This window comes from Marmota monax, unplaced genomic scaffold, assembly GCF_021218885.2.
Source record: "Marmota monax isolate L192 unplaced genomic scaffold, Marmota_monax_Labrador192_F-V1.1 WCK01_AAM20220418_F8-fsc00001, whole genome shotgun sequence".
In the NCBI taxonomy this organism is placed as follows: domain Eukaryota; kingdom Metazoa; phylum Chordata; class Mammalia; order Rodentia; family Sciuridae; genus Marmota; species Marmota monax.
The window spans coordinates 4,026,351-4,137,040 of record NW_026693777.1 but is presented as its reverse complement, the minus strand read 5'-3'; the positions used below and the strand labels follow the sequence as shown (position 1 = coordinate 4,137,040).

The 110,690-nt window shown below is 36.4% G+C and overlaps 1 protein-coding gene, 1 non-coding gene and 1 pseudogene across 2 annotated transcripts; 1 reads left to right on the top strand and 2 right to left on the bottom strand.

The window, feature by feature from the left end:
• The first annotated feature begins 1,999 nt into the window (after positions 1–1,999).
• Positions 2,000–54,426, top strand: Sec23a (SEC23 homolog A, COPII coat complex component). Its single transcript, XM_046461396.2, has 20 exons — positions 2,000–2,173; positions 7,343–7,584; positions 8,705–8,762; positions 9,126–9,212; positions 11,128–11,364; positions 13,260–13,339; positions 14,587–14,731; positions 16,389–16,547; positions 18,342–18,457; positions 23,107–23,230; positions 25,307–25,387; positions 26,374–26,463; positions 28,138–28,244; positions 31,593–31,746; positions 36,711–36,788; positions 39,991–40,152; positions 42,454–42,540; positions 43,937–44,092; positions 45,889–45,954; positions 53,049–54,426. The coding sequence occupies exons 2-20, from the start codon at positions 7,364–7,366 to the stop codon at positions 53,136–53,138; spliced, it is 2,298 nt and encodes a 765-aa protein (XP_046317352.1). The 5' UTR covers positions 2,000–2,173; positions 7,343–7,363; the 3' UTR covers positions 53,139–54,426.
• Positions 54,427–56,599: 2,173 nt separating this feature from the next.
• On the bottom strand, positions 56,600–56,673 carry Trnaa-cgc (transfer RNA alanine (anticodon CGC)). The gene has a single exon. It is a non-coding gene; the product is annotated as a tRNA-Ala (tRNA).
• A 17,957-nt stretch (positions 56,674–74,630) lies between these two features.
• Positions 74,631–78,170, bottom strand: LOC124104616 (asparagine--tRNA ligase, cytoplasmic-like; annotated as a pseudogene).
• Positions 78,171–110,690: the final 32,520 nt, after the last annotated feature.

Below are 110,690 nucleotides of genomic sequence, written 5' to 3'. Positions count from 1 at the left end.
AAACAAATGCCAAATGTTTTCTCTGATATAAGATGGCTGATTCATAGTGGGGTAGGGAGGGGGAGCATAGGAGGAATAGACAAATTCTAGATAGGGCAGAGGGGTGGGAGAGGAAAGGAGTGGGCAGGGGGTTAGCAATTATAGTAGAATGTGATGGACATCATTATCCAAAGTACATGTATGAAGAAATGAATTGGTGTGAACATACTTTATATACAACCAGAGATATGAAAAACTGTGCTGTATATGTGTAATAAGAATTGTAATGCATTCTGTTGTTATTTATTTTTTTAAAAAATCAATTAAAAAAAGTAACAGAAAAAAAATAAAAGAGACCTCGGAGAGTTAGCTTGCCCCTTCCATCATGTGAAGACATAGCTAGAAGGCCCTCACCACACACCTCATTATCTTGTATTTTGATCTTGGATTTCTCAACCTCCAGACTATGAGAAGTAAATTTTTGTAGTTTATGAAGTGTCCTGTTAATGATTTTTGATATAATAGGCTGAGTAGACCCAGATGCATATCTATTTACCCTTTCATTCTTGGATCTTATTTTTTTGGGTGAACACCCTTATTTCAACCTTATGACATTGCCCATTGTTATTTACATGTTGTATTCAGTCAAGAATCATTCTTAAATTGGTACTCTGAATCCACTTTATTTGCAGGCTTAAACTGAATTTTGGCTTTTGATTTCATTCCTTTTTAGGCTTGTATTAAAATTTGTTAAGCAAATGTATCCTTTCCCATTTTCTAAAACACTCTTAACATATACATTATATTTGGTTCTATCCCCTCACTCTATTACTGGGATTAAATTCATGTCTTCACACTTGCTAGGCAAGCATTCTACTACTGAGTTATATTCCCAACTCTGTTTTTTTTTTTTTTTTTTAAAGATCTGTTTTTTTTTAAAGAGAGAGAGAGAGAGAGAGAGAGAGAGAATTTTTTAATATTTATTTTTCAGTTTTCGGCGGACACAACATCTTTGTTTGTATGTGGTGCTGAGGATCGAACCCGGGCCGCACGCATGGCAGGTGAGTGCACTACCGCTTGAGCCACATCCCCAGCCCATCCAGCTCTGTTTGATGTTATTTCTCATGAATATAAGAATTAAAGAACTTTGATTTCTATTTTTCTAGTCCATAAAATGCTGAGAGGTCTGAGCTTTGTAGAATTTTATTGTAATCATATCTGGAACTAATTTCATGAGCAGGCCCTCATGGAAAGATGAGGTGTGCCTGAGACCACCAAATTGAATGTTTTCCCAACCTTTTCTGTCTCATTTTTTTCAGCATTTTTTTTTTTGAAAAAAAAAAGTAGCAAACTTATCAAGAATAATCAGCCAAAGATTGTATTGTGTGTGTGTGTGTTTGAGGCTATGGGGTAGGTGGAGATAGGTGGCAGAACTAGGAGGAAAAGAGAGATACATAGTGTGTAAATTCTGCCAGATCAGGGATTTAGGCTTATTTTGCTTACATCATATTATCAGCATCTCAACTGGTGCGCTGCACATAGATGTTCAGTAAATATTTGTTGCATCAAGTAAAGAAGGAACTTTTCACTTTTTTTTTTTCCAGATGTGTGGTTTCTGGTTTTCAGAATCAATCAGGTCCTAGAGGAGAGGATGCTCTAAAGGACGTCTTCATTTCTGTCGCCGAGGTGTCTGGAGTGCCTAGTACAGTTATCCACCCTTCCTGCGACCTGCAGGGAGTGGGCATGCCGCGGCTCCCCGAGAGGGAAAGGGCGCTCTACTTGCCCGCCCTACTCCCTTGCTCCCTTGCCAGGGTTGTTCTGGTCGACCCGCCCCTAAGGCTCCGTTCCCGTCCCCTCTCCCATTCATCCCTTCTCGTCGGGTTCCCAGCCGCACATCATTTTAACCTTTAGCTCCCAGGTCCGTGTCGCCGGGACCCTTCTGCTCGGTACTGGCTCACTGACGCCTTTTAGCCCCGCCCCTCCGCCCCGCCCCTTCCCTGACTACTCCGCCGCCCCCTTGACGTGGCAGAGGCGGCACCAGCCATGTTGGCGGGGCCGAGGTCCTCCAGGAGGTCGGGGGCGGGGCGGCGCCGGCCCTGATTTTAGTGCCACGGTTGGTCCTGCCGGGTGGAGGGGACTGACTTTGCCAGGACAAGGCTGCGACAAGGGCGGATCTCGTAGGAGGGGTAGTGTGGTAAGGACCGACTTCAAGGCCCCCTCCCCTCAGGTCCCCGGGGATCCGCGGGAGCTTAGCGGGAAGCCGGAGCCAGGGGATGGCGGCAGGCCTGCGGGCGGGGGTCTCGGGATGGTCCCGGCTCTGTTTCCTGGGTGCCCCGCGTCCGGCGAGGCGCGCCGGAGGCTGCGGCCGAGTGCGAGAGGGGAAGCGCTGATCCCTGAACTTGTCATCCTCACCCACCGCCGTCTGCTTCATTCTCCTGGGGCCTGGCGACCCGGCCCGCTCACCCAGCTTCCCTGGATTAGGTGGGAAGCGGGGAGTCGCGTGAAGAGTGGCAGTTCGAGTATCTGGCCCAGCACCCACCCCCACTTCCTGGGCGACCCGCCTTCCCTACCCCAGCGCCACGCTTGCGGGCTCTGGGGCCCTTAGGTTCATTGCTTGCTGATCTGATGTGCCCTAGACTTTGAACCGAGGTGACTTTATCACCTGTAAATCGGCCTTGTTGTTAAATAGGTTTAGGAGAAAAGTGCCAGGTAAAGCTAATGCCTTGGGCCTTGATTACTAATAGAGTTCAGTTTTCAGACCGGACCGGACCGTCCTATACCGTTGGGCTTCCAAGCTGCCAGTTTTGTCTTTCTGTTCGGGTGGGAAAGGAAAAGTCACTGTTAAGAAGTCTTGGTAAATCTACAAATAATCACTGCTGCGAGATGTTCAGTTCATGTTCTTTCATGAACTTCCTTAACACCTACCCACCCGGTCCCCCAAAGCCATGGGTAATTAGCTAATTTGGTTAAAGAAGTTTTACATTTAAATATAGATGTAAACCCAAATGTTTAAGCCTTCTGTTTTTCTCCAGGAGTATAATTAACATCATTTCAGAAGTTCATCCATTTTTTAATCAATTCATTATAATATAGTGTGTGAATGATTTTATTTGGTTTTATGTTTTTATGTAAACATGTTAATATTTATGGGTTAGAGTGCTTGACAAATAATGCCATTTTGTGGAAAGCTAGTTTGTAAAAGGACTTTTGTACTCAAATTAGTGATTTAAAAAAATTTTTTTTTTAGTTGTAAATGGGTCTTTTATTTTATTTATGTGTTTATATGTGGTGCTGAGGATGGAACCCAAGGCCTCACACAGGCCAGGCAAGTGCTCTACCACTGAGCCACAACTCCAGTCCCTCAAATTAGTGATTTTTAAGATTGAGCAGTTCCTCCTTTTGAGGGAGGTGTGGTGGATGACTATATAATTTGACCAATTAAGAAAAAACAGGTGGGACTTCAAACTTTGCTGTGAAGTGAGAATCTAAGAAATATAATGGATGTAATTTAGCAAACAAAGAATCTTAGATGCGAGATTAAGAAAAAAAAATGTGAGAAAGAAGAGGGTTTGTGCTCAGATATCACTCAGATGTTATTTAATATGTTTTAATAAAAAAAGTAATGCTGTGAAGTTATAATCCAGCCTCTTACCTGTTACAGAAACTTAAACCTGCTTATAGCCTGTATGTGAATGTCTTCCTGCTGAAACTCTTAGACCTTTCTCAGTGATGTTACATAGTAGTCCTAAGACAGTGGTGCTGAGAACCCCTTTGTACTCTTAAACTTTATTGAGAATCCAAAGAAAAACAACTGACTTAATAAAAGGCAGCTAGGTTTTCATACATACTTCTGCAGTCTGTTGAGATGTTTTGGTTGAGTTGTATGAAGGAAATCTAGCTTCATATAGGTAGTTAGAAGAAGAGATACCTTAATAATGTTTTCAGATAATTATGTGTATTCTTCTTTGAGACTACATGAAAACTCAATAGTTTAGTTAAGAAATTAAAGGTTAATTCCAGTACAGAATCTAAAACCTTAGAAGTGATTTTTTTTTTTTTTTAATTCTTAAAACCCATTGGTTTAACTTTCACTTTGAATGAGTCATCTACCATGTACAATATTGTAATATCATGAATTGACCATTTAGGAGGACTGACCATTGGAAGTAATATATATCTTCCAAATGTTGAAATGTTTTATTATACAATGCCAAAGAAAGTTACTTTAATATGATTGCTGGTCTTATCAGATTTTTTTTTCATGTCTTAGGAAGCTCTCAAACTTCTGATATGGATATACATTTAAAAAATTTTAATATTTGTTTGCAAGCTCAAGTTTTATCATTGGCAACAAATATTGTTGGGCTGAGATTGTAGCTCAGTGGTAGAGTGCTTGCCTTGCACTCATGAGGTCCTGGGTTCAATCCTCAGCACCACATAAAAATAAATAAATAAAAATAAAGATATTGTATCCACCTACAACTAAAAAAAAATTAAAAAAAACAAAAAAACAAAAAAAAACAAATATTGTCATGTTGTTTTCCATGAAATAAAGCCTCAAGCTAATTTTGTCTTTTTTTTTTTAGTACTAGGGACTGAACAGAGGACTTTGTGAATGCAAGTGCTCTACCAATGAGCTACATCCCCAGCCCTTTTTAAAATTTTTATTTTGATCCAGGATATTGTTATGTTGTCCATGTTGGTCTTGAACATGTGATCTTCCTGCCTCAACCTTCCTAATTGGAGGGATTGCAAATAAGCATATGCCACTGTCCCCAGATCATTTTTACATTTTTAAGAAAATGTCTGGCTGGGCGCAGTGGCACACACCTGTAATCCCAGTGGGTCAGGAGGCTGAGACAGGAGGATCAGAGTTCAAAGCCACCTCAGCAATGGTGAGTCGCTAAGCAACTCAGTGAGACCCTGTCTCTAAATAAAATACAAAATAGGGCTGGAAATGTGGCTCAGTGGATGAGTGCCCCTGAGTTCAATCCCCAGTATCAAAAAAAAAAAAAAAAGAAAGAAAAAGAAAATGTCTGAAGTACTAGTTATGTACTATCCTTGAGAGAACTGAGAGAGTAGTCACTCAAAGCAGTTTTGGGGGGTTGGGGATTTAGCTCAGTGGAAGAGTGCTTACCTAGAATATGTTAAGCCCTGGTTTCAATTCAGAGTACTGGAAAAACAAAAACCATTTTTTCATGTTTTGTGTTTCAGAGAAATGACCATGATTGGTGTCTGAGGTGTTTTAGTTATTTTAATGCTTTTTGGAGATTTGTTTTAAATTATAGGCATAATTAAGTAATAAACAGATAACATCATTTGCTTCCATGTTTTATAAAAATAATGCAAGGATTGTATAGTCCTAGAATGCAAATTAACAAATGTATGTGAATACATTTGTAACATGGAAGATGTTATTAAAACTGGATTTCTCCTGGAGGGGGTTGTTTTTCTCTTATGTGCTTATTGTTAGAAGCATCTTCTAATTCCCATCTCAGTATCCCAGATCTTTGTTTTATCATTGTCTTTCAATAGCCACATTTCCGTGAAAACTCAAAACCATCCTCTCAAAACTGTTTCCTGTATTTACCTTCAAGATAGTTTAATCTTATTTTAGGATTACTCTTTACTCTTTATACATGTTTGAAAATCCATCTCTCTTTTGATTAGCATAATATTCTCTAGTTGTCTCCCAACTTTTGGGCATGATAGGAGGAAGTACAGTTTTTCTTTAATTTTTATTATTATTTGTGTGTATGTATGTGGGACTGGGGATTGTACCACTGAGATATATCCCCAGCCGTTTTTTTTTTTTTTTTTTATTGGTACCAGGGATTGAACCCAGGGGCACTTTACCCACTGAACCACATCCCCAGTCCTTTTAAAAATATTTTATTTAGAGACAGGATCTTACTGAGTTGCTTAGGGCCTTGCTAAGGCTGGCCTTGAACTTGTGATCCTCCTACCTCAGCCTCCCAAGCTATTGGAATTCAAGTGTGTGCTGCAGCACCTGGCCCCATCCCCTGGCCCCATCCCCAGCCTTTTTACTTTAAGACAGAGTCTGATAAGTTTCCCAGTTTGTCCTTGAATTTACAGTCCTCTCACCCTCAGCCTTTCAAGTCACTAGGATTACAGGCATGTGCCACTGTGCTTGGCTTATTTTATTTCTTTTTAAGAGAAAAAGAAAGTTCTTAGCTGCTTGAAACACTTAGGTTGTTAAGCTTCACTTTCTGTAATTTGTATTATCAAAGTTTATTTGAAAAATTTTCTAAAATTAATCTTGTTATATCTAATAGATTTATATTTAAATTATATGTCTCCTTCCCTCTCATTTTAGAATAAATTTCTTGTCCCACCATCTTTCTTGGCAACTTTAACATCCATATTGGTTCTTCTGATACCCTAGGATCATAATTCTTCAGTTGTTTTAACTTGTCTTCATCTCTGCCACTCAGCATTTCAGACTCTTTATCCTTCTGCACTCTTTTTAAGTTTATCAACTTCTTTGCATGAATAACTGTTGTGCAGCTTGATAACATGAAATAGAATAGAACTAATGTGTAGGTAAGAAAACTGGCATAGTAGGTAGGCAATTAGAGAATAATGAAATGGAGATATCTTCTGATGCTGGATCCTCCCTAGTGGCATCCTCTTCCTCCCAGAAATAAACTTAAATTATTATATTGAAAAAATATATCTTAAATTAGAGTGTAAAATGCTTCCATAAGTTAGAATGTTAAAAATTTTCTCAAGTTTCAGCAAGAGGTTATATGATCTGTCAGTTGTAGGAAACACCATTTAACAAGTGTTTTGCTTATTGTGCCATGATATCCTGGATTTGCACAATAAAAATTACCTGTCTAATTCAGAAGTATCGAGTTTTAGAAAATCTTTTTTTTTAATGTGCTATTAACACATTTGCTTTTATAAAGTTTAGTAGGAAGCTGTCATTTTATGGATAAAAAACGATGGGAGTTTTAGAATTTTATAATTTTGATGTCTTTTTGTTGTGATAATATATAACTTCCAAAACTGATACAGAAACCATAGGATTTAGATTTAGCACCCCTCCAACTTGTTCCTTTTCTATATGCTTTTAAATAAGTAGTAAAGACAGTGTGTTTTTTTTTGGCCATAGTTTTTAAAAGGATGAATAAAAAGAGAACAAAATATCTCTTACTGGGCATTAGGGTCTGTAGAGCCTTATTTTGTTATAAGTAGTTGTTGTTGCTTGTTAATTCTTTACTGAGATATATACTTTTATTTGGTCATGATTTGTAATGTGTTAATATTGCTGAATGTGGGAAAAACACACTTATTTTGAATCTTCATAAAAGGATAAAAATTTTTAATTTTGTTACAGCAATAACAATCAAGCTTTACAATGACAACCTATTTGGAATTCATCCAACAAAATGAAGAACGAGATGGAGTTCGATTTAGTTGGAATGTTTGGCCATCAAGTCGACTGGAAGCTACAAGAATGGTTGTTCCAGTTGCAGCCCTCTTTACACCACTGAAGGAAAGGCCTGATTTACCACCCATTCAATATGAACCTGTTTTGTGTAGTAGGACTACTTGCCGTGCAGTTTTGAATCCTTTATGGTAATTAAAATATATTAACAGAACTAATGTAGTAGTACAATTCAAACACATAGTTTCTTTATGTTCACTTTTGTAAAAATGTCTTTGTTTTGTTCATAGTAATTTTTTCAGACTCCAGTAGTTCAAGAAATCCAAAGAACTGTTAAGTTTTACGATCATTCTAGTTGTAGTGAGTAATCATATAAAGATATCAGATATAAAAGTATCACCATAAAAACTGTTAAAGCCTATCAGTGTTTTCTGGATACTGATGCTGGCTGTATATCAAGGCATCTTTTGTCATTGAAAAAGTCATAATTGAATAGTATGGTATTTTAAAAAAATGTTACGATACATAGCTTTTTTAGGGGTGGAAGGTGGGTACCTAGGATTAAACTCAGGGGAACTTGGTCACTGAGCCACATCCCTAGCCCATTTTTGTATTTTGTTTAGAGACAGGGGTCTCACTGAGTTGCTTACCACCTCACTTTTTGCTGAGGCTGGCTCTGAACTTTCGATCTTCCTGCCTTAGCCTCCCAAGCTGCTGGGGTTACAGGCATGTGCCACCATGCCCTGCTTATTATGTTTTTTAATTAATTTATTTTTTTAAGAATCTTCCCATCTCATATGAGTCCAAATCACATTTTTGTGTGTGTGTGTGTACTGGGGATTGACTCCAGGGTGTTTTTACCTCTGAGTTATATCCCCAGACCTTTTTTATTTTTAATTTTGGGACAGGGTCTCACTGAGTTGCTTAGTGCCTTGCTTTTGCTGAGGCTGGCTTTGAACTTGCAATCCTGCTACCTCAGCCTTCCAAGCTGCTGGGATTACAGGCATGCGCCACCATGCCCACATAGCTTTATTTTTAAAAATTTTTTTAGTTGTAGAAGAACACAATACTTTTATTTTGTTTATTTATTTTTATGTGGTGCTGAGGATCGAACCCCGTGCCTCACACATTCTAGGAAAGTGCTCTACCACTGAGCTACAACCTCAGCCCCCAAAATACATAGCTTTTAAAGATCATTTTGACTATTGATTTGAATGCATTCATGTTATAGAGATAAATTAATTTTATTGAAATTAGGATCTTTATAAAATTAAACTGAAATATGAACTGATATATCTTTTCTTAAAACAGTCAAGTGGATTATCGAGCAAAACTCTGGGCTTGCAACTTTTGTTATCAAAGGAATCAGGTAAGAAAATCCCCGTTATAGATGTTAATGCTATAATACTAGTCACATAGAAAAATGAATATTTAAGAAAGATAAAATATGGGCTGGAGTTGTGGCTCAGTGGTAGAACACTTGCCTAGCATGTGTGAGGCACTGGGTTCAATCCTCAGCACCGCATATAAATAAATGAATAAAATAAAGGTCCATCAGCATCTAAAAAAATCTTTTTTTAAAAAAAAGAAGATAAAATAGTTATCTTTCATGTAATGAAATGTCTTTTTTACTAATTAAATGATTAAAAAGTAATTATTTTTTGAGTTTAAAATTTTATTGATTTTTCTTGCAAATAATTTGTTAAAAATTTTTATGTATTTCTTTCTATAGTTTCCACCTACTTATGCTGGGATATCTGAACTGAATCAGCCTGCTGAACTTTTACCTCAGTTTTCTAGCATTGAATATGTAGTTCTGGTAAGAACATAAGAATTACATATAAGAGGTTGTGAGGGGAATGGGAAAATAAACAAGGAGAGATATAAATTACAGTGGATGGGGTAGAGAGAGAAGATGGGAGGGGAGGGAGGGGGGATGGTAGAGGATAGGAAAGGTAGCAGAATACAACAGTTACTAATAGGGCATTATGTAAAAATGTGGATGTGTAACCGATGTGATTCTGCAATCTGTATTTGGGGTAAAATTGGGAGTTCATAACCAACTTGAATCTAATGTATGAAATATGATATGTCAAGAGCTTTATAATGTTTTGAACAACCAATAAAAAAAAAAAAAGAACAGATATTTAAGAAAATTTTAAATATCCAGTGTTTTATATTAGGATAATTGTTAATTTGAGATAACTTAAAAGGGATCATCACACATTAAGTTGATGGGGCATTTCAAGGTAAGAGCTGTCAGAGTCAATTTGAGCAAGGTAATTTCTTTATTGTAGTTATTTGTTGGGTGGTCAGATACTGGGTAGGGTGGGGTGATTTGCTATGCTGAGTAAAACAATAAAAAATAAAGTATCAATCTTGTTTTGTAATTGGAACATCAGTTTACAAATAGTTGGCCAATATAACTCTGAAGTCTGCTAATTTATCCCCATGTCTAATTAATAAAAATATTTTTGCTTTGGAAAATCATTTTTCTTTCCTTTCTGGACAATTTTACATAGTTATTTATAAGTTTAAGTGTGGAAATGATAATATGAATATTGTAAAGAAAATGGAATTATGGTTCATTTGAGCCAGTCAGTAATTTGTTTAGCTTGGCTCATTTCTGGGTCTCTGAAAATCCACTTCAAGTCTGGATAGTTGTTTTATAAAAATCACTTCACTTTGTTTTTAAACTCTATATTTGTTATTTTATTATTTTAAAAGTAATAAATACTTATTATAAGCGAAATAAGCCAGACTTAGAAAGTCAAGGTTGAGTTGGGTGTGATGGACATAGTGTAATTTGGTAGATTTCATTCCCAGTACTTCTCCATTTCCTCCCCTCCTTCTCCTCAATCCCTTTTCTCTACTCTATTGGTCTCCCTTCTGTTTTCATGAGATTCCTTTCTTAGCTCTTTTTTTCCCCCTTTAACTTCCACCTATGAGAGAAAACATTCAATCTTGACTTTCTTTTTTATTGTCATTTTTGGTACTAGGAATTGAACCCAGGGATGGGTTCGACTGAGCTATATCACAGCCCTTTTTATTTGTTGTTTTGAGACAGGGTCTCACTAAGTTGTTTAGGGCCTCCATAAATTGCTAAATATGTCCTTGAACGTTTGATCAGAAGGATCTTAGTCTCCCAAGTTGCTGAGATTATGGGTATGTGCCACCATGCCCAGCTGAATCCCACTTTTGTGATTAATTATAATGTACTGATTAAAATAATAATAGTAATAATGATGGAAGGAAGATCAGTAAAGTAGAGCAAGTGGATTGGGGAAGAGAGGAGGGGAGGGTAAGGAAAAGTACTAGGAAATGAAGTTGATCAAATTATGTGCATGTATGAATATGACATAATGAATCCATTATTATGTATAGTTATAATGCATCAATTAAAAAGTAGTATAGAAAGCAAAAAACAAGAGAAATGAACCCTCCTGTAATGAAATAAAATGGAAATTAAAAGTGCCCTCCAAGTAACTATGTAGAATGTTTTTAAACTTAATTTTTCCCTTGATGCTGTGTCTTGGATGGCCCTTCATGACACATATATAACCTGTTTCATTTCTGTAATGGCTATAATAGAACTCTGTTGTATGCATGTATTAGGATTCCATTGTATGCATTATTTAATTAGTCCCTGATCGAATGTCTTAAAATTTGTGCTGAAGTGTTAATGCCTTTAAAAAACCTTATTTTTCTTACTACTGCAAAAATTTTTTTAAAAGCGTGGTCCACAGATGCCTTTGATATTCCTCTATGTGGTTGATACTTGCATGGAAGATGAAGATTTACAAGCCTTGAAAGAATCCATGCAGATGTCATTAAGTCTCTTACCACCTACAGCTTTGGTTGGACTTATTACTTTTGGGAGGATGGTGCAGGTTCATGAACTTGGATGTGAAGGCATTTCAAAAAGTTATGTCTTTAGGGGAACAAAAGATCTATCTGCCAAACAACTGCAGGTAGGTAAGAATGGTAGTTTTCAACTTGTGAATGTTATTTCATGTAAGTAATATATATGCCTTTTGGATATGTTTCTAAAAAAATAAAGAAAAATTATGAATGATTAATATAAATGTGTTACAACAAAAGTTTTAAATTTAGTGTTGTCATCACTTTTCTTTCATGTTCCTTAAATTGCTGTTAGGCAGATTAAAGATCTTTTACTTTTAACTGCATTCTTTTTTTTTTGTTTGTTTTAATCCCATGTGTGTTAGGGATCAAACTGAGACACTTGCACATGCTAAGCAAATATTGTGCCTTTGAAACACATCCCCAGCCCCTAAATGTATCTTTAAAATTTAAAGTGAAACCAAAGATATTTTACTAGAGATTTGAAGGGCTTATAGAAGAGATATGCTGAAGGCTAGGAGAGAGCAATCACACAATATTAGCTTTTTTTCCCCTCCCTCTTCCTCCTCCTCCACCTTTTTTTTTTTAAGCAATACTAGCTTTCGCTTCTAGACATTTCACTTAGAGATTTTGATAGCCCATAAAAAAGTAAGTGAATGTTTATTTGTATTGGGAGATGACTGGGTTGTTCATGTATGTATTTTGAAAAAAATTTCTAAGTGATTCTAGTACAATTCCATTTGAAAACATTTCCTCTAGAAGATAATAGATAAACCTGGCATAAAGCCAACACACATGAAGTCAAACTTTGGAGGCATCCAGGTTAACCCAAATGAAAAAGAAAGGAAGAAAAGATTTTTGAGGATGACTCTTAATCTGAAGCTTGGCAGATTGGTATAGTGGTACTAAAGTTAATTTAAAACATTCTAGAGGAGCTTGCAGGTTTGGATGGGGAGGATAATGAGTAATAAATAAATAGGATTTGAGGAAGTAAAGAAAAGTCTGTTTTTGGGAGGAGGGGTGGAATACCCTGTGGCACTCTGTTGCTGTACCACATCCCAGCCCTTTTTTTTTTTTCTTTTTAATTTTGAGGCTGGGTTTCATTAAGTTGCTAAGACTGGTCTTGAACTTGTTATCCTCCTGCCTCAAGCTTTCTGCATTTCAGGGATTCCTGGCATGTGCCACCAGTAGGCTAAGTTTATTGTTTTAAGAGGTTTGTTGTTGAAAATAAGGAAGGAGACAATCTGGGAATTTGAGCAAGAACCAAGTTTAAGATGATTACTTTAGGAGGAGAGACACTGTATACACAGAAGGGAAAGACATTGAAGAGAGTGAATGCAAGCAAGAATTAGATGAGCAGAGTGAGGTTTCAGAAGACATGGCAGGAATTCTTTAGGAAGCAGAATGTCTTGGAAGGGGGGGATCATCTGTTTCCATGAGACAGGAGATAAAGTGGTCAAGTTTTAACCTCTCTGTGCTTTTCATCTGTAGAATGGAGATACAGGGTGAGTTCCTTTATCCAGAATTCTTGGTGTCAATGAAGTAGTAAAAATGTATAACAGGCAATCAGAAATTCTGAAAACCTGATGACTGAATTAATTCCTTTCTCTTTTTGGAGTTAAATTTCCAAGAATGCAGGGACTATTCATTTTTTCACCATTTTATTCCTGGTACATAGTAGGCATTTAATATATAGTTACTGAAAGGGATGAATATGTTATTTATTTTGACTATTAAATTAGAAATAATGTATTTGAGTTAATATCCTTTCTCTTTGCTCCCATAAAATCTTGTCCTTTGCTTCCTCATGATGATTATTTCACTGGACTGTTACTGTTTTTCTGAAACTTTCTTGAATTGGACTCTTGCCACAAGCAAGAAAGAGAACTTGCTTGTGCCCTTTATTTTTTTGAACCTACTTTCTAGCATAGCACCTTGCACATTATAAATAGTTGACAAGTTTTTGTAGAATTAAGTGCATGTTACTCAAATAATCTTTTTACAGGAGATGCTGGGACTCTCTAAAGTACCAGTCACCCAAGCAACACGTGGTCCTCAGGTACAGCAGCCACCTCCTTCCAATAGGTAATAATCAAATATGACAATCAGAATTTTGCAACTTACACAGCTATTTTAAGCATCTTATACCCTTGAGCCTTTTTTTTTTTTTTTCATTGTGGTACTAATGGTTGAATCTAAGGCCTCATGCTTTCATGCTAGACAAGCACTCTACCTACCACTGAGCTATACTTCCGGCCCAGCTCATATCCTTAACTTGAACATAGGCATTCAACGATACTATATTGTTAAATATTTTTAGGAATTTAATGGGTTTAATTAGACTACTTATATTTTTATTTTATTTTATTTTGATATAGAGTTTTATTAAGTTGCTTACGGTGTTTCTAAGTTGCTAAGGCTGGCCTCAAATTCGTGATCCTCCTTCATCCCGAGTTACTGGGATCACAGGTGTGCACCACCATGCCTGACATGATTATACTTTTTAAAGAATTGAGGCAGAATCATATCACTGAAATTTTTTTTATCACTACAATGTAAAGAGTTTAGTTTTGATATAGTGTTGATTTTCTATTTTTAAGTTCATATAAATATAATTTTTGTGGTTTGAGGGCAATCCAACAAAAATAGGACCTCAAAAACTTTTTATTTTGTTTTTTTCAACTTTAGAGGTAGCTTTTTCTCTTGAACTTTATAATTTTTATAATTGGATGTGATATTACTTTTTTTTTTTAGGGGGGGATACCAGGGATTGAACTCAGGGGTGCTTGACCATTGAGCCACATCCCTAGCCATATTTTGTATTTTATTTAGAGACAGGGTCTCATTGAGTTGCTTAGCTGGCTTTGAACTAGGGATCCTTCTGTCTCAGCCTCCCAAGCAGCTGGGATTACAGGTGTGAGCCACTGCTCTCAGCCCTGGAAGTGATAAAGTGATATTACTAAAATTGAGTTGATGTTGCTTCTCATAATTATTTCAATAACTTAAAACTTACTAGATGAAAAATGAAAAATGAAATCTTGATGAAGTAGAGTGTTTTGTTTATAGCAGTTATATTATACTGGACCTTTAACATAAGTAGCATCTGGGATCTTGTTTGAAATGTAAATTTTTGGCTCACCTCTGTTTCCTACTGAAATGAACTTTAGAACTGGGGCCCAGCAATCTGTTGTAAAAAAAAAATTTCTGATGCCTGGGAAAATTTTAAAACTGTTGGTTTACTGTATCTTCAAAGTAATGGTTTCTCTATTTTTAGGAAAGTTTCTTAAACTCTCAATAACACAAATGACTTAAAATTTTTTTTTTTTTGGCAGATTTTTACAGCCAGTTCAGAAAATAGACATGAATCTCACAGATCTCCTGGGAGAACTTCAGCGAGACCCTTGGCCTGTGCCACAGGGAAAGAGACCTTTGCGTTCCTCGGGAGTGGCACTTTCCATAGCTGTAGGACTACTTGAGGTAGTGATGATGAATTTTTTTTTTTTTTTTTTTTTTGGAATGTAAATGTGTGTGTGTCTGTGAGAGTATGGAATTACAAGGGTATAGGGAAAAAAGCAAAAACAAACCAAAGTGCTTTTCCTTATTCTGTCACTCAATAATCAACAAATAATACTTCTGTTACCTTAGGAGCGTGTGTGTGTTTTAACCTACATATCAATCAAGCAGTCCTGCAGTGGACACCAGCTAGATGTTCTTTAATTCAATTTAATTCTTTTTTTTTAATATTTATTTTTTAGTTGTAGTTGCACACAATACCTTTATTTTATTTATTTATATCTATGTGGTGCTGAGGATTGAACCCAGGGCCTCGCATGTGCAAGGCGAGTGCTCTACCACTGAGCCACAACCCTAGCCCATAATTCAATTTAATTCTGACACTGTCTACCTAAAGGTAGCATCACATCTTATGGATTAAGGGCTTGATTTCACAAGACTGCTCCCCCATTTCAGATACCAATTGCAAGTACTAAGTTGTCACTTGTAATTCTGACTGACCAGCTGTAAATTGGGGGTTTTCACAACTCCATTTTCAGGTTTGATTAATTTGCTAGAGGGGCTCCCAGAACTTGGGGAAAACACTTTACTTAGGTTACCTATTTTATTACATTTTGAGACAGGGTTTTGCTAAGTTGCTTAGGGCTTGGCTAAGTTGAATTTGTGATCCTCCTATGTCAACTTTCTGAGCCACTGGGATTATAGGCATGTGTCACCATGCCCGGCTTATCTCTTTACTTCTTTATTTCATTTTCATTCTCTTGGTTATCTTCTAGTTCTTCTTTAATGTTCCTTATTAAGTTTTTATTTGAATCTGGCTGTTCTAGGTCTGTTGGCTTCCTTCTTTTTTCTTCGCGTTTGTACCCATTTCTCCAAATTACGTTTGCTCTTTGTGAATACTGCAGTGAAAGGATGTAATGATCAGTGGAATTTACTGCCTTTTTTTTTTTTTTTAATTTATAGGAATTTTGAAGTTTGAATGTTATTTGTGCTTTAGTTTTATAAAAATGTTTATGTGTATTTCATTTGTTCTTGTTCTTCCTTTTTTCATTTTTACATGACTGTTTTTATTTTAGATTACCAAAATGAAAATTACTTTTGTTTATTAAACTAGTTTGAGAAAGTTATGGAAGTAACAAACATGATTTCATTCAAATAATATCTAAGAATGCATAAAAATGAAAACTAAAAAGTAGTTTTAGCTACATCCTCAGCCCTTTATTTTTGTTTTCTGTGGGGCTGGGGCTGTAATTCTATGGTAGAGCACTGGCCTACCATGTACAAGGCCCTGGGTTTGATCTCCTGCACTGGGCTGGACAGAAAAGAGATGTCTTCTGTGTTTCTTTCTGCTTCTCTGGGACTAGTTAAGCAGGTGAAATGTCTTTGTTAATAGGCATTAGGGTTATAGGTTATTTTAAAATTAGTAATGCACTACTATTTAGAAGAGAATTTCAAAAGAAATTCAAACATCTGGTTTTTAATTTCATTTTAAACATTAAATTATTTTATTTCTTAGAAAATACATTCTTCCCACTTTTCTTTAAACAACATCAGAATTTGTATATCTATATCTTTCTCATTTTCATTTAAACTCTTTTGATGAGTTTCTTTTTTCCAATAGTGTACTTTCCCCAACACTGGTGCTCGTATCATGATGTTCATTGGTGGTCCTGCTACTCAGGGACCTGGAATGGTGGTTGGAGACGAATTGAAGACACCTATAAGATCATGGCATGACATTGAAAAAGACAATGCCAAATATGTTAAAAAGGGAACCAAGGTAATTTTTGTTTTTAAGTCTTATTACCTTACTAGACGGTACTAAGTTGTTTTGATGTATTGTTTTGATGATTTCTGTAGAAATCTAGTTTCATGAAGTCTGATATTATAACTGCTATTCAGAACTGAGGAAATAGTCATTTTTTTTTTGCCTTGAAAGTTGTAACAGTTTTTCTGGTTTCAAATATTTAAAATTTAATTGTAGCCAGGCATGGTGGTGTACACCTGTAATCCTAGTAAATCTGGAGGTTGAGACAGGAAGATCACAAGTTTTTGGCTAGCTTGGGCAAATTAGTGAGACCCTGTCTCAAAATAAAAAAATGATTTTAAAAATTTTGCGACAGGGTCTTGCTCAGTTGTTTGGGCCTTGAAAAGTTTCTGAGGCTGACCTCAAACTTGGACTCCTCCTGCCTCAGACTTCTAAGTCTGGGATTATAGGCATGTGCCACCACAACTGACTGAAATGTTTGTAGTTTGAATGTTTCATATTTTCTTGTGAGTTATTTTCTGTTCATCTGACTTCATTTTGTTTTTTGATTTTGTGCAAATCCCCAGGTCTTTTACTTTATTTTTTTGAGACAGGGTCTGGACTCTTATATTGCCTGTTAATGTCCCTTTTTTTTTCTTTTTAATTCTCTAGAGTTCAGTTTTAGCTTAGTTGTGTTGTATTATCTCATATTTTTTGGATAGTCACTGTTAATTTTTTGGGGGGTGTACAGGGATGGAACACAGGGGCACTCAACCACTGAGTCATATCCCCAGTCCTATTTTGTATTTTTATTTAGAGACAGAGTCTCACTGAGTTGCTTAGTGCCTCACTTTTGCTGAAGCTGGCTTTGAATTCCTTATCCTCCTGCCTTGGCTTCTTGAGCTGCTGGGATTACAGGCGTGTGCCACCACGCCCACCAAATTTTTTTTTTTTAAATTTCTAGTTGTAGATGGACACAATACCTTTATTTATTTATTTATTTTTTATATGGTGCTAGGATTGAACCCAGTGCCTCACATGTGCTAGGCAAATGCTCTACCACTGAGCCACAACCCCAGCCCTTGGCCAAATTTATAAAAGTAACTAATGACATTATTTTTGTCATTGTTAATAGATTTTTTTTTTCCTGACAACTAATTTCCTTTTTTTTAATGTTTCTGTACTGGGGATTGAACCCAGGGGCACTTTACCACTGAGCTACATCCCCAGGCCTTTTTACTTTATTTTTTGAAACAGGGTCTTGTGAAGTTGTCCAGGCTGCTGTCAAACCTATGATCTTCCTGCCTTGGCCTCTTGAGTAGCCGGGATTACAACTGTATGACAACTGTACCCAGCCTAATTTCCCTTTTGAGCTTCTAAGTTTTCTTGGTTAGAGCTACAAAATATGTTTTCTTTATCTTTTTGCTTTTGGAATTGTCTGTTTTCGTTACTTGCGTGTGAACTTAACCAGGAAAAAGAATTAAAGAATCTGTCTTATTCTACTCTTACTTTTTCTTTTTTTTTTTGTGGTGTCAGAGATTGAACCTAGTTCCTTATGTATGCAAGGCAAACACATCTACCAACTGAGCTATGTCCCCAGCCCTTGTTCTAGTCTTTTGACAGATGAATAGCAAGATGTTTGGTATACCTTTCTTTAAATTTTGCTTCATTTAGGGATTTATTTAGAACTAGTGGCTTTTAAATAAAATAATGTGAAAATGTCAGACTTCTAGAAGTTATTGTATCATTTTTGTGAGATATTCTAGAAAAGTAAGAATAAATCTTTTAATGAATTTATGAATTCTTTTAATCTTAAATCTTTTATAGCATTTTGAAGCATTGGCTAATCGAGCTGCTACAACTGGTCATGTTATTGACATCTACGCGTGTGCATTAGATCAGACAGGTCTCCTGGAGATGAAATGCTGTCCCAACCTTACTGGGTATGTATTTAAATTTGTATAATTTTTGCAATTCTAAATTCATGATGACAGTTTACAAATACAAACCAAATAATGACTGTTTAGGAAAATAAAAGAATCATTGTCTTATCACTTCAAGGCAATATCTTATTAACAGTTTCAATGTTTCTTGTGTAAACACACTTTACATTTTTGTCTAAAATATAATGTTGTTATATACAATAGTTCTGTCTATTAAAAGGGCCTATGAGCAATCATGGTCCAGTAGCAGTGAGGACACCCAGTACCCAGATCTTGGTGTCTACTAAAAGTAATCAAGGGTTCTAGTAGAATTGGCTGATTCTAGGGTTTGGACAGGGAAAACACAAGGTGAGCCTGAAGCTATGAATCTATGTTGGTTCCTCACTGTCACAGAGTGCCACAATAATGTGGATTGTTAACAACAGAGGAAATTGGGTACAAGATATGCAGAACTCTCTTTGCAACTTCTCTGTAAATATAAAACCTTCTAACATAATTTTTTTTTAGTTTTATTGATTTTATTTTTTTAAATACATGACAGCGGAATGCATTACAATTCTTACTACACATATAGAGTACAATTTTTCATCTTTGTATATAGAGTGTGTTCACGCCAATTCATGCCTTTATACATGTACTTTGGTTATTTTTTTTTTTTTGCATTACAATTCTTATTACACAAGTATACCACAATTTTTCACATCTCTGTTTATATATAAAGTATGTTGACACACAATTTGAGTCTTCATACATGTACTTTGGATAATGCAGCCATGAATTGCCTATTCTGTATAATTTATATAAATGGAATAATATAATATGTGGTCTTCACTTAGCATAATGTTTCAAGTTTCATATTTATGATATAACAGTATTTTTTTGGCAGTACTGGGGATTGAACCAAGGACCTCACACATGCTTGGAAAGTACTCTACTACAGAGCTACATCTTTAATCCTTTTTCTAAATTTTATTTTGGTTTTGAAACAAGGTCTTGCTAAATTGCCTAGACTGTCTTCAAATTTGAGATGCTGCTTCTTCAGCCTCCCTATTAGCATGTACCACCACACCCAGCTTTATTTCTTTGTTATTGTATAATAAAAAGGGAAGAAGGAGGTTCAACTTCATTTAACAATATTCCATTGTATGGATATACCATATTTTATCAATCTATCATGAACATTTCATTGCCATTTTTTGATTATTATGGATCATTGCTAATTTAAACATTGTGTGCAAGTTTTTGGGTAAATACTGTGCTTAAAAGTTTCTCTTAGATACATATGTAGGAGTGAAGTTGATTTTGTTAGCTTTTTGAGTTCTTGACACATTCTGGATCTTAACCCCTTGTCAGAGGAATAGCTGGCAAAGAATTTCTTCTATTCTGCAGGCTTTGTCTTCACACTCTTAATTGTTTACTTTGCTGTGCAGAAGCTTTTTAATTTGGTGCCATTCTACCTATTGATTCTTGGTTTTATTTCTTGAGCTTTAGAGTCTTGTTAAGGAAGTTTTGGTGCCTGCACCTGTATGATGGAGTGCTGACCCTAAGTTTTCTTCTAGCAGTTGCAGGATTTCTAGTTAATTCCTAAGCCTTTGATCCACTTTAATTTGATATTGTTCAGGGTGAGAGAGAGGGATCTAGTTTCATTCTTCTACATATACATATCCAGTTTTCCCAGCACCATTTCTTAAAAAGACTGTCTTTTCACCAACATGTATTTTTGGCACCTTTGTCAAGTACTAGATGGCTGTAAGTATGTGGGTTTGCCTCTGTGTCTATTCCACTGGTCTTCATGTTTGTGTGAATGCCAATACCTTCCTATAGCTCTGTAGTATGATTTGAGATCTGGTATTGTGATGCCTTTTGTATCACTCTTCTTGCTCAGGATTGCTTAGGATATTCTGGGTCTTTAATTTATCCAAATGAATTTAAGGACTATTGTTTTTCTTTTCCTAGTTCTGTGAAGAATGTCATTGGTATTTTGATGGGGCTGCATTGAATCTGTATATTGCTTTTGGTAGTATGGCCATTTTGAAAGTACTAATTCTGCCTATCCAAGAACATGAGAGATCTTTTCATCTTCTAAAGTGTTCTTCAATTTTTTTTCTTCAGTGTTCTATAATTTTAATTGCAGAGATCTTTTACTTCCTTGGTTAGATTAATTCCCAAGTTTTTTTTTTTCTTTTTTTTTGAGTTATTGTGAATGGGATGATTTTCCTGATTTCTTTTTCAATAGAATCTCTGTTGGAGTATAGGAAAGCTATTGATTTATGAATATTGATCTTGCTTCTTTGCTGAATTCATTTATCAGCTCTAGAAGTCTTCTGGTAGAGTTTTTTGGGTCTTGTTAGATATAGGATTTTGTCATCAGCAAACAGATAATATAACTTCTTTTCCTATTTGTGTCCCTTCAAGTTCTTTGAGAGTACTGTTATCTTAAATATTGTTTTACCTGTGAACATAGAATGTCTTTCTGTTTATTAAGGTCTTTTAAAATTTCTTTGAAGTGTTCTATAGGTTTCAGTGAACCAGTTTTTTATTTTTGTTAAATTTATATTCCTAAATATTTTATTTTTAATGCTATTATAAATGGAATCATTTCCTTAATTCTGTTCTCATGTTGTTTATTGTTGGTGTTAGGAACACAATCAGTTTTTTCTTGTTAAATAAATTTTTTAGTTGTAGATAGACACAGTACCTTTATTTATGGTGGTTCTGAGGATTGAATCCAGTGCCTCACACCTGCTAGGCAAGCACTCTACCACTGAGCCATAATCCCAGCCCATAATCAGTTTTTTTAAAAAAAAATTTTTTAGTTGTCAGTGAACCTTTATTTTAATTTATTTATATGTGGTGCTGAGAATTGAACCAGTCCCCCACAATCAAGTTTTTATATTGATTTTGTATATGACAGCCTTGCTGAACACTTGTATTAGTTTTAATTTTTTTTGTGTGGATTTCTTAGGAATTCCTATATATAAGACCATGTCACTTCTTCCTTTCTATCTAGCTGCCTATCTAATCACTCTGGATAGAATGTACAATACAATGTTGAATAAAAAAAGTGATAGTGGACATCTTGTGTTGTTTTTAATCGTAGAGGGAAATCATTTAATTTTTCATACTATGATGAAAATAGATTTTCATACTAGATGAAAATCATAGTATGAAAGGATTAAATTTCCCCTGCCCCTCCCCCTCCTCCTCTACTACTACCATCATCAAATCCAAGGCCTGTGCATAGTAGGCAAGCACTTTACTACTGAGCTATTACCTCATCCCCTGATTTTTGTTTGTTAAGTCTACCTTACATTCCTGGGTTGAACCTCATATGGTCATGGTCACATAACCCTATTTATAGTCAGATTCAATTTTTGGTATTTTCTTGAGGATTCTTGCATCTATTTTCATAGGGCATATTAAGGTATAGATTTCTTATGATGTCTTTTGGGTTAGCTTCATAGGATAAATTGGGACATGTTTCCTCTTCTTCCATTAGAAGTTATTACTTTTGAGATAATTTCATTAAGTTTTAAGAAACTCAGGTATGTCAATTTATTTCTCAGGTTTATTTAGTTATTAGTTCATCTAATAAATATTAATGAGCACCAACTTTGTAGCAAACAGTTTTATTTGTTTTCATTGCAGTGCTAGGGACTGAACCTGGGCCTTTGTATATGCTAAGCAAGTGCTCCACTGACCTCTACCCTGGCAAACTGTTCAAGGGACTAGAATACAGCAATGAACGAAACATAAAATATCTGTTGTCATGGAACTTATCTTCTGTGTGGGGCTCTTAAGTATAATTTTCCAACTTATACTCTGTACTCTGTGTGCTGCCAAAGTGAGAAATTTAAACAATGCCTAAGGGTATAAAGTGAAAATGTTCCATAAATACTTCCCTCTATTTTTAAGAATAAGAATGCCCTGGGCATGGTGGTACATGTCTGTAGTCCTAGCAGTTTGGGAGACTGAGGCAGGAGGATCACAAGTTCAAGACCAGCCTGAGCAATTTAGCTAGACCCTGTCTTAAACAAAGAAAGGGCTGGGCATATAACTCAGTGGTTGAGCGCTGCTGGGTTCTATTCCCAGTACTGCCAAACAAATAAACAAACAAACAAAAGAATGAAAATGTATGCTATAAAATGTCAGATATCTTTACCAATATGCAGAACTGAGAGGCAGGGGTAGGAGAAACACATTTGTTACTGTATAGCATTTGTGTGTGTGTGTGTGTGTGTGTGTGTGTGTGTGTGTTGCTGGGGATTGAACCCAGGGCTTTGGGCATGCGAGACATGCACCAAGCACTCTACCAACTGAGCTACATCCCCAGCCCCACTTAATAGCATGTTGTGCCTTTTGAATTTTTAATGTGTGAATGTGTTTCTATTTAAGGCAAAATTTTAAAAAAATTGCTGAGGACAGATTGCAAGTGTGGGGGGCATGCAGATACACTCAGAATTAAGATTATTTGTAGAGTGAGGATATTTTCATTTATATTTCAGTCTTAAACACTAACGGTAATAATACAGCACATTTTGGGAGATATCTTTAAAATTTATTGGTAGTCTTGAGAGTTAATTCATTTTCTGGTAACACATGAACCCATTTTAATGTGTCTCATACATTGTTTCATTTTTCCCATGCAGTGGATACATGGTAATGGGTGATTCTTTCAACACATCTTTATTCAAACAAACTTTTCAAAGAGTCTTTACCAAAGATATGCATGGACAATTTAAAATGGGCTTTGGTGGTACATTAGAAATAAAGGTAAGAACCAAAACTTCCCACATATGATATGTTTATCAAGAGAGAAATTGTAGGCTTGATCATAATTTTAAAATATCATTAATAAAATTCAATGTATGCTTTGAAAATAGTGAAATAGTGGTTATTTTATATTGAAATCTTTTTGTTTTCATTTGTTTTTGTGGTGCTGGGGTTAGAACCCAGGGCCTTATACATGCTAATCAAATGCTCTGCCCTTAACTACATCCCCAGCTCTTCTATTGAAATCTCGAATTAGAGATTTTGTTCACTTGAAGAGATTGAGCGTTTTTAAACAATTATTATAAGTAGAATTATGTGAGTAAATTTCTTTTACCTTTCTATTGTTTCTTTATATTGGTTTTAATTTTTAAAGTATGCTTTATCTTTTTAGTGCTAAATTTATTTATTTTAGTGCCAGTATTTTTTTTTTTTTTTTTTTTTTTTTTTAAAATATAGCTGGGTGTGGTGGCACACACCTTTTTTTTTATTTATTTATTTTTTTAAAAATATTTATTTTTTTTTTTAGTTCTCGGCAGACACAACATCTTTGTTGGTATGTGGTGCTGGGGATCGAACCCGGGCCGCACGCATGCCAGGCGAGCGCACTACTGCTTGAGCCACATCCCCAGCCCCTAGTGCCAGTATTTTTAATGGAGAAATTATCTAACTTAAGATAAACTATTTTGTGTCATTTAAGATTTGACATAGAATAATTTTGTGGTTAGTTGTTATAAAATTCTATTATTCATTTCAAATTTGCATTTAAAAAACCTAAAGGGTTTGTTAGTTACATGTATATTATAAGCATGATTTTGAATATTAATTAAATATTAATCTTGTTATTGAATTTAGTTCTTGCTGTATATCCAGCATAATGCTTAGGAATTATAGAGATGTCGAGAGATGGTTTGGGGATTTAGCTCAGTGGCAGAGCCCTTGTCTAGTATGCACAAGGCAAGTTTGTTCTTTGACTCTGAAAAAAAAAAGTGAGATGTCAAGAGATATCTAAGGTGTAGTCTTGTCATAGGATAGAAAGACAAGACTAACTCATGTGATAGAATTGAATAGCAGATATAGTGTTTAGGGAAGAAAAATGAATTCATGTAGGGCACAATGTATTCTAGGCGAGTGTCATAATTTTTGAAAGATGGGAGGAGAATGCATTTTACTCAGGAGCCCAATGAGGAGAGAGGCAGAGAGGTGAGAATCAATATGAAGTATTTGAGAAAAATGTCCAGTGAGAGTGTATGATTTGTATTGGAATATAGGAGAAATAGTTTTAATTATGTGGGTTGGTTGTAGTTTGGAGATGCTTTTGTCTGCAAAAGTCATTGTAGTATAGTGAATAACTGTCTTAGGTAAAAGACAGTTATTCTTAGGTAACTTGTCTGTTTAGGATAAGTCATGAAAAGAAGCTCAAGCAAGAAAATAAATAGGCTTTCTACTTTTTTTAGATAGAAGATAATGTGATAGGTTAAATTTTTGTGACAGTAAAGACCAGAGAGAGACCATCTGGACAAATTTTTTTTTTTTTTTTTTTTTAGTACTGGGAATTGAACTCAGGAGCAGTCAACCATTGAACTACATCCCAGCCCTGGGCTATTTTGTATTTTATTTAGAAACAGGGTCTCATTGAGTTGCTTAGTGCCTCACTAAGTTGCTGAGGCTGGCTTTGAACTTGTGATCCTCCTGTCTCAGCCTCCCGAGCTGCTGAGATTATAGGCATGTGCCCTTGTGCCTGGCTGGACAAGATTTTTATGTGGGAGGAAAACTATGGTTTTGGATTAATGCGTATTAATTTTGGGCATGGTGTAAGTTTCAATTCAGGGTGATATTTCCAAAGGGAGACCTCCTATAGGTTGATAGAAAAGAGAAGTAAAATTAAGTTTGAGCTGTATTTTAAATATGGGAGTTATCAGCATTAAAGTGCTCAGTGATGAATTATTTTCAATTTTAGTGTATTTTTGTTGGGTTTTTAGTTTTAAATATGGAAGAATATCTTAACATTCTTAAATACTTTGAAATGAACATATAAGCTTATCTTTGAGGAAACCAGACTGTATTCTTGTTTTGCAGACTTCAAGGGAAATAAAGATTTCAGGAGCAATTGGACCCTGTGTGTCTCTCAGTTCCAAAGGACCCTGTGTATCTGAAAATGTAAGTCACTTTTATTCTTTTTTTCTTTTATAAATTTTTTTTTAGTTGTCGATGGGCCTTTATTGTATTTTATTTATATGCTGTGCTGAGAATTGAAACCCGTACTTTACACATGCTAGGCTAGCGCTCTATTACTGAGCTACAACCAACACTTTGAATTTTTTTTTTAGTTGTAGATGGACGCATCACCTTTATTTTATTTGTTTATTTTTATGTGGTGCCGGGGAGTGAACCCAGTGCCTCATGCATGCTAGGCAAGTGCTCTACCACCGAGCCATAACCCCTGCTTGAGGCCAGTGACTTTTATTCTTAAAAAGAAATACAGTTGATTCTTGGGCAGCACCAAGAAAGATTTGGTGTGGCATTCCTTTTTAAATTATTATATGGCCTGTTTTATGTGGTTTATTTTCTTCTGATATGCTTCTATTTGTGTTCTATGCTCTTTTCACATACACTTTCCCATCCATTCTTAAGTTAAAAACTTTTTTTTTTTTTTGGTACTGGGAATTGAACTCAGGGGCAATTAACCATTGAGCCATATCCCCAGCTCTTTTTTGTATTTTATTTAGAGACAGGGTCTCCCTGAATTGCTTAGTGCCTCTCTTTTGCTGAGCCTGGCTTTGAATTTGTAATCCTCCTGCCTTAGCTTCCCAAGCTGTTGGGATTACAGTGGGATTACAGGTGTGTGTGCACCCACTCATGATATGGTCTTAAAAAACTCTTAAGCTTTTTTTTTTTTTTTTTTTTTTTTAATTTTGATATAGGATCTTGCTAAATTCAAGTTGCTGGCCTTGAATTTGTGAACCTCCTGTTTTAGCCTCCTGAGACACTAGGATTACAGGCCCAGCAACTCTTAAGCTTTTAACATGAAGTGAATTGGTTTGAAAATTGAAATATTTTTTCTTACTGGAGATTTTTTTGTCCTTAATTTATATTAATAAATTATGTTCTCTGGCTTTCAAGCATACTATATTTTGTTTTTACAGGAGATAGGAACGGGTGGCACTTGTCAATGGAAGATATGTGGACTCAGTCCCACTACAACCTTAGCTATATATTTTGAGGTTGTTAATCAGGTATGACTTTCTGTATTTGAATATTTAAAAGTATATTTAATTTAGGTCATGAATATTTCATATGAATTTTAGGATTTTTTTTCTAGTTCTGTGAAGGATATCATTGGTATTTTAAGGAATTGAAATGGATCTGTAGATAGCCTTGGGTAGCATGGACATATTAATGATATTAGTTCTTCTAGTCCATGAACACAGTTGTCTTTCCATTTGTTTTAGCTTGTTTAATTTCTCTCATCAACATTTTATAATTTTCATTGTAAAAATCTTTTCCCTCTTTGATAAAATGTATTCATAAGTATTTTATTTTCTTTGTAGCTGTTATTGTAAATGGAATTGCTTTCTACTTCTTTTTATTTTTTTTATGCTGCTGGGGATTGAAACCATGGCCTTGTGCATGGTAGGAAAGTACTCTACCATGAGCTACATCTCTAGCCCTTGATTTCTATAATCGGCCATTGGTGTATAGCATTGCTACTGAATTTTGTATGTTAATTTTGTATCCTGCAACTTTGATGAATTTGTTTATTATTTCCGTTTTTTGGTGGAATAGTTAGGATTTTCTGCACTTTGGGAAAGATCGTGTTGTTTGTTAACAGTGACACTTTGATTCCTCATTTCCAATTTGAATGCCCTTGATTTCCTTCTCTTGCCTAATTGCTCTAGGTAGTACTTCTAATATTGTGTTGAATAAAAATGTGAAAAATTTTCTAAACTAAATAACAGCAAACCAAGATCTCATTATAGATCTTAGAAAGCTTTTACCTTTCCCCTTTTATGTTGAAGTATGTTCCTTCCATACCTAACTTGTTTAGTGTTTTTAAAAAGGGATTAAAAAAATTTTTTTTAGTTGTACGTTGATACAATACCTTTATTTTATTTTATTTATTGTGGTGTTGGGGATTGAACCCAGTGCCTATGCATGTGAGGCAAGCACTCTACCAACTGAACTATGTCCCCAGCCCTATAAAGGGATTTTCAGTTTTGTCAAATTGTATTTTCTTCATCTATCAAGATGATTACATTTATTTATTTGTTTTTTGTATTCTTGAGAAGAATTTTACTTGATCATGGTGAATAATCTTTTTAATTTGCTTTTTTTCTTTTTGGTACTGGGGTTTGAACGTAAGGGCAGTCAACCACTGAGCCACATTCCCAGCCCTTTTTTAATACTTTATTTAGAGACAGAGTTTTGCTGAGTTGTTTAGGGCCTTGCTAAGTTGCTAAGGTTGGCTTTGAACTTGTGATCTTCCTGCCTTAGCCTCCTTAGCTGCTGGGATTGTAAGTGTATGCCACCATGCTTGGCTTTAATTTGTTCTTGAATTTGGTTTGCTGTTATTTTGTTTAGAATTTTTGCATCAATGTTCATTATGGACCTGTAGTTATCTATTTTTGTTGCAACCTTGTTTGGTTTTGTTATCAGGGCAATGCTGGTCTCAGTTGGAAGAGTTCTTTCCTCTTCAGTTTTTTGGAATATTTTGAGAAGAATTGGTTAATACCAGTAGTTCTTCTTTACATGTTTGTTAGAATTGAGCAGTGAAGCTGTCTGGTCCTGGCTTTTGCTTGATGGGAGACTTTTTAATTTTTGAATGAATTTTATTATTACTAGAGAATATGTAGTCTATGATAATAACATAGTAAATTTTGTTTAGTTTTTACTCATTTGTTTTTACACAGCATAATGCTCCAATTCCTCAAGGAGGACGTGGTGCAATCCAGTTTGTTACCCAGTATCAGCATTCAAGTGGGCAGAGGCGCATCAGAGTGACCACCATTGCTAGGAAGTAAGTTATATATATATATATATTTTTTTTGTTTGTTTGTTTTTTGTGGTGCTAGGATCAAGCCTAGGGTCTCGGGCATGCTAAGCAAGTGCTCTACCACTGAGCTGTATTCCTAGCCTATAAATTTTATTTGTTAGAGACTTAATTTACATATCCAAACTATTGGGCTGGGGATGTGGCTCAAGTGGTAGCGCGCTCGCCTGGCACACGCGGGGCGCTGGGTTCGATCCTCAGCACCACATAAAAATAAAAAAATAAAAAGATGTTGTGTCCACCAAGAACTAAAAAAATAAATATTAAAAAAATTCTCTCTCTCTCTCAAAAAAAAAAACTATTATAGGTCATAATTCCAAATTGGATTCCCATTTTGGGAGACACAAGTAGAAAGCGAACATTTACAATTAACAGCATTTTATTTTTTTCAAACCCACTTTGTTTATTGTAGGGGCAGTCAACCACTGAGCCACATTGATTGATAAGAACTGTAAGAGCAATTTTTAAAAAGTCCTGAGACCCATTCTTCAAAATATTTTTATTTACCTCATAACAATGAAAGAGGAGAGGGAAGAATCAAACATTTTTCTTTAATAGGCAGTAATATCTATATCTTTATATAAAATCTATATCTTTCTGTGTATCTATATACATATATAAATCAGTACATACATATATATATACATATATAAGTATGTATATACCTTATATGTAATGTACTGATTAGTAGCATTATTTTTCAGTGGATGATAAAATTCTTAACTATGTTTCTTTTCAAGTGTTATTAGTTATTTAATTCATTTTTCAGATCTTTGTTCAGCTTCTGTTTTGTGGTACTGTTAGAGGAGAGTGTGAATGCAAGAGACTTGAACATACTTGGTCTTTATATGATGGTGGAGGCTCACCATCATATGGGTCCATCTTTAAATAATCTATGCTAAAAGGCCAATTGTGTTTTTTTTTCTTCGAATTCTTTGGGAATGAATGCTTTTATTAAATATAAAAAATTGAATTACTAGGAAAATTAGATTTTAAAAAGCCACTCAAAACACAGTTCCTATTTTTTATTAGTAGATTCATTAGACATAAAATTATTTTGTTGAGTTGCTCAAAATTTTCTGAAATTTTTAGTTTGTATTCTTATCTCATGGGAAATGAGACCTGGTTCATATACCACACTTTGACTAGCACCCGTTAAGACCACACAAGGTAAAGTCTCTAGTAGTTAAGATTATAGGATAGTGTTTTGTGTAACATGGTTTTGTCTGATTGTATTGATGTAGGCAGAATCTTCAGAGGGGAATAGTTAGGCATAACATATGGGGAGGTGGCCAGTGCCAACTTAAGCTCAAGGGGGTTCTTCTTCCTGCTAAGGAGGGTGTAAGCTACCTAAGAAATTGGTCTAGAATATTTAATCAAGAACAAAAGAAAAAGTTGGAAAAGGTGGAGCCCTGTAGGTTCAGTCCACACAGGACCTGGAGTTAGACAATTAGAAAAAGGCTCCTGTGGTTTATTTAAGGTGGTACATCAAAGGCAGGGATAAGGTTTCAGGGGTGGAGTCTTTTCTTCATTTACTAGAAACATGACTTTAGAGGCCTGAGAAAATAATCATAGTTATCCTATTTTTTCCTAGAAAATAACTTGGATCTGGAAAGTTTGGCTTGAGACTAGTAAGAATCATTGTGAAGGGATATTGACAAAACAGGAGATTTTTACAGTGTCAGAAATCTTGGGTTTTCTGGGTGAAATTTTTCTTATAATTAACATGTTATAATTAGCATGTTTTCATTGTGTTTACTTGCTCTAATATATTTCTGTTGTTGAACCATTATATTTTTACAAGAAAAAAATGTCACTTTTATGGTTATCAGTTGGGAAAGTCTTCATTTAAACGATTTTGTTTTTAATTCTTTGATTATTTGAAAATAAATAATTAGTATTTAAGCTAAACTATTCATGTAGTCACTGTACATAAATTTCATTAAAAATAATTTTCAAAATTTTCAGTGCCCTTTTTTATTTATTCTCAGAAAACTAACAATAGAAGAAGAAGGGAGAAGAACTTTAAAGATTTTACTACCCAAATTCCCTTGGGATTGGTCTTATCTGTAAAATTGGTTCAACATTTATTTTCAGAAAGTTCATAAATATTGCCAGTCTTGCTCAAAGTGAGGTACTTTGGAACTAGGATCATCTGAAGTAATATAAAACTGCACCTTTGGGCTGGGGATGTGGCTCAAGCAGTAATGTGCTCGCCTGGCATGCATGGGGTGCTGGGTTCAATCCTCAGCACCACATAAAAATAAAATAAAGATGTTGTGTCCACCGAAAACTGAAAAATAAATATTGAAAAATTCTCTCTTTCTCTCTTTAAAAAAAAAAAAAACAAAAAACTGCACCTTTGAAATATCAAATAAACAAATATAAACAAAGATAGCCCAGCAATAGTTTTACTGAATTGGATTTATAGAACATGTGAATTTAATAAATTACTGCTATTTTATGCATAATATCAAATTAATCCCTCAGGTTGAAATTCTCATGTAACTTTTGATTTTAGTCAGTATACTAAAGTGGAGAGAAAAGAATATGAAGTAATTTTAATTATGTGATTTTTTTTTTAGCACTAATGATCAAAGGCTAATGAGAAAAAATTCTATTGTTTTCCAGTTTAGGCTTAGAGAAAATCTTTATTTTTATATTTCCATTTTTCTGCTTAATTCCCCCTTTGGTGGTACTAGGGAGTAAACCAGGGCCTGACACATGCTGTGAAAATGTTTTACCACTGAGCTATTTCCTAAGCCCCTTTTCTGCTTTTATAAAATTGAAGAAATAAAGTCCTAACATCTGATAAAGAGATTCGTGTATCTATGTGTATATGTATGTATATGTGTATATATATATACACACATACACATACATGTGTATACTATTATGTTTACTTGTGAAAATCTTACTGTTTTCAGGATTGTGGATATATGCATTTACGGTTTACTTTAGAGAATTTTTTTAGGTTTGGTTATATTTTTGTGAAAACAATGCTGCAGTGAAACAAGTATTAGTGATTTCTTTTTAAAAAATGTGGTAGGTCTGGGGATGTAGTTCAGTGATTGTGTGCTTGCCTAGCTTGTATGAAGTCCTGCATTCAATCCCTGGTATCACTGAAACAAAACAATTCAAACAACCAAAAAAAGCTTCTATCCCCCCTCCCCAAAGCTAATTTGTCTATGTAGTGTTGGAATTTGAAATATTGAAGTAGTTTTCTTCATTTTTCAAATTTAAATCTGTGTGGTGGCCAACTATGATGATGTGAATATAATTCAGTAACATTTCTGTACTTTCTTATTTCTTTAGCTGGGCAGATGCTCAAACTCAAATCCAAAACATCGCTGCATCTTTTGACCAGGAGGCAGCTGCCATTCTTATGGCCCGGCTAGCAATATATAGAGCAGAAACAGAGGAAGGACCAGATGTGCTCAGATGGCTGGACAGACAGCTCATTCGATTGGTAAATAAACATTGTGCTTCTCTAATAAACATATGTTTTCATTTGTAATATGTTTGCTGTATCTCCTTAAAAGTACTTAACAGTGACCCTGAAGTACTATATGAGGGATTCCTATTTAAATTACTGAGACAATACCATAGTAATGATAGTAAAATTCAGTAGTAACTTCCAGTAAAAGTGAATTCCTTTTTTTCCTTAACATGAAAGAATGGCAAGTATGTAACCTATATTTTTCTATTGATTTTAGTTGGTATGAAATTAGTTTGAAATTTAGTTAGGTATTACTGTAACTGCTCTTACTACTTTTTTTGTATATTCATTGTTAGTTTTATTTCTGTTTAATATTGAATGGAACTTCATATTGTAAATACATATTTTAAAAGTAAGTGAGGTATATATAAATTATACATATTAAATATAGAAATATAGACAAGTATCAATTACAAATTACATAGATTACAAATATATGCTAGAAAAATGATTGGTGTTGATTTACTTGATTTTGTAAACATACCAGGAACCCATTTCTCACATTGTGACCTAGAAGGCTTTATTTAATTAATTAATTAATTTAAACTTTTTATATATATATATATATATATATATAATATAAATATAAAATATATTTATGTATTATATACATTATATTTAATATATTTATTAATATATATAAATATATATATTTATTTTTTAAGTGTAAATGGACACAACACAATGCCTTTATTTTTATGTGTTGCTGAGGATCGAACCCGGATCCCACCCGTGCTAGGGGAGTGCTCTACTGCTGAGCCACAATCCCAGCCCCCTAGAAGACTTTATTAATGTTCTACTTTTACTCCTCTGGCCTGTCATTTCCTTGAAAGTACTTCTGCATTCACTCTTCAGCTTGAATACCCTATGGAGAGAGCTCTGTTAAGCTATTGAGTACAAGAGACAACTAATTTGCTTTTAAACTATCAAATAGGTTGTGCTTTATTTCATGTTTTAAAAATAGTCTTGAGTGAACTAGGCTTTGTTTAGTAAAGTTAGTCTCTCTCTCTTTTTTTTTTTGCAGTACTTGGGATAGAACCAGGACCTTTCACATGTTAGGCTAGTGCTCTACCACTGAGCTACATCCCAGCTCTTTTTTATTTTTTATTTTTGATACAGAGTTTGGCTGGGTTGCCCAGGCTGGCCTTGTTCTCCTGCTTCAGCCTCCTGAATAGCTAGAATTGTGGATGTATGCCACCACATCTAGCATTAGCTATTTTTTTTTCCACTTTCATCTTTATTTATAAAACATGTGAATTTAATAAATTATTTTATGCAAAATATCAGATTAATCCCTCAGACTGAAATTCTCACTCAACTTTTGGTTTTAGTCAATATATTAGTGTAGAGAGAAAAGAACACAAAGTAATTTTAATTATGTGATTTTTACAACTAAGGTTGAATTAAAGACCAAGGAGAAAAAAATTCTGTGAAGCATCTCTCTGTAGAAAACAGTGTTATGACAGTATTAGTGTATCTTTTTTTTTTTTTTTTAAAAAAAAAAAACCAGAGATTTAACTTCTCACAGAGTCAGCCATTGATGGGACACTATCAGTACAAATGCCAACACAGTTCCTCAGAGATGGATCTTTCATTCCAGATAGGAAGATAAATCATTAAATATATTTTGACCTTTATTTGTTTTGGGCAATAGAGAAGCTTATCTTTGCAGTAGCAAAATTTTCTGGAATTTTACTATCATTTAAAAACCTGCCATGACATTGGTGAAACCTGTGAACTTGTCATTCTGAATAGGGATATTGTTATTTTTTACCTTATTACACAAACTTCTTTAGCATTATGTGAAATGTCATCAATTCTTTGGCTAATACTGTTTTATAATGAAACCTGTGTTTTGGAGTGCTGAATATTGAACCCAAGGCCTTTTGAACACTAAGTACGTGTTATACCACTGAGCTACTCTCCCAACTCTCTAAAATGGAATTTTTTGATTTCCCAGATTGCAGTTTGTCCTAACATTTTATTTACTATTCTTTTACATGTTGGCATTGCTAGGTTCTTACCAATTCTTGTAAGACTGAGAAAAATGGGATAATTGCTAGAGTTGCCCTGTAGTCAGGGAAATGGAAAACTTCATAGTTTATAGTTTTGGTATATGAATCTGTGTAGCCTTTATAAACATCTTTATAACCACGTGTGTCAAGGAAGTTGTTGACTACATCAAAAACTTAAAAACTATATTTTACTTAGAAATCTCTCAGAATTTATTCTAAAATTACAATAGGATAAATGAAGATGCCAATAATGAGGGATTGATTGGTTAAGATAGTTATGGTGTATGTCAGTATTGAAATGCTAGTCAGGCATTAAAATTGAAGTAGTAATAAGAGTATTTAATGACATGAAAGAAATGCTGACAATTAAAGCAGAAATTTTTGGCATAAGTATCAGATACTTCCAACTCTGGGATTTTTTTTTTTTTTTTGGTACTGGGGATTGAACTCAGAGGTGTTCTATCACTAAGCTATTGTCCCAGCCCTTCTTTTTTTTTATTTTGAGACAGGGTCTTGCTAAATTGCTGAGGCTGGCCTGAAATTTGTAATCCTCCTGCCTCAGCCTCCTGAGTAGCTGGGATAACAGGCATGTTCCCACTCTGCCCAGCTCAATAATCCTTTGTTTCCCTCATTATTATAACATCAGGTTTGCCTAATACATTATTTTAACAGAATTTTAGACACATTTTGACAGGTGTATAGTTAATATAATGTGGCTGATAGTTCTGAATAATGCCTGACATACTGACTTTTTCACAAAATCTATTCAATATATTTGGTATTCTAGATCTTCTCAAGTATATATGATATTCTGTCATCACTATCCAGAAGTTTATGCAATGTTAGAAATGCACTATTACAGAACTGGCACCCACATGTAGCTAATCAACACTTGAAATTTGGCTAGTGCAATTGAGGAACTGACTTTCTAATTTTTATTTGATTTTAATTAATTTAAATTGCCACATGTAGCTAGTGGCTATCATTGGACAATGACGAGTTTATTAATTTGCCAGTGAAGCATTATGAGGGAAAATTAAGATAGCAATGCTCTTATTCTCAGATCTGGGTTTTTTTTTTTTTTTTCCAAGGATTAACTCTATTATAATGACTTCTTTCCTTCCTGCTTGCCTGCTTGGGATTGAACCCAGGGCCTCTCATATGATAGGCAAGTAGCTGGGTGTGGTGTTGCATGTCTGGAATCCCAGTGACTCTGGATGCTAAGGCAGGAAGAACACATGTTTGAGATCAGCCTCAGCAATTTAGCAAGACCCTCAGCAACTTAGAGAAACCCTCTCAAAATAAAAAAAGGACTGGTTTCCTCAGTGGTAAAGGGGCCTTGGGTTTAATTCCTAATGCCAAACAAAGCAGAACAAAAACATGATAGGCAAGTGCTCTGTAACTGAGCCTCCATCTATGACTTTTCTATCCTTGGATAACTCTGATTCTGAAATGGTTTTTCCTGGAAGCTAAAATTAGATTAAGCCATATATACCTTTTACTTTCTTTGTAGGGCACAAATAAATGATAGAGCTGAACATTCCAGGTAGCAAGAGTCCTGCACAACTTCTAGCAGTGAACCTTTTGTTACTTTTTGTTTATTACATTTTGCCTGTTGTTTTTGTCCTTAACTCATATGCAACTACTATGGTAAACATTTCCAGAAGATAGAACAGTTACATAAGTCTTAAAAACTTTTCAGTTATGGCATTTGCATGTGAATGGATGGAACTAGAGAACATCATAAGTGAAATAAGCCAGTTCCAAAAAACCAAAGGCCAAATGTTTTCTCTGATAAGAGAATGTTGATCCATGAATGGGGCGAAGGGTGGGGTGGGGTGGTAGGGAAGAATGAAGGAACTTTGGATTGTGCAGAGGGGAGGGGTGGGGCAATGGGGATTAGAAGGATGGTAGAATAAGACAGACATTATTACCCTATATACATGTATAATTGGTGTGATTCTGCACCAGGTACAGCCAGAGGAATGAGAAGTTATGCTCCATTTGTGAACAATGTGTCAAAATACATTCTATTCTCATGTATAAATAATTAGAACAAATTTAAAAAAAAGTAGAAGGGAGACCAGTAGAATAGAAGAAGGGGATCAGGAGGAGGGAGGGAGGGAGGGATGGGAAAGGGGAGGTACTGGGGAATGAAATTGATCAAATTATACTGTTTTATTGTGTGCACGTATGAATATATTATAACACCACCCCCCCCCCCCAAAAAAAAAAAAAACCTTTTCAGGGCAGAGACTTTTTACTCAAGAATAAGAAAAGTTATGATTTATTGAGTGCTTTAGTAAGTGCCAGTCATTGTGCTAGGCAGTTTTTCTTGTAGATAATCTTACTTAATTCCCTAGATGCCTTTTGTCATGTTATCATAGCCTACTTCTCTGTTGCCAATGTATGTCACTCTTTACATCTTCTAATTTCTGCCTTTCTTTATCAGATTTCCTGTTGGTCTTTCTGATTTTCTTTTCCTCACCTCTTCTTTCTTTATGGTATTTCTGATATATGAAATTTTGTACCAGCAATGTACTTTTATAGCTACTCTGGCATTTTGATAGGCATCTTTCCTTTAGTTGGCTAATATCTTTCTTGGTAAAGTGTTAGGGAATTTTTTTGGCCAGTGTCTAGGAGTTCTTTATTTATTAACAAAGATACTTAGTTAAACAAATCCAAATATTCTAGGGTGAGTTGTTACTATACTATTATTGTTTCTGAAATTCGAATGTTTTCTTTTTGTTGTAATCAATCTCTTGCTAAATGTATATGTAATATTCCAGTTTTATCCTATATCAAGTGTCTACCTCCTAAAATGTAGTAACTTCTTATAAATAGAATATATAGAGGCAACAAGTTTTGGCTCTGATAGCAGAAATTCATTACTAACACATTTTATTTTATTTTATTTAGTGTCAGAAATTTGGAGAGTATCACAAAGATGATCCAAGTTCCTTCAGATTTTCAGAAACTTTCTCTCTTTATCCACAGGTAAGTAGATAAAATTCTTCTCTTGCGTTGCCAGTAGCATTTTGTCTTACTTTTTTTTTTTTTTTTAATACCAGGGATTGAACCCATGGGTGCTTAATCTCTAAGCCATATCCCTAGCTTTTTTTTATTTTGAAACAGGGTCTCACTAAGTTGCTTAGGGCCTTCTGAAGTTGCTTAGGCTGGCTTTGAACTTGCAATTTTCCTACTTCAGCCTTCTGAGCTGCTAGGATTAAAGGCGTGTGTCACCATGCCCAGCTATTATTTATCTTTTATTACTCATCTCATAAGATCTATTTTTTTTGAAATATTTTTTTAGTTGTCAATGGACCTTTATTGATACATGGTGCTGAGAATGGAACCCAGTGCCTCACACATACTAGGCAAGTGATCTGCCACTGAGCTACAACCCCAGCCCCATAGGACCATTTTTATTGAGTTATTCTTTTGATTAGGTAACTTTTGGGATAGCTAAGTAATTAATACTATGCTGTGAGTATCGAATGAAAAGTCTATAGTGTTTTTATATTTTGCTCTTACAAATAGTCATTTATTTGTGGAATACAGATTTATAATGAAACCCTACTGTTACTTCAGTTGGGTGTAAGTGATTAGCTTTCCATCTGATATAACAGGTTCTAATTGCAGTGATACCACAAAGACTTTTTTTTTTTCTTTTTGTGTTGCTTGGGGTTGAACCCAGGGCCTGTGCATGCAAGGCAAACAGTCTACCAACTGAGCTATATCCCCACCCCCACCCCCCCCAAGAACTTTTTGTGAGGTAATTTTACCAATTACTTAGACTTACAGCATGTTATCATCACCTCAGAACCAGTTTTGTGGGCTATACCAGGTAAAGAAACTAACTTGATTTACCTTATGAACCTTTTCCACTGGGCATAGTGGAATCTGTCCCCTTATCTATAAACTCTATAGATATTATAGTTGTTTATATAATAAATAACAGAGAGAACATTTATTCAACTGGGTACTATAATGATGATGACCTGGATCCCACTTGAAGGAGTTTCAGTCTGAAGGGTAAAATTGGGGATGTACACCCAAACAACACAGAAGAAAAAGTGAGAAATGCTATGAAAGGCATATAGAATTTAAAGAAAACCTAAAGAAATTCTTTCAAATGAATGGTTTGATACATTTTTATAGAGGGTGACATTTCAGCTCAACTTAGAGGGATGATAGATATTGAGATACAGAAATTCAAGTTTTTGCCCTTAAAAACTTTGTGTAAAAGCTAGATCCTGGGGCTGGGGTTGTGGCTCAGTGGTAGAGTGCTTGCCTCACATATGTGAGGTACTGGATTCAATCCTCAGCACCACATAAAAATAACAGAGCAACAATCCATTGCTATGCCTAATTGTGTTAATAATGTTCTAGTCAAAATAAAACTAATTAAAAAGAAAAAAAAAGCTAGATCCTTTGTTGATTTGTGATCCAGAAACCCCATTTTTTTTTTTTTTTTTAAATAAAGGGAGACTTTTCTAAACTAATGAGGTTTTAGAGAATTAAGGAAAAAAACAGGATCTATTTGTCTTAAGGCATGCAAAGTCCTTTCTGAGGCCTTATCTTTGTGATTGAAAAAAAAAAGCAAAATGAATGTGGGTATTAGCATACTATATGTTAGACTGAGTTTTTCAGTTTCCTTTCTTCCTCTTTTGTCCTTACTCTAAGACTTCTCTTTGGAATTTTAGATGTTCAGAGTGATCCCACCAATCTCCTTTTTTCCCTTCTGCTGGAAGTAGGAAGCAGAAAACTCAGAAATATTTTTTCCTTAGGTTTTTCAAAACCTGAGGATCTTATATAAAGGTGCCAGAGGCACATGCATAGGCACACTCTGGGAATCCAGTGACTTAGTAGACTCAGGCAGAGGGATTTAGTGAGATCTTGTCTCAAAGTAAAAATTCAAAGGAATTAGGATGTAGCTCAATTAAGTACCCCTGGGTTCAAACCCCGGTACCAAGAATAAATAAATAAATAAATAAATAAATAAGATAGATAAAAGTGGCATACATTAAATTCAAGGGAAGTCTTTATCCCCAAAATATTTACCTAAGAATTTAGTAATTAGACATTCTTGTAAGTAAACAGGAATGATTCAAATGATAAGGGGTGAGAGAACCTCTCTATTGTATTATGGATCACTGAAAAAGATGATATATCATGAGCTTTGTAATGTTTTGAACAACCAATAAAAAAAAAAAAAAGAAAGAAAGGAAAAGGAAGGAGAATTTCACTGAGTGCTATGTGTTGGGAGAGAACTGTGAAGTAAGTTCCAAGCAGGAGGAACATGCAGGCACTTAGGACCTCAGGACTGAAAGAATTTAAGAGACATGATGAAAGACAAGTGGGAGTACTTTGGGGCTGATCCTGCTGATTTTAGGAAAGATCTAGTAGAGATAGCTGTTCTTTATTTAGGCCTGCCTCTCTCCTTTTTTAAAAAAATCTGTTTTATTTGAGGAGGAGGAAGTAAAAGAAGAAAGAAGCTGTAAAACAAAGTCTGGAGGATGTTTCCTAGGCATGGGGAAGACCTAAATATTAGATAACACTATGGGTATAGATAAAGTTTTTTTCTCTTTTTGAAACTAATGCAGACTCTTCCTAGCCCAAATTTTTAGATGCATGTCAAAAATAAAAAGTATTTTAATCTACTTTTGTTTTTTTTTGAGAGCCTTTTGATGTAGTAATGAAAAAATCCAGAGTTGTGGTCAGAGGGATGAGGGATAAAAACAGAGAATGCTGGGACTAGGGTTGTGGCTCAGTGGTAGAACACTTGCCTAGCATGTGTGAGGCACTGTATTCGATTCTTAGCACTGCATATAAATAAATAAAATAACATCCATTGACAGCTAAAAATATATATATGTTAAAAAAACAAAAAAATAACAACAGAGAAGCTGATAAAACACTACCTGGTATCAGCTTCAGAAGAATAGATTTGAACAAGAAGTTTTTTTCCTACTTTTATATTTTGGAGTTACCTCTCATTTAATTTTTTTTCTTTTCATAGAATTATATTTTCAAGCAGCTGATAAATAGCATGAATTTCTGAGGAATATTGTTTAGAATGTTCTCAACATAAATTGTTTATTGTATTGTTTATAGTTGTAATCAAATGCTTTTCTTGATTGTAAACTGCTGTCCTGATATTAAAATCAGTAACAATATCTCATATTTTATTTTACAGTTTATGTTTCATTTAAGACGATCTCCTTTCTTGCAAGTTTTTAACAATAGTCCCGATGAAAGTTCGTATTATCGTCATCATTTTATGCGTCAAGATCTGACCCAGTCTCTAATCATGATTCAGCCTATTCTGTATGCATATTCTTTTAGTGGACCACCAGAGGTAGGAGGAACACACACACAAATGTTCATTGGTCTTACTACTGTGATGTTTGGCATTAAAATAGAACAGTTAATTTAAAAATATATATATAATTATTATATACAAGAATTGAATCACTTATTCACTTAAAAATATTTATGAGAGCTTTTTTTATACTAGATATCTTGGTAAGTATAGTGAGAGATCATTAAAAATAATATAAAAATATTGTAGAAGAGACTTTTAGATTATTTTGTCTGACCATTTGGTTGATCAAATCCTGTAACACCTATGATTATTCTTTTTTTTGGTACCAGGAATTGAACCCATGGGTGTTTAACCACTGAGCCACATCTCCAACCTGTATTGTGTTTTATTTTGAGAAAGGGTCTTGCTAAGTTGCTTAGGGCCATGCTAAGTTGCTGAGGCTAGCTTTGAACTTGTGATCCTCCTTCCTCAGCCTCCCGAGCTGCTGGGATTTAGGTGTGTGTAACCATTCCTGGCCTATGATTATACTTCATATCTTTAACAATGTTCAGATGTGATTGTGATTCTGTAGTACTCAGCTGATTTCAAAATTTAGTGTCAGATAGTTACAGTATTCTGTCTAAACATAGTCTCATTTTCCTTTGGTCCTTTGAGAACATAAGATACAGTTGCTATATTTAAGACATACTTAGAAGAATGATGGCTTAACTTCCTTGTCAAACTGTTCCATTTACTTTAACCTGTTATCAGTGAACAGTTTTTCTGTTCTATATTCTGAATTGTCTGTTTTACCACTTATAAAAATTTGTAATGACTGTATTTGAAAGTAATACTTGAAGAAGGATCAGTATATAGAGAATATTTGTGATTTCTATTTGTTAGTGATCCTTCATGATACCTCATGTCTTATAAAATAGTAGGAAATGTTTTATTTTGTTAGTGTAATTTTTAAATAATTTGTCAAATAGTTTCTACTAGGAAAATACATTTTAAAAATACGTTGGTTTGGCTATGTATTTTAATTTTGTAACTCTTTGAATCAAAAAAATAAGTTTTATAAGTAACTTCTTATTTCAGAGTAATGTATATAAACTGTAGACACTGGGAAAAATGTAGAATAGTGTTTAGAAGAAAATTGAATCCCACCATCCCTAGTCCCTGCTCCTATCAAATTCCAACCATTTCATTTAATACATGAATCCCATTAACCTCATTTTCCTAAGGCTTTGCTTTTGAAATTATTTCTTTCTCTCCTGCATCACCACTTTTGTGTCCATCTGTATCATTCTCATTAACCTAGAAACTTTAACAGCAGTCAGGTTGAAAAAGAAAACTATCAAAACCCTCATCCTTTCCTTACATTTTCTTTAATTATCATCAATTTCTCTGCTCACAATTAAATTCAAAAAAGTTATTTATTGTCTACACTTTCTCACTTGACATTCATCACATGTCATACATTTCCCACTTTATAATATACGGGTTGAACATGTCATATATTCTGTTTTTGTCCCTAACATTATATTAAAATGGCTCTTATCAAGACCACCATTATTCCACAACTTGTTTCAACAAGCTATTCACAGTATTTGCTAATAAGGACTCTCTTCTCAAAAACCTTATGCTTTAGTCTTTTCTGACTCCTACTGTTCTCACCTGGTATTCCCCTACTCATGAAGGTCCCTTTAAGACTTGTAAATATTGGCATGCTTATAGGCTCAATCTTTTGTTTTCCTTATCTTCTCCCCTCTCTAGGTGATGCATTCTAATCCCATGGTTTTAATTACCATCTTTGGGCATATGATACCCAAATTTATATCATCAGTTTGGTCCACTCCTTTTTATTCATATATGGAAATTTGCTCTATCCCAAGCCTTTCTCATTTCATTTATTGCTGCCACTATTAAGCTTAAGAGTTATCCTTGATTTCTTCTTGACTCTATTTTTTGTTACCTCAGTTTGTAAAGATATCTTAGAAAATTAAATTAAAATACACTGCAAGAATTTTTTTTTAATACTAAGAGATTTTAAGTAATAAAAATTTCAGAATCAAAAACTATTCTGGAGCTGAGTATAGTGCTACATGCCTGTAATACCAGCAACTTGGGATGCTGAGGCAGGAGAATAGCAAGTTCGAGGCCAACTTGGGCAACTTAGTGAGACCCTTCCTCAAAATAAAAAATTTTAAGCAGGGCTGGAGGTGTAGATCAGTGGTAGAATGCTCCTGGATTAAACCACCAGTTCCACAATTAAAAAGAAAATCCTGGAAAGATCCATTTTGTATCTTTAAGTAGTTAATTTTTTTGTAACTCTGATTGTTTTCTCCATGTTAGCCGGTTCTTCTTGATAGCAGCAGCATTCTTGCAGATCGTATTCTTCTCATGGACACATTCTTCCAGATTTTGATTTATCATGGTGAGGTAAGATCCTGTAGCCATTTAAGGCTATGCATGTAAAGTCTTTTTTACTCAAGGAAGGTTTTTAACTCCTGTATTAATATAGCTAGTGTTCATCTCTGATAATAAACTTTGATTTCCCTGTTTATAAAATACAGGTTGAGCATGCCTAATCCAAAACTCCAAATCTGAAATACTCCAAAATCTGATACTTTGCACACTGACATGAGTCAAGTAGAAAATTCCACTATGAAACTTTGTGTCATGCTCAAAGTTATTAAAAATATTATGGAAAAACTACCTTCAGATTGTATCTGTAATAACTATATAATACATAATGAATTTTTGTTTAGATTGGGCTTCCACCCCCAAGATATTTCATTATGTGTATGCATTTAAATGTATTTAAAAATCTGAAAAAAAATCTGAAGTCCATAACACTTCTGGTTCCAAGGATCTCAAATAAGGAATGCTCAACCTGTGTGTATATAATGTGATTCTTCTTAATTTAGGTTTTTAGGTTTCAATCACAATTGACCCTCCTCTGTTTTTTTTGTTGTTCTCATTTGTCTATACATGTTTGTACAAATAGATTTTATACAAATCAAGTGCTGTGAATGTAAAAACATTGACATGTGCATAGATAGATGAGATTTTTGGGTTGTACCTTGAAGAGAGGATAAAAGCCAGCCTTTGTCAGGAGACAAATTTTTTTTTTTCATTATTTCATGTGATCATTATAAGTTATTTTAAAAAGTGTCTCACATGATCTTGAAAAGTTCATTTAAGGCATAAATGAATTAAAATTTATAACTTAATTGGAATGGTAAATGATTGAAAAGAGTAGAATATTTGAGAAACCATTAAGCTTTAACTCAGGTATTTAGCAGAACTCTATTCTTACTGAATTTATCCAGCCAATATTTAAGTACATCCACTGTATAAAAAAGTAGCATACTCTGGATGTTTAGAAGAGATCGATTTTTCACAGACCTGCGCTCAAGCTTATAGTCTAGTATTTTAGTAACTTATACAGATTTATCTTTAAATTTTCTTTAATTGTAAATTATTTTAGATTTGCATTGGAATAGTAAAGATGTTACTAAAAATATCCTTTTAAGTAATACTCTAGAACTTTAAAAGTTTTATTCATTATTATTATTTGATTATTTTTAATTGATTCCACTCACATCTCATAAACTTTTATTTTGTTTTTCTTTTAAAGGAGAAGAAATCTCCTAATTTTTTGTTTACCTAAGAATATTTTATCTACTGAAATTAGTATTTTTAACTTTAAAAAATTGAGATAAATGGAATACTTTTCTGTCACTTTCTGAATATTATTTCCTTTGAAAAAAATCATAAGATTTTTAGATGGGCAAGAAATTTAAAGTAATTCCTTCAATTGTTTTAAAACTAGACTATAGCACAGTGGCGGAAGTCAGGATACCAAGACATGCCAGAATACGAAAATTTCCGTCACCTTCTGCAAGCCCCAGTAGATGATGCACAGGAGATCCTTCACTCCAGATTTCCAATGCCAAGATATATTGACACTGAACATGGGGGCAGCCAGGTAAGTAGTGTAATTTTTTTGTGTGGTTGTTGATAGGTTTGCAATGAGGTATAGTTACTTGTTTTATGACTAGTTTGAATAGATTGCTTTACAAGACAGAAAGGGGAGAAGACAGGAATGCTTTTGCAGTAACTTTGAGAGCAAAGCATTAAGATGATTGACCAGTTGCCTAAAGCTACCAGTTTTCTCCATCTTCTGTTTCCAGTTCAGCTCTCATAACAAAGTTAGGATGGCATTGCAGTGGTTATGTCAGCTTTAGTTGAGCTGACATATGTGAACAATATATGAACAGCTGGGGAAATAATTTAGTGTACCTTTCTAAAAACTGTAATTTTACTGATAAAGTCTATGAATATGAAGTTTGTGTTAACTTACTTTTTCATTTTTCTCATTCTGTCATTCCAGTTTCTAGAAAATAAATTGTCAATTTAAAGGAAAGTTTTGTGGTATTAAAAGAAACTGTGGTTTTTTGAACTGTGAGGATTAAATAAAATATATATGCATATGCCTGTCTCATTTGATCCCTTCAGAAGGCTAGATTAGATGCCTTAGCATACCTACATTTATAAAACAGTTCTTATTTCTTCCTTGTGATTCCGTTTTGAGTTATAATAAATTTCTGGGCATGGTGGTGCATGGTGCTGATAATTCCAGCTTCAGGGAGGTTGAGGCAGGTGATTCCATAAGACAAGTTCAAGGCCAACTGTGGCAACTTAAATCCTATTTCAAAATAAAATAAAAAGGACTGAGAATGTATCCCAATGGTAAAGCACTCTGAATTCAATCCCCATTACTAAAGAAAAGAAGAGTTATGATAAATTAATTTTAAGTTATTATAAGTTTGTGTCATTACTCCTTAAAGGCAGGGATTATGCTTTGTTTATCGCTGTAACCCCAGCATGTAGCAAGTATTACAAAAAAGGTAGCAGATATCAGTAACAATTATTATCAGAGATGATAACAATTATTGTTAGTGTTTTACTGTATTTATAGTAGGAATTATCAGGTATTGAGAATTTGCAAAGCAATTTACACTCCTTATAAGATCTTTATAAGAATTCTGTTGTAATATCCATTTTTATAGGAGACTTTGGTTACTTGTGGTCAAGGAAATGGTAAATGGAGGATCTGGGGTTTGAATTCTGGAGTTCTGGGCCAGTTTAAGGGCCAATGCTCTTGACTGTAATATGTGAATACTTAAAGAATAGAAAGAGATTTTTGAAATTTAAAAGATATGACTGCCCATGTTCTAGTCTCATTGATATCTCACTATGCATATTACTACTTTCCTCTTCTGTTCTGATTTTTTTCATGATGTAAACCATAGTGGGAAGATGGGTAAAACGTTGGGTAAGTTGTCTCATAGAATCACCTGTGATTTAAAAAAGTTTGAAAATCATTTTTTAAAGAATACAAGATTTTCTTGTTTTTAATTTGTATTATTATTTGGGATTTTGAATTTCCGAAACTGTTACAGAGCAAGCATTTGGTGATTTTATACTAACCTTGTCATAAATGTTGTACACACAATTTTTATATGCTGAGTTTTTGACACAACAATTTGTTATAGAGATTATAAATGTATGATTTAGAGAAGTGGATATATTTATTATTTATATATAACATAGTAGCCTACACATTTTAAAATTTAGTTAATCTTTTTAAATGTTACATTTTAATAAAGTTAATTTTACCAACATATTAAATAAAATTGGCTTTAGATGGCATAATGTATTTATTCAGCTTATATTTACTTAAGCTATTTCTGATGGATAATATTATTCTTTGTTTTTAAGGCTCGTTTCCTGCTTTCAAAAGTCAACCCTTCACAGACTCATAATAATATGTATGCCTGGGGGCAGGTAAGTATAAATGGCAGTCTTGGAAATTATTTCTTTATGTAGTCATAGTTTGTTATTTTAGTTTGATGAAAGCTTCATTTTTTTTCTCTGTGTATTTAGTGATGATTTCTGTTGAAAAAGTAATAAAAAAATAGAATTAGTATTTGATGACACAATAAAAAAAATAAATAAATGATCCTATCTAATAGGCAGAATCCTTTCATATTTCAGTTCAATATCACACCAACAAGCCAAAAAGCAATAAAGTACGAAAGCTAGGAAGTAATAATTGAAGCTTAATGTGAAGCCATGAACCACAAAAAGCCACCCTAAGCCAGGAGAGGCCAGGGATTATACTTGAGTAGGAGAGTCAGGAAGCCTAGGAACTATTCTTGACATATTTTAACTTTGTAGAAGTCTATCTCTTGACATAATATGTCAGTATTTATTCAGTGTCCAATAAGGGCAGGACTCTGTATTGGTACTTCAGGGTATGTGATTGCTATCTCTGTCTGCCTTAAAAGAGTTTTTGTAGTCAGGTATTAGAGATAAGACACATGCCTCAGTAAAGTACAGGCAGAATATGGTAAATGTGCCTTTAGAAAAATATAAAGTAATACAATGGGTAGAAGAGGAAGAGGAGAAGAAGTCATGTGGTGGCAGCAGGAAAGGGTGGGTGATCAGAAAACAGTTCAGGGAAAAGGGATGTTTAATTTAGAGAATAATTATAATTTCAATATGTGGAAACTATGAGGAAGGGAATTCTATTTAAAGATAGTATGGACTAAAATAATAGAGTATGTGTAGAGATGAATAGTAGAACACAAAATTGGAAATGTATTGTGTGACCAAATTGTAGAGGATCTTGAATGCCAGGTTGAAGACCTTGTTTGGTAAGCAGTAGAAAGTTGTTGAAGTTTTTGGACAAAGGGGCAAATTTGAGTCCTATTGTGGTTGAAACTTAAAAAATGGGAGCAGTCTGTCAGTTGAAACTGTATTTATTGAAATAATTCAAGTGATGGGGCATAAAGATGATATTTCAAAGATGGACTCAATGGAACTTGATTGGAAATTGTAGGAAAGTAGCTATACACAAAAATCTAAATTCTGATTGGATCTTGAGCTAGGGAGATAACAATTATAAGGATTATAATTGGGAGGATTTTTGATATTGGAATATAGACTATATCAGATAATTAGACAATATTATTAATTTTTTTGAGTATGATAATAGTGTTGTGGTATATAGGAGTTTGTTGATGATCTTGGGAGATACATGCTGACTTATTAAGGAGTCAAACGTTATGATGTCTTCAACTTGCAGAAATGAGTCAACAAAAAGAAGTAAAAAGAAAAGGAAAAATGTCTAAAATATATAGAAACAAAGCAAATGTGGCAAAATGCTAATCAGTGAAATTAGGTATATTATATACATCCTTCTCAACTTTTCTGTAGGTTTGAATTTTTAAAATATAAGAAATTAAGGGAAAACAAGGGGTTTTGAGCCTAGGTATCTAGGAAAACGTGTACTAGTAAGTGGGAGTTGGATGGAGAGAAAATGTTTGATTCTAGACACTGAGTTTGAGATGTCATCTAGATGACCAATATATTGGGTAAGTTGTTGGAAATTTTGATTTGTGGCGAGGCAAGGATATGAAGGCTGATTCTGGACAGGTGATACTTAAAGTCATTACAGTAAATGCTTATCTGAGAGTAGAAAATGAGACAAAGCACAATGAGACAAAACCTGGAGCAAGTACATGTGATAGGAGTATTTATAAATAATCAGAGGTAGAAGGAGATTGAAAAGAATCCTTTGTCATAAAGGGAAGAACTTTAAGGAAGAAGAAGAGGGTAATGGGCACTGAAATGCTACAGGCAATTGAAGGAAAATACAAGGGTTTGATAAGGAAGTCATTTGTAGCCTTCAGTAGACAGTTTTAATATAGTGTTTGGATAGAAAAGAAATCATAAGGAAAATAGATTACAAAACAGATTAGAGTGGGTGGTAAAAAGGTAGAAATTATAAGTATAAATGATCCTTTCATATATTTAGCCTGAGGGTAAATGGAAGGATTATTGTTATTAGTGTAAGAACACAGAATTTATTTGTAGACGAAGGTGACAATCTGGGGATGAAAAAAAAAAAAGACAGATTTAAGATATAATCACAAGCACTATAGGCTGGTTAAGCATTGGTAAGGAGGCAGGACATTTATTTTTGCCAAAGAAAAAGGTGAGAGGAAGGGTGAAGATAGATTTTTGAAGTGGAGAGAAAATTCACATAACTTCCTGTTTCTTTTCAGATTATTTGCTAAAGTGAGACAGACGGGGTTAAGGACTAGAAAAAAGGAAAGATTAAAAACAATTGTGAAGAATAGAAGACAACAGGATAAAAAAGGTCTTTCACAGCAGTGGCGAGGGCCCATTTTATTTACTAATAATTTCTAACAAGCTCCCATCATGTTCTTTAACCATACTTTGTAGTTTAGGCAGTGTATTAAAGATGAAAGATTTTGGGTGTTTGAGGATGAAGAAGAGAAAAGGAGGTAGAATTTTTAGAGCAATGTTAATTGAGTAACAATAGGGTCCCATCTGGGTAGAAGACAAATGATGCCATAATTGGGTTAGGGCCCTTTGAGTATAGAGTTGTCTCAAAAATTTTTCCTTGATTTCTTTACGTTCACTGTTTCTTTTGGTGATTGCTTGCACTCTTACAGTGGAAGCAATCATTTGTCTCATTTTCTACTCTCAGCTTTTACGTGAAGGCTTACTTGCCAATTTCCATCTTTTGTTTAGCTTCACACTGAGCTGTAGACTTTAATTTTTTGAACTGCTTACTTGAATTTCCTGTAGATATTTCACAAGCAGAATGTCCCAACTTTACCTTTCTTTTTAAACTATCTTGTTCTTCCTGATTTCCTGTTTTTAACAGAAGGCCTCACTATTCCCTGAATTCCCAAGGCTTCAAACTTTAGTCATTTATCCTTTCTGCCCCTAATCACTAGGATTATAAGTGTGTGCCACCTGGCCTGGCTTTGCCCTATTTCTTCTATCCATTTTCAATCTCCATATCATTATCCAAAGTCAGGTAGTGGTTACTTTTCACATGGACTGTTGGAATTCCCTACTAACTGGTTTTAGTGCTTCAGCTTTTTTCCTCCATTTTGTCAGTGGCCAGTTAGTCTCCTTAATGTAGTAGTTCTGAACATTAGCTCTAAAATTCTCAATAATTCCATATTAAATTACATAAGAACCCTTTGTATTGTCACTGAGAGCCTTTCTGGTATTACCCACATTATCTTTTTCCACTGTTAGCCACCACCACTGAGGTCTGTTAGCCAGACTTCTACTTTTTTTTTTTTTTTTTGGCAGTACTGGGGATTATACTCAGTGGTGTTTTACAAGCTACATCCCCAGCGCTTTTAATTTTTTATTTAGAGAACAGGGTCTTACTAACTTGCCAAGGCTGGCTTGAATTTGTAATCCTCCTGCCTTAGTTCTGAGTTGTATTATAGGTGTGCCAGCATTATGCCTGAATTTTGACTCTACTTTGAATATAATGAACATGTTCTTATCTCTTTGTGATTTTTGTCCTCATCACCATTTAGACACATCACATTCATTCCTCCAAGCTCAGTTCATAGTTCACTCCATGAAACCTTTTATATGATTGTATAACTGGATTTGTGTAATATCCTTGCCCCATCATCCCTTTTTCCCATTTGTTTCCTATTGCACTTATTTCAAAACATGGTAGAGTATAAATTACTCAAGGGCAACAATTCTGTTATTTTCATTTTTAACTTCCCCTGGTACCTTAAACATAGTACATATTGAATATGATAGATTTGTACAGAAGAGTAGAGATGGGAGTGTGGGAGATCTGAGGAGATGGTTAGCAGTTAATGAGATTTTGTAGTATAGATGAATAAGTTAAATTTAAGGTCTAAAGGTCTTGAAATTTGGGGGAGATTTGTATAACAGGCGAAGGACCATAATCTTGGAAGTATGGAAAGGGTCGGATCACATATGAAAAAAAAAATTTATGCCCAAATAATGCATATACGTATATAACCTCAGTATCACTTCACTCTGCTTCTTTGCTGGGGGAACAAAAAGCCAGATGTAATAATATGGTATAGAAATTTGGAGTACACAGTATGCCACGAATCAGCTTTTCCATTATACTTAACTCTGGCAACTGAGTTTTGGTTTTAGTTCTGAGTTTCATAAGGGGAATTCAGATATAGTCCAAAGAAGAAAATTCCAAGAGGACGGAAAAGTAGCACCAATAAATAAAGTCCAAGGAAATAACAGTTGATCAGTATGGAGAAAGAGAGGTTAAGGAAACTTTAAAACAGTATTTGTGAGGGTTCGCACATCTAATGTCCACAAGAGCCAGGTGAGTAACAAAGTGGCTGGATGTAAAAAAAAAAAAAAAAAAACCCTGATGCTCAGTGTTAAGAAGCAATACTTAGGAGTGGGGTGGTCTATGGCAAACTAAGGTTTGTGGAAAGAATACACATTTTTTCTTTAAAGGAGATAGTTGCTTTCCCCCATCCTTATTATCATTCACATAATTCAGTTAAAAAAAAAGTGGGAGTCTACACTTTGCAGACCAAATAAAATATACTCTATATAGCTGGATTTTTCATACAAAAGTATGGTTTAGTCCATGGAACTAAATAATTCATGAAAATGATGACTTCTCATTTCTATTTTTTTCTGAGTTAAATTACAACATGGAGATATACTTTTGGTAGACTTTTTTTTTTTTGTACTAGAGATTGAACCTAGGGGTTCTTAACCACTGAGCTACATCCCCAGCCCTTTTTATTTTTTCTCTTGAGCCAGGGTCTTGCTAAGTTGCTTAGGGCCTCGTGAAGTTGCTGAGGCTGGCTTTGAATTCATGATCCCTAAGTGAAATCCAGAGTTGCTGGGATTACATGCATGCGCTGTTTTGGTAAACTCTTAATAAAGGAAAGAACTTGTCCAATTAAACATGGAAAAGCATCATTCTGAAATCGTAATGAGAATGTAGATTTTGCCAGTTGCCCAAGTTTTCTTTGTCTGCAATTTCTTGTCTACAGAGTTTTAATAATAGCTCTTGCTTGCTGTACTCTATAAATATTAGCTATTAGTTTTCAGTGTTAATCATTGGGAAAAAGTCTTTCCCTAAAGATATTTAACATAGGAAAGAAAGCTTAATTTCAACTTTTAAGTTTAATTAATGCTATCTGAAAGTAGGGCATTTAGAAGCATAAACAAGAGCCTTCACGTCTTCCTTGACCTATAATTTTTATAAGAGAAATTGTTAGTATTTTAATAATCATAAGTTGAGCAGTAGTATGTTTTAGTCACAGTGCTTTAGGTTTTCATCTCCTTTACCCCGTTTGAATTATGAAAAACTTTTCAGAAGAGGAAATTGAAATATCATAGTTTTCTTTTTGTCAGAAATCGAGAACCTAGTGATAAGTATTATATGTGAATGTCCTGAAGAGGGCACCACTGCAATACTGCTTTCTGTGGCATTCGGGACCTCTATTGGTGTAATGCTTCATATGCTAAATGTTGTAAAGCTTGGATCTTTTTGTAATTTTAAAGAGGAAAAAAGACCCATTTGAAAAATGAGCTAACTACTGATTTTTGATATAATTTGAATTTAGCCTTAGTTTTTATAATTTCAAATAGGATCTCTGCAGTGTATAAATTAGGCAATCTGTATCTTTTATCTTGAATGGAAGAAATAGATCTAGAATTGGGTGAATTGAGGTGAAAAACATTTAAAAAAAAATCATAGGAAGAGAACAAGCAAGAGCCACCAGGTGATTATTAGTTTGGGTCACATTTTAGGGGCTTCTGATAACTCTGAATGTAGAAGAAGGAAAAATGTTTTTGTGGATACGAAGTAATAGCTTTTTCAAATGAAGTAATGGTGAAAATAGCTAAAACACTTTTGTATATTGTATGGCACAGATTTTTCTGTTTGCTTTATACTACTTCACTCATTGAATCTTTTCAAGAGCTGCTTGAGATAGACCCTGTTATCCTTATTTGATAAATGTGGAAACTAAGACAGGTCAAATCACCTCCTCAAAGTCACATGAATACTAAGTGGCAGAACCAGAATTTCAGCTCAGGCATCCTGGCTCCAAGTTCTGTGCCCATAAGCTCAGCACTTTAATCCCTCCCTTCATTGCCAAGTTTCTCAAGTTCTTATAAATTAACATGACTTATTCAGAAGAGGTAATAACATGTCTGCGGCTTTGCCAGGCTAGACCCACAGGAGCTATAAATTCATATCTAACATTTGCCACTATCTTGCTGATCTCCTCTGAAATTACTTTGTGTTAGACTCTTTCCATTTATTAATAAATGGAATTTGAGTATGAGAAGAATATTTCTAAAAATTCAGATATAAAATCCACAAATACTTTCTCTTACAGTAAAATTTCATTGTTAATGGATTAGGTTTTCAAGGTCATTTTGTCAGTACAGTTTTTGTTAAAATAGATATTAAGAATTTTGGGGGCTGGGGTTGTGGCTCAGTGGCAGAGCGCTTGCCTTGCACGTGTGAGGCACTGAGTTCGATCCTCAGCACCACATAAAAATAAACAAATACCAAAAATAAATAAATAAATAAACAAATAAATAAATAAGAGAATTTTGGTAATTCTGGTTAATTTCTTGAAACTTACAGAAATCAATTCAATGACTTGAAAACTTAGTAAGCATAGTTTATTTTAAAAATGATGCCGTGAATTTGCTTCCTTTTAACTAGTGTTTCTGTTAAAATGCCAGGGATAGGGGTTCTGGAGGTCAGGCTGTTTTAAAGCCCTAATCCTCTAATCACCTCTCTGTCCTCTTGATAACCAGTCTCCATCCTGAGACCTCTCATTTTCTAGCATAAACTCAGATGTGATGGGAATAGCCCATCACAAAGACAATTAGGAAATTTTGAGGACTTAGATAAGAATTTCCCTCTCAGAAACCAGGAGCATAGGCATTCTTCTGCTTAAAATGATTCCCTTGTCTATTTTAAACATTTTCTTATACAGTCCAAGGTATCACCCTGTGTTTTAATTATAGCGAATACTTCTCTTTTCCTCTAGGAGTCTGGAGCACCCATCCTCACAGATGATGTTAGTTTACAAGTGTTTATGGATCACTTGAAGAAACTTGCTGTGTCAAGTGCTGCTTGACATATGAAACATGTTAAAGACACTTAAGAAGATGAAATATTTCAGTTTCATTTTTTTCCCTTTTTCAGTTTGTCTGTGGAAACCAACAGATCTCTCTAAACTTTTTTTTTTGTATCAGTATGGTTTGAGAAAACATAAAAATGTTCACGTTTGTAGATAAAGCTGGAATATAATGAGAGCATTGAGAACAAATTTGTTTTGCTTGCCACAGTATTATAACTGGTTTTAGAATTTCAAAGTCTTTATAACTTAATTATGTTTAAGAGTAAAAATAGAGTCTGCCTTGTACAACAGATATAACTTATTTGTATATTGCAGACAAATCCAAAGTGGCACTGAATATCCTCACTGACCTTTTAAAAACTTATTTAATTTTAGCCAGAAAGGAACAAATCAATAGTTATGATAAATGTGAACATTTTTTCTTATTTGTTGAATTTTTTTTTTAGTGATTTTCAGCACTTACGCATACACTTTTTCCTGTAGTTTTTCTGGTAACGCAGACTTATTTAGAAATTATCTGACTTTATAATGGCAATTTTCATGAAGATAATTTAATGTTTTTGATTATTTGGAAAAATTATTTAGAGATGAAAAATTTTGGTGGGGGTAACATTCCCACAAATGACAATAAATGTGAAATTCCTACAAAGTACCTAACTTATGTGACTAACCACAATAATTTCTTTTTAAAAAGGATACAGAAAATAAAGCATTTGGTTAGAGTACATAAAGAAAGCCTTTGCAGTAAAATGACTATTGTAACTACTAAACCAAATTTGGTTTTCACTACTCATTTTGTTGTTTTCCCTTCTTTTTCTGTGGTAAATTTTACATTATATCCTTCAGTATTTTAACACTATTTTGGGAGTTTACATTTCTTATTTCTGCTTCCTTTGTGTGAACTTTATTAAGTTGTGGCTCTTATTGAAACAGTATTATATAATGTTTAATTATGTCACCTGATGATACTTAGTTCTGTTTTGATTTATTCATCAGTAACGTTCGCTTTTACCTTTTAAAGTTTACTTATAGCAGATGTTTACATTGCTAAAGCAGATATGTTTTGACAATGAAATTTACATATCAAGTACTGCAAATGAAAGATGGTGCGCTGATATATGCTTAGAAAGACAGTTCTGATGATTGTTACTTGCATGAACACAATCATATGATGGTAAAACAGAAAACTTATAATTGTTATATTCAGTTTGCTTAAGTAAGTTCCATTTTATTTGAATTGAACTGTGCTAGACCAAAATGCCAATAAAATATACTTTTCTCTGTGTTTCTGGTTATCTTGAAATCTAGTAAAGCCTAAGAATCCTGTTGTAACATTAGAACACTTAAAAGATATTTTGACTTACACTTAGTAATTGTGTGTATTTATGGGGTACAGTGTGATAATTTGATACATGAATATAATATGTAATAATCAAATTAAGGTAATTAGCATTTTCATCCCCTTAAAATTTATGATTTGTGTTGGGACACTTTGAACTCTCTTTTAGTTCTTAATAAAATATATAGTAAATGGTTGTAAACTACAGGCACTCAACTGTGCTGTGGAACACTGGAATGTGTTCTTCCTATTTAACTGCATTTTGATGACTATTATCCAATCTCCCTCCATCCCCTCTTCCTAACTTCCTAACTACTAGTGACTACTCTTTAGGTTTCCACATGTGAGTAAGAATGTGTGGTATTTGTCCATCTTGCCTGCTTTATTTTGCTTAAAATGTCCTCCAGTTTCATCCATGTTGCTATAAATGATAGGACTTCATTATTTTTTAAGGACTCAATAATATTTCTCTATACACACACAAAACAAAATGAGAGCATTTAAAATCTTCTGCTAGTAGAGTAAAATATTACTCATTTCAAAAATAACTTTGTTGATATATTTCACATATCATACAATTAACTCATTTGAATTATACAATTCAGTAATTTTAAATATTTTCATGGAATTCTATAACCATTAACACAATCAATTTTAGAGCATTTTCATCATGCCAAAAATAGTTATTCATTTATGTAAGACAAGTATGCTTCAGTGTTTTTTTAGACTGAGGAAAGATGTTGTAATAAAAACAGCTGCTTTTTTGCTTGTACCTTCAACTTCTGTTCGTTAAGAATGCTCTTGTATTTTGTCTTAGTGAAAAGATGGTATTTTAGCCCTAAGTGGTTCTTAATGTCTAAATCAAGTACAGGTTAAATGCTAAAGTGCCTCTGTATTTAAGGATAAATGATGAACAGATATATCATCATACCCATTTAGCTTGCTATTTAAAAGAAATCATTTTTGTGTATATTTAAGCTATTAGTAAATTACTAGATATTCAAATGGATGGTTGAAAAAATGTTTAATCCTTTGTTTTTGTTTGGTCTGTTTTAACAAAGTACAGTAGACTATATATAATAAACAACAGAAATGTATTTATTAGAGTTTGGGGAGTTTAGACGCTAGATGATACACCTTTTTGCTGTGTCCTGATGAGGCAAGGGGCTATCCAGCTCTCTCAGGCCTCTTTTTATAAGGCCACTAATCCATTGAGAAGGGTACAGCCCTTATGCACTAATCAACTTATAAAACCCTACCTCTTAACCACATTGGAGATTAAGTCTCAAATAGGAGTTTTGAGGGGGTTCCCAACATTCAGACCAAAGCACACATTTGTTTATATTTTTATTTAAAAAAATTTTTTTAAAAATTTATGTGTTCCTTTTAGTTATACATGACAGTAGAATGTACTTTGACATACATACATGGAGTATAACCATTTTTGTGGATGTACGTGTGTAGTTACACTGGTAACTTTATAGTTACACTGGTAACTTTATAGTTTCATATATGAACATAGGAAAGTTATGCCTGAATTTACTGTCTTTCTCATTTCCAATTTTCTTTCTCTTCTCCCCACTCCCCTCCATCCAAACCAATGAGCCTCCACTCCTCACTTCCCCCTGCCCATTTGTGAGTCAGTATCTGCATATCAGAGAGAACATTCGGCCTTTGGATTTCTTGGGATTGGGCTTATTTCATTTAACATGATAGTTTCCAGTTCCATCCATTTTCCAACAAATGCCATACTTTCATTCTTTATGGCTGAGTAATATTCCATTGCGTATATGTACCTTGTTTTCTTTATCCATTAATTTGGTGAAGGGTACCAGTTTGGTTCCATAGCTTAGCTATTATGAATTGGGTTGCTATGAACATTGATATGAACGTATCACTAGAGGACTCTGATTTTAAGTCCTTTGGGTATATGCTAAGGAGTGGGATAACTGGGCCAAATGGTGGTTTTATTCCAAGTTTTCTGAGAAATCTCCATACTGCTTTCTGAAGTGATTGCACAATTTGCAGTCCCACCAGCAATGTATGAGTGTGCCTTTTCCCCAACATCCTTGCCAACATTTATTGTTACTTATATTCTCTCTCTCTTTTTTTTTTTTTTTGGTGGTGCTGGGGATTGAACCCAGGGTCTTGTGCATGCGAGGCAAGCACTCTTACCAACTGAGCTATATCCCCAACCCTGTTACTTGTATTGTTGATATTTGCCATTCTGACTGGAGTCAGATGAAATCTCAGTGTAGTTTTAATTTGCATTTCTCTAATTGCCTGTGATGTTGAGATGTTGAACGTTTTTTCTTATATTTGTTGACCGATTGTATTTCTTCTATGAAATGTCTGTTCAGTTTCTTTGCCCATTTATTGATTGGGCTGTTTTTTTTTTTTTTTGATATTAAGTTTTCTGAGTTCTTTATATATCCTGGAAATTAATGCTCTATTTGAAGTGTAGGTGACAAAGATTTTCTCCCATTCTGTAGGCTCTCTGCTTACATTCTTGATTGTTTCCTTTGCTATGAAGAAGCTTTGTAGTTTGATATTATCCCATATATTGATTCTTGATTTTACTTGTTGTGCTTTAGGAGTCTTGTTGAGGAAGTCGGTTCCTGAGCTGATGTAATGGGCCGACTTTTTCTTCTATTATGTGCAGGGTCTCTGGTCTAATGCCTAGGTCCTTGATCTACTTTGAGTTAAGTTTTGTGCAGGGTGAGAGATAAGGGTCTAATTTCATTTTGTTATATGTGGATTTCCAGTTTTCCCAGCACCATTTGTTAAAGAGGCTATCTTTTCTCCAATGTATGTTTATGGTATGGTGCCTTTGTCTAGTATGAGATAACTGTATTTATGTGGGTTTACCTCTGTGTCTTCTATTTTGGTTTTCATGACTGTTTTGGTGCCAATATAGATTGGCTGTTAGTGGAAGAAAAGAAGAAGAATAAGGGAAACAGGTAAGAGAAAAAATATATATAAAGTAAAAATTAAAAATTAAAAACAGGCTGGAGTTGTGGCTCAGTGGTAGAGCGCTCACCTAGCATGTGTGAGGTGCTGGGTTTGATCCTCTGCACCACATAAAAATAAATGTATAAAAAATTAAAAACAAAAAGAATACAAAACTAAAATATACTTATCAATCCTCCTAGTCCTAAAAAAACTGATCCCTGAAAAATAACTGGCTTCAAAAATGCTAGAAATGAGAAAAAAAATATGAGTATGTATAAATGTCCATGTACCATTAAGATCATAAATCAATGAAATTTATATTTATAATTGAACAATGAACGTATTATATGTGAAAACTTGTAGTATGAGAAAAAGGATTATTGTATAGACATGTTATTTTAAATGCAGCTGGAGGAAAGGGTAGAAAAGACATTTTTATTCAACCTTAGAAAATAACAGGACTACAAATGAACCTAAAGAAATAAAGGGAGGGCTGGGGATGTGGCTCAAGCGGTAACACGCTTGCCTGACATGCGCGGGGCGCTGGCTTTGATCTTTAGCACCACATAAAAATAAAAAATGATGTTGTATCCACTGAAAAATATTAAAAAATTCTCTCTCTCTCTTTTTAAAAAAAAGAAATAAAAGGAAAAGAAATAATGATAAAATTAGAATTTTAAGGAGATGGAAAACAAAATCATTCAAGGGAAATATTTTGTAAAACCCCAAAGTCCAAAGTTTGAAAGTTTTTGTAAATGAATTTTTAAAGCTAAGAAGGAAATAGATATTGGTTCTTCTGTTAATGGTAAAATAAGTGCCTTAAAAAATAACAGAATGGGCTGGGGCCGTGGCTCAGCGGTAGCTCACTTGCCTGGCATGTTGTGAGGAGGCACTGGGTTCAATTCTCAGCACCACATGTAAATAAATAAAGGGTCCATCAACAACTAAAAAAATTTTTTTAAAAAAAGTAAATAGAAGCATTAAATGAATACTTTTTTTTTGTCTAAGCTAGTTAAGAATCATAATTATTTAGTTGTTTAATGTCTAACTCATCTAAAACTTCACCTTTAATGAACTTCAGGGAAGACTTGATAGTATTACAGTCATACATGTGAAATGAAAGTAGTTACAACAGAGTTGAGAAGTTAAGGAATTTTGAAGCTTAAAGGATCCATTGAGGTCATAAAGTCCTATCTTCTTAACCCAGTTCATGAATCCCCCAACTATGTCATTGATGGTTATCTAATCGCTGTAGATGGCTTTAACTGTTAAACAAGACAGCTGTAGGTTGCTGAATGCTAGAGTATCTTTCGCTTTTCAAGAAAACATACTGAATTGGGAAGGATTCATATGACATCAAAGCAAGCTCTGACCAGGGTTTTATGGAGAAATATTTAAATTTGTTTTACAGAAAACATACTGAGGGACCATAACTATTAGCCTACAAAGATGTCTGGTACTCTGATATTGTCATTAAAAGAAATCAGGGCAGCCTGTTGGGCAGGTGTTTGCTGGTTAGAAAAATGCCTCCAACTGGGACATCTTATACCCACTGTCCACAGAACTGTATTTTTCCTAACTAGGGAATTTAGGCAGGGAAAATTATACTGTAGGGCCTGGTGTTAATAATCTGTTTCCTGTGGGGAATGTGGCCTGCTCTGCTGGAGGAGATGCTATTTCTGATATATGAGAAGATACTGCTCAGCTGCCTTAACAGGCAGAAGCATCCATCCACACAAAGATCCTGTGTATACATTTAACCTATTCTGGGGATGGCACTGTTTGTTTTGGCAAAATAGAGAAATCCATAAAATCAATAATTTTCTAAGGGATTAGAAATTTTTCTAAGAATAACAAATCTGGAGATTACTGATGAATAAAGATTACTTATGAGTAAAGATGTCACTTTGAAGTGATAAGTCTGCTGATTAAAGAACCTCCAATAAGGAAGGATCACATTTTGCTCTATTTAGTGGCTTAGTGCCCTTTCTTCAAGGCAATTTAAAAATAACTTAATCTGCAGAGGTTTAAAAATTAATCTTCATGAAATCCTTGAGGTTAAGTATTCTGTAGGTTTGAAAACATTTGTGAAGAAGTAAAATTCAACAGAGATGAGGGAATCCAAGGGCAGTGATTTTCAAACCTGAACAAGAATAGGAACAGTGAGGGATAGTGATTAAATTATTTGGGTCACAAGGCCTGATATTTTTGCATTTCTAACAAACTCAGGTGATACCAGTGTTGGTGCTGTGGACCACGACTTAAATGATAATGTCAGCTAAGAACAATATTGCTATGTTTGGGGACTTTCATAGGAGGAAGTCCAGCAGTGAGTGGAAAATATGCATTTTGGAGTTGGGAGGCTCAGGTTTGGGAACCATAAGCATGGAATTGATAGATGAAGTTATGGGACTAGCGGAAATCACTCTTTAATTATTTACTAAGTACTAACGAGATAAATATGGATCACAGAGTTAGACACAGCCTTTCTCCATTGAGCATGGATTATGCCATCATATGTGGGCTCTTGCAATGTTTAATTCTAAAATTCTATTTTTAATGAGAACATTAAGCCTACTAATTTATCAGATATATCTTTTTCAGCAAGGAAGTATTTCTATAAAAAAGGCTATCAAGTTGCTGAAATATTAATGGTAATACAATATCCTGTAACGGAAGAGAATGTTTTTGTTGAATTCTGGGATTTGATAATGCCCAGAATTAGGTTCTGTATTTTAATAGATATTGAGAAAAAAAAGACGCTGAGTAATAAACTGTGAAATGGCCCCAAAACTATCTTTAGTTTCTTTAAGAACTACCTCCCATTTGGGGGGCTGTGAAAAAGTTTGCCAAGGCATATTATGAATTGTTTCTTTTTTTTTTTTTTTTTAAAGCTTTATTTCACAACATTACTCATACATTGCTTTCATCAATTTAGATTCGGATGCAGAGTGGAGTCCCACATCCAGTCAGTTTTTTTTTTTTTTTTTTTTTTTTTTAAGAGAGAGAGAATTCCCTTCCTTTAATATTTATCCTCCAGTTTTCTGCAGACACAACATCTTTGTTTGTATGTGGTGCTGAGGATCGAACCCGGGCCGCACGCATGCCAGGCGAGCGCGCTACTGCTTGAGCCATATCCCCAGCCCATGAATTGTTTCTAATTAGGTATGTTTATTAGTTGATTCGATGATCATTACAGAATAGATAGACATGGCTCCACCTGTAGTTAGAGAAATAAATTTGACAGTTTCTGAGCAAACTTTGGACCATACACTTCTGTTTTATGTTTGCTGTACGGTGGCTCTTCTCATTTTCTTATATATTCACAGTGGGCCTTTTCAATTATATTAATTTATTAAAGTGCTGTATACCCTCCTGACATGGCTCACAGTAAATGACTTTAATGATTAGTTTCCATTTGGAGTCTAAAGTCCAGCATGGTTTCAGAGAGCTAATATTTTATTATTGTGGGCTCTCTGGCAGGAACATTTCAGCACGCCTGCTGTGCTTACTCAGCCTATATGGCAACAGCTACATCTGCTTCTCCATCTGCACCTTTCAGATCTAAGTTTATATCATTAGCTGTCTGTAATGCTTAAGAATCTGCCTGTATCTGCTGAAGAGAACTAACTGGATTGAAAAATGTCCACCTTTCTGCAAGACAAAATAACAGTTATGTGCATTGACGTGAGGATTAAATAGACTATTGAAACTGATTGTCAAATAGAGATGTTTAAATATGTGCAGAACCTACTTTTATTTATTAAGGATATAATTACAATATATGGTGTAGCTATGCTATGTTATATACCACTCTTTTCCTGTAATAGATAAAGTCTGTTAATGAATAAAACCTAAAGTTATCTGTTCAGAGTAAAAAGCCCAACATTTCAAACATAGGATACTAAACAGTTCAGTCATGATGCTTATGTTCTCCCACTTGTTGCTCTGCTGAGCTGAACAGCCAACCTCACTCAGTCTCTTCCTAAAGCAAAGGAGTGGAGTCAAGTTTCCCAGGGGCAGTCTAATCCACAGACTGGCTGCTGTCCATGAAACAACTTGACATGGAAAATTTCTGAGCCAGGTACAGTAGCATGTGCCTATAATCCCAGCTACTCGGGAGGGTAAGGATCACCAAGTTTAAGGCCAGCCTGGGCAATTCAGTGAGACCCTGTCTCAAAACCAAAACAAACCAAAACAAAACAAACCCACCCTCCTAACCCCCCCCCCCCCCCCCGCTGCCAAAACTGGGTTGTACAAAAATCAAAACAAAACAAAAACAAGTTTCTGTAATAAGGATAATGGTAATTGACTAATTATATAATTGAGAGATAGGAACATTCAGAAAGCACGAGCCAATCTCTTTTTTTTTTTAATGGGGAGTACTGGGGATTGAACTCAGGGGCACTCAACCATTGAGCCACTTCAACAACCCTATTTTGTATTTAGAGACAGGGTCTTACTGAGTTGCTTAGTGCCTCACTTTTACTGAGGCTGGCTTTGAACTGTGATCCTCCTGCCTCAGCCTCCAGAGCCCCTGGGGTTACAGGCATGAACCACTGCGCCTGGCGGTCATTCTTTAATGAGAAGAAAAAAGACAAAATGAAGAAACAGGAGCTGAAGAGGTGAACTGATGGTGGAACATTAGGGTGCAGGTCCACGGCTTCTGCTGCTGGAATGGGTTGCCTTGAATGCCGAAACATGGCTATTTCTGGGATCATTTCACTCTTAATCCCAAACATAACTCCCCATTCTAAAAGTTCAATTTACATGCAAAACAAAGGTTACAGTTACCCTTTGACTTGTCTAGATTGTGAAGAATATAGATCCAGTATTCAGAGAACAAGTCAGAAATGAAATAGGCAGCACACTGGGACAGAGTTTCTTTTACCTGTTTACTCAAAGTAGGTAAGATTCACCAGGTCTAGGTGTCTTTCTAAAAATATCCAGCAGGATTTCTAATTTACAGCTTTCTAAAAACAACAGAAGACCTTATCGAGTACGGGGAGTTACACGATTCACTACACCTTTGTGACTAGTGCACTGAATGAGCAAGAACTGTGGCTATAATTATGAAAGTGATTCTGTGTGTGTGTGTGTGTGTGTGTGTGTGTGTGTGTGCGCGCGCGTGCGTGCTGGGCCTTGTGCTTGCCAGATTCGCACTCACTGAGCCTGTATGAAAGCTATTACATTTCTCTCTACAAATTCCCTTTTAAACTAGCATAATATGTGTAGCTTGTCAATTCTAACAATCCCTTGATGATTTAGGGGTCACTTAAAGGCCTCTCTGTCATAGACAGAACCCCACTTTAACAATGGCCTTGTCTTGCGCTAGGTGGGAAATACCTCATCCACATTTGCACATGGTGTTTATCTCATAGCTCACTTGGAATCTGCCATCTGTTATCTCCACATCTTAGTTTAAGCCATTTGTTGTATGTTTATCCACCAGAAGAGTACAAATGATACACAAAGAATTACATTGTCATTCTCTGGTTCTTATGGAGACTCAGTGTTTCTCGGGGTTCCTTTTTCCCATATGTTCTTCACCAAGGACTTAGGGATTTTCTCTTGGGACTCACCCACTCAGCTCTTGCCTGGGATATCTGGTTCTTCAGAACTTTTATTCCTAATCACAGAATTTGCTTATAAACTGCTCAAAATAACCTTTAAGAGTCGAATCTTCTAAAAAAATCGACATTATTGTGCATATTTGTGGAATACAGTGTGCTATTTTGATCATGTGTACAACATACAAGGGCTGAATCTTTATCAACTAATTTTAATGAAAGGCAATGCCTCCCTCTAAAATATTGGTCAGGCCATCTGCTCTTTTTAATGAAGAACGTGACATGATGGGGTGACATGATGTTGCAGCTTTCTGTGGAATGTGGTGTGTTCATTTCTTTTGCCCACTGAGCTGCTTTGCAGTGTGGGATTCTTGTGGGCTGTAGCTACAGGAAGGGTATTTAAGTCCCTTCTTGCTTGGAGTCTGAGCCAAGAACAGACCCTCCATTGCACAACTCTGTGTAACATCAGTTCAGTGTTTCTTTGGCAGTTCTAGCTAAAAAATAGCTCAGGGATATTATCATTTAATCATTTTATATGCAATACTGTGTAGGTTAGATAGTGCTGATAGACTAGAGATAAAAATGACTTGTAGAGCAGTGCCTTGTGCTAAAAATATCAGTTGCTGATGATTCTAGAAAGTTAGAAATAGAACTAACTTACCAGTCAGATATTTGCAAGGACAGAGGCATAAGGTATTTAATCATTTATCCTCCCCAAAAAAACTCTCTGGAAAGAAAAATCATAATTTTATTTCAAATAATCAATGCAAGATTTTTTTTCTTAGGTGACTCATGCATTAGAGTGCATTGCCCCCCCATCCTTTGATTTAATCAAATTAATGCTGCAATTTTATTCCTAGTCAAGTCTTCTTTACTATTAAATTTAGAAGGGTTATGAAATAAAACTTGACAAGACACAAATTATTCTATGTTTCTTTTCTTCTGTTGGGAGATACGTCATTACATTTTCCTATATTTTCAATGACTACTTCTTTGAAATAGCTCTTGAATATAGTGAATGCTTTAATTCACTCCTTTTAAAAAATATTATTAAGCCTTCGTTGAATACAAGATAGAATTACTAAAGAAAATGAAGAATAACCCACTGAACACAAAGATGAAACCACTTAAGAGTAACATATCAATGCATGCTGAGGGTAAATCAAACTTCAATCAAGTTGAACACAATTTGAAGGCACTGACACATTTTCACCACCGGGTGACAGTAGCTACTACATAACAGGAACCCGGACTCCTTAATCTCTTTCTTCTTCACTTGAAATTCTCCTCTTTTCTAATTCTATATGTTATTTTTTTTCTATCAACACCCATGCTTTGATAGTCTTTGATTTTTGAAAGCTAATACCTGTTTCTGTGTGAAATAATTGGATCCCGAAAGTAAGAAATAGTTTGCTGAAAGGGTACAAAATGGGAAAATACTCTTAATTCCACATCATGCATTTAAAGCTTTCAAAGTCTGAGTTTCCTGAAAAAAATAAAAATTCATGAATTTTAAAATTTGCTGTGTGAGTCAATTCTTTTAAAAGTAGCAATTGTGGGCTCCATTGTACAAGAAAGGCTGGGTGGGATTTGAGGGTTACATCATCTTATCTCCAGATGTAAACATATTTTTGACTCATAATTTCTTATAAAATATTTAATATTGTCTTTACGACCTAAGTATAGATTTAAGATGTGGCGATACTCTTTATTCAGCAAAAATGCAACTGCCAAACCCAGGGGAATTTATTTCCAAAAATTATATTTTGTGGAAGATTCTAAAGAGTTAAAAATTCTCACTCTTACTCACTTTCCATGCTTGAGTGAATTACTTATCATGGATCATCTGTGCAGATGAACTGTTTTGGTAAATTTTAGAAATACTGGTTGTCTCAGATTTTTCCAACCATCAAGTTCTGCGTATTTGCTTACTCAGTAGGGGTAATCCTGTAGTTGGATTCAGAGTTTTTTTTTTTAAAGTCTATTTTCGTTCAGCAAGGATGGAAAAGTAAATATAGTCCATATCTTTCTTTTTTTTATTTGTTTTAATTAGTTACACATGGCAGTACAATGACCTTGACATATCATACATTTGAATCAGATGGGATATAATTTCTCATTATTCTGAGTGTACAGGTTGCAGAATCACATTGGTCATGCAGTTAGTCCATATCTTTCAAGGAAGAAAAAATCCATCGATACTGATTTTAAACACAAGCACAAAGAGCAAAGGAGTGTAAAATGAAGCGAATGGGTTCAAGGCCCAGGTTGGTCACCCCCTGATGAGTTACTTCTGGGCATGTTTTCTAACCTCTTTGGGTTCTGTTTCCTCAGCTTCATGGCACCTATCTCAAGGAGGTGTGTGAGGACTGAATGACTGAGTGCCTGTAATATGCGTATGGCACTGTCTGGCACTTAAAAAATGCCCCCTTGCTGCTAGGCAAGGTAGCACATGGCTGTAAATCCCAGCAACTCTGGAGGCTGAGGCAAGAGGATCACCAGTTCAAAGCCAGCTTCAGCAATTTAGTGAGGCCCTAAGCAACTTAGTGAAACTCTGTCTCTGAAAAAAAAGGTCTGGGGATGCGGCTCAGTGTTTAAGTGCCCCTGAGTTTAATCCTTGATACAAAAAAAAAAAAAAAAAAGTTGACTGCCACCGCTGTTATGGGAGTCCTTGCTCTGATTCTTAATTGCCTTTTGGGTACTCCAGATTATTAGGTGCCTTTTACAGAGAAAGAAACAAAGGCTAGAACACCTTATGAAAGTTTGCACACTTGGAAGGTAGTTAGGCCCACAGATAACACTATGCAGATTGTATACAAATGCATTGTGAAGTGTAAACTCACAATGTCTTTAATAGTAACTGATAACATGAATTGAGTACTCAGTCTGTCCTGGGTGCTGTTCTATGTGCTCAGGATAACCTCTGAGAGAGGCACCATTATTACTCCCATTTCATCAATGACGAAGTTAAGATACAGAGTGCGTAAGTAACTCAAGATCACAGAGCTGTTGAGCAGTAGACTCTAGCTGTAAGCCCAGGTGTTTGCTCCAGAAACCATGGAGGTTTTTCTGGAGGGCCACCAAAACTCTTGCATGTGGTTCCCCCCTGACATTTGGCCCTCACAGGTTTCTGCTGTCTCCTTTGCTATAGCTACCTGTGGGTGCAATAGAGCTCCAGACAGGAAGAAGGATCCACACTCCTTTTGATTGGGAATTTCATATTTACCCAGAATCTCTATGACTTCTCTCCCCCTCGTCGCCTCTTGATGTAGGATTGAGACTTTAGGTCTCATACTCATGTCCCAAGTCTCTTACCATTACCTGCTTCTTCCGCCTCTTCTTCTCCTCAGGCTCCAAATCCCTTCCTTTTTAGTGGAGGCACAGTCCATTCACAGTGCCTGGTTCCCATCAGCATCATCACTATCACTGAAAGTTCACAGGCTCTGGACCGTATTAGGTGTACATTGCAGGAAGAATGTTAGTACTTGGAAGAAAAATCTAAAACAATTCACTAGCAGGAGTCTAGGAGCTCATTCCAATTGGTTAATTTTTGCTTCTCCCAATTAATACACTGGGTTATTTAGGCAAGGGGGATGATGTTTAGGGGAGATAAGTGGAAGAGAAAGGATCTGGAGATTGGTTGGGAAGGTGGAAGCGAGAGGCTGGTCTTCTTGGGGTCATCTCACTTTACTTAGAAAACTTTTCTTAGAAAACTCTCTTACTTTCTCTTTTCTTCTCTTACTTACTCTTAGGGATACCTTCCCAGTGATGACTACTCTGTTTTCCCAGGGCTTGCTTCTAAGATAGATTGGGGAGACCCTGATCCTCAGCAAAGGTTCTCTTCCAACACCCGACTTCTGTTAGTACAGAATGCCCCTATATAACCTCGTTAGGGTGGGAGGCCGAGCCTAGATAACCCAATGCACATGTACAGAACACCAGGTCAAGTGCAAATGGTGCCAGGAGCAAAAGACGATGGAATGTGTGAGGAAATCCCAGATCATGTGCAACAACCACCAGTGTGCCTATGAAGGTGGTGGCCAGGCTGTGAAAGCTTCACGAATGCCTCCTCAGAGAGCCAGTCCAGAACCCCCTCCTGTGTGCTGTCTCCCTTTTGCTGAAGCATAAGCCCCAATAAAGCCTTGTTGGGTTGGTAGTGCTTGCCTCATGGTGATTTATTTTCTTTCTTTCTTTAAAACAAAAAGAACCTCTAATTGTGCTTCAAATTTTAAACTCAAAATACTGACTTCAAGGAAATCCACTGGTAAGTGCTTTTTGAGGCCAAGCATCTGTTTCTCCTTAACTTTCTACAACTATGTATATATACATTAATAACAATTTCAATTTACAATCACTACAGTCCCATCTATACATGACATTATACCCAGACCACCTAAGCTGAAGTTCAAATGTTCTTAGTTATACCCCATATTTACTAGCTGCCAAAAATTTTTTTTGGATGATCTCAGACTCAAATTCCTTGCCTATTTTTTGAAGATGAAACCCAAAGAATTCTTAAATGATTCTATTTGGGGGAGATTAACTCATAGGCGTTAGCAGAAGCAGGGCTGTGTGGATCCCGTCTGGAAGCACTGGAAGAGAACTTCCCAGTTTCCACAGAAGAGAAAGGAAATCTGTGTCTACTTCAAGGCTTCTGGCAAAGCAGTTTACAGTTCGTCACTCAGAAGACACATGAGAGAGAGTTCCTTGGGGTTCAGGTTCATGGTGGCTGCCACAATGTGACTGCGAAAGAACCTTTTTTCAGCTATAGAAACTGAGGTTGAGATGCACCATTTATAAAAATTTCATCACAGAGGTCCTTAAGCTCAATATTTTAAGATGATGGGTTTCATATGACTTTCTTCTAAGTCCACAGCCAACACCTTCGATTGTCAACGTGCGCTCACAGTTGAATTTAACTTCAGAAAAAGGTATGAGGTGGATTTGACAGGGCATTACATCATCTCTGCTTTCTCATTTATGGTGACCACCCAGATCCTGCTCGCATCCATCTTTACTAATTTTGGGGTTCCATCTATTACTTTTAAACTGTGGTCTACACAGTTTAAGATGTGCTTCTCATCTCTGCAGATGACAGAGGAAGGCCATCACCTAAAACCTGGGGCTGCTAAGAGGTTTTGCACCAACAGAAGCTGCTATGCCTTCCAGACATGCAGCTGACCATGGAAAGCCTCTTGGTGATTTTTGTTTCCAGTTGAGCAAAAGACCCCTGTGCTGATTGGTAATGCTTTCCTACCTGCTTTTGCATAGTCAATATTAGAAATCTCTTTTTCACTATATCTTCCTTTCCCATGTCTTTCCACTGAGACCCATTTTGTCCCAGTGTCAGGATATCATATTTGCCCAATGTCTGACTTATTGGATGGCTTATATATGTAAAAGGTAGTGTGTTTTCCCAGTTTCCTATTTGTAGGACAATCTGTATTTTCATTCTTAATGTTAATAAAGGACATATAAGCTCTGGATTATGATTCCCAATCCATTTTAATGCTTCTGTATCAATTTTGTTAAAATATTCATGGAATTGAAAACTTGGGACTTAATACGTTTGAAGGCCATTATTTTTGCCCAGAGTTTTTGTATTCCCAGGTTTATTACATTGTGTGGCACATAAAATGCTGTCAAAAATTTATTGAATGAAGTGAGAGGATTAATTTTTAAAAAAAAGTGAGGAGAGTTGTGAGTGTTAACCTATGAAAGATTATGGCCAAGTCTTTGTACAAAACTCCCCTGGGTAGACATAAATAGAGAGCTCCTAGAGCCTGCACTGCAGCAAGGGACATTGCTCCAGGGTTGGTACAATAAGAATGTCAAGTCCCAGAATCTGAACATTAGGCATGGGCAACTGGGCTTCTTGAGCAGCAAAAGTCGTTTCTGAATTTTAATGGATTTGGGGGATAAAAATCAGGGAGCCTTTCATTGTATGCTCCTCTCACCTGGTGTGCTGCCATGAAATGCAAACCAAGCAATGGACAGTCACGTACACACCTGCATCTCAGGTGGACATCCTCGGTACTACCTGTTTGCTGCCTTGATAGAGCATTGTTTAATGACGTAAGTTTCTCTACTTGCCTGTCCTCAAAACCAAAGCAGTTTTCTATAGTCTAGCCTAGCACATCCAATTACATATGTGTAGCACTTGCTATTGGCTAGATTTTAGTGATTTTTGTTAGACTAATTTGTGTGAAATTGTATTTCATTGTTTGGCCCAGATTTTTCAAATATTTTAAAAAATGTTTTCATGTCTGAATTCCTGTTTCTCTATGAATACTTCTTTTGCTTCCTGATTAGATTCAGCAGAAATTTGCCTGTTTTATCAATTCTTTCAGAGAATCATCTTCTGGAGTTATTTATCAATTCTAGTATTTTTTGTTTGTTTTCTTATTCTTTTATTAATTTCTTCCTTGTGCTTACCCTTAACTTGTTTTATTGCATTTTTTACAAATGCTTAGTTCATTTATTTTGATACTTTCTTGTTTAATATTTAAAGTATTTGTGAATGTTTTTCTCTGAGTGTCTTATTGATTTCATGTTCTTTTACAATTAGGGTTCAAACTTGGTTATTTCTTTTTTTCATTGATTATTTCTAAATTGATCCTAATAGTAGTTTTGATTTTCCCCCCTTTTATTAGAAGAATTTAGGAATTGTTTTTTGGTTCATGGGATACATAATTAGATTACCATTAGATATTTATAATAATTTAAGGCTGAGGCAGGAGAATCTTGAGTTCAAAGCCAGCCTCAGCAAAAGCTAGACTCTCGGGGCTGGGGTTGTAACTCAGTAGTAAAACACTTGGCTCACATGCATGAGGCTCTGGGTTCAATCCTCAGCACCACATAAATATAAGTAAATGAAATAAAGACATTGTGTCCATCTACAAAAAAAAAAAAAAAAAAAAAGCTAGACCCTTTCTCTAAATAAAATTGAAAATAGGGTTGGGGATGTGGCTCAGTGGCCAAATGCTCCTGAATTCAATCCCCTATACCCCCGCCCCTGCCAAAAAAAAAAAAAAAAAAAGCTAGATTACTATTAGTTTGATCATTTTCTCTCTCTTTCTTTTCCATACTGGGATTGAACCTGGGCTTACTTTCACTGAGTTACATCCTTACCCTTCTTCTATTTTTCATTTTGAGATGGGGTCTCACTAAGATGCTGAGTCTGACCTGCCTTAGTCTCCCAAAATGTTGGAATTATAGGCATGCACCACTATGCCTGTCTGTTATATATTTCTTAAAACATTCCCCTTGTTTACTTTTTGCCTACTTGATTTGTTGAAATGGAGACTATGTCAAAGATTCCACTACTGTTGCATTACTGAAAATGTACCCTGGTATTTAAAAAAAATGCCTGCCTGTATTTCATTATAATTATCATCAGCATACAGAGATATGACTGCTATTGTGGTACTAAGGAGAATGCCACTCATTAATGTAATAGAAATGGTCCTTTTTGCTAATACATGATGCTTCTGGCCTTTAATTTCTCTTAATCTGATAGTATTTTCATTGCTGTTTCATTGCTTGTTTTCTTCCTGTATTTTCCTCTTACTTTTTTCTCATTCATGTCATTTTATATTCCATGGATCTCAAAAACACCAGCTTTGCACTCAATCTGCAGTTCTTGGACTTTAATATGTGTGGATTTACTTGTCATTTTGTTTCATGTGGTGTTTTCATATTTCTTTGCATTTCCATTGTTTTGAAATATGGATCTCATTTTCTTTGCTTTCATCTTCCTTTGGAGATAAACACATACACACACACTTAAATTTTTCTAGTAGTACTTAGTTTTCAAAGTTTCTCAAAAGCATTCCTTAACTTGTATTTCTCTGTCAAGATGAAAAACCATATCTTCATCATGTTTGAGCAGATTGACTAAACTTTCATTTTCTTATTGCTTATTGTTCCTCCCCACCCAATTTTTGTTAATGTAATTTTTTAATATTTATTTTTTAGTTGTAAGTGGACACACAATATCTTTATTTCATTTTTATGTGAGAATAGAACCCAGTGCCTCACATGTGCTAGGTGAGCACTCTACCACTGAGCCACAACTCCAGCCCTTGTAAATGTAATCTTGTTTTTTTTTTAAAAAAATATTTTTTAGCTGTAGATGAATACAATAACTTTATTTTATTTATTTATATTTTTATGTGGTGCTGAGGATGGAATCCAGTGCCTCACACATGCTAGGCAAGTGCTGTACCACTGAGCCACAACCCCAACCCATAATCTTGGTTTTAAAATATAGATTATTGTAAAAAAATTTTAAAAATTATCTCCATCAAGGATGTTGTGATACTGGGCTGGGATTGTGACTCAGTGGTAGAGCGCTTGCCTAACATGTGTGAGGTACTGGGTTCGATCCTCAGCATCACATAAATATAAATAAATAAAAATAAAGGTATTGTGTCTATCTACAACTAAAAATATTTTTAAAGAAAGAATGTTTTGATATTGATTCAACTTTCTTTTCTAACTGTTCCTATAATATTTAAATCTAACTTTATTCCAGTCATTTTTGGAGCTCTGGGACAATACTTCTATGTCATTACTTCTTTATTTTCATCTCAGGTTTTTTCTCTTGTTCAATTGAAATATGACTCCAATTTTTTTTGGAAAAAAATTAAGTGGGTATATTTTCTGAAATATCTGAGTTTATTTCTTTATCTTGAGCTCCAGTTCTCCTGTGAATTGGAGAAACTTTTCTGTTATTTGTCAGGTACCCAGTCTATGGCATTTTTACCCTCACAGTCCAAATGGACTAAGGCAGGTGTTTTAGTCAGCTTTCCATCTCTGGGACCAAAAGATCTGACAAGAAAAATTTTAGAGGAGGAAAAGTGTATTTGGTGGCTCATGGTTTCAGAGGTCTCAGTCCATTGACAGCTGGCTTAGAGATGAGTTTGAACATCATGGCAGAAGAGTTTGGTGGAGGAAAATGTCTCAGGACATGGTACCAGGAAGCAGAGAGAGAAAAAATTCCCTTCACCATAGACAAAATATAAACCCCAATGGCACACACCTATCAACCCAGCTTTCCCAGCCACTCCCTACCTTCCCACAGTTATGACCCAGTTAACAGGTGATCGATGCACTGATTAGGTTAAGGCTCTCATAACCCAATTATTTCACCTCTGAACTTTCTTTCTTTTTTTTTTAAATGAGTGTTCATTTATTGATCACTAAGAAAATAAAGCCTACTGAGAATACATGGCATGCATTTGAGGGAGAAATTAACTAAATCTGCTCTGAAGCCATTCAATAATCCTGCTATGAAGTATGTAAGGTAGCACAGACCAGCTCTAAGGACATGGGAGGGATGACTCAAACAGCCAGTCAGTTTTGTTAAAATTCAAACTGCCAAATTCTTTTGGAACATATTTTTAATTTTATTTTTTTCCCATTCTTTTTTTTTAAATTTTTTATTGTTGGTTGTTCAAAACATTACATAGTTCTTGATATATCATATTTCACACTTTGATTCAAGTGGGTTATGAACTCCCATTTTTACCCCGTATACAAATTGCAGAATCACATCAGTTACACATCCACTGATTTACATATTGCCATACTAGTGTCTGTTGTATTCTGCTGCCTTTCCTATCCTCTACCATCCCCCCTCCCCTTCCCTCCCCTCTTCTCTCTCTACCCCCTCTACTGTCATTCATTTCTCCCCCTTGTATTATTTTCCCCTTTCCCCTCACTTCCTCTTGTATGAAATTTTGTATAACCCTGAGGGTCTCCTTCCATTTCCATGCAATTTCCCTTCTCTCTCCCTTTCCCTCCCACCTCTCATCTCTGTTTAATGTTAATCTTCTTCTCATGCTCTTCCTCCCTACTCTGTTCTTAGTTACTCTCCTTATATCAAAGAAGACATTTGGCATTTGTTTTTTAGGGATTGGCTAGCTTCACTTAGCATAATCTGCTCTAATGCCATCCATTTCCCTGCAAATTCTATGATTTTGTCATTTTTTAATGCAGAGTATTACTCCATTGTGTATAAATGCCACATTTTTTTTTATCCATTCGTCTATTGAAGGGCATCTAGGTTGGTTCCACAGTCTTGCTATTGTGAATTGTGCTGCTATGAGCATCCATGTAGCAGTGTCCCTGTAGCATGCTCTTTTTAGGTCTTTAGGGAATAGGCCTAGAAGGGGAATAGCTGGGTCAAATGGTGGTTCCATTCCCAGCTTTCCAAGAAATCTCCATACTGCTTTCCACATTGGCTGCACCAATTTGCAGTCCCACCAGCAATGGGCTACAATCTACATACTGTGGGTTCGGGCTCCAAATTCCTCAATAGGACACCCATAGCACAAAAGTTAATAACTAGAATCAACAAATGGGACTTACTCAAACTAAAAAGTTTTTTCTCAGCAAAAGAAACAATAAGAGAGGTAAATAGGGAGCCTACATCCTGGGAACAAATCTTTACTCCTCACACTTCAGATAGAGCCCTAATATCCAGAGTATACAAAGAGCTCAAAAAATTAGACAATAAGATAACAAATAACCCAATCAACAAATGGGCCAAGGACCTGAACAGATACTTCTCAGAGGAGGACATACAATCAATCAACAAGTACATGAAAAAATGCTCACCATCTCTAGCAGTCAGAGAAATGCAAATCAAAACCACCCTAAGATACCATCTCACTCCAGTAAGATTGGCAGCCATTATGAAGTCAAACAACAACAAGTGCTGGCGAGGATGTGGGGAAAAGGGTACACATATTTTTAATTTTAAAAATCGCCGGGAAAGAAGGAAGCTCGGTCTTCCCCTTTATCTTAAACTAATGCTATGAAGGATGTTGTCAATCATTTAAATACCACGCCGCTCCCCAACAATTATGCTCACTTTAAATTTTAAGGCAATTCCACTTTTACAAATTCTTCCATATCAAATCATATGCCTCAAAATTAAAAGCAGCTATGTGGATTCAGAAAAGATTAACTGATGTCAAACAATGTACTCATTAGATTCCAGAATCTACTGCTGAGGTACTCCAACACTAGCAAATCTTTATGCCCACACTGCAAACTGCCCCCACAGATGTGTTTTAAATCACTGATACAATAACATGATACAAATTAAAGAATTCCAGTTACATTTAAAAGTACAGAAAGATTAAGCTTTAAAAATATTTTTTAGGATACCTTACACAATAATTAAAAACTGTTTAATTATGTATGGCATATTTAACACAATTGCTATAACTGGATAAAATGCTGAAATGTATCCATAACTACAGAGTTACATGCCACATATTTTCCCCAGACTTTGTAGTGGATAGTTTTTCTTAAAATGATATCAATGTCCCCTGATGTTCAAATAATGTGGACTGCTTTTTATGGTTTTATGGTATCTGGGAATAAAAAACAGAAAGCTATACTCCAATGGAATAAACATGGGACAATTTGGCATTTTGTTCCTTTTTTTTAAGAGAGAGAGAGAGAGAGAGAGAGAATTTTTTTAATATTTATTTTTTAGTTTTCGGCGGACACAGCATCTTTGTATGTGGTGCTGAGGATCCAACCCGGGCCGCACGCATGCCAGGCAAGTGCGCTACCGCTTGAGCCACATCCCCAGCCCCCCATTTTGTTCCTTTTTAATGAGGCAGTCTGTTCCTTTCATGACCATCTTTTCTTCATGATTTAGGAAGGAATCAGTTATGGCTTACAGCGCTGGACAAATCGAGGGTACAAGCATATATCTCGGATGTGATATCTATTCAGAATCCAAGTCAGGAATCGTTCTAAGCCCAAGCTGAATCCTCCATGAGGACATGTACCACATTTTCTCTGATCTGTGTACCAGTAATAAGGAGTGGGGTCAATCCCTTCCCTTTTATAACCTGCCAGCATTTCTTCACTATCCCAGATACCCATTTAGCCTCCCACAATCTCACCAACATTGGGCATCAACACGTCAACAGATTCACTAAGGCGGGAATCCTCAGGACATTGCTGCATGTAGAAGGACTTGATCTCCACAGGAAATCGACACAGCAAGATTGGTTCATTAATGGTGTCTGTCATCAGTCTCTCAGGAGCTTCTGGGATATCTTCTCCAAAGTCATAGAAAGTCCCATTTTCTTTCTTTACATTGTGTTCTTTTAGCCACACAATAGCATTGGAGTAGTTCATCTGTTTGAAAGGCCGTTTAGGGGGTTTAAAATTCGGGTTGAGGTCATACACTATATTTGCTGCCGGTGATTTTAAGACTCTATCTACCATGTCACAAACCAAGTCCTCCAGTCTGTTCAGGAGATCCTCAAAAGGCCAGGAAAGGGCACTCAGCTTCCACGTGAGTGTACTCAGCCAGGTGCCTTCATGTTCTGGATTGTTCTGCTCTGTATGACTGTGCAATACAAAAAAACATCTCCCAAGGATGGAAGGCAGGTCTCCAGGTACAACTGAGAGGACTGAGTCAAAAATGCCTCTTCCCCGAAATAGTCAAGCTTGAAGAGCGTGGCACCACCTTCTACCTGTGTCTGCACCAACGTTGGAGGAGTAACTTCACAGTACCCCATATCAAAGAAGTGATCTCTGGAGCACCTGGTGATCATGGAACGTGGTTTTAGGATTGTGGACATATTTTCTCCTTGGATCATCATGTGCCTATTGTTCAGCTGGACATCAACATCAGATTCTTTATTAAGTTATCTGCTCCTCCAGCAGGGGCCAACCCCATAAGTTCCCAGAAGTCACAACTCAGCTCGTGGCCCCCTCTAGCCTGCTTGCCCTCTGGAGTAAGATTTAGCATTCCATGTACAGCAACACTACTCTCAGTAGACAAAACTACTCCATGGTAACACTGACACAACTCATCCGACAAGACTTACTGAAGATAACCCGTACCATCCCGTAACCCCAGGAACATTAAATTCTTTCCTTGCCTATGCAGCCTATGGACCTGCCGCAGTCTGGCTGCAGCAAAATAACCGGGGGGTGATGAACAACTTGTGTACATTGATACAGCAGGAGTGGGAGCCGTTTATTGTAGGACAGGAGCGGTATTTATACATTCCACACAGCTTATCTAATTAACATAAACTAGATACAGCAGTCAACCAATAAGGAATCACCACACTTAATGGCTCGCTGGCATTACTTCACAAACCACTCCCTCTGGCATTTTGCCAGGCGCCATCCAGACTTGTTTACAGACTCTAACATTTCCCCCTTTTGTTTAATTGAAATAACGACCATAGTGGTTTTTACATAAACACCATAAATAATCTGCTACAAGCAGAAGGGGAGGATACAAAATGCCACAATACCAAGCCAATTGATGGCTCCATGCAAGAAGCCCTTGGAAAAATTATACCAGCAATGACACTGTTTGCAAAGATACCCAGTTACAATTTGTTGTAGATTACAGTTTGTTGTCTCAGTCCAGGTAAAGCAGTGTCTCAATAGATTAACTCACAGTCCAGGTAAATCACAGTCCAGGTAAGTTCTGCAGGCAGCTAGCTTAAATCACAGTCCAGGTAAGTTCTTCAGGCAACTAGCTTGATCCGAAGTCTCATCCGGTTTTCAGCAACACTGGAAATTCTTCTACCTTTGTCCTCACCGGCACTGGGATGAAAGGCAGGAACTCCGGATGGCTAAAGAAAATCCTGTAGCATTCTACTAAGAAAACAACCTTCTGAACAATTTAGTAGTTTATCTCAAGGTTTTTCTGCATTTGAAATAAGCATTAATAGTGCTCATTACTCATCAGCTTCCAGGTGTGGGAGAACCATTGTAGCGTAGTTATTGGCACTGAAAATGACCAAACATCAGGGACGCCAGTAGCGTCTTCTGCCGGCTGTAGCATCCTGGGCAGCCCCAGATGGCCCTGGGGAGTGTCCTGGACTCAAAGAGCCTGCAAGACTGTGCCTCCAGGTCAGGTTTGGATTTGGGCTCTTGCAGTGGCATCCCGCTCCCCGGGCGGGGGGCGGGGAAGAGCCCACTGCCGGCCGCTTGGAAAAACTTTGCTGCGCCATGAGCGTTTTGCGCACGTGGCAGCCACCACTCCGATTCACGCACCCTCCGGTAACGAAAGTATTCAGTAATAGCCTTTTGCTGCAACTTTTTTCCTGATAATCCTTCCTCTGAACTTTTTTCTTCTTTCTGACTAGAGTTCCTGGGCTCTTATCAACACATGCCCTAATTGCTCTTGGTTCCACTGGGGTGCCTCTTTCCCTTAGTAATTTACTTAACACCCCTTCCATATTTTCGTCACAAAGACAATACAATACACTTAGACAAAACAAGACACAAACATACTGTATCAATCTTCTCCATTTTCTTGAAATGGCCATTTTTCCTCTCACCCTATCTGCCTAGGGACGAGCAGATTTGCTCCCGTCCTATCTATGGACGGGCAGCTTTTACCCCCGAGTGTCCCGGGGCTCCCCGTAACGGGCCACCATCTGCCGCAGTCCAGCTGCAGCAGAATAACTGGGGGGTGACGAACAACTTGTGTACGTTGATACAGCAGGAGTAGGAGCCGTTTATTGTAGGACAGGAGCGGTATTTATACATTCCACACAGCTTATCTTAATTAACATAAACTAGATACAGCAGTCAACCAATAAGGAATCTCCACACTTAATGGCTCGCTGGCATTACTTCACAAACCACTCCCTCTGGCATTTTGCCAGGCGCCATCCAGACTTGTTTACAGACTCTAACATGGACCCAGCCAAAAACCTTTACTCTCTGGCCTCTATATCCTTCTAATACATGAATCTTCACACATTGTGGCTCTGGCAGACTTGGATCATTTTTAATGGTAATCTTCTTTGCTTCTTCGAGGTTCTTTTCTCTTCGCAAATTATCTTCTGCCTCTTTCTTCTCTCGGGATTCACTCTTCATTTGCTCCCTATGCCACATTTTCCTAATGTTCTTCATCTGTGATTCAGACATAATGTTCTACCTCTCATTTTCTTTTTGTGAATCTTCATAAATGGTAGGAAATGGATCTTTTCCTACTGTCATCAAAGCTTTTAGGCCTGTTTTAAATAGTTTCTCTTTGGTTCCATCTCCCGTGGCACCATTTCCCTCTCGATCTGAGACATACAGCTCTGCTAGCACCATCCCTGCAGTCGCCCTGGTCACCTCCAAGGACATGGTCCCAACACCGCTGCCGCCCAGTCATCCCAATATGTGAGAAAAGCTCACCTCTGAACTTTCTTGTGTTGTCTCACACATGAGCTTTTGGGTGACACCTGTCTCTAGCAGGGGCATGTACAATTCTGGAAGCAAAATGTAAGTTTTTCTTGAAATCTTTAAAAATGTTTTTTATATTCTCCTTTGAGTGTTACAGCATATTATATTTTAATCCAAAGCAGGAAAAATTAGGGGCAGTGTGGTGTAGTGTCTAAGAGGGCTGAATTTAGTAGCTTGCTAACAGTGACTCTTGGCTTCTCTCTATCACTTACCTTCTTATTAGTTAGTCACAAGGCCTTGGGAAAGTTAGACCTTTCCTACTATTTTAAGGAAACTAACAATGGTATTTAACCTCACAGGGTAACTGTGAAGATTCAGTGGGTCAATTTATACAAAGTACTTGGCCTACTACCTAAGATAGACTTTTGTTTCATTTTGGACTTTTTTCTGGGAATATCAGTTGTCTAAATTTCAATCTGTCCATTATTTTTCCTTTCTGGTCATCTTCTTATCTCTCATTGCTTTTGTCCTTAGTCTTTTCCTTTATATTATGTAAGAAAATATAAATATCTCCTGAATTTTTCTTTTGTCAAACCTGCTCTTTTCTTCAACCTAGATTGTATTTCTGCTAATAAGCTTTTAAAACTTTAAAAAATAATAACATATAATGCACAGGAAGGAAAGTATAATCCTAAATGTGTATCCTGAGAAATTGCAAGAGAACAATCCGTGTATCACGTTTCAGGTTAAAAAACAGAATGCATTCCAGAGGCTCCCACATGAAGCCAAACACAAACCCCAGTCTCCTCCTCAAGGTAGCATTCTTCTGGCTTTGTTGGTAATCTGCCATACCTTTTCTTTTTTAATATCGGGTAACCTAAGTAGGCATTCCTAAACCTTGTAGGTTAGTGTTTAAACTTTATATACAAGGAATCGACCAAGGACCAGACCATGGCTCCTTGGTTTTTTACCATGATCTAGCTCCTTCCACAAGTCACTCTATTTGTCAGCTTCATCTGTGTTGTAGGCTTCTTGCCTTCATTTCTGTGCAGTCTTCCATCATTAGTGGGTAGCACTGTATCATCCCCTCTACAGCTGTGTGGTTGGGCGTTGTATGTTTTTTGGCTACTACAAACAACACTGCTATAAATGTCCTGAACTTTGAATCCTGATGCCCTGTGACATTTCTTAGGGTAAATTTCATATCCATGAAAGAGTTTCTTGGGTAATAAAGCATCCATACAATCAGTTTGCAAAACAGTCACCAAAACTGCGCTGTGTGCTACCGTGTTTTTAATTCCCTTAAAATCACTCATCATTTTACTCTCTCACTTTCAGGTCCTGCTTCTCTCTGTTACAGCCTAGGTCTTTTTATACTGTACTTACTGAGAAGGGCAACTGTGAAAATTTTCTTCTGTCCCTCCTTGCGTCTCCTTCTGCCTCTGTGTGCATACTTATTGCCCCACTATTTTCTTGAATTTGTCATCTCTGCCCAGATGAAGAGATTTGGAGGAGTGGGCTGGGGAACGACAGAGTCGTTGAGAAAAACCCACAGAAGCACAGCTGCCTTATTCCCTAGTTGCTTCACTGTTCTGCTCTGAGTCAGGGGACCGATGGTGTGGTCAGCTTTGCTGAGTATTTTTTTTTTTTTTTTTTTGGTACTGAGGATTGAACTCAGGGGCACTCAACCACTGAGCCACATCCTCAGTCCTATTTTGTATTTTATTTAGAGACAGAGTCTCACTGAGTTGCTTAGCACCATGCTTTTGCTGAGGTTGGTTTATAAACTCATGATCCTCCTGTGTCAGCCTCCGGAGCCACTGGGATTACAGGCGTGCCCATAATGACCAGCTTTGTTGTGTATTTTAATGGATCCCTTAGTGAAAACATGGAAGCAGTTTTTTTTTTTTTTAAAGAGAGAGAGAGAGAATTTTTTAATATTTATTTTTTAGTTTTTGGCGGACACAACATCTTTGTTTGCATGTGGTGCTGAGGATCGAACCTGGGCCGCACGCATGCCAGGTGAGCGCGCTACTGCTTGAGCCACATCCCCAGCCCTGGAAGCAGTTTTATGGGAAGGTGTTCACCAGATTACACCTTGCTCTGACAGTCATAACATATTACATTTAATTAGCAAAGTAGAGAAATGTGAAGGCAGGGTATATATATTTCTAAATTTACTGAATTACAGTTGCATGTTGCTGGGCTTAATGATGGGTTGAGAGAGGAATACATTCTGAGAAATGTGTTCATTCTGTAGTTGTGTGAATATCCTAGAGTTTACTTACACACACATACATGGTCTAGCCTACTATGCACCTAGGCTATGTGGTTCATATAATTTTGTATATGGAGCAACATTGACCAAAATGTTATTATAGGGCATATAAAAACTGTTTCAGCTGGAAACATCATAGTAAAGATGCATTAATCTCTTCAAAGACTAAATCCATTTTGTCATTTTATGGAGTAATGGCACTGAGATTTTATCTCACCTTTTGAGATATTAAACTAGTTTTATAAAAGTCAGCATTAAAGAATATCATTGATGACATGTAGTGAATTGAAGATGTCAAGATAGACAATCCACATAATTAAAAATGTACCATCTTTCACATACCATCAGCATGATAGGTTCTCTGAACAGTAAAGACATTATGTTTTTCTGGAATAGTTGTATTTTTAAATGGACTGGCATAGTGGTTTTCAAATCTGACTGTGTATCAGAATTAATTGGGGATCTTGTCAAAGTGCATACTTATTTGCTGTCATGCCCAGATTTACTGAGCCAGCATATACATGGGTGTGCTGGGATATGGGTGTGCATTTTAAAGAGGCTTGGGGTACTCTCTCTCCTCTTTTTCTAGGCTTCTGGGACACTACCAGGATAGATGCACCTGGGCAAGAGTCATCACTGAATCTGATCTCAGGTCTGGTCTTCTGATTCCAAGGGCTGGGGATAATGGTTGCACCTCGGGCTACAATGTCTATGAAGGCTATATAATGGGGAGGGGACAGCAATATGGGCATTGCAAGTAATGCACAAAGACTTGTATTTGAAGTCAAGTTTTTATACCTTAAAACGGATTGACCTTGACCAAGTTTACTTTCTAGAGCTTCAGTTCTCTTAACAAAGAATGTAGGAAAATATTAATAATGTCATTGGGTTGTTGTTGAGAAATTGAAATTTTCTGAGAATCTGTTTGAGTTATTTGTTGTTGCCTATCAAACCCAAAACTTAATGGGTTTAAAGCAGTAAAACTTTATTTTCTTGTGGCTCTGCAATATGGGCCCAAATGGATAGTTCTGCTGATTTCACTGATGGCCACTCCTCTGGCTTGTCAGCTTGTGGGTCAGCTGGGGGTTGGGACAGTAAGGCTTCTCTCTCTCTCAGTACCTCCAAATTCCCATGGGCTCAAAAGCAGAAGTTCCAGGTCACAGTGTCCTTTCTGCTGCATTCCATGTTTAAACTAGTTATGTGGTGAACCCTCAATGAAACCAGAGGCAAGCACAGTGTGAATATTGGGAATTTGGGGTCATTGGTCACTGATGTAATAGACTGTCGCAACAATTCCTGCTGTGGTAGATACTGACAAAGGGGCGGGCATACAAGGGAGTAAAACTGATGTCTAAAGGTTGCATTCTAGTAGGACACACTGTGAACATACAGGTACTGGTAAGTAGTAGTGGAGGCTATCAGGCCTCATCAAAGTGCCAAATCTCAGCTAAGAGTTCTGTTTGGGGCTAGAATGCTCAGGCAAGGTCATGATGCATTCTGGATGAGGCTGATTCTTGAGAGAATGATCAGAGTCTCCCTAGGAGGGAAGTGGTCAGTTGTGTGCCTCCAGGGTCTTAAAGCTCTGTAGTATTTTATGCCCCACACCTGGGATGATTGATGTGCCTTTGAACAGCCACTTCATTTTAGGGTCTTTCTAGGTTACCACCATTCCCTTGATGGCATCTGATGTGTTAGGCAGAGGTTAATTCAGGAGGAAAAAAAATAGGGGCATGTGCAGCGAGTGCAGAGAGGAAAAAGCTTGGCACACCCGGGGCAAGGCTGAGGCTGTTATTTTTGGGCTGGTTACCTTTAGGGGGAATGTACTTGTATCTTCTGGAGGAACCAGGTTGTGTTTCAATTGTCATGGTTTTCTAAAGGCACAGGAAATGGGAGCATCTTCTGTTCCTGAAATTGCTTGCCTCATGAGATAGGATTTCCATTTTAATTCCTCTTCTGGAAAGTCACAGAGAGCTTACCGTTCTATATCTGTCTTCATGTTCGGATGGTAAAATTTCAGGCATACTTGAAATTCACAAAGGACTTGACTTTACATGCAAAAATCTTTATTAATGAGCAAGTATCCTGGAAAGGAAAAGCTCTTAGAGCCAAAATACCTAGGTTCAAGTTCTGAGTCTTCAAATCCCTGAACTTCTCTGGCTCTCTGTCTATAAAGTAGGTTTACACGATTGATTCACTGAGTTAGGAGAATTAAATAATTAAATGATACATAAACAATACAGTAATTCTCAACAATCTGACAATTTTAGAACACCACGTAAATGTTGTTTAGCTACCTCAATTACTTTGTGGAATAAAGTAAAACATTCATTGCTATTGTTATCCAATATCTGGAGAATTCAGTAAATATTGATTGAATTTATACATGAATTTAGAAGAGTCCTCCTCCCATTAACCAGATATTTTGATCAATTTGGGGCTGAATAAGTGGTAATGTAGTTGTACTAATTATATTAGTACATTAGTAGGATAAATGTAATGTAATTAAGCTATGCATATGTTTTACTGGTGACCTAATATGACTTTTAAATCTGAAGGTTTCTTTCATACTATCAAGCCTCTATGGTGTCAGTTCTAGAAAACTCTAGTGAACATGGATAAATGGTTTTTATAGGCCCTTAGACTAAGAACAGAAAGATTTTAAAGACTTCAATGCACTGTATCACGCATATTATTACTTCAATCTAAAAAGAGAAAGTTCACCTACAACTGAAAGCATTAAACTTACCTGATGTTTTTTATGTGTGTGTTTTATTTTTTGCAGTACTGGGGCTTGGGTCCAGAGTTACTCTACCACTAAGCTACATTTCCACCCATTTTTATTTTATTTATTTATTTATTTATTTTTAAAGAGAGGGAGGTTGAGAACATTGATATGGTACTAAATGCCACTGAATTGTTCACTTTTCTTTCTTTCTTTTTTTTTAGAGAGAGAGAGAGAGAGAGAGAGAGAGAGAATCTTTAACATTTATTTTTTTTTTAGTTCTCTGCAGACACAACATCTTTGTTTATATGTGGTGCTGAGGATCGAACCCCGGCCGCATGCATGCCAGGCGAGCGCGCTACAGCTTGAGCCACATCCCCAGCCCCCCATTTTTATTTTGAGGCAGGGTCTTGCTAAGTTGCCTAGGCTGGCCTCAAACTTTCGATCCTCATGCCTTAGCCTCTAGAGAAGGCTGGGATAACAGGTGTGCGCCACCACACCTGGCCTAATTTAGTCTTTGCTTCCATATTATTACAATAAAGTCATAAAGTGTTAGAAAATACTGAAATCTCTATAGGAGACGGGTTGGCAAACTATGGCTCATGAACCAATTCTAGTCCACTGCATATGGTTTGTATGTAGAATGTCTCGATTTGAAATCATTGAAAAAAAAAATCCAAACAAGGCAATATTTTATGACACTTGAAAAATATGTGAAATTCAAGTTTCAGTGTCCATACATAAAGTTTTATTGAGACTCAGCCATGCTCATTGACTTATGTATTGTCTAGAGCTATTTTCACATTGTGACAGCAGAGTTGAATGCAGCAACAGAGACCACATGGCCGACAAGGCCTAAAATATGTATTATCAGGCCTGGAAAACATTCACTGATTTCTGCTATAGACTCTTCAAAAAGGAAAACAGAACATTTGAAACTTCCCTCACAGTATAAGACAAGGCTGGCATTTTGGGATTTCCAGATAGGGAGTTGAGAGCAGCTGAGGCCTGTCACCATCTATTACTGTCTATCGTCCTCTAAGATGGGACTTCCTTTGCTGTGTTTGTGGCGGTGTTCAGCCTCATAGATACTGAAGTTTTCACTGTGCTTCCTATTTTTTTTGGCAAGAGGAATTTTTTTATTTACTAAATACATGCATTCACTAGTGATGTGATTCATTGTGGGACTGAAATTTAGAACCTTGTTGTCTAGGCAGGTGAAGCAAGATATACACACATATCTTGGGGCAGGACAAGTGCTGAGTTGGGGGAATTTTTGTTTTGGGGGGTGATTGTGTGTGTGTGTCTGTCCAGCATTGTTCCTTTTGGTACTAGAATTCCTCTTTTTTTGGGGGGGGGGCAGGGTCCATTCTGATCCCCCTTTCAGCACATGGATTTTGGGTGGAGCTGATCTCCAGAGGTGAGCAGGGCTCACCGTAACTGAGGGCTGACCCTCTTACCGTCAGACCTGGGACTTCTGCTAGGACTTGGGGAAAGAAGGTCTTCTTTTCCTGAGGTCTCCAAATGCTAGTGTTTCAGAGCTAGGGTCTTTCAAGAAACTGAGGCAGTGTGAAAATCCCCCTTCAAACCCTGATTCTTGCGGTCAAGTCAGAAAGATTTCAGACATGTCACTCCGAGTAACAGGCATGAGTTTATTGAAGGGATAGGAAAAGTAAAAGGGACACTTTTAAGGGAAAAAGTAAGTCCTCCCAGAGAGGAGATGGACAATATGCCTCTCTTGAACTATCGTTTTATTGGAGATCCCAGGGAAGTTTCCAGAGAGTCCCTGTCAGGTCCACTTCTTGACTTTTTAAAAAAAAAATTGATTTGTTATATATGACAACAGAATGCATTACAATTCATATTACACATATAGAGCACATTTTTTCATATCTCCAGTTATATACAAAGTAGAGTCACATCCTTCTTGTTTTCTTACATGTACTTAGGGTAATGATGACCATTGCATTCTACCGTCTTTCCTGCCCCTATGCCCTCTCCCTTCCTTTTTCCCTTTTTGCCACTATCTAGAGTTCATTTAATCCTCCCATTCCCCCCTCCCAGCATATTATGGATAAGCATCCTTAAATCAGAGAAATCTTTTGGCATTTGGTTTTTGGGGATAGGCTAATTTCACTTAGCATTATATTCTCCAGCTTCATCCATTTACCTGCAAATGCCATGATTTTATTCTCTTTTAATGCTGAATAATATTCTATTGTGTATATATACCTCATTTTCTTTATCCATTCATCTACTGAAGGGCATCTAGGTTGGTTCTACCATATAGCTATTGTGAATTGTGCTGTTACAAACATGATGTGGCTGTGTCCCTGTAGTATGCTCTTTTTAAGTCACTTCTTGAATTTAAAAAAAAATACTTATCTTTTAGTTTTAGGTGGACACTATGTCTTTATTTTATATTTATGTGGTGCTGAAGATGGAACCCAGTGCCTCATGCATGCTAGGCGAGCACTCTACCACTGAGCCATAACCCCAACCCACTTCTTGACTTTTGACTGACAGCAAGAGGACATCAGACTTTTAAGTCCCCACTGCCATGGCGTCTCTAGGTCACCTTGGCCCATGCTGACCGGTTCTAATTGGATTCTTTTTTTTTTTTTAATATTTTTTAGTTGTCGATGGACCTTTATTTTGTTTATATATTTATACATGGTGCTGAGAAACTCAGTGTCTCATACATGTTAGGCAAGCGATTTACCACTGAGCCATAGCCCCAGCCCCAGCCCCAACCCTCTAATTGGATTTTTATTCCCTCTTTTTTCATACTGGGGATTGAACTCAGGAGTATTCAACCATATTCCCAGTCCTATTTTGTATTTTATTTAGAGATAGGGTTTCACTGAATTGCTTAGCCCCTCGCTTTTTGCTGAAGCTGGCTTTGAACTCACGATTCTCCTGTCTCTGCCTCCTGAGCTGCTGGGATTATGAGTGTGCACCACTGTGCCTAGCTCTAATTGGATTCTTAACCATACATTCTCACAAATTTTATGGTTAGGAGGAATTATCCTTCTCTCCTAGAGTTTCAGGATGTGGTCATAAAAGTCTCCCCCTTCAGGGTAACTTGCTTTCCTCTTACCAACATTATTTGGGGCCTGCATTTCTCCTGCATTTAACAGGTATTTTGCTAAGTAATTAATGTGACAAATCCTGTCCACTTAGGCTAGGCAGGGCTGCAGGTAAATTGCATCTTAGGAAAGGAAGCATGTTGGGGTCAGCACAGTGGGCCCATGTTATAGAATTTTCCCCTTAACCTCATGTTTCCACTGTCCTCATTTGTCTGTCCCCTAACCTTAGGATTATATAAGTCACCTTACCAGGAGAGCTTGCCTGGGAAAGAAACTGTGCAGCAGGAGAGCAGAACCCAGAGATGGAGAGGGAGGGAGGGAATTTGATGACAGTGACTTAAATCTAGGCACAGCTGTGCCTTCTTTCCTTCTATGTACTGTCATGTGAACTGATGCAGTCCCTTTATTTAGATTTCTTGCCAATAAAAGATGAGACAATGCTGGCTTAAGTGCTAAGGTAGATGGTATGAACAGAAATACACAGGAAATCAGCAAGAGAACAGCAAGTCTGATACCGTGAAAAACACACTCACGTGTTCAAGCCCAAAGAATGCACTCAAGGAACAGCAAAAAAACGAGGCTTTACTTTAATGATTGTTTGCAAGCTTGGGTGCCTGGTGTTTAGGGACCCCAAGTTCATGTACAACTGATATTTTATCTTCTAGAGCCCAAGACCCCGTCCCAGTTCCTCATTGGCCAAATACCACGGGGTGCACAGTTTTCCAGAATATCACCCAGGTTTTACTGTGTCCTGTTGGGTTATTTAAAAAGATATACATTTACTCGTCCCTACCTCCCTTTGTTCTTCCCTTGGACTGAGTGCCTTTTGGCTAATACACAGTTTAATCTCTGATGATCAGGTCAGGCCCCTTCCTTGTCACCTCCTGTTTATCAGGGGGCTGTGGGTTTTTACACTGTAGTGTTAACTGCTGGTGACTTTCCATTCTGCTCTCCCTCTAGCTGCCTTTTTTATATCCCAAGTCATTTTACATTTAAAACTAAATACTGAGTTTTGAAAATGGACCACCGGGATTTTCTATATCTCAATACAGTGGGAAAACTGGAGACATGGATTTAGGACACTTGGAAGGTTGGAGGTATGGGCTGGGGTGGGGTGGGGGTGTGGGATGGAATGAAGGGCAGAGGGAAAGTGTGAGAAGAAAAATCTCTCTTATTATTGAAATGCAAAGAACAGTACATGAGAAAAAGTGGCTTAAAGTAATCTCAGTGCCAAGTGAAGTCTTGAAAAAGTATAAGTTAACTAGACTCCTGCATATCCCAAATCTTGATGCTTTCAAACACTTTCTTTATAAGGGCAGACTAAATTTCTCTGAGAATAGTTGTTAAAAAAGAAAAATGAGTTGCAAAAGCAGAAGGATGGTAATTATTAATTAATTATTCCAAATAGCACTTTGTATGGTAACAAAAAGGAAAAAAAAAAAAGAATGATTTGCTTCATCTGGGTTGAACAGGTCACCTCTTCTGGTTTTAGTCTAGCTGATCATCACAGGCAATAAATATCAGATTTGGCTCTTAGCATTCACAAAGGGATTTGACCTTTACATTTTAAAGGAAATGAGAAACAAAGGGATTACATAATTAAAAATCTGTTTCTGCCTTTTAAAAGCAATTCGATTTAGGTCAGGAGCCAACCATCTCCCTTTCCCTCTAATTGTTTTATCTTGGCTCCTGGTACCCTGTTCTTGTTTCTCCTGTGAATAGCTCATTAGTGTTGGGTAGATGTTCCCACTGAGTACACCGTGTTAATAGGGAAACAATAGAGGCAGTAGTAGGATTTGAGAAAGTTAATATTGGATGCAAAATAGAATAATGAATGAGAACATGTGCCTTCTACATTCCTGTTAACAAACCCTCCATGGTGGTTAATTTTCTGTTTGACCTTCTTGGGTAACCTCTCCTTAAGAAGAATGGGATGAAAATATTCACCCATTCAGCTGCTTAGGGGCCAAGATGGTCCTCTTCTACCCAACCTGTCTTACCATTAACATTTGAAGAGACCTAGAAGAAATGTAAAAATAAATTAACACATAAAGATCATGCATGTGGACGTTGGAATATTATTAGTATTAACTCAAGACTAAACCAATGAAATCAATCTCACAGTTATGTATAATCCCAGGAAAACATGATTTAAAAAAGATAATGAGATGTCTAAAAGATTAAAAACTCTGTTGATTATATGGTGGATCATATCTGTAGTCCTAGCTTCTTGGGAAACTGAGGTGGAAGGATCACTTGAGCTTAAGAGATTCAGGGCAAAGTGGGCAACATAGCGAGATCCCATCTCAGAAACAAAACAGAATCAGAAACAAAAACAAAAAACAACAAACACTTTTTTTTTGTAGTATGCAATACATTCACAAATTTCAAATATCAAGAAATATAAAATGCTATATCTCTGTTCCCTTTTGCTCAGTTCCCATTTCTTGCCCATAATTACTGTTATACTTTTTAAAATTTATTCTTCCAGATCATTTTTATGCACTGCTAAGCCAATCAGATATGTCATCTTTTATTTTCCTTTCTTTTGTAAACAATTGGTTGCAAACTCTGTACATTTTCTGCTCATATTTTCCCATTAATAATACATGTTGGAGACGCAAAGTCTGATGATTTCAAAGGAGCACTAGAGATGGACTCCAGAGAATTGGATACAAATCTTATCACCATATCTGTGGCAAGATATTGCCTGCTTTAAAAAATGACATGGAATAGTAAATATTGTGTAACTACTTGAGTGATAATCTTCAGTCACAGCTACTCAGTTTTTTGACAGCCTTCTTCACCTTTTTGCACTAGTAAGTCACTCTTTTTAGAAAAGTTAGAAAATAGAACTAAGCAAAAAGAAAGAAATCTCCCATAATTTTCTCTCTCAAAAATATTCATTTTTGATGTTTAATAAGAATCTTTCCTTCCCTGTCTCTTTCTCCTTGTATTACTCTCCCCATCTCTCTGTACACACACACCACACACACACACACACACACACACTCACATCTATTTGTGTACAGAATTAAAAAGTGAGATCTCATTGTACATATAGTTCTGAAACTTGCTTTTCTCACCTAACAGTTTTCCATATCAATGAAAATGGGTCTATATACCATAACTTTGAATCACAGCAAACCATTTCATCATGTGGATAGTCCATCAATTATTCAACCAATCCACTGTGGTTGAACACTTCAGCTGCTTCAAGTATCTGCAGGTAAAAACAATTCACACTCTGCAACATTCTTACATGCTTAATGTTTCATTGACACCACATTTCCTGGTACTTCATCAAAAGACATTTCTGGTTGATACTATCTTTTCCTCCCTCCCTCCCTGCCTTCCTGCCTTCTTTTCCCCTTCCACCTCTCTCTCTTTTTCTTGTTTTGGATGCATCAGGGCAGGCAGCTGGCAAGAACAATAGTTTCTAGACACCTGCACGCTCTGCACGGCCATTGAGGCTCTGCACCTGCCTCCCAATTCAATGTATGTCATCCTTCACTGATGACACCTCTCTTGCCTTTCAGGGTTTCTCTTCAAATTTTAATGAGAATTTAATGGTATAAAAATATAGTCATGCTGGGCGTGGTGGTGCATGCCTGTAATCCCAGCAGCTTGAGAGGCTGAGGCAGGAGGATGTTGGTTTCAAAGCCAGCCTCAGCAACAGCGAGGTGCCAAGCAACTCAGTGAGACCCTGTCTCTAAATAAAATACAAAATAGGGCTGGGGATGTGGCTTAGTGATTGAGTGTCCCTGAATTTAATCCCCAGTTATCCCCCTCCCCGCCCAAATACAGCCATGTATTATAAAAATTTGGCCTTCTAAGGTGATTATTTAGAAAGATAAGCTTTGTTTGGATGGAGATATTCTGATATACTTGCTAAAAACAAAAACTTTCTCTTTTATGCTAATGTTAGGCATTTCACCAGGGTAGAGGCTGTGGGCTGTAAAAGGTGGGACTAGGAGGATGTTGTAAATTAAAATAAGGGCCACTTACCTGAGTCTTTTGGGGAAGAAAAATACATCTGAATAGGTTGAGAGCAGAAGTAATTACATTATGTGTTAATTTGCATCTCATCTTCCAGGCAGTTCATGCAGGAGAGCAAAAACAATTAGAATTTCATAATGTAGTAATCACATAATGTAGAAAAGCAACCCATATGTGAAAGCCAAATTAATTCATAGAATGAGGGCGCTAAACTCACAGGCACCAACTTGGGTTCAGTTTGTGCATGTTTTGTACTTCTTACACCGGGAAACAGACATGATTTCATGGATGGACTTCTTTCCTGTATCAGGGCCTAATCACGTCTCTTTATTAAACTCTTCTTGAATTACCAGATCGGAATGTCATATTCCTTGTAGAATATGACAATTTTATGTTGACAGCAATTCAAAAGCTCACTAAAATAATTATGGAAATAGCCATTACTAGATATCAATGAGTTAATTAGGAAACAATTGAAAACTCAAAGCCTGTGTTATCTGCATACAAATATTTTTGTATGCAAAATACAACATTCTTTGTTCTGTTTTATTTTTGTTGTTGTTTTTGGATTCTGATCCTCCTCTGTATGGGATTCTGGTTCTGAAGTTTTGGAGTATGGCCTGGGAATTTGCATGTGTATGGTTTGGATATGAGGTATCCCCCCAAACTCCTGTTAGTACAAGAATATTCGGAGGTAAAATGGGAGCATTATGAGAGCTGTAACCTAATCAGTCCATCCTAGTTTGAAGGAACTGACTGGGTGGTAACTATAGTCAGGTAGGGTGTGGCTGGAGGAGGTGGGTCACTAGGGGCATGGCCTGGAAGGGTGCATCTTCCCTGTGACGTCTTTATACTTCCCTCTCTGTTTCCTGAACTCACCATGAGATGAATAGCTTTCCTGTGCTGGGCCCTTCCGCCATGAAATGTTGTTGTCACCTTAGGCCCCGAGCAACAATGGAGTCAGCCGACTATGGACTGAAACCTCTGAAACCGTGAGCCCCAAATAAATTTTCCCTCTTTTAAATTGTTCTTTTTGGGTGTTTTGGTCACATCAACAAAAGAGTTGAGTAACATAGTATGTTAACAAACACCTTAAGATCAGGAAGATCAGGAAGATGAGGAAGGATGGGGGTTAGGAGTATAGATTAAGTCAAACTGATCTGGGTTGAAGGACTGACCTTCAGTTTCCAGTGGGGTAAGCCTGACTGTGTTTCTTAACCTCTCTGAGCTCGTTTCCTTGTCTGGAGGACACCTACCACTTCAACCTAATTTTTTTGCCTTGTCCCCTTTGCTTATTCTTAACTGACCTCCTGACCTCATGTTCCTGGCACTCAGTGGAGACAAGGTCTTTTTCTTCCTCCGGGCTCTCCCCTATGCTTTCCCCTCAGTCTGCAAACCCCTCTCCCCCACCTTCTTCTAACTCCTTCTTTAGGATTTAGCTCAAATGTCACTTAGTCAGGTCTTTTTTTTTTTAATAATCTAAATTATGTCCCTCCCCCTAAGTTTTCTCTTACATAATTTCTTTTCTTTCTTTGCCTTGTCTTTTTCCTTCTTCCCCCTGCCCCCCCTCTTTTTTTCTATCTTTTTGTTATGGGGATGACCCAGGGGTGCTTTATGACTGAGCTATGCCCCCAGCCTTTTTATTTTTTATTTTGAGACCAGGTTCTCCCTAAATTGCTGAGGCTGGCCTCAAACTTGTGATCCTCCTGCCTCAGTCTCCAGAGTCACTGGGCTTACAGGTGTGTGCATGCCTGATCCCTTTCTTTCTCTTAAAACAATGCAATCTGTTCTAGACTAGACCTAAGCTCCACTAGGGCAGAAGGTTATGTGACATGAGGCCTCTTTTGTTTTGCATGATTGGCCAAGGGATGATTTGGGGAGGGGGGTGCTTATATCTCCTGTTACCTCTCTTTGCCCTTCCACCAAGTTGCTTCAATAAAATTTTCATCTAAATAGAAACAGTGCTCTTTTTGTAAATGTAATCTTTTTGCAAATGTCATCTTAAGAGAAATCTCCTAGGTTTCAATATTTCCCATGTTGCCTTCTTAACAGCATTCCAGGACCTCTGATTATTGCTCCTTTATGCTCTGCTCCAAGCACAGTGCCCAGAGCACTGTATATCTGTGTGCAGATAATATCTATATGCAGATAATGCAGACTTTGAGTTTCCAATTATTTTCTAATTAACACATTGATATCTGGTAATGGTTATTTTCCTAATTATTTTAGTAAGCTTTTTATTGCTGTCATTAAAAACAACAACATAAAACCAACAATTGTACCTTGGGTCATTCTGAATTTAATCAAGCTAATTCAATCTCCTCTCTCTCTTTAAAAAGAAGACAGATTAGTAATAAGACAATAATTAAAAAAAAACTAATTGAGTATTTTCAGTCTCACCTCAAACTCAATATGTTTAAAACCAAACTCACTGACTGCTCTTCAGACTGACTGTCCTCCTGAGTTTCCATGGGATTCCATTCTGTCACTGGCATTGCTACTCTTGTAGTCCAGGCAGGGGGATCTTTGAGTTTATCTTAGTTCCCTCTCCTTCCCCCTGTTCCTTTGTATCATTAATTATTTAGGGATCCATTACCACTCTACTGTGGACTTCAACCCTTTCCAGATAGTTCCCCGAATCTCATTGCCCTTCCCGACCAACCTTCCCATAGTTTCTTTCAGTTTAAGGAAGAGAAGTGCATTCAAAATCCCTTTAGTGGCTTCCTTTTCTACAGAAAGTTCCAGCTCTTTGACCTGTTTTTTCAGAACTTTCTCAGATTAGCCTCAACCTACAATTCCATTTTCATTTCTGCCACTTTTTCTCACGTGCACCTTTTTCTTAGTTATATTTATTTATTCGTTGTTTGGAGATGCTGTGTTTACTTTCAGTGACAATAACTCACAGTATCCTTTAATACCATCTCTTCCCTCGAGGACACCTGGAAGGGCTCCCTTTGTGCACAACCTTGTCCTAGGGTTAATGAAGATTTATAGAATGAAGCAGACATATACCTTGACCTTGAGGAGCTGCTGGAAAATGAGAAGAACTGGTCAGAGCTGATCTCTTTGCTTTAACTGTCTTCATGATCAATATCTGTCTCAGGTGAATCGATTTTACGGAGCCTGGCACTGGAGTTTAAAATACCAGATTGAGTACTGCAACCATGCTGCCTATGTCCATTTATATTTTCCATGCTGGCTAGGGTCAGACATTCTGGGTGGTACCATTACCAGGGTTAAATATGTATCCAAGCCATCCTTGAAGTTGGTTATTATTCACAAAAGTTTTCTCAATATGAAGTAAGCACTAACTATAACTTCATTATGACTTGAGTAAAGAAAGGAGTCAGGAGCTATGGCCCAGGGACAGTATTTGTAAGACCTGGGTAAGTTTCCTTAAACTTTTATAATGTCACTTATTTTTATTGCCCTCCATATTTAATAACAACATTTAAAAAAAAAGCAACAAAGTGGCTCTGGGCATCATCATCTCTGGGAACTGGTGGTGAGTGGGTCCTGATCTAAAGCAGAGATATTCATTATTTCTTCCCCTGGCACTTGGTTGCTTCATCACTTTTCCTAAGACGGTATTTTCTTAATTCTTGTCTCTTTTCCGCTAATTCTGTGAGGAGAGGGAACATATCGGCTTTGTTCCCTAATGAATCTCTGGAGCCCAGCAGATCCTGCCTATGTCCCCAGGAAGTTCATTTCTTCCTGTCTCCTTTTCAGATGTTTTTAGAAAAATATGGTGGGAACAGCTAAACAGTATACATATTTTTGTCTGAAATAAGGTAGTGTTCTTTATTTTCCAAAAGGATACTAATTATCTTTCTTGATAGTATCTTCATTCAGTTATTGGATTTTTATTTATCATTAAGAGAGTGAGTTTGAGGTGGTTTTGCATTTAATTTTTATTTCAGCTTTATTATTTATTTACTTAGTTGATACTGGAGGTTGAACCTAGGGATGTTCTACCACTAAGCTATATCCCCACTCTTTTTTAAAACCTTATTTTGAGTCAGGTTCTCACTAAGTTGCTGAGACTGGCTTCAAACTTGTCATTCTCCTGCTTCAGCCTCCCTCTTTGCTGGGATTACAGGTGTGTATCACTGCATTTGGTTATTTTTCAAATTTAATATTGAATATTACACTTATAATGCCATTGTGTGGAACAAAACCAATGCTTCATTTGAAAAAGGGGACTAATTAATTTAGTTTGCTTAAAATGCAAGCCATAACATGTATATGCTGATAACAAATATGCACATGTTTATATGTGTATTAGTATGTTGAGGTAGACTCTCAGGGATTATTTTTGCAGTAAAATCCTCAGGGACATACTGTGTGTTTAAAAAAATCTAATTATAGTGCAAAACTACAAGTAAATGTATTTTTTTCCAATCAAATCAAGTGTAGCTCTCAGTTACTCTTTTCATTTTATTTCAAGATGGATTTGTTCAGCAAAGACTCAAAGAAATTATGATATATGAAAATCAGATTTTTGTTTTATTACCAAAGAGCCAAAAAGCCAAGAATTACATGTGTCTTAGTGAAAACAATTTATTTATTTAGGCATTTTAGTCAGAGGGTATTAGTCTTGAAAGAAAATTTCAGAATGAAATAAAATATAATTTATCTTAAAGATCATATTGATACTACTGTTAAGCTTGTCACTTAACGCTTCATTTACCTGTCACTTATGCTATTAACCCCACTGATAGGTGCTTACAAAATGTATCCTCCCTGAGAAAATCTAGATTATGACACTGATTTTCTTCCCTAGTCACTACCACAAATTGTGGTTGTCATTTTTTTTTAAATTAGCTTAATGGGTTAATTTTCAAATATTTCTAATAATTTGGGCCAAATTATAAGATACCACTGAAATAAAAAGTAGTTACAAGCAAGAATCTATTTTTTCTTGATTCAAAGTCTCTCTTTACTGTATCAGGATCAACAGAAATAAAATACCCAAGCCCTTGGATGAGTTGGTGTTGCTCAGTGTGTGAGGGCAAATTGAGCCACCAAAGATGCTCTGGGCTGGCATAAGGAAAAACACATATGTGGCTTCCTGGATCTGGAATGCTTGTCTCCTTCTTTGTCTAGTTTTTTCCTTGCTTTTCCTGCTGACTGACATCTACCAGACATGTAACTATTTTTTGAATGAGTACATTCAATAATTAGTGGGAGAGAAAGTTTCTAATTTAGCCTCAAGACACTAACAGCAACAAAATTAAGTTGGTGTGTGTCCAATTAATGTTATGTATCAACTATATTCAGAAAGGATAAAGTTGTTTGGAGGGCAAAGGGGGTTAGCACTGGTTATTTGTGTTGTTCAGGGTAAGAGGGGTAGCATCCAGTAACTGCCACGGACATGGAAGGAAAAAAAAATTAGCAAAAAGTCAGGAAGTGTTAAAAACATGTGTCTCTTACCTCCTTCCTGCTCCTGCTCATTGGTGCTGACCACTGATATTGGTAAAGTTTGCTGCACAGGATCTGGATGGTAGTGTCTGGATGCAATCTCATAGCCTAGTGGGTGTTGTTATTGATTTTTAAAATCTGCTTAATCAAATGTAATTTATTCTGTAGTATATTTACTTATAAATAAATAAATATATATATATATATATATATATATATATATATATATAGTAAATTGTGAAATGTGAAAGTTGTCAAATCAAAGTGGATTCTCTTGTATCAATCCAAATAACAAAGGCAGGAGGTCATGAAGGAATGACTGCCTGATAGTAACTATTGCAAAAGACTGCTGGCTCCACAAGTTGGCACAGAGGCCACCACAATGGTGTACAGTGAGTACTTCGCCAGGGACATCTGCCCAGCAATTGCCTGTTCAACCTGGGACTGACACCATTCTTGTTATTAATCATTGTGGCCAAGGACTCTTGTTTCATCATATCTGATGTAATCCTCCTCATTTTTGTCTTGACAAACTTTCCCTTGCCTCCAACTCTTTAATACATCCACAGGCATGGGTTGTCCCGTTGCAGTGCTCTGCGATCCCCACGGCAGCCTTAATACCCAATAAATATCATTATTCCTTGGAGAATCTTTCTCTGATTGCTTTTTAGTTTAGATTGACAAAATCACTTATGTTTTGTTTAAGAATGATCAGGACCCAGTGTTTTATTCATAGCATATGTGAATTCTGCTTTTGATCATCAGGCTTTGTCACCATAACTGTAATCTGAGGACTGGAGAAAATATTCTTAGTGAGAACTCTAATATTAAACTTAAAAACCTAAACAAAAAAGATAGATAATCATTAGGATACTAAAAAAAGCCCTAAAATCCTCACTGGGTTAGATGTGATATGAATTCTGCTCCTTGGTTGCACACGTAGTTACTCCAAAGATGTCAGGTGTTTTTGTTATTTCCACATGCTAAATGTTGTATTATATTTGGTTATATAATTGCAGCTTCAAAAATAACATAGTGAATATTTGTGATTTTAAAGGAATATCAACATTTTTAAGGGAAGGAAATGAAAACAAGTCTTTAAAAATTTTTTAAATTTTAATTTGTTATATATGACAACAGATTGCATTACAATTCATAGTACACATATAGAGCGCAATTTTTCACATCTCTGGTTATACACAAAGTAGAGTCACACCATTCGTGTCTTCATACATGTACTTAAGGTAATGATGACCACCCCATTCCACCATCTTTCCTACCCCTATGTTCCCTCCCTTCCCTTTTCCCCTCCCTCCCCTTTTCCCCTTTGCCCTATCTAGAGTTCATTCAATCCCCCCCCCCCCAGCATATTATGAATCAGCATTCTTTAATCAGAGAAATCATTTGGCATTTGTTTTTTGGGGATTGGCTAATTTCACTTAGCATTATATTCTCCAGCTCCATCCATTTACCTGTAAATGCTGATTTTATTCTCTTTTAATGCTGAATAATATTCCATTGTGTATATATCCACATTTTCTTTATCCATTCATCTACTGAAGGGCATCTAGACTTAAGTTTATTTTCCATTCAAGTTAGGTGGCCCTTTGATTATATTGGGCATCTTGAGACTATTTGTTAACTATTTTTTGAGTAGTCTAAGTGGACTCATACTGATTGGCAGGAGGGCAGAGTGATATGGTACATTACTTTATTTTATTTTTATTATTATTTTTTTTGTGGTGCTAGAGATCAAGCCAGGGCCTTGTATATGTCATGCAACTCTCTCACTAAGTTAGACTCCAAGTCCCTGGTGCACAATTTTAAAATCATTTTAAAAATAGAATTTATATATTTATTCAATTATTTATGTACCTGTGTATGTGTATATATGCTAGGGATTGAACCCAGGGGCCATTTACTACTAAGCTACATCCCCAGTCCTTATTTTTTAATTTTGAGATGGGGTCTTGCTAAGTTGCTGAGGGTCTCCCTAAATTGCTGAAGCTGGCCTGGAACTTGCAATCCTCGTGCTTCAGCTTCTCAAGCCATGTGCCACTGTACCTGACATATGGTGTATCATTAAAAAATAAAAAAACAAATTAAAAAATCTAGCCATTCTTGGATTGTGAATGGTTTATTCTCTCTTCATTTGGCTACTGCTATTATTAGAAGCATAAGCTATCTCTTGAATAAAAAGACAATTATTCTTACCTTGATGTATATGTTAACTTTTGTTATAATTCACATATTGAAAGTAATAAACCCATAGACACAGAAGCAGAATTTAAAATAAAATTTCTTAAATCCTTTGATATTAGCTTGTCATTCTTATTTGAAACGATACAAAGACACCTCAGGGAAGAATGCAGATTCTGACTAATTATTAAATCTGAAAGCAGCATGGGACACAGAGGTTTGAAGCTCATATCATTTTATTATTGTCAATAGCAGTCACACAGATGGGAACACCTACTACATATCTCCTTCAATAAATTTATGAATTAATCTGAATTAATCTTTGTGAAATCCTGTGAGCCATCAACACCTGGACACCACGCCAAACAATCCATGAGAGGCCCTGCGGCTTTTTCATAATTAGAAGAGAGCTGGAACCTCATGTATTCTATACAATCATAAAAAGCTTCAGTTTATTCTGCTGTGATTAAAGCTCCAAGATATACAGAGAAAGAACAAAAAGTTATGTATTAGAATTCTCCATCATGTTTAAGAATGACTCAAGTAAACCAAATAAATGACGTTGATTAGTTAAAAAAGAAATGTGAAGGGGCCTCAGGCTGTTGTTTAAAAGAATACAAGAGATTCAAGATGGTGGAGTAGAGGACGGCAGCATTCCTAGTTGCTTGGTGGCTTTGGTTTAAAGCAGTGAGAGTACTGCTTCTCAATGGGTAGGTGAAAAAGGAATTTTGCTATAATTTAGTATTGGCCTGTCAGAGGTTTCAGAGACTCAGAAATTTGGGTACATTATACAAAGAAGAAAGAGTATTGGAGCCAAGCTGGTTGTGGCAGCAACAGCGGTGGTAGCCCTGGTTAAGCACAGAGGGAGGGAGAACACAGAAACCCAAGAGACAGATTTAGTACGAAAAACCTGAGCTGAGAAAAGCAGCCTGGACTTAGCTGATCCCTAGGCTGCAGCATGAACTGTTGTTTGAAAAGTGCACAGTATTCCCAAATGGCTGCCGAGAACTGAGGTGGGAGCCATCTTGAGGAGGCCACAGTGCAGCTATTGCTGTGGGAGCTGGGAGACCATAGCATTTGTCATACTGCCCTGGCAAGCACCTAGTGTGCAACCTAGGGTGTACTTAGCAGAATGGGAGTGAAACAGGCATAGAAAAGAGTGGGCCCCAGGGAATTCAAGTCAGAAAATTGAAAGGGAGCCAGACTCACTTTCCCTTTAGTTTGTCAGCTCATGTAATCAATTGAAGCAAGTTGGGAATCTGAACAGGTGGATGTGAATCCCCTAGGAAGGCTGTGACTGTAGGCAGCAGAGTGGGTGGAGGATTGGCTCCCCTGCCCCAGGAGTAGAATTCTTGGGGAGACTCATGAGATCCAGACTCCTGGCAGAGATTAGCATCTGCTAGGCCCTAGGGCTGTGTGGTTCTAATCTCTCCCAAACTGATACCACCCAACAAAGTCTTTGAGGACTGATTAGACCTAAGCCCCAGCTTCCAGAATTACCCTCATAGAAGTCTACAGTAGCCCTACCCTAGGAGTGCAGCCATCTGGTCTGTGCAGACAACACTCCAAATGACAGTATTGCCCACCCCACCCTACCTTAGGCTAGTGAGAAGGGAGGCTGAGAGTTGTTTTAACCAGCTTCAGTCTTAGATCATTCCAACTGGCAGCTTAGTGAGCAACCTAGCCAGCCCTTGCTCTCTCTTTTCTCAGTACATAGGCTCCCTGCCCCTGCCCCCATCTCTCACCTTTAGATAGGTCATCCAGACATAAATTCAGTAAAGTCTCTTTGGATCTGAAAAATATTTTAAATCAAATGAACTTAATAAACATATACAGAATACTTCATCCATCAAGAGCTGAATACACTTTCTCCTCAGGGGCTCATTGAAACTTCTCCAAAATATACCATACTCTAAGCCACAGAGCAACTCTTAGCAAATACAAAAATTGATATAATTTCTTGTATCTTATTAAATCATAATGAAATTAAATTAGAAATCAATATGACAAAACCCTACAAAAACTATGTAACACGTGTAGATTAAACAATATGCTTTTAAATGATGAATGGGTGATAGAATAAGTCAGGGAAGAAATTTTAAAAATTCTTAGGCTAAAATGAGAATAATGATACAACATACTAGGACCCCTGATACACTATTGTGGCAGTTTTAAGAGGAAAGGTTATAACTATGAGTGCCTACATAAGAAAATCAGAAAGATCTCAAATAATAACCTAAGGATATATCTCAAGGCCCTTGAAAAATAAGAACAAGGCAGTTCCAAAACCAGCTGAAGGAAGGAAATAATTAAGATTAGAGCCTTAATCAATGAAATTGAGAATAAAAGGATACAAAGGATCAATGAAACAAAAAGTTGGTTCTTTGAAGAGATAAACAAGATTGATAATCCTTTAGCTAAATTAACCAAAGAAAAAAAGAGAGAAGATCCAAATTTATAAAATTAGAGATGAAAAAGGAGAAATAACCATAGATATCACAGAAATCCAGTGGATCATTAGGGACTATTTGAAAACTTATACTCCAATAAGTTGGAAAACCTAGAAGAAATAGATACATCTTTCAACACAAACAATCTGCCAAAATTGAATCAAAAAGACAAAGAAAACCTAAATCGATCAATAATATGTAATGAGATAGAAGCAGTAAGTAAAAGAACAGCCTAGGACCAAATAGATTCTCAGCTGAAGAGGAAATAATACCAATACTCATCAAATTATTCCATGAAATAGAAAGGGATGAAACACTTCCAAATTCATTCTATGAAGCTAGTATCACACTCATACCAAAACCAGATAAGGAGAAATTAAGGAAAGAAAACTTCAGACTCATATTTCTGATGAACTTAGATGCAAAGACTCTTAAAACTTTAGCAAATTGTGTTCTACAACATATTCAGAAGATTTTACATCACCACCAAGTTTTCTTCCTCCCCCAGGAGATGCAAGGATGGTTTAACATGTGCAAATCAATAAATGTAATTCACCACATAAATAGAATTAAATACAAAAATCACTTTAGTCATCTCAGTAGATGCAGATGCCTTTGACAAAATTCAGCTCCCGTTAATGATAAAAACACTGAAGAAACTAGGGATAGAAAGAATCTACCTCAACATAATAAGACTGTATAAGAAAAACCTAAGCCTGATGCAGTGGTGTGTGCCTGTAATCCCAGTGGCTCAGAGGGCTGAGGCAGGAGGATCACAAGTTCAAAGCCAGCCTCAGCAAGTAAGCAAGGCCCTAAGTGACTTTGTGAGAGCCTATCTCAAAATAAAAAATAGAAAGGGCTGGGATGTAACTTAGTGGTAAATTGTCCCTGGGTTTCATCCCCAGTATCAAACAAACAAAAACCAACTGAAAAACTAAAATCCAAAGCCAACTTCTTAATAAATGGGAAAAAATTAAATGAAAGCATTTCCTTTAAAATCTGGGGCAAGACAAGGATGTCCACTCTCACCAGCCCTTTTAATATAGCGTAAGAAATTTTAGCCAGAGCAAATAGGCAAGAAAATCAAAGGGATAAAAATAGGAAAGGAAGAAGTCAAATTATCACTGTTTGCAGATGGTATGATGCTATACCTACAAGATCCAAAAAACTCCACCAAATGACTACTAGAGCTAATAAACAAATCTGATAAAGTTGCAGATTACAAAATCAACATAACAAAAAATAGCTTTCCTATAATCTTTCTCCTAAACCAACAATCAGTCTGCTGAGAAAGAAATCAGGAAAACAATTCCATTCATTCATAATGGCCAATCTAACCTAGATGTCCATCACATGGTACATATACACATTGAAGTTTTATTCAGCCCTCAAGAAAAATGAAATTATGTAATTTTCAGGAAAATGGATGGAACTTGAGACCATTATGTTAAGTGAAATAGGCCATACTCGGAAGGTCAAGGGGCATATGTTTTCTCTCGTATGTGGAAACTCAAGAGGAGAAAGGAAAAGAAAGGTGGAGGGTGGGGAATCTTATGAAAAGCAAAGGGGATCAGTAGAGGAAAGGGACCAGGGGTGAGAGGTGAAGAGGGAGAGGAGAATTACTAGGGGAATGATAAGGCCCAAATTATATTGTTACATTTTATGCCTGTATGAATACATAACAACAAATCCCATCACTATGTACAGCTATAATGAATCGATAAAGAATTGTGGGAAAAGAAAAAAAATCAAGAATATGGCAGCATCAATACTGTGTTTAAGGGACAGGGTACTGTGTCTAAATTATGAAGATTATGGGATCAAGTTCTCTTTTACCTAAAATAAAGCCTGGGATGTAGGTGGTCTAGTAAGTATCTTTTTGGTTAAAATGCCATGAAGCAATGTCACTAGAATTTAGGGATTCTCCATTTTCTTGGGCTCTAAGCAGTCCTTGAGGAACTTCCTTCACTTCTAAGGTGTCTCCCTTTCTACCCCATTTGCAACTCTTGGAGGATTTCACCTAGATCTGTCAACTAGGTTTTGGTGTTTTTTAAAAAAAAACTCCCTTGAGTTTTCTCTTCTAGTGGCTCCTTCTTCAGGGCCTTCTTGACCAGCAATGTTAGTAGTTTGTTCAAATGCTTGTTTTAATATTTTACCTCTTACCTCTTCCACAATACATCTAAATTTACAGAGAATATTCTGAAATATTTACCGATGCATTTTTCCCTTTTTTATTTCCTTTTAGCTTTTCAACATTAAAATTAGACAGTGAGGTTGAATCTAATGGCCCCATGGGAGAAAGGATTCAAAGAAAGATAGAAAGAAGGAAAGATTTCATTTTGTTTCTAATTGAATTAACAACAACAACAGCAACAAACTAGAGACAAGAGATAGAAAATTCTTGGATTTTAATGGCAAGTGCTGATTTCTGCTTCTGGTAATGGAATAACATGCTCTATCAGAGTAACTCTCCATCAAACAACTAGAACTGAATTAGAACAGCATAAAATAGAAAGCCTAACCTGTGAAGGCATTAGCGAGCTCACCAAAACAGGCACTATGTAAGTGTGTTGTATGGACATTTGTAGGAAAAAAGTAGTGCTTGTGGCTTTCTAATATCTTACAGATTTTAGCCTGAAGGGAAGTCTCAGAAGATATACTGCGAAGCTAAAACAGGGATAAAAAAATCCACAGACTTACCAAGGACAGAGTGTGGGGCAATCAACCACAGCAGCTGAAAGTAATAGGATAATCCTGGAAAACAGAGCCACAAACAGAGAGAGCCCCAGATTCTGTATGTCAACTGCCCAAATTTCTGGCAAGATCATGACCTATACATGTACAGGAAAACTCCAATCTGCCCAGCTAATGCTAAAAGAATTGAACTGAGATTTCAGAGACTGGCATTTGAGTTCAACATTTGTTGCCCAAACCAAACAAGCCAAAAAAATAAAATTGGAGGGGGCTGGGATTGTGGCTCAGTGGCAGGGATTGTGGCTCAGTGGCAGACCACTTGCCTAGCACATGTGAGGCCCTGGATTCGATCCTCAGCACCACATTAAAAAAAAAAAGAATAAACAAATAAAATAAAGTTATTTAAAAAAAATAAATAAAATTGGAGAAACAGAATTCGTAGTCTTTATAACATTTCATTTACAATATCTAGGATGGAATCCAAAATTGCTATACATAAAGGTAGAAGAAAATATGACCTATACTTCATAGAAAAGCCTGACCCAAAGATAATCAGATTTTGCCTTTAGCAGATAAGGATTTCAAAGCAACAATTACAACTATATCCAAGGATAGGAAAGAAAATATGACTATTTAAATGAAAACTATACAAAGAACAAAATGGAAATTTTAGAACTGATAAATATAATACTTCAAATAAAAATCTACCGAAAGAGTAGATTGAAGAGAACAGAGTAGGAGTTAGGGAACTTTATGATACATCAGTAGAAATTATCCAGGCTGTAAGAGAGAAAAAGATTGGAAAAAATGGACAGAGTTGCAGCAACCTGATGGCCAATATCAAAATAAATTGAAAACAAATGTGTTGGAAAAAAATATACCATGTAAATGATAAGCATTAGAAGGTTGAGTAAAGTGTATCAATATCAGTTAAAACCTTGAGACAAAGGTTATTATGAAGATTCCATGGTGTTAAAAAGATCAATACACAAGAAGACATGACAACCATAAATAAGTATGTGCCTGGTAACAGAACTTCAAAATATGTGAAGCAAACCTCCACAGAATTAAAGCTATTGGCAAATACCAGGAACTTTAGAATTTTCCAGATCTCAAAGACTTGTTAAATATTAGAATCTGATGGAATCAGAGAACAAAATTTGTAAGATGAAACTGAAAATAGAGAAGATGCAGGATGTGGATATTTGTAGAGAATGCATTTGAAGGGAATGAAACCAGAGAAACCTGCCAGATTTCAAAAAATCCTAGAGCATCGAGATTTGTTTTTGTTTTCCAAGACCTGGTGCTGGAGGATGGAAAGCAAAATATGAATAAGGCTGGGGCAGCTTCTCTAGGTCCTCATGCTCAGCAGGGCAATACAAAAAGTGGCTGAAATTTCCTGAGCCTGTAGGGCCAAGGACTGAGAATGAGGGGGATTCAGAGTGCACTGCCTTCAAGGTTGGCACGGTGCTGGGGCATCACCTGAACATGTGTATATCATACACTAGTGACCAGGCGGGGTGAGCTACACCTTTATAGATGCTAGTGAGCTGTGCACAGATTATTACATGTGGGTCAGATACCCTTCCCCAGCTGCAGGATTTCATGTAACCCCCCCTGGGAAATTATATCATCTTCAGAGGGGAAGGATGGTGGAGGAGAGAGAAAAAAATCTTGAATTAATGGAATATTTATCCAATTATACAGTTCTAAATCAAAAGTGACTGTGTTAAATTTAAGCCGAAAGACTAAGGAATTAAAAAACATTTTCTTAATGTTGAAATTGAAGATATAAAAATATTTAAGCAAAAATGCATAAAAGCTACATGTAAAGTTTAGAAAAACCATCCAACTTAAGAAATGGGACAAGACAATACCTCAGAATATTCCAGAAAGGTCATTCATGATTATAGTCCCCTTCCTCCACCTATTGTTATGTATGAGAGGTCCTCCAAAAGCTCATGTGAGAGACCATGCAAGAAGGTTTAGAGGTGAAATGATTGGGTTACGAGCACCTTGTAATCAGTGCATTAATCCTCTGATAGGGTTTAACTGAGTGGTAACTATAGACAGGTAGAGTGTGGCTGGAGGAGGTGAGTCATTGGGATTAGGCCTTTGGGGTATATATTTTGTTTGTGGTGAGAGGATTCTCTTTCTGCTTTCTGGTGTGATGTCCTGAGTTGCCTTCCTCTGCCATGCCCTTCTGCCATGATGTCCGGCCTCCCCTAGAGCCTGAGGAATGGAGCTGGTTATCTATGGACTGAGATTTCTGAAACCATGAGTTCTCAAATGAACATTTCTGCCTTGAAATTGTTCTTGTCAGGTTTTTGGTCACAGTGACTCTAATGGTAACCATTGTATTGTACCTTTAAAATCTTTTTTACCACCTCCTATAAGAGCGATGGTGTCAAAATCATTCCTATGAAGGGCAATGATCACATACACACAGAATTCTATAGAATAAAACTTAGGAATGACATTACTGGGTCTTAGTATATGCACATCTTTGCCTTTATTTAATAATGTCATTATTTTTCAAGTGGTCCTACCCATTTTCATGACCACCCATTGTGTATGAGTGCTTCTGTTGTTCCAAATCTTTGACAATTCCTTTTTATTTTTTGCATCAGATGTTAATTTTTTAAACCAATAATTCTTATAATTTGCAGTCCTGACTCTCAGGTGCTGCTTACCTTTCCATAGCTCTGATATGATAGGTTGGAATAGACAGGCCATGATTCCTGTTACTACTTCTGCCTGCCCACCTGCATCTCGATGCCCCTCCGTTCTGCCTGTGCTTCTATTACGAAGGACGGACTGTGTGTGCTCTTAGCAGAGGTGAATCATCACACTTATGTCCTAGATTCCATCCTTTAATATTGACTCAGGGACACCGCTGCACTAATCCTCTCTCCTTTCTTCCTTGTCATCATTTCCCATCTCTGATGAACCTTTTTCACTAGCATAATGCATGCCGTTATTTCTCTCAACTTAAAACGTAGTAAGTGGTAGTTAAAACCACTACTGTCAAGTGCCCCATTTTTCTGCTTTCCTTTACAACAAAAATGTTCAGAGCTGTCTTTTCTCTGTGTGTCATATTCCTCACCTCCTATTCATTCTTAAATCCAACCCAGTTAAGTTTTCCTCCTTATTTATTTCATCAGAACTGCTTTTGTTGAAATCATCAGTCATTTGCTGGGTTGGTAAATCCAGGAGTCATTAATTAAGTCATTAATGATCTATGGCCAGCATTGGAACACATTTTCCTTCTGGATTTCCTCCTACTTTGCTGGTTGTTCTTTCTTGGTTATCTTTGCTGGTTTCTCCTCCTCAAGTCTGATCCCTTAACATGGGATACTCCAGACCTCAGTTTTTCAATCTCCCCTTTATTTGTTCCCCCTCTGTGGATGAATTCATCCTGTCTCATGGTTTTAAATAATAAAATGAAGCTGGCAACTCCCCACTTGTATTTTCTTTCTGGATCTGTTCAGGGATGTCCAGATTTGTTTATTCAACTGCTTGACAAATTACTTGGATGTCTATTAAATCCCTTAACATGCCTAAAACCAAACCCTTGATTTTTTTTTAAAGAGTTGCCATAGTGTTTTTTTAAAATGCTCTTCCTTCAGGCAAATGCTGCTTGTGCCAAGTGCACAGCTTGGGCTGGGCACAGCCCTTTGTGGCTTCTCTGCCTCTTCACATGGCAACTCCCACCATCTTCCATTTCAGTTTGTGGTAGCTTCATCCTTTCTGCTCCACTCAAGTATTTGGAGTCACCTCTGACTTCTTTCTTCTTTCCAGTCACATCCAATTAATTCCTAAGCCTTGATTGATGTAGTAGGTTGGATAATGAGGGGATTGCAGCTAAGGGAAAGGGTAGGGAGGCCAGAGTGCATGACAGGTTTGGGGAGACAGTGTAGTTCCTCAGCCTTGCTAACTTCCTTCATGCTATACATTTTGCTTCTTTGCTATACATTTTGTCTGTCTTCCTTCTCACCTTTCTTCCCACCTGACTCTATTGAAATTTCTTTAATGCTGCCTTAGCATTGAACTATTCTTTTTATTACTTTTCAATCTTTGCTAAAGTTTCATTTAGCTTTTGTTTCATAGTCTGTACTGTGGTGATATTAATACTACCCAACAGAGTTTTTATGAGATTAAATTAATACTTTGAGACTGTGGAACCAACCTAGATGCCCTTCAATAGACGAATGGATTAAAAAAAATGTGGCATTTATACACAATGGAGTATTACTCTGCATTAAAAAATGACAAAATCATAGAATTTGCAGGGAAATGGATGGCATTAGAGCAGATTATGCTAAGTGAAGCTAGCCAATCCCTAAAAAACAAATGCCAAATGTCTTCTTTGATATAAGGAGAGTAACTAAGAACAGAGTAGGGAGGAAGAGCATGAGAAGAAGATTAACATTAAACAGGGATGAGAGGTGGGAGGGAAAGGGAGAGAGAAGGGAAATTGCATGGAAATGGAAGGAGACCCTCAGGGTTATACAGTGGAGGGGGTAGAGAGAGAGGAGGAGAGGGGAGGGGAGAGGAGGGGAGGGGGGATGGTGGAGGATGGGAAAGGCAGCGGAGCACAACAGACACTAGTATGGCAATATGTAAATCAATGGATGTGTAACTGATGTGATTCTGCAATCTGTGTATGGGGTGAAGGTGGGAGTTCATAACCCACTTGAATCAAAGTGTGGAATATGATATGTCAAGAAATTTGTAATGTTTTGAACAACCAACAATAAAAAATAAAAAAAAAATAAAATACACTATAGATTTGAATGACAGGAAATAAAGGGAGGGAAACAGAAAAGAGCATCATATGTGTGCTTAACCTCAATGAACTAGAACACAGCCTTTCTAGTGATGGAAAGGAACCTAGGAGGCCAAGTTCAACCACAAGCATTCCAAGGCAGAGAAGGAAGACAGATGCAAAAACAGAAGTTCATTATTCAACACTTCTAAAGAGGCAAGGTAGAAAGCTCTAGATAGGAAAATAGCTAAATGTCCCTTTGACAACAATGAAAAAAAATTAATACTTTGAGTGCTTAGAACAGTATCTGGCACGTGGTACAGGCAGGAAAGTAATGTTAGCCTGTTTGACAATGCTGACAATGTTATTGTCTTCCCATTAGATTGTGTCCTCTGGAGCTCAATGAGGTGATCTGATTCATCTTTGACCATCTAACATATATCAAAGTGTCAAGTACACAGTAGATGCTCAGTAAATATTTATTGAAGAAGCAGGCTCATGGGTGAGGGATGTAGCTGGGTAGATCTACATATATGGATAAAACTGTGGAATGTTGGAAAAAAATGCTGGATTTAGAAGATTTAGTGGCAAAGCTCTGGCTCAGACGGTAGCAGTTTAATGACCTTGAACAAGCCACTTAGTTTCTTTGAACTTCAGTTTCTTCAGCTGAAATTAGAGAAAATAATATCTCTGGGTGATGTTGTAAGGATCATTTGAGATGATATACATGAAAGTTGTTGGCAATCTATAACTCATGATGCAAATAAAGGTAGCTTGGTATTAAGGTTTGTAATTCAAGGTATACCTATTACATTCACAATGTAATGAGACTTATTCTAACTTGCATAAGGAAATTAGTTTTGTCCTTTTATACTTATTTCTGTTATATATGTATATGGATCTCTTTACCCTTTGAGTGGGAAGGAGAGTGTGGCTTCTGATAACTTTTTGCACATAAAACTCAGACTGTGAGAACATTTCCACACTCTGTTCCCAGAAGGGTTATTTTCTGGCTTGCCTGAGTCATCACTATTGCAGTCTGTTGCTCTTTGCAATACAGCCTCTTAGTCTTCTTCTGCCTTAGAAAATCAGTTTGTAAAAGATAATGTAGGGTAAATGCAATTGAACATTTTTGAAAGTAGTGGTAGAATTAAATCTTAAAAATGCAGTCATTAGTCAGTTGGTAAATATTTGTCTTCAAAATTAGTTGATAAATAGTTGTTTTCATGATTAGAACTAAAATTAAAAATTCTAACTCAAAAACATTGAAAAATTGAATGGCTTTCTTTTAGGGACATTTTTTATCAAGCCAGTTGTATGCATTGATGAGCAGTCAGCTTGAGATCTTAATCAAACAGTACTTCCACCTCCCACCTTCCTCACCAGCGTAGGCTGATCTGCCTGTGCTGACATTTTTCAGCCAATCTCAGCTCTCAGGTCTAGAGCAGTCCTTGAGCTGAGAGAGGCTGCTTAATCAAAATTTGTGCCTACTTGTGAGGTTATGTTTTATCCCATTTGTTTGGGGTTTCTTTTGTGTCCTCTTATGAAAGTACATAAAGAGCTGTTTTTGTATTCTGCTGTTATCCATTTAAACCCAGCCACTTTGAAATGTAATAAACCGAGTTTCCATGTTATAGTATTGATTACATTTCAGACCCTGCGTATTGGTGATCTGTCTCTCGTTGAGTGTTTAGCAATATTGATGACACTATTTAAGGAGCCACGAGAGTCATCTGTGGCAGCTGCAGATCTCCCCGTCATACAGTAGTTTATACATAATTGGTTTTGTCTGAAGGATATAATCTAGGCCTGAGCACCTTGCAACTCTATTAGATAATGTTTGTTTTTAAACTTATTTTGAGATTAAATGCAGCTATAATAGTCTCAAGAATGTCGGGCTGTAGAATATAGTGCTTAGGTGTGATGCATTTATTTCTTCGTTTTTACCTAGAAAAAGATATAGAATGATCTCTATTTATTCTATTTAAGTCACCTGATGTGACTGAATGTGTAGTTCTATATTTTAAAAATTGAGCCTAAGTTCTCATGTACTCTGATCATCAAATGTGTGACTGGGGAAGGCAATCTGATATCCAATTTCTGTTTATAAAGTCAAATAAGTCCTTAGTTCATAGGAATGGTGATGGTGATGGTGCTGAGGGGTGTGTTTGTGTGTTTGTGTGTGTGTGTGTGTGTATGCTCCTTTCCCTGGGGTAAGGAAGACCACTGACCCGACAGTGAAAGAGAATAATCAAGAAAATCAGTGAGGAAAACCCTTAGTTTAGCTTTCTAAACTTGATCCTAACACATGTAATGGGAGAGGTTGTTTGCTGTGTTACTGGGGCACAAAGGTAATTCTGAAAGTCTTCCTACAGGGGGTGGTGGCTTAACCTAAGTTTTGAAGGATGAATAAGAATTAACAGGGTGCAGAAGTTGCAGGATGATACTGTTGGCTGAGAGAGCACTGTATGGAAAGAAACAGCAGGAAGCATCCCACGTGATTGGGGGCAACTGGATTTGGTATGGTGAGATTGAAAAGAGGATGTAAGGAAGTGATGGGAATGAGTTTAGCACACAATTGAGAAAAAAATTAAGTTGCTGCTATTGTCATTATCGTCATCATCATCATACCATTCTCAACTTCACCCTTACACCCGCCATCAATGTTATCATCATCTTGGCAAGTGGCATCCTGGCTTAGTAAAAGAAGTGGAAGAAAGGGAAATGTTGAGATTGGTTGACATTTAGAATTTAGAGACCAGTATACCGGGTGAATTATATTTAGATGTATGGTTGTGTTAAGGCTGCCTGAGGGGCATCCAATAGAGACATCAAGCTGGGATCTGGGGCCGCAGTCTGGCTGGGCATAAATCACGAGCCACTGAAGC

Coding starts and splice junctions, on each gene's coding strand:
- Sec23a (XM_046461396.2), top strand. CDS start 7,364: ATGACAACCTATTTGGAATTCATCCAACAAAATGAAGAACGAGATGGA. Junction 11,365..13,259: donor TATCTGCCAAACAACTGCAG/GTAGGTAAGAAT, acceptor ATCTTTTTACAG/GAGATGCTGGGACTCTCTAA. Junction 16,548..18,341: donor ATGTTAAAAAGGGAACCAAG/GTAATTTTTGTT, acceptor AATCTTTTATAG/CATTTTGAAGCATTGGCTAA.